At 47.1% G+C, this 144,179-nt stretch overlaps 3 protein-coding genes and 4 pseudogenes across 3 annotated transcripts; 2 read left to right on the top strand and 5 right to left on the bottom strand.

Moving 5' to 3' along the window:
- Positions 1-2,232: 2,232 nt before the first annotated feature.
- LOC127033164 (olfactory receptor 2B6-like) lies at positions 2,233-3,260 on the bottom strand (annotated as a pseudogene).
- Positions 3,261-25,510: 22,250 nt separating this feature from the next.
- On the bottom strand, positions 25,511-29,855 carry LOC127032869 (olfactory receptor 2B2-like). The gene is made up of 2 exons (XM_050920464.1): positions 29,076-29,855; positions 25,511-25,528 (listed from the first exon to the last, which is right to left on the bottom strand). The coding sequence occupies exons 1-2, from the start codon at positions 29,853-29,855 to the stop codon at positions 25,511-25,513; spliced, it is 798 nt and encodes a 265-aa protein (XP_050776421.1).
- Positions 29,856-36,314: 6,459 nt separating this feature from the next.
- Positions 36,315-37,669, bottom strand: LOC127033163 (olfactory receptor 2B2-like; annotated as a pseudogene).
- Positions 37,670-46,890: 9,221 nt separating this feature from the next.
- On the bottom strand, positions 46,891-47,853 carry LOC127033162 (putative olfactory receptor 2B8). Its single transcript, XM_050920966.1, has one exon. It carries the CDS (start codon positions 47,851-47,853, stop codon positions 46,891-46,893), a length of 963 nt encoding a protein of 320 aa, XP_050776923.1.
- Positions 47,854-73,255: 25,402 nt separating this feature from the next.
- LOC127033161 (L-amino-acid oxidase-like) lies at positions 73,256-132,956 on the bottom strand (annotated as a pseudogene).
- LOC127032872 (olfactory receptor 2B2-like) lies at positions 105,290-105,994 on the top strand (annotated as a pseudogene).
- LOC127033160 (olfactory receptor 2G3-like) lies at positions 113,080-114,042 on the top strand. The gene has a single exon (XM_050920965.1). The coding sequence runs from the start codon at positions 113,080-113,082 to the stop codon at positions 114,040-114,042; it is 963 nt and encodes a 320-aa protein (XP_050776922.1).
- Positions 132,957-144,179: the final 11,223 nt, after the last annotated feature.

Here is a 144,179-nt window from a genome sequence, read left to right as displayed (position 1 = left end):
ACAATGATTTTTTGCAGAAGGGCATGGGGTACTGGAATAACTGGACAGTTACCTACTACAGAAGAGTATGTGGCACTCGAATAACTGGACAATGACCTGATGCAGAAGGATATGCAGTATGCAGTCTGGCTGGCCAAGGATCTGGTGCCAAGATATTCAGCCCCTCTCTGTGACAGAGGAAAGTCTGGAACTGGTGCCAACTGTCCCTGGCAGAGTAAGTGCCCTCATTAGGCTTCAGAATGCGATGTGCTGGGCATCGTTAGAGTCTTGGCTCCTGGCTCCAGCTGGGGGATCCAGCAACTGGGACTTATTAAAAACATGCTATTTGTAACATGGCTTCTGATGAGTCCCCTTGTGGGGCCATTAAAAAGTTTTCTGCTTCAGATTGAGTAGGGAATTGAAGTGAATCCAAAGAGAGTCAAACTCGAGCGAGCCCCATGAGCATCAGGAGAACTTTTGTGTTCATTTAAAGTTGAATAAGGGGGCCCAAAGATCACAGGTGTTAGCATGATCCTGTCACTCAAACAACACTAAGCAGTCAAACCTGGTTCAGGGTTTTGAGGACAGAGACCTCCCTCAGCCGGCTCAATCCCATGGGCAAAACACCAGAAAATGTATGCCAAAGTCTGGAAATGTATTGAATGAGATGCACCAGAGGAAAAAGAATTTCAACACAAGACATACAGCAGTTTAAATCTGCCATTGGCTTGTCCTGAGAACCGAACGTAACCCAAACTTTTCAAAAGCCCCTTTCAGACAGGATAGCAATTAGACTCTCTTCTTTTGTCAGACAATTCCTCATAGTGGGAAAGAAAGGCTTTTAGCTTAGTTGATGGCTGTGACTGGTGGTTTCCTGTCTTTAACAAAAGACTGATACAGCAGATAGGATGGCAGTACAGCTTTTCTAGATCTCTGGGTAAGAGGTGGCTGATGTGATGTAGACGCAAAGAGCGGGTGGAGCGCCTCCAGCTGGAAGAACCTGATGAACTTCAGTGCCATGTGGCTGTAGATGAAACAGGACCTCATCACATTCCCAAAGGGGCTGATGCCGCAGCGAGCCTGGCTCTCTGTGGACCTCATGATGTCCCTGCTCTGGAAGGCCTTCTTATCAAAGAATCCAACCACTGCACCAAATCCTCAGTGGAGATCGGAGAAAAGCCCCCACCCCTTTGTGTGAGCCTCAATCTCTTCTTTAAGAAACACTTGTTCTCTCTGCTCTTTCTCCTAACTGACTGGCCTGTACACAAAGACCTCCACAGCCGTCTTGCAAATCTGTACCTGGTGGAAGGGAGGCTGGTGCCTCTAGGCCTGGGAGCAGGCCTGGCACCCTACAGACCTCACAATGTCAATGGCTGGAAGACCTATGACACCCAGTGGGACTGCAGCATGAAGTCCTGTAGCGCGGCTGCCTCCCACCAGAAGAGGGAATGGATACCTCCAAGGCAGGTCCCTGCAGCAACTCCGGGCTTCCTCGGGCAGGCAGTGGCAGATATGCTTGGCCAGATCCATCAGGTGGAAGACGTCGGGATGTTGGCAGAAGAACTGGCTGGAGAAGGTGGAGCACGAGCACCAGCTGGAGAGGAGGAGCACATGGGTCCTGCCAGGAGTGGATGACACGGTGCTGTACCACCAGCGCAGCCAGAAGAGTAGGAGAGTTGATGAGAGCAGGAGCACCTGGTGCAGGATGGTGACTCTGGTTAACATTCTGCCCAGGTGGTGAAGTAGCTGCAGTTTAACATGAGAAGAGAGAAGAAGCCTCCAAAATATCTGTTTCTAAGAATTCAATAGAGAGGAGGCAATGTTGATGGGGCTTTTAGATCAATATTCAATAAGAGAGAATCAGAGGGATTATATACTAGGTGTGTGTCTGGTCTGTGCAGGCTGGAACTGATGACTATCAGTCGCCCACATGGCTCAGTCTTCTCCAAGCAGAGCCAGCTTTGTTCATGGATGGAGCCAAGGAAGGAAACAGTGCAGTGCCCAACACCATCTACTGGACCTTTTCACACTTTTCTGCCTTCTGGAGCTCCTGGTGACTGACCTCTAGTTTCCCAGTCCGAGCACCATGTGGGTACGTGATCAGAGATATTAAAATGCAAATCTCCTAGATGAGAAAGGCTCCATATCCCATTGTCTGGCCCCCTGAGCCTGCCAGTCTCCCTGACCTGAGACTGGATCAGAGCTGCTGCCCCATAGAGAACCAAGCCAGCCAGTACCACTCATTTCGCTGGCTCATGTCCTTTTTCTCCAGAATAGCCTCCCCGGCACCCTCCTTTGGGAACCCTGGACATCCTTGTTCCTCAGCGTGTAGATCGGGGAGTTGAGCATGGGGGCGATGATGCCATAGAAGATGGACACCATCTTGCCCCGGTCCTGCCAGTAGCTGGATGGAGGCTGTGCATAAATGGAAATGGCCACGCCGTAGAAGAGTGACACCAAGGCCAGGTGGGAGACACAGGTGTTGAAGGCCTTGAACTTGCCCTGGGCTGAGTAAATCCTCAGCACTGTGGTGACAATGTAGCTGTAGGAGACCGGGATGAGGCCCAGCGGTACCATCAGGAAGAGACCACTGACAGCAAATGCCTGGGCCTCATTGGCAGAGGTGTTGACACAGTCCAGCTTGAGCAGGGCTAGCACCTCATAGAAGAAGTGGTTGACCCAGTTCAGGCCACACTGGGGCAGCTGCACGGTCAGAATGGTCTGCAGGATGAAGTTGCCAAAGCTGCACAACCATACAGTGGCTGCTATCTGCAGGCAGAGGCAGCCACTCATGATGATTGTGTAGTGCAGCGGCTGGCAGATGGTGACGTAGTGGTCATAGACCATGAGAGCCAGCAGGAGGCACTTGGTGCCAGCCAACGAGAGGAAGATGTAGAGCTGGGATATGCAGCCTGCCCAGGTGATAGACTTATGGATGCTGCGGAAGATCACCAGCATCTGAGGAACAGTGCTGGTGGTGTGGCAAAGGTCCAGGAAAGAGAGGTTGCTGAGGAAGAAATACATAGGGGTGTGGAGACTAGGTTCTAGCCACAAGACAACGATGATGGCCAGGCTGCCCACCAGGTTCAGGATGTACAAAACCAAGAAAACCATAAAAAGCAGCATCTCCAGGCTTGATTGTTCAGAGACTCCAGTAGGATGAACTCCCACTGGGAGCTCCCATTCTCTCTTTCCTCATTCAAAGGAGAAGGGACAAAGATAAGGATGAAAGGAGCCCCAACAGCCATACACAGGAGGGTCACATTCAAGAGCAGTCCCATTCAGGACTCCTTAAGAAATCCACACAGTCTGTCTCATGGCTAACAGCAGCCCTGCCTGGGGCTCATTCAATAACAGAAACAGTTCAAAACAATCCGCCAGGTCCCAAAAGAAAGCCCATCACAGCAACACAAAAGTTTATATTCAGCTTTGGGGTCTTCTACCACTCCCAGGGCTCTTCTTCTGTCCCAGTCACCACTTCATAAAGCCACCACTCCCAGCCCTTCCGAGCTGGAACTCAACTTCGCAGCTTCCACCTCCTGTTCCCTTCCCTGCTGGCTTTTTAGCAGGAACACATGTCCACTGTCAGGCCCTGTCAAGGCTGTAAATGAGCCACAGGTGAGTGGGAGTAGTTCCCTCGTAAAGGACTCAGTCCACCCTGTGACACATCTAGATGACGAGAAACAGAGTTGAGAGACAAGGTAGATGAGATAATATTGTTTATTGGACAGACTTATGTGGCTGGAAGGGACAAACTTTCGAGCTTCACAGAGCTCTGGAGAGGGTAAACAGGGTGTTCAAGTTAAATACAAGATGGGACAGATGGTTAAGCATGTTGCAGGAGCCCATTAAAAAGGAAGTGGGCAATAAACATGAAGTGGGAAATTAACACCTCTGCACTTGTCAGACAACTGAAGGTAAGTAGACAGCAGGGTGTGTTACAAATTGTTGTAATGGGCTTGTAATTGTCCCTCGCTGTTCTGCTCAGAGGGAGGCCACTCAGGCTGGTCCTTCTGGCCAGGACCAGAGTCCGCAGGACAGCCCCGAGCCCACAATAGGGCTCTGTGATCAATAGTTCTAGTCAGGTTTTAGCCTGGTTTTGGGTGGCCCAAGCTGTCAACCCTTGAACAGAGTCTATTAGGGCTGGCTTCAGTCTGGGCTGGGATCAGGCATCCAGAAAACAAACAGTCTATAGGGGAGCTGGTCAGGGAGGCTTCTCTTCAGGGCTAGGGCTTCTCTGAACTGTATAGGGAGTCAGCCACCCTGGAGTGGGGGGGAAAGGGGATGTGAGCCCATCCTACTCCACCATTTCCCAGTGCAGGGCCCTGGCAGGGGCAGGATTGTCTGCTCCTGTGTTGGCAGGGATCCAACCGCATCATGCTGACTCAGCCACCCCTGGTCCTGCAGCCAGCTGCTCCATGGCTTTCCCGGGCTACTTCCTGCTAGCCCAGGGTTTGGAACCTCTAGCCTACAGGCCTCTTCTGGCTCTTCAGGATACACGGCGGCAGGCAGTTCTCATCGGCGTCTGACGATCAGGAACAGTCAAACGTTCCTCTCGCGGATGCGGCCAAATAGGCAGAGCATCCTTCTCCTCCACCGGCTCTCTCCCAACTGTGCTGCAGAGCTGGCCTTTTATACTTCCAACCACGCCCCGATACTTCCGGCAAGGGGGGCAGGGCAATCGAGGATCCACCCTCCAAGGGGAGTGTATTGATGCGTTGCTCTCCCGCTTGGCAGGAGACCACTCGACTTCAGTACAGGCCATAAAACCAAAGTCTCTGTTAAATCCATGCTTTTCAGTGTCCAGAATGTCACAGCCCCAAGGACCCCCTCACTCAGGGGGTCCCACGGGGAGGCAGATCAGCCTTGTATGTTGCTAATGCTGGTGGAGGCATTGCAAAGCATGTCGGGAAGGGTTATAGGTGTGAGTGTGGAGAGAAAGATTCTTTTACAGGTTACGAGAGGCCAAGGAGGGAGGGAGAGAGCAGAGAACGGGTTAACTAAACACTTCATCTACCTCAGTCCGAAGATAAGACGCTGACTCCAGCCCAAGGCCACAGCACACATCTGACTCTCGGATGCTTGCCAAGAAAGATGGGGACCTATTCCACCCTGACCAGCCGTGAGAATGGAGGATTCAGCTGAACAGAACTGCAGGGGCTGCAAAAATGAGCGAGACAGTGAAAGCCAGTGGTGAGGGAGGGGGGACAATCATTTTCGCTTCCCTGAGGCTGGTGTGTTTTGGGAAAGCTGAGAAAGACATGGAAGACCGGTTTGGACTGGTACAAAGAGCACCAGGAACAGAGGTCCCTGAACAAAACGCCCCCAAAAGAACCCAGCACTTAAAAACCCTCCTGAGAGCTGAAGCAAGCTGGAGATCAACAGCGTACCCTGGATGACCCGTACACGGGAGAGCAACTCCTGTCCACCCTTCCCCTTCTTCTTCTTACATTACACCAAGGCTTGGCCAGCCTCGGGTAGCATGGGTGTGAGTATGAAAGCGGGTTAGGGCTGGGGCACTAATGCTTTCTTTCTTCCTCTGAGTGATGTGGGAGCATTCCCAGCTCTCGCTGCTGTTATTTTATTATTTTATCAATAAAGCTTTAAAATGTAGTCACTTGGTGCGCTCCTCCATCTTCTCCCCTAAGATCCTGCGGCCTCAGCCTGATCACGTGACACCCCGGGCAGATTGGTAACATAAATCTGTCACAAGAAGACTTAAGAATTTAAGTTTTCAGGCTCACCTTCTGAAGGTGTTGTGCAGCTTTCTTTTAAAGCCTCCAACATAAGTTGGTCCAATAAAAGACATTACCTCACATACATTGCCTTGCTCATATCCTGGGACCAACCTCACTACAACAATACTTCAAACAAGTTGTCATGGAGAAATGCAGCTGTGGCAGTTGGTAGCAGTTCTACAATATGTATGCCAGGGGACAGGCAATGAGACATAACAGAAATGTCTGCCTCAGTGCAGACAGTTAGAGGCTGACTTGTACCTGAATCATGGGAACATATATTCTGTAAACATTTGAATTCTTGATAATGTATATGATGAAATCATTTCAACATGCAATGCCCTTCTCAGAAACCTGAAAAAAAATGTTTTTAACTCAAATTGTATCCTTAACTCTGACCCTTAAAATAATTTACAAATTAATTTACAAAGTTTTGAATAACTCATGAACTGTCATGCATCTTATTAGTAATTTTTGTAGCAGTCATAGAAACATTGTATGTCAATAAGTTAACTTCTTATTTACCAAGGAGCTCTAGACCAACCTCCGTGAGGAAACGATGTCTAGAATAAATGCCTAATCTTTCCCTGGTAATGACATGGAGAATGAGTAACACAGGTTAATTTTGGGTCATGTTAAAAAGTATTTCCATGTATCTGTGTTAACTTTGTTGCCTTTCAGTTTATTCAAATTATCAATTAATTATCAAACAGTAACAACAAACCATTAATAATTGCTATGATGACACCTAGAGGCATTCATTTAACACTGCATTTCCTGAATTTCAGAGGTTTCATCAGCCATCCCTACCAATCTATAGATCCAGAATCCAAACCCAATAATTTTGTAACCAGTCAGTTTTGCATCTGGTTCTTGGTGTGAGACACTAGATGAGCCCAGGGAAAGTCCACTGGTGTCCATTTCATGTGGTTTCTGCAACTGGTTTGTTCCCCAGCTCTGCTTAGGAAAACATTATAAGCACTAGCAATTCTTAAGTGGTTATTTTTTTTGCAGGAGGATGTATGTTAGGATCCCCATGACCGAACCCCAAATTTGGACTTCGAACTGCACTCTGGCTCTCATGTGGCACGGCAAATTACAGGATAATCTACTTATTTATGTCCATTTTAGAACACTTTGAAAAACTGACTGATAAACAGAAATCTATCAACCTATCTGTCTACAATCTATGGCTGAAAGGAGTTAATTACATGGAAAAATTGAAAGAATTTAATGTGTGTAGGTTGTGTAAATGATCAGCTCAATTATTATTACTATTAATTAATAAATAATATAATATATTATGCATTAAGGAAGATGTGGACAAAGTGGAGAGAGTACAGAGGACAGCAACAAAAACCATCAAAGGTTTAGAAAACATAACCAATGAGGAAAGGTTGAAAGAACTGGTTGCAGTTCAGGGGTGACACAACCTTTCCCTAGTCGGGATTGCACCATGAAATGACATATCATCCTGGGAGTTTTTTAGGAACAGGTTGGACAAATACTGGTCAGGTATGGTCTAGGTAATCTTATTCTTGTCTCGATACGGGCATATGGACCATATCACATCTGGCAATACCCTCTAGTCCTAAATGTCTATGATTCTATGATTCTACTGCCACTGTTAACATGAACCTATTATTTGTATGTACTTCTCTGTGCAACTGACAGATGGAATAAGATAATCCCTATATCACTAATAATAATTTAGATCCTGATCCTGCCAGCAGTTAGAGCTGGGGTTTCCAACGGAGCTTTAAGGAATGATGCACCCAAATTCCACTGATTTTCAGGAGGATTATGAACTCAGATAGGGCTAAATGTGAGATAGGCACCAAGTAGAATTTTCCAAAGGATTTTCTAAATCTCTTTGATTCCAATAGGAGTTAGGACCCTAGCACCCATCTGCATCTGTAGCCACCGAAATCCCTTTATAAATTGGGACTATGCTGCCTACATGCCTTAATTTTCTTTACCCAAACCACATTCAACTGATGTCAGTGCAACTGCCTGCGAGCTTAAGTTAAGCATATGCATAAATCTTTGCAGGCTCAGGGCCTCTCAAGGGATAATAGGTTTACACAGCACTTTACAAACACAGGATCCAGTCCTGCAGATGCATGCCCAAGTGATTAACTACTCCCCTGTAGAAAATCATCCCTGTATATGTTTGTGGGGTAGGGGCCCTGGATAAAACAGATTCCAACCCTAACCAAATCTGCCAATCTATGGTAGTTGTCTGGTCCTCAGCACCACAGTGTCTGAGCATCTAACAATCTCTAATGGGTTTATCCTCACATCACCGCTGGGAGATAGGGAAGTTTTATCATACCTATAAGACAGAGATAACAAAGCTAACCATCCCACTTACTCCCCAGCTCCTGGGACCCTCCCCATTAATAACCCAGACTCATGTCCATTCACCTCAAGACGAGCTCTCCCCAGATCCCTGCTGCTTGACGCTCACATGCTTAGACACCAGGATAGAATCTGGAGTCCCTGCTCCCCTGAGCTGAGCCCCCCAGTGCCTGGGATGAAGCAGTCCCGAGCTGTGAAGCTGAATGTCTAAGAGTCTCCGGGTTCAGGGAGACCAGCTAACGTTGCCCCCTGCTGTGGGGCAGCACCATCTGCATCTGGCTCTAGAAGTCCTGAGGCTGTAGGTGCTGCCCCACACCCTTCTGAGGCCCTGGGGCAGGTCTCAAAAGAAGGGGAATGGAGCATATTGGTTGTTCAGAGCCAGTGTCACATGGTCACAGAATACCCCTCATCCCAGGGACCAAACCTGCTCAGTGTGTGACTGAAGTACCTGAGGGGCAGGTTGCCCCAGGCTGGGAGGGATACCTTGAGCCTCTCTCAACTGGCAGGGTCTCCTAGAAACCCAGAGTTCACAGTGATAGAAAGAAAGAAATCCCAGAGGTGGGGAGGAGAGAGCGAGAGAGATGGATATAGGGAGAGAGATGGAGAGAGAGTGGATGGATGAGAAAGAGTGAGAGGGAGGTAAATTGTTATGACAGAAAGAAAGGCAGAGAGAAGGATGGATTAAAAAGAACAATAAAGAGGGGATATAAGATCAGAGAGATGGACGGATCGCAGGATGGAGGCGGGGAGAGGTAAATGGATGGAAGGATATAGAGGGAGAGACAGAGAGATGGATGAACAGACAGATAGCGAATGGGTGAGAGACGCAGAGAGCTGGATAGAAGAACAGTGGAGGGCTGGAAGAATGGATGGAAGGAGGTAAGATCCCCAGCCTGTGTCCCTGCTCCCCATCCTACCCCAGCCCTGGGGTCTCTGGGCTCCTGAGAATAGTATCACGCTGTACATGGGCTTCCCCAGTTCTGAAGCACAGATGAGAAGGGCCCCGTGTCTCTGTGACTGTAGGAGGCTCCTCCTTGTGCAGATCACGATAGTTGTCCCTGATTGCCATGGGTGGGGGAAGGGAGCAGGCAGTGCCCTTATGCATTTCAGAGCTGGGGGGCAGGTGCCTCCCTGAAGCCTCCCCAAGGAGCTGAAACTCAGCTGGAGAGGTTTGCGGAGCCACAGGGTCCCCCACACGACAAATTGGCCACTGGACTCCTGCACCTACTACAAGACAGGCCCAACAAGGAAAATAACAGATCACCACTGGCCATCCCATACAGCCCCCAGCTCAGACCTCTCCAGTACATCATCTACACCCTACAACCTATACCGGAAAACGATCCCCCACTCTCACAGGCCTCAGGAGACAGGCCAATCCTTGCTTACAGACAGGCTCCCAACCTGAAGCAAATACTCACCAGCAACTACACACCACATCACAGAAACACTGGGACCAATCCCAGTAACAAACCCCATTGCCATCTCCGTCCCTGTATGTACTCTAGCAAAACCGTCATAGGACCCAACCACACCAGCCACAACATCAGGGGCTCATTCACCTGCATATCCACTAATGTGATAGATACCATCGTGTGCCAGCAATGCTTCTCCGCCATGTACATTAGCCAAACTGGACAGTCTCTATGTAAAAGGATAAATGAACACAAATCAGACATAAGGAATAGTAACATACAAAAGCCAGTGGGAGAACACTTCAATCTCCCTGGACATTCAATAGCAGATATAAAAGTAGCCATTCTTCAATTAAAAAAAAACTTCAAAAACAGACTTCAAAGAGAAACTGCAGAGCTGCAATTCATTTGCAAACATAACACCATCAATTTGGGCTTGAACAGGGACTGGGAGTGGCTGACTCACTACAAAAGCAATTTTCCCTTTCTTGGTATTGACACCACCTCATCAATTATTGGGAGTGGACCACATCGACCCTGACTAAATTGGCCTTCAACTTGGTTCTCCATTTGTAACATAACTCCCTTCTCTTCATGTGCCAACATATATTTATGCCTGTATCTGTAATTTTCACTCCATGCATCTGAAGAAGTGGGTTTTTTACCCACAAAAGCTTATGCTGAAATAAATCTTTAGTTTTCAAGGTGCCATTAGACTTTTCATTTTTTTAATCTGATCAGTGACTTGGGCACAGGTAGCATGGGGAACTAGCCACGGATCTGGGGCAGGGGAGTGTGGGTTAGAAGAGTAACTGGACAATGATCTGGAACAGGGTTTCATGGGGTACAGTCAGGAGTAAGTAGCCAGTGATCTGGAGCAGGGTTACATGGGGTACTGGACTAGCCGGCCAGCGATCTGGGGCAGAGGGGAATGGGATTCTGGAGTTACTGGCCAGTGATGTGTCTGGCCCAGGCAGAGGGCAGGACACTTGCCCCAATGGCTCATTTCTGTTATTTCAGTAAGGCATCTCTCCTTCCTGTCCCAACTCTTAGCTGCTGAGCCCTGGACTCTCCACTGTGTCACCTCAATGAGTTCCATGGCAGCTCCGTGCAGACAGACCCAGCCCCTGCCTGCAACAGAGAAAGGTCTGGGAGCTGCCTGGTGCCATGCGCCCCCTGAGGAGTTAGGGCCTGGATGCAGGGTGCTGTTGCCCCAGGTATCTTCATTAGGCATCAGGAAGCAGCACACCAGCGTTGTTAGCACATCAGCTTCCACTCATGTCTGGAAAAATCTGGGTCTTATTCAAGATGTTTGCTATTTGTGAACAATCTTGATGAGCTCACAGCGGGGCCAGACAAGCCATTGACATTTTTTTCTGTGCCAGACTGAGAAGTGAATCAAAGTGTGTCAGAGGAATCCAACCTCAGGGTGCGTTGCACATGCTGGGGAGGAGCACAGCACAAGGACATCTAACAGGAACATACCAGTCCCCAGGCTGCATCCCAACTGGGTGCATCTAGCCCCCATCTCCAACAGTGGCCCAGCATCAAGGAAGAGTCAACACACTCGGAGTGGACAGCTGGGAAATTTCTTACTAACCCCCATCAGCTTGTGATTCATGTACACCTTAGGGAATGACACCTCTACAAAAAACATGTCCATGCTGTTCAGTGCCACTGATCTTTCCCTCTCTCACCTCCAGTGTAAATCAGGGATAAAACCGTCAGTCCTGGGTGCTGAATTTCCTCATGCTCAGACATTTTCAAAGCCATGAGGTCAGCTGTGATCTAGCAATGGGATATGGGGCCTTTTTCCTCTGGGGACTCCGGCTTTAATCCAGACCCAGGTCAAGGGGACTGGCTGAGATATGTCTATATTCTAGCATTCGGTTCCATTTAGGTGTCTGTGCTGGGCAAACACCTGGCTACTTTCCAGACTTAAAAATAAACTAAGTGACTACCTGTCTGTCTAAATCAGTGGTTCCCAAACTTTAACAACGCGCAAACCCCTCTTGCGAAAATATCAAATCTCATGAACCCTTATTATTATTTATCATTACATTATTAAGTTTATTACATTATGAAAACGGCAACACTCTTCCAAGATTTCATTTTTGTAGCTCATATCACTTCAGTTAAGCCTCCTACATATTTCATCAAGGAATACCAGACGTGAAACAGCATGAAAGTATTTAAGAGCCAACTCAAGTAAAGAGTTCCTCCCACAAGCATTTGGGACTTGAGCAGTCCAGGCAAACAAAACACAACCACAACAAAGCTTAAACTTATTCTTCTGTATTTCATTTTCCGATGTGCATAAGAGGAAAATGTTTTCTCGCACAAGTATGTTGTTAAAATGGTGACAAAACAATAGTAGCTTTTTCATCCAGTAGGGGGTACTCGTTTCTTGAACTCAGCCAAAAGTTGATCGATGAGAGACTACTGAAACTCCTTTTCAGTTCTTAATCACAGGAGATCTCAATCAATTTCTCTTTTTCCTCAGTGCTCAATATTTGCATTGAGAAAGTGTTATCATCAAAGGGGTTGTGAATCCAGTCCTTATCATCTGCCATAGCTGGAAAGTATTGCTTGAATGTTTTGCAAAGTCCTTTTGGTATGCAGTTATATTGGTTTTAGTATAGTGATCCAACAGAAGTTTATGTTCTGCCAGGAAGTCATGGTCACGGGGCTCCAGCTGCCGGCCCCTGCTTCCTCTGGATGATGGGATGAATTGCACCCTCAGCAGATGACACTAAGCTGCGGGGAGAGGTAGATACACTGGAGGGTAGGGATAGGGTCCAGAGTGACCTAGACAAATGGGAGGACTGGGCCAAGAGAAATCTGATGTGGGTCAACAAGGACAAGTGCAGACTCCTGCACTTAGGAAGGAAGAATCTCATGAACCGCTACAGGCTGGGGACCAACTGGCTAAGCAGCAGTTCTGCAGAAAAGAAGCTGGGGATTACAGTGGATGAGAAGCTGGATCTGAGTCAGCAGTGTGCCCTTCTTGCCAAGAAGTTCCAATGGCATATCAGGCTGCATTTGTGGGAGCATTGCCAGCAGATCGAGTTATTATTACCCTCTTTTCAGCACTGGTGAGGCCACACCTGGCGTATTGTCTCCAGTTTTGGTCCACCACTACGGAAGGGATCTGGACTGTTGTGGAAAATCAACCACACGTTGAGTTCGGATCAGATCAGTCTGAGGCTCCTTTATTGTTACAAGTGCAGCGAGGTAACTGCTCCCAATAGCTGCCCCCTGTTTCAAGAAACACACAAGTCTTTTAAAGATTAACACCACAGAAAAATTACATATACATTTCGTATTGATTACCTTTTTTGGAATATAACTGCAAAATTTAATAAAGGTCAAAAGCAGAAAGGAATGATCATCTCACTTATTTGGCTTTTCCTGTTATTGTTATTCCCTATCTATCTATCTATCTATCTATCTATGTAGCTCTTCTGTGGTTAGCTCTTCTGTGGTTCCTCCTCTACCTTGGTGGGTCCTGCGCTTATTGGCAGATTTGCTCACCTCAGTGATCTTCCCCACAGTCTGGATCAAGTCCTCCTGTGTCTGATCAGGAGTTGGGAGGTTTAGGGGGAACCCGGACCTGCCCTCTACTCTGCGTTCCAGCCCAGGGCCCTGTGGATTTGCAGCTGTCTATAGTGCCTCTTGTGACAGCTGCATGACAGCTACAACTCTCTGGGCTATTTCCCCATGGCCTCCTCCAAACACCTTCTTTAGCCTCACCACAGGACCTTCCTCCTGGTGTCTGATAATGCTTGTACTCCTTAGTCCTCCAGTAGCACCCACTCTCACTCTCATCTCCTTGTGCCACTGGCTTCTAGCGCCTCACATGCACTTCCTCTCCTCTGGCTCCTCCCCACCAGACTGGAATGAGCTCCTTTTTAAACCCAGGTGCCCTGATTAGCCAGCCTTGATTGGCTGCAGGTGATCTAATCAGTCCGTCTGCCTTAATTGGTTCTAGCAGGTTCCTGATTTCTCTAGTGCAGCCCCTGCTCTGGTCACTCAGGGAACAGAAAACTACTCATTCAGTGACCAGTATATTTGCCCTCTACCAGACTCCTGTACCCCACTGGTCTGGGTCTCTCACATATCCCTCCTCCCCGCTCAACACCAAGGGGTTGGGCAGCTTAGGATGCCACACAGTGCACACGTGACAAGCCATCGGCATTACCATGACGGCTCCCTGCTCTGTGTTGCACATGGAACTGGAAAGGTTGGAGGGATAAGAACTACCTAGTTACCCTTGTGTTCTTCTCCTTGTTCTGCTGCATCCGTTGAAGAGATGCATGGTCGGTCAAGAGGACAAATCTGCTCCCAAGGAAGTAGTAGTGCAATGCTTCCATGGCCCATTTTATGGCGAGGCACTCTCTCTCCACCACTGCATATTTTTGTTCCCTCGGAAGGAGTTTGCTACTGAGGTAGAGAATTGGGTGTTCCTCCTCCCCGACCGTCTGTGATAGAACGGCCCCCAACCCTACTTCCGATGCATCTGTCTGCAGGATAAATTCCTTGGTGAGATCAGGGGCTATCAGTATGGGGTTACTGCAGAGGGTCCATAGGTCTGTGAATGCTTCCTCTGCTGCATCAGACCATCTCACCAGATCAGATCCACGGGCTTTCACTAGGTCTGTCAGGGGGCTTGCTCTTGTGGCAAAGTGGGGGATAAGTCATCGGTAATACCCCACTACACCTAGGAATGACCAGACTTCTTTCTTGCAACGTGGTCGGGGCTAATTTTAGATGGCCTCCAACTTGTTCACTTGAGGTTTTACCAGACCCTTTCCCACAATGCAGCCAAGATATTTGGCCTCTGTAAACCCTACAGAGCACTTGGCAGGGTTTGCTGTAAGGCCAGCTCACCTGAAGGTATCAAGGACTACCTCCACCTTCTCTAGGTGGGTTTCTCAGTCTGGGGTATGAATGACCACATCATCCAAGTAGGCAGCAGCATAACTGTTATGCTGGTGTAATAGCTTGTCCATGATGCGCTGGAAAGTAGCTGGTGCCCCATGTAGTCCAAAAGGGAGGACAGTATATTGAAAAAGACCCTCTGGTGTAGAGAAAGCAGTCTTTTCCTTTGCGCCTTTTGCAACGGGACTCTGCCAGTACCCCTTTGTCAAGTCTAGAGTAGTCAAATACTGGGCATTACTCAGATGGTCCACTAGCTCATCTATGCGAGGTATGGAGTATGTGTCAAACTGGGATACTTTGTTTAGTCTCAGGAAGTCATTGCAAAACCTTGTGGTGCCATCAGGTTTGGGCACCAGCACGATTGGACTGGACCACTGACTGAGGGATTCTTCGATGATCCCCAATGCCAGCATTTTTTTTTACTTCTGCTTTTATTTCCTCCCTTTGGCCGCTGGCACCCAATAGGGTCTCATTGTTATTCTGGTCCCAGGGTTCGTGATGATGAGGTGATATGTCTCGGTTGTTCGACCTGGTTTTGTTGAGAACACAACTTGGTTCCGGAAGATCATCTCAGACACCTCATTTTTCTGGTCTGGTGTTAAATTAGGAGACACTCTCACCTGTTTGGAAGGCTTGTTTTCCTGAGTTAGGTCTTTTTGGACAGTTATGCACGCCTCTTGTGCATGCCAGGGTTTCAGAAGGTTGATGTGATAAATCTGTTCTTGTTTTCAGCGTCCTGGCTGCTGCACCTTGTAGGTTACTTCCCCCACAGGTTCAACCACCTCATAGGGCCCCTGCCATTGGCCCAGAAGCTTGCTTTCTGCTGTGGGTACCAACACCATCACCCGATCCCCTGGTTGGAACTGTCAGACTTTTGCCTGGCGATTGTAATGGGTTCTCTGGGCCTCCTGGGCCTTTTCCAAATGTTCCCGTACAATAGGGATGACCTGGGCTATCCGGTCTCACATCTGTATTACATGTTCTATTATATTTCTCCCCTCATTGGGTTCCTTTTCCCAGATCTCTTTGGCGATATCTAGTATGCCATGGGAGTGACGCTGTCATAGTATAATTCCCAATTCTGAACCTTAGCATCCAAAATATGGGTACTAGCATGAATTCCCCTAAGCTTAATTACCAGCTTAGATCCTGTAGTGCTGCCACCAAACAGGACTTAGAGTAGAGTGCCTGATAAACTCTGGTCTCCCCCAAAACCTTCCCTGGGGACCCCCAAGACCCAAATTCCTTGAGTCTCACAACAAAGGGGAATAAACCATTTTCCTTCCCCTTCCTCCCTTCCTCCCAGCTCCTTTCCGCCCTGGGTACACTAGGAGATCACCGTGATTCAAACTCCTTGAATCACCACACAGAGAGGAATGATACCTTCCCCCCTCCTCCTCTTTTCCCTTCACCCAGAGGCAATACAGATTCAAACTCCGTGAATCTAAAACAAAGAGGAAATTCAGCTTTCCCTTCTCCCCACCAATTCCCTGGTGAGTACAGACTCAGTTCCCTTGAGCCTCAACAAGGGGAAAAAATCAGACAGGTCTTAAAGCAAAACTTTAATAAAAAGAAAGAAAAAAGGTAAAAGTTATCTCTGTAATTTAGATGGTAAAAGTTACAGGGTCTGTCAGCTTATAGAAATTGGAGAAACAGCCTCCACCAGCAGAAATACAATTTAAAATACTTTCAGCCAAATACACATTTGCAAATAAAGAAAAAACAAATAAAAGACTATACCGCCTTTCTACCTTTGTACTTACAAAATTGGAATAGAAGATTAGAGAGCCTGTAGGTATGTATGGTCACTCTCACAACCCAGAGAGAACAAAGCAAAACCCAAAAAACACAAACAAAGGCTTCCCTCCACCGAGATTTGAAAGTATCTTGTCTCCTGATTGGTCCCCTGGTCAGGTGTTTAGTTCCCTGTTTGTTAACCCTTTACAGGTAAAAGAGACATTAACCCTTAACTATCTGTTTATGACAGATGCCTATATAATAACTCGAAGGGGGAAAACTCAGTGGAGGCCTGAGGTACCTCCTGGATAGTGAACATAAGATAGGGTAGTAGGGTGTCCCAATCCTTCCCATCCCAACTTACCACCTTCCATATCATAGCCTTGAGGGTTCAGTTAAAACTTTCTACCAACCCATCAGTCTGCGGATGGTAGACTGAAGTTCTCGGGGTATGTATATGGAGCAGCGTACAGAGGTCCTTCATTAGCTTTGACATAAATTGGGTTCCCTGTCTGTTAATATCTCCTTTGGTACCCCACTCGGGCAAAGTTCCCCACCAGCTATTTGGTTATCGTTTTAGAGGCTGTGTTCTGCAGGGGGACAGCATCTGGGTAGCGAGTAGCATAGTCCAAAACAATAAGTATATATTGGTAGCCCCAAGCCGTCTTCTCCAGGGGTCCCACTAGGTCCATGACTATTAAACTTCTATGATGGGAAGGGGTACTAAAGGTGCCCTCAGGTGGGGATGGAGACTGTGCAGCTGACACTCTGGGCAGGACGCACAGTACCTCCGCACTTCTTCATGTACTCCGGTCCAGAAGAACAGTCTCAGGACTCGTGCCAGGGTCTTCTCTACCCCCCAAATGCCCCCCAAAAAGATGACTATGAGCAAGACTTAATACAGTGTTCTGGTGTTTTTGAGGCACTAGGATCCGCTGCACCTTCTGCCCCTGTACTGGTGCAACCCGGTATAAGAAATTCTTCTTCATTATGAAGTAGGGTCCTAGTCCCTGGGTTTTCCCTTCCACGGGGACCCCATCTATTTCAGTCACCTCCTTCCGAAGGTTGTCGTACCTTGGGTCTTCAGCCTGGTCCCGTCCAAAGTTTCCTCTCCCAGGGCTAATCTGCCCAAGATCTAGGAGCCCAGTCTCTGTTGCCTCCACAGGTTCAGAAACGTTAGGGTGGGGGTCAGACTCAGGTGCTTCTTTCTCCTGGGTTGCCTCCTTTTCAGCTGCTCGTGTCTGCTTACCTATGAGAGCGACCCTCTGGCTTTGAGTCAGTATTTGGGTTCCCAAGGCCTTAGCTGCCCTCCTTTCCCTTTTTGACTTTCTACCCTGTCTGGGAATGGAAAATAAATCTGGGAATATTTCAGAGAAGACTGGGGGTTGACAGTCTCCTGTGGAAGCCTCACTAACTTCAGGGTTCCCCTTTTCCTCCAATCCTCCTACTGGGAGTAAGTTTCCAAACCCTGGGAAGTCCCTCCCTATGAGCACCGGGTATGGGAGTTTTGGGGACTATACCTGCTGCTACCTCAGTAGTGTTCCCCTGAATCTCGAGTTTTACTGGGATGGTGGGGTAATAACCAACTGTCCCATGGACGCATGTTATCCCTGTACGCCTAGCCCGCAGCAGCTGACTACACTTGACGAGCTTCCCCGAGACAAGTGTGATAGCACTTCCTGAATCAACCAGTGCCGTGGTCTCTATTCCGTTTAGTTTCACTGGTCTGGTGTACAAATATGTGGTTAGTGAGACCCCCACAAGGTGGATTAGGGAGCATGGGTCTGCCCAGTTCCCCAGGTTACACTGCACAGGCTCCTCAGCATTGGGATACTGGGCAGCTATATGTCCCCACTTCCCGCAGGCATAACATCTATATGGAGCTCTAGGCATTCCCTGGTCTCTTGGTTTGGGCAATCTAACATCATGATCCTCTTCTCCCTCTGTGCTTCGACTCTTGGTGGCCTCTGGTGGGCCTTCAGCCCCTCTTTTTTTCCACCTGGGCCCTCCTGGTGGCCCAGTCACTCAAGCTCTAGGGCTTCGTGCTGTTAATTTAACCTGGGGTACCTCTTCCTTAACTAGTTGAGTCAGCTCCCTTACCGTCCTTCACCTCTCTACCAGTGCAACAACCTCATCATAGGTGGAGGATTCGTTCTGGCTAATCCAGGCATGAAGGTCTGACGGTAGTCCCCTCATGTATCGGTCGATGACCAGAACCTCTAGTATCTCTTCTGGACTCTGGGATTCTGTTCGCAACCACTTTAATGTGACATGGATGAGGTCATACAATTGGGACTGCGGGGTTTTGTTTTCCTGGTACCTCCACTCGTGATACCGTTGGGCCCGCACTGCGGTCGTTAACCCAGATCTGGCCAGGATCTCTGCTTTCAGCTAGGGGTAGTCTGCTGCAGCCTCTTCAGGCAGATCACAGTAAGGCTTCAGGGCCTCCCCACACAGGAATGGGGCAAGGATGCCAGACCACTGCTCTCGAGGCCAGGCCTCCCATACGGCTGTCCTCTCAAAGACCAAAAGGTATGTCTCTACATCATCCTCCTGCATCATTTTCTGCAGCCAATACACTCACTCACTCACACTCATGCCCATCACCCCAATCAGGGTATGGGCCGCGAACAACAGATCTCCAGAGTCCTCTATCCTGGGCCATTCATTCTAACTGGTTTCAGGTATAGCCCATTTTTTTGCTATCAGCCTGAAGGTCATGTCACCAGGTGTTTCTTGGACGGCCTCTTTTCCGCTTGCCTTGGGGGTTCCACCGCAGTGCCTGTCTGGTGATGTTAGTTGGCTGCTTGCACAGTGTATGTCCTATCCAACCCCACCTTCTTCTTCTGATTTCTTCCTCTGCTGGGAGTTGACAGGTCCTCTCCAAGAGGTGGATGTTACTGATGGTGTCTGGCCAGCGGATCTGAAGAATCCTTCTGAGGCAGCTATTTATGAAGGTCTGGATCTTCCTGATGGTTGTTTTGGTTGTCCTCCAGGTTTCAGCTCCATACAGTAGGAATCTCTAATATCTGTCATTAGTTGGAGCATAGCACTGAACAACATTAATCTTAATCCTCTTCATTTTAGTTCTGAAGGATGCTGTGATGATCCTGGGACCATGTGCCTCCCAACCAATCAGTGCTCTCTGTGCCTGCTTGGACAACATGAAGCCTACTCCCTGTGTGTGGGGTGCGTCGCTCTCTTCATGTCCTGAATACAGCAACAGCTCTCCTGTCAACAGTCGTCTCTGTCCCGCTTGCATCCATCTTGTCTCGCTAATGCCTAATAGGGTCAGGTTGTTGCTCCTCATCTCTGCTGCAACCTGCGTCATCTTTCCTGACTCATACATGGTCCTCACGTTCCATGTGCCTATGGTAATCCTCCTGGTTGCAAGAAGGGTAATCGGCTTAGTGGCTTCCTCACGGCTTATACCACCCAGTGTCATGCATCTTTGAATTGAAGACCCTTCTTTTTCCAGGGTAAAAGTCTCTGTTGTCTCTATTGTTAGAGTTTCTGTAGCAGGTTGGTTTTTACAGGGTGGAGTTGCTAGCCCCACGCCCAACCCTCCTCCTTTATCCTGACTTGGGACAGGCAGATGGCCCCAAAGAACCTCTCTGGTGGAGTTCTGCAGCCAATGGCTGGCCCATATGATCTGCATCCCATCATGGCCGCGGTTCAGCTCTGTAAGGGTCTTTACCTGGTTTACCAGTTCCCGCACCATAGCCCGGTCTTGAGAAGCCTAGTCCATCAGCAGTAAATTAGTCTCCTGCTGTAGCCACACTGCCTCCTGTTGGGCAGCTGCCTGGACACGGGTAGCCTCCTGCTGGGTCACCGTAGCTTGTATCAATGCCCGTACTAAGTCATTCATTGTGGTGAAAAAAAAATAAACCCTCTACCTTTTTTTTTTTAAATCACCCTCCTTCTTCTGCCGCACTGTGCACACCAAGTCCCACCCCTGACACCAGTTGTGACAAAGTTCCTCCTCTACCTTGGTGGGTCCTGCGCTTATTGGCAGATTTGCTCACCTCAGTGATCTTCCCCACAGTCTGGATCAACTCCTCCTGTGTCTGATCAGGAGTTGAGAGGTTTGGAGGGAACCCAGGCCTGCCCTCTACTCCAGGTTCCAGCCCAGGACCCTGTGGATTGCAGCTGTCTATAGTGCCTCCTGTAACAGCTGCATGACAGCTACAACTCCCTGGGCTACTTCCCCATGGCCGCCTCCAAACACCTTCTTTAGCCTCACCACAGGACCTTCCTCCTGGTGTCTGATAATGTTCATACTCCTTAATCCTCCAGCAGCACCCACTCTCACTCTCAGCTCCTTGTGCCACTGGCTCCTAGCGCCTCACATGCACTTCCTCTCCTCTGGCTCCTCCCCACCAGACAGGGGTGAGCTCCTTTTTAAACCCAGGTGCCCTGATTAGCCAGCCTTGATTGGCTGCAGGTGATCTAATCAGCCTGTCTGCCTTTAATTGCTTCTAGCAGGTTCCTGATTACTCTAGTGCAGCCCCTGTTCTGGTCACTCAGAGAACAGAAAATTACTCATCCAGTGACCAGTATATTTGCCCTCTACCAGACTCCTGTACCCCCTGGTCTGGGTCTGTCACATGCTTCCATTGTGATTATAGAAAAACAAGCTTGGCTATGACAAATTGTGTTTGGGGACTTTCCACTTCACCTCCTCGTGCCCCTTGTACACAGAAGGCCATTGTTCTGTTTTGGGCACTTTCCATCCCACTTTGCCTCCTCATGCCCCTTACACACAGAAGCAAGCTCAGCTCATACTTCAGGCCTACTAACTTGATCAAAGCCTAAGGCTCTTTGTAAATTTTCTTCTACAGGACAAATTGGAGAAAGTCCAGTGGAGGGCAACAAAAATGATTAGGGGGCCGGGGCATATGACTTATGAAGAGAGGCTGAGGGAACTGTGGTTATTTAGTCTGTAGAAGAGAAGCCTGAGGGGGGATTTGATAGCAGCCTTCAACTACCTGAAGAGGGGGTTCCAAAGAGGATGGAGCTCGGCTGTTCTCAGTGGTGGCAGATGACAGAACAAGAAGCAATGGATTCAAGTTGCAGTGGGGGAGGTCTAGGTTGGATATTAGGAAACACTATTTCACCAGGAGGAGGATGAAGTACTGGAATGTGTTACCTAGGGAGGTGGTGGAATCTCCGTCCTTAGAAGTTTTTAAAGCCTGGCTTGACAAAGCTCTGTCTGGGATGATTTAGTTGGTGTTGGTCCTGCTTTGAGAAGGAAATTGGAGTAAATGACCTCCTGAGGTCTCTTCCAACACTAATATGCTATGATTTTATGAACCCCCAGATGCTATCTATCTATCTAACTATCTATCTACTAATGGACCAACTGCTTCATGTAGATCAACAGCTTGTGTCTCTCACCAACAGAAGTTGGTCCAATAAAATATATTATCTCACCCATTTCCTCACTCTGACTCCATGGGTGCTTATGATGTATTTTGTGCAGGATAAGGCATGTGAGATATCTTTGGAAAGGTTTTGATTTACTGAATATGATTATACTACTTGTAAGCATATATCATTTTGGTATCTGAAGTCAGGAATATTGTCTATGCATCTATTACAAGTGTGTTTACAGCTGGGGAACGCCCACTAGACAGAAGGCCAAAAGTCTAGATGGCTGCCAGGGGGAAAGGTCATTAGAGAGAACAATAGGTCTCAGAAGATGCTAATCTCCCACTGGGAAGCCTTTCTGGGGATGCTGCAAACAGAATCTGAGTCATCGATGTGGTGGCCCTACAGGGACATGTGACCAAGTAACCTGGCACTGGAGTCCATGATGATGGATTTTTTTTCCCACTGACCGGGTGTGGGAATCAAACTGGGATACAAAGGGTTCTCACCATATATTAAAGCTATTTAAGGCAGGGGAGTGACATCATCATAGTTCATTCTTCACTGACTCCCTGCCCAAGAAAGAAGACTGCTGGAAACACCTGGAGGAACAAAAAGACTGAACTAACAGAGTAAGGCTGAACCCAGGCAGAGGGTTGTCTAGCCTGTGAAAGGAATAAGTGGGGTTTTAAGCTAAAAACAAGTGTAGCTTGCCTTCAAGAATCTCTGCAATCTGCCTAAACAACATTTAGGTGTGAATTTGCTACACATATCCAATTTCTTTAGTATATTAAGCAAACTACAGCTTGTGTGCCACATACGAGCCATGGTACCATCCTGCTCGGCCCCTGAGCTCCCAACTGGGGACCCTAGCCCCTGACACCCCCCATCACGCTGTTCCCCCACCCCTACAGCCACGCCACCCTGTGGGCCACACTCTGGCCCACCTCTCCCCCTGGGTGGCATGGGGAGGTGTTGCGGCTGTGAGCTCATTCTGGTGGTAAGGAGATGGGGAACAGGGAGGTGTCAGGGTCTCTTTCCCACTTTGAACTTTAGCATCCAGAAACTGGGGACCTGCATGTACCCCTCTAAACTTAATTCCTAGCTTAGATCTTATAGCGCTGCCATCAACCAGAGCTTTAGTGTCTGGTGCACTCCTTGTCCCCCCAAAACCTTCCCTGGGGAGACCAAGACCCAAACCACCGGGGTCTTAAAACAAGGGGAAATAAACCATCCCCCTTACCTTTCCCCTCCCAGACTTTCCCTTCCCTGGGTTACCCTGAAAGATACTGTGATTCAAACTCCTTGAATCTTAAAACAGAGAGGAAATTCACCTTCCCCCCTTCTCTCCCCCTCCCAGACTCTCCCTGAGAGAGAGACACTGATCCCAACTCCTTGGATCCTAACACAGAGAGAAATTAACCTTTCCCTCCTCCTTCCTCCTCCCAGACTTTTCCTGAGAAGTACACTGATGCAAACTCCTTGGATCCTAAAACAGAGAGGAATTAAGCTTTTCCTCCCGCTTCTCTCCTTTCCCTCACCAATCCCTGGTGAGTTCAAACCCACTCCCCTTGGGTCTTACATAAGAATAAAAAAATCAATCAGGTTCTTAAAAGAAAAGCATTTAATTACAGAAAGAGAAAGTAAAAATTATCTCTGTAAAATCAAGATGGAAAAATGTTTACAGGGTCTCAGCTTCACCTAGACCAGAGGGACTCCCTCTCCCAGCCTAAGTATAAGTTACAGGAAACAGAGGTGAAATATCCTTCCAGCAAAATACACATTTGCAAATAAAGAACACAAACATAAATCTAATCCGCTTTTTATCTATTACTTACTATCTTGACTCTGAGAGACTGTTTCAGTAAGATTGGAGAAATCAGTAAGATTGGATAAATCTTCTCTTAATCCCAAGAGAGAACAAAGAACAGAACAAAACAGCACAAAACAAAGACTTCCCTCCACCAAGATTTGAAAGTATCTTGTCTCCCAATTGGTCCTTTGGTCAGGTGTCAGCCAGGTTCACTGAGCTTGTTAACCCTTTACAGGTAAAAGAGACATTAACCCTTAACTATCTGTTTATGACAGGAGGGTTGAGAAGAGATGGAGTGAGGGCGGGGCCTTGGGAAAGAGGGCAGAGATAGGGCAGGAAGAGGCAGGAGGAAGGTTGGGCCTTTGGATAGAGCAGGGGTGGAGCTTAGTTTATGAGCCTCTACTGCATGAGCTAACAGTCAAATGGCACTTAGTTAAGACTGTAGAGCAGATTCATTAACTGTCTCTCTCTTTCTCTCATGTCTATGTGCCACTAGATGGGACAGAACATCATACCCAGAAAGTGTGTGGGTTACACATATTTATTAACTGAGACATTCAGCCTTCAAATTTGAGAGGTGTGGTCAGCAGCTCCAGAGCAAAGTCAGTGAAAATGCCAATTGAACCAAGAGACATGAGAGCATAAAGTGAAGATTGAACCAAAAGAGGAACTCCCTTGGAAATCCTTCAGTAACAGATTGTTTTAATTATGAGTTCGGATCACTAGAGAGATGCATGGACCAAGATTTAGAAAAGTGACTCTCAATTTTGGGTACTAGAGTGTTGCCAATGAAAGTCTGGCAGTTCTAGATCTTCTCCTGAAAAATGCAGCTCCTAGAAGAATGTGGTTACAATTAAAACATAATTTTAAAAAGAAACATTTCTAGCCCCCATTGAGATGGAGCAAAACCATGTAATGTGTCCCAAGGGCCATCTAAATATTAGAAATTTGAAGGCATAGAAAAAGAACCCAACAATAATAATTTAATGAAATCTCATGTTTTTAAAGATGATCTCACGATTTTTGGAGCATGACTCATGATTTTTAAATGCTCGCTCTTCAAGAAGCCCTGGGCACTTGCCTTTTGAAAATCTGGTGCCTTTAGGATATCTCATTTTCATCATCCAAAATCATCTGTCACTTTCCCAAACCATAGCCATTGTCTCATGCCCTTTGGGAGCCAATCTGATGGCCCCTGAAATCAACAGGCCTCTTTCCATTAACCTTGGAGAAGTCCCATAGCCAAAGCAGTTCAAAATCAACAATTAGGCTGGTGGGTCCCAGACAAACACATGACATGTGGTCCAGTAAATGGAGTTTCCAACCCTCCAGAGGAGCAGAGACATGAGTGGAGGAAGGGCTATCGTGTCTTCCTCTCTCAGTAGGGAATGTGCAGTCTTGCAAGCCGAGAGCATTCAAAAAGGGTATATCAGGCCCTAAAAATCAAGAGATTGGCTTAAAATCAGAAGGTTTGTTTTAAATAATAAATTTCATTTTTCCCCTTTTCTTTCTGCTTTCTGAGTCTTTATGTCATTCTGGTGTCAACTTTCCAGCTCTACTAACCAACCATATGCGGTGAGAAGGAGACAATTTTTTTTTCAATGAAAGCTGATATCCTGGTTATAATCTCAGAACTCCAAGATATAGTCTACTCTACAGACCTATATTAGTATAAAAATCCAACCCCCTGAGCAAAGTAGTTATATCAGCCTAAACCCCCTGAGTAGACTGCACTATGTCAACATGATAGGTTCTCCTAACAACATAGCTACTGCCTCTCAGGGAGGTAGATTAACTATGCTGATGGGAGACCTCTCTTGCATTAGTGTAGAGTGCTCCTCCCATGAAAGCTCTACAGCAGCGTAGCTGCACCGATGCAGTTTTAGGTATAGACATGCCCCAGTTCTAGGTGTAGACATGGTGGGTTGCAAGGGTTGAAAGAGGTCAGGGGACTTGTATGGCTCGGGGAGGACAGGTTTTTCTTTGAGGAGGGATAGGGCAAGGGCAGTTGTGAGGAGTGGAAACGGGCAGAGGGTAGAAGAGTCCATATGGACAGGGAAGATGCTAGAGAACCCAAAAGAGGCACAGATGTGTCCATGCCCAACTACTGCACCAGCTTGGGCCCCCTGGGTAGTCAGGCTCCTTCCCAGCACTTTCTACAGAGCCCTGTGCACCTCCTTGTTACTCAGCATGTTGATCAGGGGGATGAGTATGGGGGTAACCAGGCTGTCGAAGAGAGAGACCATTTTGCCCTGGTCCTGGGATGAGGGCTGCAGGTACACATAAATGGAAATGAATAGATATATGTTATCACCACATGATGAGGTTATATCGCCTGTTTTTTCCCCAAATACAGAGCAGAAACATTTATTGAACAACTCTGTATTTTCTGCATTATTACTGATAAGCCTACCATTTACATCTAGTAATAAACCAATACCATTCTCAAGATACTTCCTGCCCTCCAACATATTTTAAATACCTTTTTCTTATTGTCTTTAAATCTGCTTGGGTCCCTTTGCTTTCCTCATCAATTTTCTACAATTCCTAACTTCAGATTTATATTCAGCTCCCTCTGTCTTTTATTTCTTATAAAAAATAAAAAAGCCCCATATTCCATTCACACACACAGCCCTATGCCTGCCCAAGGGCATGATTGGAGTCAGCACTCCCAGTGAGGGCAGGTCTCATAACACATTCCCCAGTCCATCTGTGCTGGAACTGGATTAGAGTCAGCACCCCCAGAGAAGGGAAAGAATTCATATTCCATTCTCAAACCTACACCCTAGGCCAGCCAATCCCCCACACTCCCCCCTTAAAATTGTAGTAATAGATTCATAGCCTTTATGGACAGAAAAGACTACAAGGTCCATGCAGCCTGACCTCCTGCATCCAGCCTGATACCTTGTGATTGTCATTTTCTTCTGTGTTTCTACAGTGCCTATCACAAGGGGGTCCGGTCTCCTAAGTATTTCCATGATGCAGAGAACCAGCTGCTGGTGTGTCGAGTCCACTGCTAACCTTGCTGACCAATCCTGTCTCATTGTGACTTTGTGCTCCCGCATCTGTCTGTATCTAGCTGTTGTCTCTTGTCTTATACTTAGATCGTCAGCAACTTGGGGCAGCGACTGTCTCTTTGTTCTGTGTTTGTTCAGCACCTGGCACAGTGGGGACCTGGTCTATGACTGGGCACCTCGGCGCTGTCAGCTTAACACAAATAATAAATACTAATACTGTGTGTGGAGATAATTGATTACACTCGCAGAGCTCTGGGCCCTTTAGTTACCAAGTTGGCTGGTAGATGATGTAGCAAGAGTTTACTAAAGTGAGGGATATTTGGGCAGGAATTCATTATCTGCTCTGCTCACATAACTCACGGACTAATGCCATCTTGAGCAGGGCACACGAATGACGGAGAACAGAGATGGGTAGGAAAGGCTGTTCTCATCTTGTGAAATTGTTTTGAGATTTTAAACCATTTCCCATCTGGAATCAGCATGAAGGGTTGAAATCTTGAAAATTTGCATGAACCAAAAATTAAAAAAATATTTAGTTTGGGTCAATTGAAATATTTTGTTTTGTTTTGAAAATTTCAAAATGCTTTGATTTTTTAAAAATCTCTAGTTAGCTTTAATTTGTGTCAAACCATAAAAATGGAAATTTCCATTTACTAAATGTCCAAATGGGAGGTTTCCACAATTTTGAAAAATTTCTCAAAAAATGTTCGCACCCACCGACACCCCACCCCAAAATGTTCAGGTTGGATGAATCAGCATATTCTGGCAAGAGAATTTTGAGTTAAAGAATTCCCAACCAGCTGTAATGGAGGGTCCACATGGACCATGATCAAAGCCACCTACAACCCTACTGGTAGAGAAGGACTCACTCCATAGACTCTATTTCTGTTTTAAGGCATCCCACCTCTGGGGTTGCCATTTTATCAGCTGCCGTTACATGTACAAACTGTGTATTTGGTGTATGATTGGCTCCTTATCTTCCAAATATTTTTGAAATTGCAGCTCAGTAATAGTGCTGATTTCTGAGCCAGTATCAAACAAACAACTGATCTTCACCTCGGCTATAAGTACTTCAGCAGTTAGTCTCCAAATGCTCGCTCACACAAGTCGATAGATATGCTGGCACTGTCTGAGCTCCTCTCAGCGCTGTATGCAGACTGATTTTCCACCAAAGACAGGCCTAGAAATTCTTCTGACACTGCCTCGCCTTCTGCTGTTGATGGGCCACTCAATCCTGATGCCGCTTTGGTTTTGAGTACCTGAGGCTCTGGACTCTTTCTCAGTGGACATTCTCAGCTAGTACGCCCTGGCCCTTCACAAGTGTAGCAAATGTACCTGCCCTAGATATCCTTCAGTGGGAATCTTTGGGATCCTTTAGCATACTAAGGGAGATTTTAACTTTCATTCCCTCAGTTATTGTTTTCACCATCACCTCCTGTTTGCTGGCCAGTTTCTTTTAAACTTTCCACTGTTAACCGTCTTTGGCGAAAAGTCATTCCTCTGTTAGATGCATTACCTAGGCCTCCACTTTGTGTAGGGGGGTTGGGCTTGGCCATCTCTTCCACGTGAACTTGTTCTAATTCAGACCATGTAATGGCAGCTTGCATGAGTTCATGGAAATTTTTACTGGACTCTTCTTTAGAGCTCTTCTTCATTTCACAATGGAAAGAGTCATCCCAGGGCCCCAGCGCTAACTACTCTTTCAGGACCATATTCATGTCCCAAACTTATTGTGGGTCCCAGCGTTTCACCTGGCTCATTCTCTCCTGGAGCTCATATGAGTAGACCCAAATGCTCCTACCTGGATTCTGTGTCAGCTCATAGAATTCTCTCAGTCTGGTTCCACTTTGTCTGCATACAACTGAAATGTCTTCTCTATGTCTGGCTTGTTCACTGTTGCCATGAACTTCACTGTGGATTTGGCCTGGAATTTGAGATGCTCTTCCACAAAATCCACAAAGTCTTCTTCAGGGACTCTCAAAACCTATAGAGCTGCTTTCACTTACATAATTCAGTCTTCTATCCAGATGTGCGCTAGTTTCATTGAGAAACCACTGAACTCAGATACCTTCTGATCCCATAGAAGATGGCCCTGACCTCAGCTGGAGCAGGGGCTGTCCCTTGATTTCTGTCTGTGCAGTGGCCAGCACAATGGAGCTCTGATCTCAGGTAGAGAAGGTACTGCCTATCGCTGTGTGTCAGTGGAGTGCCCGAAACAATGAGGCCTTGATATCAGCTGGGGAAGGAACTGTAACTTGTTCAGTGTCTGTACTGCGCTTGGCATAGCCCTGATCTCAGTTGCAGCCTCTTTACTACCACAACAGAAAGGAATAAGAAAAATCTCTTTGGGCAGGAGAACAGGGATTGTTTCTGGAGGTCCACCAAAGACAGTCCTTGGTTGAATTGCAAAGCAGAGGGCAGGGGTGTTGTGTGGGTGAGAGATGGTTTGTGTGGAGTGAGAAAGGGAAGGCAGGTTGTGGGACAGATTAGGTCAGGCTTGTTCTGCAGAGAGGGGGAGAGGCCAGAGGGTTTGTGTGGGTGGAGAGGGCCGGGGCTGTGGAGAGAGCAGAAGGCACCACATAGTCACAGAAGAAGTTACAGTAGCCATGAGAGGTAGAGATGGTTTTGTGCCAATTGCTCTCCCAGCTCAGATCCCCTGGGCAGTCACATTTATCCTCAGTGCCCTCTGCAGGGCCCTGTGAACCTCCTTGTTCCTCAGCGTGTAGATGATGGGGTTGAGCATGGGAGTCACCATTGTGTAGAAGAGGGATACTATTTTGCCCCGGTGCTGGGAGTAGCTGGATGGAGGCTGTAGATACATGGACATGGCCGTGCCGTAAAATAGCGACACCACAGCCAGGTGGGAGGCGCAGGTGTTGAAGGCCTTGATCCTGTCTTTCACTGAACGAATCTTCAGCACGGTGGCGCCGATGTAGCCGTAGGACATCAGGATGAAGCCCAGTGGGGCCAGCAAGATAATCACTGAGCTGGCGAGGATCTCGGCCTCATTGGCAGAGGTGTCAACACATGACAGTTTGAGCAGGGCCGGTATCTCGCAGAAGAGGCTATCGATTTGGTTCTGCCCACAGCGCGGCAGCCTCATGGTGCTAATGGTATGCAGCATGGAGTTGCCGAAGCCGCACAACCAGGCGCTGGCTGCCAGCTGCAGGCAGAGGCGGCGGCTCATGATAGCTGTGTAGTGCAGCGGCTGGCAGACAGCGGCATAGCGGTCATAGGCCATGACGGCCAGCAGAAGGCACTCGGTGCAACCCAGAGAAAGGGAGATGTAGAGCTGGGCCACACAGCCGGCCAAGGAAATGGTTTTGCGGCTGCTGCAGAAGTTCACCAGCATCTGGGGGCCAACGCTGGTGGTGTAGCACAGGTCCAGGAAAGAGAGGTTGCTGAGGAAGAAATACATGGGCGTGTGGAGATGGGGGTCTAGCCAGGAGACCACGATTATGGTGGTGTTTCCAAGCAAGGTCATGGTGTAGGAGATTAAGATTAGCACAAAGAGCAGCAGCTCCAACTGTGGCCGGTCAGACACACCTAACAGGATGAATTCCCCCAAGGAGCTTTGGTTTCCATCATCCCGTGACCCTTTGCCATACATCACCTGTAGGTGACAGAAAGAATAAGGGTGAAAAATATTCCACAGCAAGGAGATCTGTGATCATAGGTGCTAATGCTGTGATTGACAGTGGGTATTTTTGAAGTGGTAGCCTTGAGTCCTAGGAGACAGGTAAGTGTTAAGTGAATGGATTAGGAAAAGGCTGGAATCTCTAATAACCTGGAATGACCCACCTGCAGCACTGCATACATTTATGCAGAGGTCAGGGAAATCTTTCATCTGTCTGTCTGCAGTGTTGTTGTAGTCAGGTCAGTCCCAGGATATTGGAGAGATGAAGCGGATGAGGTAATATCTTTTATTGGACTTGTTACCAACGGTTTTCAGAACCCATAGTAGGGGCAACTTAACTGTTTCACTCCAGGTGGTGTCAGGGAACACAGAATTTCTTCCTGATGAAATATTAATACAAGTAAGAGGACACTCTCTAAACCTACAGTTTATTAGATTTAAGCTCACACAGACATAAGCATAGAGCAGCCCAGATATTTACCTAAAAACTAGATCAGTATTGAGTAATTAGCAATGGATTCTCAGTGGACAGTTGCTCACCTACCGGAGAGAAAAGACGTAAAAAAAACCATCTCTCTAAATGGCTCCAGAATCCACTGTATTCATTGATCTTTTATAACTAACTTCTACAAAACACGTAGGTTATAATAACCTTTACAAAATCATCACATTTCCTAACTTTCAATAAACTTCTATCAGAGGTGCCTGGACTCCAGGTCTTCCATACACCAAGGTTTTCAATTTCCCTTGTCGACTTTTCTTTCCCCTCCTCCCATTCTGATTAGCAGAAACTCCCAGCTAGTTTTCACCTTGCCTCTAAAAGCTGTTTTCCAATTAACTTTTAACTATCTGGTGTTCCATTTTATTAATTCACCATGTCTCAATGCACAGAATATGGTTGTAATTACCTTGATTGCATTCTGGGGTACACACATCCATCAAATCTAGGGTAACAGACAAGCTTCCATTGGAGAGAGAGAGAATCTTTTGAGCTCACACAGAGCATTTCTGCAGGTCTGGGAAATATACTCAGAGTGTATAGCTAAATGCAAAGTGAAGCAGATTTTTCAGTACAAGTATTAAAACATATTTCAATGGACCATTCATGGTGAAATGGTCTGTAACATGCTTCCAATCATAGAGGGGAAAGGAGAGGAAGAAATAAGCTGATAGGGGTGGGGTTAGTGGGATATAGATTTTGTCTCTGTTCAGTCCGTGATTTTTAGTGTCCAACAAGATTATGAATTTAAGCTCCCAGGCTGGTCTTTTGAAGGTTTTGTGCAGGTTTTCTTTGAGGATGAGGATTGATAGGTCATAAATACAGCAATCACTTTGTGTCAAGTTTTCACCCACCGTAATAGGGTATTTTTGTCTTCTATCATTTTCCTGTTTGAGTTCATTCAAAAGTATAGTGATTGTCTGGTTTCACCCACATATTTGTTGTTGGAGCACTTAGTGCACTGGAGGAAGTACAGCACATGTTGTGATTGGTGTTTTTTAAAGTAATGAATCTTGAAAACCGTGTTGTGGATCGTGTTGGTCATCATAGAAACGGAAATATGGCTGCAGGTTTTGTGTCTGTTGTTCTGGCAGGGTCTGGTACCACTATGAGTTGGTGTTTCCTGCTCTGTGGGGAGCTTGCTTATAATGCTGAGTATGGTGAGTTTGGGGGGTTGTTTGAACGCCAGAAGAAGGGACTCAATATGTGGACCCCATCAAGTCTGTGTTGTAAACTCATAATCTTGCTAGACACTAAAATCACGAACTGAACAGAGAGGCTGGATATATGGCTTATTATAACAATCTGTGACCCACTGAGCCTCCTCCTCCAGATTCTCCCCCCTTCCCATTCCCCTCTATGACGGGAGACAAGTTCACTGGCAACTTTACCTTGAACAATCCCTTGAAATATGTGTTAACTATTTAGGCTTCTGTTCCTCTTTCTACTTAGCTGTGACACTCGGAGCACCTTTTCCTGCTCTGTGTAAGCTCAAAACCTTGTCTCTCTCATCAACAAAAGTTGCTCACCCACCTTGTCTCTCTGCATTTCTAAGACAGCGGTCAATATGATATTAAACACTGCACATATCTAGCATTCATCACATACTCATTCAATCTCTTCTCCCCCATGTTATACATTTTCAACTTTCCCCTCATCCTCACTTTCATCTTCATTCCTGTTCTCCCACCTCTCTCCTCCCCTCCTCTAACTCTATCAGTGTCACCCAAAATGGCTAAGAATGTTACAAATTGGACTCCCTGACAGGAAGCTGGGCACCTACTGAGGCTTTTATACCTCTGAATAAGTACATCCATGCATGTGAGACTTGGAAGGAAGAAGTGGGGGAGAGAAATCTGAGTGAGAAAGAAGAGAGGGAGGAAGATACAGTTGGTGATGGTTGTCAGAGAGCAACGCTGTTTGGTCATTTTTTCAAAAATGGCTTGTGGCCAGAAAGATGAAGACAAGGAGTGGAGATGAGTCGAAAGGAAACAAATTCCTCAGCAGCAAAGTTGAGAGCCATTAGTTAAACTTGCTGGGTCATTGGCTATTGTTTCCAAGAAGCTGGGATGAGCTGGGAAGCGGCTGTGGGATTGATGGAAAACCAGTATAAAAAAGTGACTCTGGCAATTGCATTCTGCCCAATGTACTGGCAGTCCCACACAGTGTAGTGATGGCCATGGGGTGATGGGAGTACAAATGGAATGATGACATGGGGATTCATCCTGCTTTGAGCAGGGGTTGGACTAGATGACCTTTCGAAGTCCCTTCCAACACTAATCTTCTGTGATTCTATGATTCTATGGGAAGAGTCTAGAAGATATTAAGGTGAGTGAGTGAGAGGGGAGGGGAGGATCTTATTTCAAAGAATGGTCCAGAGGATAAGTCCTGGCTGAGGACCCCGGAGAGCTGGCTTCAGTACCCAGCACTGACAGAGAGTCACAGGGTGATTTTGGGATAGTGACTTCGACTCTCTGAGTCTGGGGTCCCATCTCTAAAGTGAGAACAATAATCTTCCTTTTCTCCCTCCATTTATCTGTCTTGCCTACTTAGATTGGGGCATGGATTGTGTGTCCCTCATTTACTATGAGTCTGTGCAGCACCCAAAAGAACAGGGCCCTGATCTCTAGGGTGACCAGACAGCAAGTGTGAAAAATCGGAACAAGGGGTGGGGAGTAATAGAAGCCTATATAAGAAAAAGACTGAAAAATCGGGACCGTCCCTATAAAATCGGGACATCTGGTCACCCTGCTGATCTCAACTGGGTCAGAGACTGTCTCTCGCTGTGTATCCATGCAGTGCCTGGCACGGTGGGGACCCCACCTCTCTGGGAGCTTCTAGATTCAACTGTAATATAACTTGTTGGTACCCACTGAGGATCTGCTCCAGAGAGAGACTGAGGGAGAAAGAAAACTTTAGTGGGAAAGAAAGGTGGGACAGAGGCTTGGTTAAAAAGAGAACTGCTCCTGATACTCCAGTGAGATCCACCACTGGAGATCCATGCACCCGTTGAACTCCCACCAAGGCTCTGTCCAGCCAGGTCAGATTGGGGCCACAGCGTCTGTGCCATTGATAAGCCTATGCTGGTAAGAACCCTGATTTTGCAGATGCGGCACGAAACATCCATCCATCCTAATCATCATAATCCCCTGGTCAGTCTGTCTGTCTGTCTCCATTCATTGTGCTGTTCCCTTCCCCACTCCCTTGCTCTGACTATTTCAAACCTCCTCTTCCCCGACTCACCTCCATTCACCTCTGGGTCTGCTCTCTTCAAACCGCTCCTGCCTGAACAGCTCTGGGCTCTTCACATGCTCCAATACCAGGCAGAGACTTAGCTGCAATCCATGCTCCCCTTCACTGAAACCGTCTCTGTGCTTGTGGAGCCCGGAGATGAGGCACCCCAGGTGGAGGCGCTGAATGTCTACGGGTTTTGGGAGGAGGCCGGTAAGGAAACCAGCTAACTCTGTCCACCTGCTGTGTGGGCAGCACACCCACCTCTGGCTCAGGAAACCTGAGCCGGGTGAGGATGCCCAAAGCCTATCTCAGTGGGAAGGGGCTCCTGAGAACCCAGCGACTGCAGTGCTGGGAACATTAGAAAAACCAGAGATGAGAGAGAGAGAGTTACTGTGTGTGTGTGGGCTGACGGAGGCTAGGTATGGGCAGATGGAAGTAGAGAGGAGGAGTCAGATGGAGAGAAGGATGGATGTGGAGAAAGAGAGGAAGTCAGAGGTGAATTGGTAGAAGAACAGAGAAAGGCACAGGACAATAAAGAAAGAGAGACATGGACAGAAAAGGAGAGAGCTGGATAGATGCAGAAATGTATGGCGGATGGCTAGAAGGACGGCTGGCTAGCCAGACCCCTTTACTGAAACCGTCAGGAAGGACCAGGAAGGGCCCCGCGTCTCTGAGACTGCAGGTGTCTCCTCTCACACAGCTCAGCTCTGTCCCAGACTTCTAAGGGCTATGTGCGGGGAGGGAGACTAATCTTTATGGTTGTCAGAGCTGGAGAGTATGGGGAGAGTTTCCTCCCTGCATCATCCCCAAGGGGCTGGCACTCAGCTGGTGATGTTTGCGGAACCCCAAGGACCAGGGTTGACAGTTTTGTGGGGAAAGTTAGGTCAGGCCAAGGGCTGGTAAATAACAGCTTAACCCTGATTTATACCCAGAACCTGGAAAAAAGAATTGCATTATGTCCAACAGCATAGAACAAATCTTTTCAACCTTCCGATACCTGCATTTACACCTGATGAATAGGCTTGTTCTACACACTACAGAAACTTGACAATGACCTTTTGCAGAAGGACATGGGGTACTGGAATAACTGGACAGTTACTTGGTACAGAAGGGTATGTGGCACTTGAGTAACTGGACAATGACCTGATGCAGAAGGATATGTGGTATCAGTCTGGCTGGCAAAGGATCTGGTGCCAAAACATTCAGCCCCTCTCTGTGACAGAGGAAAGTCTGGGACTGGTGCCAATTGTCTCTGGCAGAGTAAGTACCCTCATTAGACTCCAGAATATGACATGCCAGACATTGTTAGAGTCTTGGCTCCTGGCTTCAGTTGGGGGATCCAGCAATCAGGACTTATTAAAAATGTGCTGTTTTTTACATGGCCCCTGATGAGTCTCCTTGTGGGGCCATTAAGTTTTCTGCTTCAGATTAAGAACGGAATCTAAGTGAATCCAAAGGGAGTCAAACTCAAGCGAGCCCCATGAGCAGCAGGAGAGTTTTTGTATTCATTTCCAATGGAATAAGGAGGCCCAGAGATCACAGGTGTTAGCATGATCCTGTCACTTATACAACACTAAGCAGTCAAACCTGGTTCAGGGTTTTGAGTTCAGAGACCTGAGCCGGCTCAGTCCTATGGGCAAAACACTAGAAAATTCATGCCACTGTCTGGAAATGTATTGAATGAGATGCACCAGAGGAAAAAGAATTTCGACACAAGACATACATCAGTTTGAATCTGCCATTGGCTTGTTCTGAGACCTGAACATAACCCAAACTTTTCAAAAGCCCCTTTCAGAGAGGATAGCACTTAGACTCTTTTCTTTTGTCAGACAATCCCTCACACTGGGAAAGAAAGGCTTTTAGTTCAATTGATGGCTGTGACTGGTGGTTTCCTGTCTTTAACAAAAGACTGACACAGCAGATAGGATGGCAGTACAGCTTTTCTAGATCTCTGGGTAAGAGGTGGCTGGTCAGTCTTAGCATCCAGGACATGTATGCTGCTCTAAGTCAATAGACCACACTCCCCTCTCATAGCTGGGGAGAGAAACCATGAGTCCTGACTCCCAGTCCTGTCTACTAGTTGTCTCTGCAGGGCGGATAAAGGATCTAGCAGCAGGACAGGTTGCTTGTAGGTGAACTGGTCTTGTGTATTTAGTGCTGTCAGAAAGGGGTTCTATCTCTGGCTCCACAGAAGTGCATGTAGCTGGATCTGCATTTCCTGACTGATCCGCACAGCATCCACTGACAGCATCCACCCCCTGGTTTGTGGGAAAATCACTGGTGGGTTCTCTGCTTGGGGAGGCAGCTCCTCCTTATCCAAGCATCCAACCATTGCTCTGAATCCTCAGAGGAGAGTGGAGAAAAGACCCCACGCCTTTGTCGAGGCCTTGATCTCTTTTCTAAGAAGTGCTAGGTCCCTCTCCTTCTCCTCTGAGCTGACTGGCCTGTACACAAAGACCTTCATGGCCAGCTTACAGATCTCCTGGCTGGAGAAGGTAGGTGGAGCACGAGTGCCAGCTGGAGAGGAGGAGCACATGGGTCCTGCCAGGAGTGGATGGCACGGTGCTGTACCACTAGTGCAGCCGGAAGAGCAGGAGCATTGATGAGAGCAGGAGCACCAGGTGCAGGATGGTGACTCTGGTGAACATCTTGTCCAAGTGGCGAAGTAGCTGCAGTTTAACATGAGAAGAGGGAAGAAGTCGCCAAACTATCCATATCTGAGAATTAAATAGAGAGGTGGCAATGCTGATGGTGATTTTAGATCACTATTCAATAAGAGAGAATCAGAGGGATTATATATTAAGTGTATGTCTGGTCTGTGCTGGCTGCATCTGATGACTCTCAGATGCCACATCGCTCAGTCTTCTCCAAGCAGAGCCAGCTTTGCTCATGGATGGAGCCAAGAAAGGACACAGTGCAGTGCCCAACACGATCTGCCAGGTCTTTTCACACTCTTCTGCCTTCTGAGGCTCCTGGTGACTGACTCTGGTTTCCAAGTCCCAGCACCATGTGGTGCTGATCAGACATGATCAGAGAGATTAAAATGCAAATTTCCTAGATGGGAAAGGCTCCATATCCCATTGTCTGCCCCCCAGAGCCAGCCAGTCTCCCTGACCTGAGACTGGATTGGAGCTGCTGCCCCACAGAGAAAAAAGCCAGCCAGTCCCAACTCATTTCTCTGGCTCATCCTTTTTCTCCAGAATAGCCTCCCCAGCACCTTCCTTAGGGGCTCCTGGACATCCTGGTTCCTCAGCGTGTAGATCGGGGAGTTGAGCATGGGGGTGATGATGCCACAGAAGACGGAGACCATCTTGCCCTGGTCCTGTGAGTAGCTGCATGCAGGCTGTGGATACATGGAAATGGCCACACAATAGAAGAGTGACACCACGGCCAGGTGGGAGATGCAGGTGCTGAAGGCCTTGAGCATACCCTGGGCTGAGCGAATCCTCGGCACTGTGGTGACAATGTAGCTGTAGGAGACCAGGATGAGACCCAGTGGCACCATCAGGAAGAGACCACTGACAGCAAATGCCTAGGCCTCATTGGGAGAGGTGTTGACACAAGCCAGCTTGAGCAGGACTAGCTCCTCATAGAAGAAGTGGTTGACCCAGTTCCGGCCACACTGGGGCAGTGGCACGGTCAGAATGGTCTGCAGGATGGAGTTGCCAAAACTGCACAACCATACGGTGGCTGCCATTTGCAGGGAGAGGCAGCCACTCATGATGATTGTGTAGTGCAGCGGCTGGCAGATGATGACGTAGTGGTTGTAGGCCAAGAGAGCCAGCAGGAGGCACTTGGTGCCAGCCAGCGAGAGGACGATGTAGAGCTGAGATATGCTGCCTGCCCAGGTGATAAACTGATGGGCGCTGCAGAAGTTCACCAGCATCCGAGGAACAGCACTGATGTGTAGCAAAGGCAGAGCCGGCATTAGACCTATTCCACCAACTCCCCCAGACTGGGCCCCACGCCTAAGAGCGCCCTGCACCCAGTGAGAATCCCTTCCCTGGCTAAAGACATCTTTTTAATTTTTTTCTCACCTGGCAGTGCTCTAGGTCTTCGGTGGCACTTTGGTCACAGGTTCTTCGCTCGCTCTGGGTCGTCGGTGGTGGGTCCGTCAGTGCTGCAGAAGACTTGGAGCGAGAGATGGGACAGATGTTTAAACATGTTGCAGAAGCCCATTTAAAGTGAAGTGGGCAGTAAACATGAAGTGGGAAATTAACACCTCTGCAGTTGTCAGACAATGGAAGGTAAGTAGACTGCAAGGTGTGTTACAAATTGTTGTAATGGGCCTGTAGTGGTCCCTCACTCTTCCCCTCAGATAGAGGCCACTCAGGCTGGTCCTTCTTGCCAGGTCCAGAGTCCACACGACAGCCTTAAGCCCACATTAGGGCTCTGCGATCAATAGATCTAGTCAGGTTTTAGACTGGTTTTGAGTGGCCCCAGCTGTCAGCCCTTAAACAGAGTCTATCAGGGCTGGCTTTGACCTGAGTGGGACTCAGGCAGCCAGCAAACAAACAGTGTATGGGGGAGCGGGTCAGAGAGGCTCCTCTTCAGGGCTAGGGCTTCTCTGAACAGTTTAGGGAGCCAGCCATCCTGGGGTGGGGTGGCGGGGGACGTGGGCCCACCTTACTCCACCATGTCCCTGCCCAGGTCCCTGACAGAAACAAGATTGTCTGCTCCTGGGTTGGTGGGGATCCAGCCCCAACATGCCAACTGAGCCACCACTGGCTCTGCAGCGAGCTGCTCCATGGCTGCTCCTGGCAACTTCCTGCCAGCCTGGGGTTTGGTACCTCTAGCATCCAGGCCTCTTCCGGCTCTTCAGGGTATACGGCGGCAGGCATGCCTGGCCAATCCTTGTCAGCGTCTGAGGATCAGGAACAGTCAGGCGAATGTTCCTCTTGCAGATGTGGCCGAATAAGCAGAGCGTCCTTCTCCTCCACCGGCTCTCTCCCAACTGTGCTGCAGAGCTGGCCTTTTATACTTCCGGCCACGCCCCGATACTTCCGGCTAGGGGGGCAGGACAATCTAGGATCCGCCCTCCAAGGGAAGTGTAATGGTGCCTTGCTCTCCCGCTTGGCAGGAGGCCACTCAGCCTCACTACAGGGCCATAAAACCAGAGTCTCAGTTAAGTCCAGGCTTTTCAGTGTTCAGAATGTCACAGCCCCAAGGACTCCCTCAATCAGGGGGTCCCACGAGAAGGCAGATCAGCCTTGTATGTTGCTAATGCTGGTGCAGGCAATGGAAAGTTTCTCAGGGAGGGTCAAAGGTGTGAGTGTGGAGTGAAAGATTCTTTTACAGGTTGCAAGAGACCAAAGAGGGAGAGAGCGAGCAGAGAATCAGTTAACTCAAGACTTCGTCTACTTTAGTCCGAAGATAAGACACTGACTCCAGTCCAAGCCACAGCACACATCTGATTCTCGGTTCCCGGCCAAGAAAGACGGAGACCTATTCCACCCAGACCAGCCGTGAGAAAGGAGGATTCAGCTGAACAGAACTGCAGGGGCTGCAAAAATGAGAGAGACAGTGAAGGCCAGTGGTGGAGGAGGGGGGACAACCGTTTTCACATCCCTGAGGCTGCTGTGTTTTTGGAAAGCTGAGATAACCACGGAAGGCCGGTTTGGACTGGTACAAAGAGAACTAGGAACAGAGATCCCTAAACGAAACTCCTCAAAAAGAACTCAGGACTTAAAAACCCTCCTGGGAGCCGAAGCAAGTTAGAGATCAGCAGCACACCCTGGATGACCTGTGCATGGGAGAAGAATTCCCATCCACCCTTCCCCCTCTTCTTATGTTACAGCCAGGCTTGGCCGGCCTCTGGTAGCGTGAGTGTGAGTATGAAAGTGGATTAGGGCTGGGGCACTAATGCTTTCTTTCTTCCTCTGAGTGACGTGGGAGCATTTCCAGCTTTCGCCCCTGTTATTTTATTATTTTATTAATAAAGCTTTAAAACGTAGTCACTTGGTGTGCTCCTCCATCTCCTCCCCTAAGATCCTGCAGCCTCAGCCTGATCACGTGACACTCCAGGCAGATTGGTAACATAAATCTGTCACAAGAAGACTTATGAATTTAAGTTATCAGGCTCACCTTTTGAAGGTGCTGTTCAGCTTTCTTTTGAAGCCTCCAACATAAGTTGGTCCAATAAAAGACATTACCTCACTTACATTGCCTTGTTCATATCCTGGGACAAACCATCCTACAACAATACATCAAACAAGATGTCATAGAAAAGTGCAGCTGGGGCAGCTGGTGGCAGTTCGACGATATGTTTGCCAAGGGATAGGCAATGAGACAACCTACCTATAACATCTGAAGAAGTGGGTATTCACCCACGAAAGCTCATGCTCCAAAACGTCTGTTAGTCTATAAGGTGCCACAGGATTCTTTGCTGCTTTTACAGATCCAGACTAACACGGCTACCCCTTTGATACCTATAACAGAAATTTCTTCCTCAGTGTAGACAGTTAGAGGCTGACTTGTACCTGAATCATGGGAACATATATTCTTTAAACATTTGAATCCTCGATAGTGTATATGATGAGGTTATTTCAACATGCAATGCCCTTCTCAGAAACTTGAAAGAAAAATGCTTTTAACTCAAATTGTACCCCTAACTCTGACCTTAAAAATAATTTACAAATGAATAAAGAAATTTTTTAATAAGTCTTATGAACTGTCATGCATCTTATTAGTAATGTTTGTAGCAGTCATAGAAATATTGTATGTCATTAAGTTAACTTTTAATTTACCAAGGAGTTCTAGACCAACCTCAGTTAGGAACTGACATCTAGAATAAATGCCTAATCTTTCCCGGGTAATGTCATAGAGTATGAGTAACACAGGTTAATTTTGGGTCATGTTAATAAGTATTTCCATGTATCTGTATTACCTCTGTTGCCTTTCAGTTTATTGGAGTTGTCAATTAATTATCAAACATTAACAACTAACCATTAATAATTGCTATGATGACATCTAGAAGCACTCATTTAGCACTTCATTTCCTGAATTTCAGAGGTTTCATCAGCCATCCCTACCAATCTATAGACCCAGATCCAAACCCAATAACTTTGTAACCACTCCATTTTGCATCTGGTTCTTGATGTGAGACACTAGATGAGCCCAGGGAAAGTCCACTGGTGTCCATTTCATGTGGTTTCTGCAACTGGTTTGTTCCCCAGCTCTGCTCAGGAAAACATTATAAGCACCGGCAATTCTGAAGTGGTAATTTTTTGCAGGAGGATCTATGTCAGGATCCCCATGACAGAACCCCAAATTTGGACTTCTGACTGAACTCTGCCCCTGATGTGGCACTGCAAATTACAAGGTAATATACCTATTTGTGTTCATTTTAGATCACTTTGAAAAACTGGCTGATAAACAGAAATCTATCAATCTATCTGTCTATGATCTATGTCTGAAAGGAGTTAATTACATGGAAAGATTGAAAATATTTAATGTGTGTAAGTTGTCTAAATGATTATCTCAATTATTATTACTATTAATTAATAAATAATATAATATATTGTGTATTAAGAGAGATGTGGACAAACTGAAGAGAGTACAGAGGACAGCAACAAAAATGATCAAGGTTTAGAAAACATGACCTATGAAGAAAGGCTGAAAGAACTTGGCATGTGTAGTCTAGAGGACAAAAGGCTGATCGAGAACCTGGAAACAGTGTTCAAATATATGAAAAGTTGTTATAAAGAGGATGGTGATCAATGGTTCTCTATGTCCATCCAGGGTGGGACAAGAAATAATGACCTTAGCCTGTACTAACAGAGATTCAGGTTAGCTATTAAGAAAATTTTCTAAGGGCAAGTCTACACTTAAAATGCTGCATTGGCTCAGCTGCTCTAAGCCTGTTGGAGAGAGCTTTGAAAAGCAATAACTCACTTGTCAATACTGTCATGACAAAATATGTGTAGCAACATTCTATATAAAGTAATAAACATAAGCTGAAATTAGGTCTGAAATGCATTTACCTGCAGTTTCTTGAACACAAAGGAGTCTAGCCAGGTGTCATCAATGTTGATGGGTAATCACCTATCAAGTGGCCAGTCTTAGGCAAGGAAGAGGGGCAGGAACAACCCAATCTGCACGTAAACAAACAGCAACCTGGCACATCTTTCACCAAGAGACTCTTTGTCTCCATCCTAACAGCAGGAATGTAATTTATCTAGGCATAACTCTCAATAAAATTCATTTCAAAGAGGGACTGGACAATAAAAGTGGGGGTCAGAAACACCCCAAGGTATATCTCCCTATTCATCTCTCTCTCTTTCCCCTAAGATGACAAAGGAACAGTCTTTGGACTTTGGGAGCCGATCCTGGCCTGAGAATTGGCTCAGCAATGTTGCTAGGAGCATGTGGTAAGGGAATTCACCTTGAACCGAGTCTACTTTGTTAAGGTTTATTACTAGGAAGTGATTTATTTTTATTTCTCTTTTAAACTTTTCTGACTTTAATGCCTTACACTTGTACTCACTTAAAATCTCTCTCTTTGTAGTGAAATAAACGTGTTTTTTTCCATAATCCATACTGATTCATTGATGCATTTAAACTGAATTGTATGAGTAACTCCATTTAACATAGCAAACTGTGGGCTATTGCTCCCCTCACAGGGCAACAGACCTAAAATATCTGAACTGCCCAGGAGAGGGCTGGGCAGTACAGAACAAACATCGGGGGGGGGGTAAAGGGGAAATTCTTGACTAGGAATGTGTTGGGGTCACCGTATTAACCAGGAACTCAGGTCTTGCATATGGTTAATTGGATGTACTCCAGATTCCACACCTCAGAGTCCCCACCCAGCAGACTTGTGCCCCCAAAGTTCATCTATCAGTGGAGAGAAAACTAAGGACAGAATTAACTATAAAGCAAACTGGTTTATTAAACAGTGATGCAAACAGGAAACAGTAACTTATGGGACATCCAGCAAAACACTATTGTCATAAACAGATAGCTAAGGGTTAATGTCTCTTTCACCTATGAAAGGGTTAACAAGCAGTGACCTAAAACACTTGACCAGAGGACCAATCAGAAAACAAGATTTTTTCAAAACTGGGTGGAGGGAAGTTTGGGTGTAACTTCTTTGTTCTTTGTCTTGGTTCAGTGACCCTCTCAGCTCTGAGAGTGATCTCTCTATCTCCAGCTTTCTAATCTTCTGTTTCCAAGTTGTAAGTACAAGGCTAGTAAGACAATAGGTTTATATTGTTTTTTTGTATTTACATGTGTGTAGCTGCTGTAAGGTTTAAATTGTATTCTTTTTGGATAAGGCTGTTTATTCATTTTTTTCTTTTAAGCAAATGACCCTGTATTTGTCACCTTGATACAGAGAGACCATTTTATGTCCTTTTCTTTCTTTTTATATAAAGCTTTCTTTTTAAAACCTGTTTGAGTTTTTTCACTGGTTAAGGCTAAGGGACGAAGGGAGAGGGAAATCTCTTTGTTTTAGATTTACTAGCCTGACTTTGCATACCCTCTTGGGAAGGGGTGGGGGAGAGATTAGACCTCTCGGTACTTGTGTTTCCAGGACTGGAAGCAGGGAGTCTCCTAGGGTTGTCCAGGGAGGGGAGCCTGGAAGGAAGGAACAAGGAAACAAGGGGAGGGGGTTATTTCCCTTTGTTGTAAGACTCAAGGCATCTGAGTCTGGGGGTCCCCCAGGAAAGGTTTTGGGGAGACCACAGTGAGCTAGGCACTGTATAAATCCCTGGCTGGTGGCAGCGTTATCAGGTCCAAGCTGGTAACTAAGCTTGGAGGTTTTCATGCTAACACCCATATTTTGGATGCTAAGGTCCAGATCTGGGAAAAAATGTTATGACAACTATACATATTGGGGGAGGGATAGCTCAGTGGTTTGAGTATTAGCCTGCTAAATTCAGGGTTGTGAATTCAATCACTGAGGGGGCCATTTAGGGAACTGAGGTAAAAAATCTGTTTGGGGGTTGGTCCTGCTTTGAGCAGAGGGTTGGACAAGATGACTGTAATATTCCATGATTCAGAGAGGCCATTAACATTTTTTATGCTAAGTTTAGAAGTGAATCAATGTGTGTCAAGAGGGATCCAATCTCAGGGAGCGTTACACGTGCTGGGGAGAAGCGCAGCACAAAGACAACTAATAGGAACATACCAGTCCACAGGCTGGATCCCACCTGGGTCCTTGAAGTCCCCATCTTCAACAGTGGCCAATGCCAGCTTCAGAGAAAGTGTCACCACACGCTTCGTGGACAGCTGGGAAATTTCTTACTAGCCCTTGTAAGTCCGCGATTCACTTAGGGAATGACACCTCTACAAAAACATGCCCACACTGTCCAGTCTAATTGACCTTTCCCTCCCTCACCTCCAGTGTAAACCAGGGATAAAACCATCAGGCAATAATGCTGAATCTCCTCCTGCAAAAGACATTTTCAAAACCATGAGCTCAGCAGTGATCTAGGAATGCAATATGGGGCTTCTTTTTCTCTAGGGGGCTCCGGCTCCGATCCAACCACAGGTTGAGCAGACTGGCTCAGACGTGTCTATATAAGGGGTAGGCAACCTATAGCATGGGTGCCGAAGGCCGCACATGAGCTGATTTTCAGTGGCATTCACACTGCCCGGGTCCTGGCCACCAGTCCAGGGGACTCTGCATTTTAATTTAAATTTAAATGAAGCTTCTTATATATTTAAAAAACCTTATTTACTTTACATACAACAATAGCTTAGTTATATATTACAGAATTATAGAAAGAGACCTTCTAAAAATGTTAAAATGTATTACCGGCACGTGAAATCTTAAATTAGAGTGAATAAATGAAGATTCGGCACACCACTTCTGAAAGGTTACCGACCTCTGGTCTACATTCTAGCATTCTGTTCCATTTAGGTGTCTCTGCTGGGCAAATAACTGGGCACTTTCAGACTTAAAAATAAACTGAATACCTATACCTATCTGTCTAAATCCTGACGCTATCTAGCTATCTATCTACTTCCCTGCCTACCTACCTATTGTTTGCAGTTTTATTGTAGTCATGTTGGTCTCAGGATGTTAGAGAGAGAAGGTGGTGAGGTAATATCTTTTATTGGACAAACTTATCCATGTAGCTCGACAAAAGTTGGTCCAATAAAAGATATTATCTCACTAACCTTGTCTCACTAAAATACATCTACCTATCCAGCCTCCTAGCCTGCTGGGCTAGCTATCTAAAACTTCAGTCAGTACAGAGGGCCCAGAGGATGAAGTGAAGCTGGAGGCATATTTATTAACTCAGGCACTCAGCCGTCAGGTTGCAGAGGTGAGGTCTGCCACTACAGAGCAAAGTCACTGAATGACTATTCTGCCCAGAGGCATCAGAGCATAAAGGGAAGATTGAACCAAGAGAGCAACTTCCTTGGATGTGGTTCAGTAACAGACTGTTGCAGTTAGTGAGGGTCAGGCTACTAGAGAGGGATATGAACCAAGATTTACAAAAGTGACTGGTGATTTTAGGTATCTGATTTGATGCAGTGTTGCCAACGAAAGTCTCACAGTGCTAGATCTTCTCCTGAAAGCTGCAGCACCTGGAAGAATGTGCTTACAATAAAAAATAGTTTTAAAAAGAAACATTTCTAGCCCTCATGGAGATGGAGAAAAAACCTGCAATGTGATACAAGTATGATCTAAATCTCAGAAACTGGAAGGGAAAGAAAAAGAACCAGACAGTTATAATTTAATTAAATCTCACAATTTTAAAGACAATCTCAGGATTTCGGAGCATGATACATTATTTTTAAATGCCTGGTTTTCAGGGAACCTGGACCACTTGCCTTCTGAAAATCAGGTGCCATTAAGGTGGGGATTTTCAGGATCCCACTGCCCTTGGGTATTTTGGTGTACTAGGGGAGATTTTACCTTTCATCACCTCAGTCATCATTTTCAGCACCTCCCCCTGTTATCCGGCCAGTTTCTGAACAGCTTCTTTTAAACTTTCTGGTGTTAACTGTTTTTGGGGAAGAATCGTTTTCCTGGGAGATACATTACCTAGGCCTTCACTTTGTGTACGAGGGTTGGTCTTGGCCATCTCTTCCACAGGAACTTCCTTTAATTCAGACCATGTAATGACAGCTTACACGAGTTCAGGGAAATTCTTACTGGGCTCGTCTTTAAACCTTTTCTTCATTTCACAGTGGAGGGATTCATTCCTGGAGCCTCAGCACTAACTATACTTTCAGGACCATATTCATGTCCCGAACTTCTTGTAGGTCCCAGCATTTCACCTGGCTCATTCTCTCCTAGAGCTCATATGAGTAGGCCTGAATGGTCTCACCTGGATTCTGTGTCAGCTCACAGAATTCTTTGAGTCTGGTTCCAATAGTTACTTTGTCTCATATACTTCTAAGAGAATCTGAAATGTCTTCTCTATGTCTGGCTTATCAGCTGTTGCCATGAATTTCACTGTGGATCTGTCCTGGCCTTTGAAACGCTCTTCCACAAAATCCACATGATCTTCTTCAGGTACTCTCAACACCCATAGACCTGCCTTCACTGATTCAATCCAGTCTTCAATTGTGATGTCCAATAGTTTTGCTCAGAAGGCACTAAACTCATATATCTTCCTGTCTCATGGAACATGGCCTGGGTCTCAGCTAGGGCAGGGACTGATTCTCAATGTGTGTGCAGCACCAGGCACAATGTGTCCCTGATCTCAGCTGGGGCAGGGATTGCCTCTCACTGTGTGTCTGTGCAGCACTTGGTACAACCCTAATATCAGTCAGATCCTCTTTGCTACTGCAATAGAAAGCAATAAGAATAATCTCTTTGGACAGGAGAGCAAAGTTTATTCCTAGAGGTGCAGCCAGGATGGTGCTTGGTTGTATTGCAAAGCAGAGGGCAAGGGGGCCATGTGGGATGACAGAGGAGTTGTGTGGGGTGGGAGAGGCCAGGCAGGTTGAGTGTGGGGGTAGGGCAGGTTGTTCTGTGGGGTGGGAGAAGTGTTGTGTTGGGTAGGAAAAGGAAGGCAGGTTATGGGGTATATTAGGGCAAGTTTGTTCTGTAGAGTGGAAAGGACAGAAGCATTGTGTGTGTGGAGAGGTCTGGAGCTGTAGGGAGAGCATAAGGCTCCACGTGGGCACAGAAGAGATTACAGTAGCCATGAGAGGTACAGACGGTTCTGTGCCAATTGCTCACTCAGCTCAGGTCCCCTGAGTGGTCAGGATCCTCCCCAGCACCCTACACAGGGCCCTATGCACCTCCTTGTTCCTCAGCGTGTAGATGAGGGGGTTGAGCATGGGTGTCACCATGGTGTAGAAGAGGGAGACCATCTTGCCTCTGTCCTGGGAGTAGCTGGATGGAGGCTGTAGATACATGGAAATGGCTGTGCCATAGAAGAGTGACACCACAGCTAGATGAGAGATACAAGTGTTGAAAGTCTTGAGCCTGCCCTTCGCTGAGTGAATCCTCAGCACGGGAGCACCAATGTAGCCGTAGGAGACCAGGATGAATCCTAGTGGCACCAGCAGAAAGTAAAACGCACTGGCAAGGAGCTCAGCCTCATTGGCAGATGTGTCGACACATGCCAGCTTGAGTAGGGCTGGCAGCTCGCAGAGGAAGTGCTTGATTTGGTTCTGTCCACACCGGGGTAGCTGCAGAGTCAGGATGGTCTGCAGCATGGAGTTGCCGAAGCCGCACAACCAGGCGGTGGCTGCCAGCTGCAGGCAGAGGCGGCGGCTCATGATGGCCGTGTAGCGCAGCGGCTGGCAGACAGCGGCATAGCGGTCATAGGCCATGACGGCCAGCAGGAGGCACTCGGTGCAACCCAGAGAGAGGGAGATGTAGAGCTGGGCCACACAGCCGGCCAAGGAAATGGTTTTGCGTCTGCTGCGGAAGTTCACCAGCATCTGGGGGCCAACGCTGGTGGTGTAGCACAGGTCCAGGAAAGAGAGGTTGCTGAGGAAGAAATACATGGGCGTGTGGAGATGGGGGTCTAGCCAGGAGACCACGATGATGGTGGTGTTTCCAAGCAAGGTCATGGTGTAGGAGATTAAGATGAGCACAAAGAGCAGCAGCTCCAACTGTGGCCGGTCAGACACACCTAGCAGGATGAATTCCCCCAAGGAGCTTTGGTTTCCATCTTCCCATGACCCTTTGCCATACATCACCTGTAGGTGACAGAAAGAATAAGGGTGAAAAATATCCCACAGCAAGGAGATCTGTGATCATAGGTGCTAATGCTGTGATTGACAGTGGGTATTTCTGGAGTGGTAGCCTTGAGTCCTAGGAGACAAGTAAGTGTTAAGTGAATGGATAAGGGAAAGGCAGGAATCTCTAATAACCTGGGAATGACCCACCTGCAGCACTGCATACATTTATGCAAAGGTCAGGGAAATCTTTCATTTGTCTGTCTGCAGTGTTGTTGTAGTCAGATCAGTCCCAGGATATTGGAGAGATGAAGCGGATGAGGTAATATCTTTTATTGGACCTGTTACCAATGGTTTTCAGAATCCACAGCATGGGGCAACTTAACTGTTTAACTCCAGGTGGTGTCAGGGATAAATCAATGGGAACACAGCATTTCTGCCTGATGAAATATTAATACAAGTCAGCGGACACTATCTAAACCTGCAGTTTATTAGATTTAAGCACACACAGACATAAGGAATAGATTTAGAGCATCCCAGATATTTACCTAAAATCTGGAACGGTATTGAGTAATTAGCAATGGGTTCTCAGTGGCCAGTTGCTCATCTACCAGGGAGAAAAGATGTCAAGAAAAACATCTCCCAAAATGGCTTCAGAGGACTGCTCCAGAATCCACTGTATTCACTGGTCTTTTATAACTAAATTCTACAAAACAAATAGTCATAATGGCCTCCACAAAAACATCACTTTTCCTAACTTTCAATAAACTTCTAATATCAGAGGTGCCCAGACTCCAGGTCTTCCATCCACCAAGGTTTTGAGTCTCACTTCTTGACTTTTCTTTCACCAACTCTCATTCTGATTAGAAGAAACTACCAGCTAGTTTTGACCTTGTCTCTAAAAGCCTGTTTTCCAATTAACGATGTGGTTTTCTATTTTATTAATTCAGGGTGGCCAAATGCACATAATATGGTTGCAATTAGCTTGATCACATTCTGGGGTGCACACACCCCTCAAATCCAGACAAGTTTCTATTTGTGAGAGAAACAAGCTTTTGAGCTTATACGAGCTCTTCTTCAGGTCTGGGAAGTGTACTCAGAGTGTCACAGCTCAATACAAGGTGGAACAGATTGTTTAGCACAAGAAGTTTAAACAGATTCCAAAGGACCATTAAAGGTGAAGTGCCCTGTAACATGCCTCCAGTCATGAGGGGGAAATAGAGGGGGAAATAAATGAAAAGGGGTGGGGTCAATGGGATATAGGTTTTTTCTCTGTTTAGTCCATGATTTTCAGTGTTCAGTTGAGTTATGAATTTAAGCTTCCAGGCTCATCTTTTGAAGGTGTTGTGCAGGTTTCTGTTGAAGATAAGGACTGAGAGGTCAGATATAGAGTGATCATGTGTTCACCCACCAGTGACAGGGTGTTTTTGTCTTCTCTTGTTTTTCTGTGTGAGTTCATCCGAGAGCGTAGTAATTGTCTGGTTTCGCCCACAAAGCTGTTGTTGGGGCATTTAGTGCACTGAGTGAGGAACAGCACACATTGTGATAGGCATGAATAGGACCCATGGATTTTGAAAGATGTGTTGTGGATGGTGTTGGTCATCACAGCAGTGGAGATGGGGCTGCGGGTTTTGTGTCTGTTGCACTGGCAGGGTCTGGTGCTGCTTTGAGTTGATGGGTCAAGGTCTGTGGGGAGCTTGCTTCTCAAGCTGAGCTTGGTGAGGTTTGTGGGGGGAGAGGTTGAGCGCGAGAAGAAGGGGCTCCGGAAGGATTTCTTTCAGGGTGTGGACCCCATCAAGTATGTGTTGTAAATTCATAACTTTCCTGGAAACTAAAAATTATGGACTGAACAGAGATACTGGATTTGTGGCTTATTACAGCAATCTGTGATCCACTGAGCCCCCTGCTCCAGCTTCTCCCCCTGTCCCTTCCCTTACATGAGGGGACAGGTGTTAATTGGCTACTTTACCTTGAACGGTCCCTTGAAATATATATTAACTATTTAGGCTTCTTTTCCTCTTTGTACTTAGCTGTGACACTTGGAGTATCTTTCCCTGCTCTGTGTAAGATCAAAACCTTGTCTCTCTCACCAACAGAAGTTGCTTCAATAAAAGCTATCAGCTCACCCATCTTGTCGGTCTGCATTTCTAAGACAATGGTCAATATGATACCAAACACTGTACGTAGCTAGCATTCATCACATCCTCATTCAAACTCTTCTCCCCCCACGTTGTACATTTTCAACTTTCTCACCACCCTCACTTTCATCTTCATTCCTGTTCTCCCACCACTCTCCTTCCCTCCTCTAACTCTATCAGTGTCACCCAAAAGGGCTAAGAATGTTACAAATACATTGAACTCCCTGACAGGGGCATGGGCACCTACTGAGGCTTTTATACCTGCAAATAAATAGTTACATGCATACATGTGAGAGTTGGAAGGGAAGAAGGGGAAGAAAAGAAGGAAGAGGGTAGGAGAGATACAATTGGTGATGGTTGTCAGAGAGCAATGCTGTTTGGGTATTCTTTTAAAAAATGGCTTGTGACCAGAAAGATAAAGACAAGGAGCAGAGATAAGTAGAAATGAAATGGACTCCTCAGCAGCACAGTTGAGGGCCATTTATTAAACTCATTAGTTTGTTGGCTATCTAGAACTGGAGAGGGCTTGGGGGAGTGATGGGAAACAATGAACCTGGCAATTGCTCTCTGCCCAATTTACCCTGAGTTCCTCTCAATGTAGTGATGGCCCTGGGGTGACGGGAACACAAGTGGAATAATGACAAGGGAAAAATTTAGAAGAGAGTAAGGAGAGGGAGTGAGAGTGGAGGGGAGATTTAACCCACGAAGATGAGTAGGATGGGGTGGGTGAGTCCTGGGCTGAGGACTCTGGAGAGCTGGCTTCTGTACCCAGCACTGACACCAGAGGTGAAAGTAAGCCAGTATGCCCTGGTACTGCGGCCTGGCAAGAGCCAGTGCGCTGTCCCCAGGCCCTTTAAATTGCCACCAGAGCCCTGCTGCTTGAGCCCTGGGGTAGTGGCAGCAGGGTTCCAGCGGTTATTTAAAGGGCCAGGGCTCCCGCTGCCTTTACTGCCCTGAGCCGTTTAAATAGCTGTCAGAGCCCTGCAACCGCTACCCCAGGGCTCCAGGGGCTATTTAAAGGGCAGGGGTGGTAGAAGCAGGGAAGCCCAGGGCCCTTTAAATAGCTCCCAGAGTCCTGCTGCCGGACCCCTGGGGTAGCGGCAGCAGCTGGGGGCTTTGGCAGCGGTTTAAAGAGCCGGGGGCAGTAGCAACAGTGGAGCTCTGGGCCCTTTAAACTGCTGCCAGAGCCCCCAGCTGCCGCTGCTACCCCAACAGCGGATGGCACTTACTGATACAGGGAGGGCCAGGGCTGGCTCTGAGCCCCCTATCCCCACCCATTCTGCCCGAGGCCCCGCCCCTTCCGGGGGCCAGAGCTGGCCCCAACCCAGGTCCATACTGATAAGTCCCTATTTCTAATTTCATCTCAGACTGACACAGACTGACCAAATTATTTTGAGCTAGTCACTTCATTTCTCTGAGTCTGGGTTCCCATCTGTAAAGTGAGAACAATAATCTTCCTTTTAACCCATCATTTAACTGTCTTGCCTATTTAGACTGGGGCATGGATTGTGTGTCCCTCATTTACTGTGTGTCGGTGCAGCGCCTGGCACAATGGGGCCCTGATCTCATCTGGGGCAGTGACTTTTTCTCACTAGGACTCTGTGCAATGCCTGCAACAACAGAGCTCTGAACTCAGCTGGGGCAGGGACTTTCTCCCCCCGCTGTGTCAGGGCAGTGCCTGGCACTACAGGGCCCCCATATCTGTCATGGCTTCTAGGTTCAACCATAATATAATTTGTTGGCACCGAGGAACTGCCTGAGAAAGAGAGACTGTGAGGGAGAAAGAAAACTTTAGCAGAGAAGTAGACAGAGGCGGCAGAGATAGAAAGAAGAACTGGTCCTGATCCTGCAGTGAAATCCACCACTGGAGTTCCATGAACCCACTGAACTCCCCACAAGGCTCTGTCCAGCCATTGATGCGGGTGAATCCGAGTTCAGATTGTGGCCACAGCATCTGTACTATCGATAAGCCTATGCTGGCAACAACCCAGATTTTGGAGATTTGGAAACATCCATCCATCCTAATCATCATGATTCCCTGGGTCAGTTTGTCTGTCTGTCTCCATTCATTGTGCTTTTCCCTTCCCCACTCCCTCGCTCTGCCTATTTCAACTCCCTTCTCCCCAGACTCACCTCCATTCAGTTCCGGCTCTGCTCCCCCCAGATCGCTCCTGACTGGGCAGCTCCGGGCAGATCAGACCCTCCAATGCCAGGGCAGAGTCTTAAGCTGCGGTCCCCGCGCCTCTGTGCTAAGATCCCCTGTGTGCTCGCAGAGCCTGGGAAGGAGGCAGCCCCAGGCTAAGGGCTGACTGCCTATGGGGTTTGAGCTGTGGGGAGGAGACCAGCTAACACTGTCCCCCTATTCTGGGGCAGCACACCCACCTCGGACTCTGGAAACCGAGAGGACACAGGTATCACGCCACCTGCTGCGGGGTTCCAGGGGTCTTACTGGGAGGAGAATGGGACAAAGGAAGGCATCGGCTGGGCATTCAGAGCCAGTGTAGTACAGTCCTGGGGTCCCCCCATCTAGGCAACCAGACCTGCTCTGTGAGCAAGTAAGAGGTATGAGGATGAGACAGAGCCTCAAACTACATGTGCCCCAGCTGGGTGGGGATGCCAAAGCCTGTCTCAGTGGGAAGGGACTCCTGAAAGCCCAGCAACTGCAGTGCTGGGAACATTAGAAAAGCCAGAGATGAGAGAGAGAGAGTTACTCAGTGTGTGGGGGCCGACGGAGGCTAGGCATGTGTGGATGGAAATAGAGAAGGGATATCAGAGAGAGAGAAGGATGGATGTGGAGAAAGAGAGGAATTCAGAGGTGAATTGGTAGAAGGACAGAGAAAGGCAGAGAGAAAGCTGGACAGTAAAGAAAGAGAGAGATGGACAGAAGAGGAGAGAGCTGGATAGATGTAGAGATGTACGGTGAATGGCTGGAAAGGTGGCTGAATAATCAGACATCTTCTACCGCCACCTGCCCCTACCCCTGCCCACACCCTGGTGGCTCTGGGCTCACGGGGATAGTATCTCTGTATGTCTGGGCCAGCCAAGGTCCAAAGCTCAGCCGTGTCTCTGAGACTGCAGGTGTCTCCTCACCACACAGCTCAGGATCCCCATCCCCAACTCCAAAAGGATTTGTGGGGGGAAGGAAGACAAACCTTTACGTGTGTCAGAGCTGGGAAGCGATGGGACGGCTGTTTCCCTGCATTGTTCCCAAGGGGCTGGCACTCAGCTGGTGAGGTTTGTGGAGCCCCGGGGACCAGGGTTGGTGTTTTCCTGGGAAAAGCTAATTCAGGCAGAGGGCTGGTAAATAAAAGCTTAACCCTGATTTATAACCAGAACCTGGTGGAAAAAAAGAGTAGTATCAGTGTCCAGCAGCACAGAACAGATATGTGGATACCTCCATTCACACCTGAGGAAGAAGCTTGTTCTAGCCTCTACAGTAACTGGAGAATGACCTGGTGCAGAGGGGTATGGGATACTGATGTAACTGGGCAATGACCTGGTGCAGAGGGGTATGGGATACTGATGTAACTGGGCAATGACCTGGTGCAGAGGGGTATGGGATACTGATGTAACTGGGCAATGACCTAGTGCAGAAGGGTTTGAGGCACTATAGTAACTGGACAATGACCTGGTGCTGGGTACTGGTCTGGCTGGCCAAGGATCTGATGCTGAGAGATCCAACCCTTGCTTATTACAGAGGAAAGCCTTGGATTGGCTCGGTGCCAATTGTCCCTTGCAGCGTCAGTGCCTGGAGACATCATATCCCAGGGCTCCTCATTAGGCTTCGGGATGTGACACTCTGGGCATTGTTAGCGTATTGGCTCCTGGTTCCAGCTGGAAGATCCAGCAACTGGGGACTCTGGGTGTTATTAAAAACAAGTGCTATTTGCGACTTGGCATCTGATGAGCCCCCTGGTGGGGCCATTAAAAAGTTTTCTGTTCCAGATTCCAAAGGGAATCTAAGTGAGTCCAAAGGGAGCCGAACTCGAGCAAATCCCACATGCAGCAGGAGAGCTTTTGTGTTAATTTCAGTGGAATAAGGAGACCCATAGGCTCTCAGGTGTTAGCGTGGTCCTGTCATTTGTACAACACTAAACAGTGAAACGTGGTTCAGAGGTTTGAGGGCAGAGACCTTAGCTGGCTCAATCCCATGAGCAAAACACTAGAAATCCATGCCGAGGCTTGGGAATGTATTGAATCAGATGCACCGGAGGAAAAAGAATTTCAGCTCAAGACATACAAGAAATTCAACTCAAGACAAGTTTGAATCTGCCATTGGATGGTTTTGCAAACCAAACGTAACCAAAACTTTTCAAAGGGCCTTTTTCAGAGAGGATAGCAATTAGAATCTCTTATTTTTACAAACAATCCTCCATAGCATGGAGAAAGGGTTTTATTTGAATTGATGGCTGTGAGTGGTGGTTACCTTTCCTGCCTTTAACAAAACAGAAAGACAGAAGAGAAAAAGTGATAGAACAGCACTACAGGAGTAATATGGCTTGTTTTGATCTCGTGATACTAGGTGGCTGGTCAGTCTCAGGTGATCTGACTCCCATGGGAGTTAGGCACTTAAATGTCTTTGAAGACTTTTAGCACTACAGTGGAACAAGAAAAACGGAAGCTCCCTGTGGGGCCCTTTCCCAGGCTGCTGGAAGGGCCCCCTGGAGTGCAGGTCTTGGGGGGGAAATGCAAAGGCTTGTCTCAAAGACCAGTTTTGATGGGATCGCAGCCAGAGAGCTGTTCTGATTGGTCACAAGGCCCTGCTTTCACCCTCTCTATTGAGACTGAAGATGAAGCCAACTTTAGTCCTTTGGCTCCATGGAAGGTTTGTCCACCCTGAGCTGGCCTTAACACACCTGCGTTTGGATTTGGCTTGTGTAGCACCTCACTGACAGTCCCCACCCAAGACTGTCCCTGGAGTGGGTGGCAGGCGTTCCATGCCAGACGGTTGGAGTCAGCCACCAGAGCCTCTCAGAATGGCTTGCCCCCAGCCTCAAGGGGAACTGAAAAAACTAGCAGAGTAGATGACTGAACCCTGCCAGCTTCACTTTGGCTGTATTCTGGCTGAGGAAAGGTTCTAGGTAGTGCACATTCTTGGGTCTTGAGGGCTTTTACCAACGGTGTGTTGGTGGGGTAGTGATTAATGTTGCTGCTTTCCAAGCAATGGGTCTGGTTTCACATGGGACCCCAGACTCAGAGAGACAAAGTGACTAGCCCAAAATTACGCAGGGACTCTGCGCCAGGGCAGGCTATTGAAGCCAGCTCTCCAGAGTCCTCAGCCCAGGTCTTACTCCCTGGGCCATCATTGGTGATGAAATCTCTGCATCCTGACTCATTCTCCATAATCACTTCTAGACTCTTCCTGTGTCATCATTCCACCCATGTGGCCCTCACCTCAGGGCCATCGCTACATTGTTAGAGATTGATGGTAAACTGGGCAGTCATCAATTGCCAGGTTCACTCCCCTACCAGAAGCCATTTTTGAAAGAATGGCCAAACAGAATGGTCTCTGACAAACATCACTGACTGTATCTTCCTTCCTGTCATCTTTCTCACCCAGATTTCTCTGCTGCCCCTTCCCTCCCTTCCAACTCTTACATGTATTGATGTAACTCCTTGTCAGGGAGTCCAATGTATTTGTAAAATTATTAGCCCTTTTAGGTAACATTGATAGAGTTAAAAGAAGGAAGGAAAGAGGTGGCAGAATGGGAGTGAAGATGAAATTGAGGATGGAGGGAAAGTTTAAAATGTAGAACCAGGAGGAAAAGAGACTGAATGAGGATGTGACAAATGCTAGATACGTACAGTACTTGCTATCATATTGATCAGTGTCTTATAAATATAGACAGACAAGGTTGGTGAGGTAACATCTTTTATGGGACCAACTTCTGTTGGTGAGTGAGACAAACTTTGGAGCTATACACAGATCCCTTCTTCAGGTCAGGGAAAGGTACTCCGAGTGTCACAGCTAAATACAAAGTGAAACAGAAGCATAAATAAGAACAGCCATATGGAGTCAGACGAAAGGTCCATCTAGCTCAGTCTTCCTACAGTGGCCAATATGTAACCCAATGGGCCATCTTACCTGTATTATATTCATTGCTTTGTTATCCTGTTTTATTATCTTTAATAGTAATGCAAGAAACATAGAGGCTTTTATCCTGTAAGATGTGGCTTTAGTAGATAGATTGAGGCCTCACCAATGTCGAATAGAGGGGAACGATCACATCCCTCCATCTGCTGGCAATGCTCCTACTTATACAGCCCAAAATGCCGTTAGCCTTCTTGGCAACAAGGGCACACTGTTGGTTCATATCCAGCTTCTCGTCCACTGTAACCCCTAGGTTCTTTTCTGAAGAACTGCTGCCTAGCCACTCAGTCCCTAGTCTGGAGCAGTGCATAGGATTCTTCTGTCCTAAGTGCAGGACTCTGCACTTGTCCTTGTTGAACCTCATCAGATTTCTTTTGGCCCAATCCTCTAATATGCCTAGATCCCTCTGTATCCTATCCCTAACCTCCAGCGTATCTACCACTTCTTCCAGTTTCGTGTCATCTGCAAACTTGCTGAGGGCGCAATCCATGCCATCCTCCAGATCATTTTCAGATGGGTTGACCAGGTCTGCAAGCAATATTCAGGATGTGGGAGGAACATATATTTATATAGAGGCAATATGATATTTTCTCTTATCTATCCCTTTCCTAATGATTTCCAACATTCTGCATGCTTTTTTGACTGCTGCTGCACATTAAGTGGATGTTTTCAGAGAACTATCCACAATGACTCCAAAATCTCTTGAGTGGTAACAGCTCATTTAGAGCCAATTATTTTATATGTATACTTGAGATTATGTTTTCCAATCTGCATTACTTTTCATTATGAACACTGATATCTGCCATTTTATTTCTCAGTCACCAAGTTTTGTGAGATACCTTTGTAACTCTTTGCAGTCTGCTTTGGAGTTAACTATCTTAAGTAGTTTTGCAGCATCTGCAAATTTTGCCACTTCACTGTTTACTCCTTTTTCCAGATCATTTACGAATATATTGAACAGGACTGGTCCCATACAGACCCCTGGTGCACACCACTATTTATCTCTCTCCATTCTCAAAACTGACCTTTTATTCCTATGCTTTGTTTCCCATCTTTTAACCAGTTACTGATCCCTGAGAAGGCCTTCCATCTTATCCTATAACTGCTTACTTAAGAGCCTTTGGTGACAGACCTTGTCAAAGGCTTTCTGAAAATTTAAGTACACTATATCTACTGGAACACCCTGGTCCACATGCTTGTTGATCCCCTCAAAGAATTCTAGTAGATTGGTGAGGCATAATTTCCCTTTACAAAAACCATGTTCACTCTTCCCCCCAAAAATCACGTTTATCAATGTGTCTGTTCTTTACTATAGTTTCAACCAATTTACCTGGGACTGAAGTTAGGCTTAAAGGCCTGTAATTTCCAGGAGCCCTTTTTAAAAATTGGTATTACATTAGCTATTCTCCAGTCATTTGGTACAGAAGCTGATTTAAATTATAGGTTACGTACCACAGTTAGTAGTTGTGCAATTTCACATTTGAGATCCTTCAGAACTCCTGGCGAATATCATCTGTGGGGGTTGGAGTGGAGGAGAGGAGGGACTCAACCAGCCCCTTCCTTGGGGAAGGGGTGGAGCATGTACAGAAGGAGGAGGAGCACAGGCAGGGCTACCACGATCCAGATGTCTGGGTGCGTCTCTGCCAGGGGAAGCTTAGCCTTCCTTGGCCTATTATACCTGTCATGCATAACCATAGGCATAGTTTGACTTCTATATTTGGAGGAGTAGCTCCAGTCAGGCCAACAGGGCCGTACATGGGGTGGGGAGTGAATTCCACGCCTGCCCGAGGCCTGAAGTTTGGTGGGGCAACACTCCCTTATCCCACCAAAATATGACCATGTTTAAAACATAGTGTGTATACATACTTTTGTTGCCGACACAGAAGTGCCAGAGGCAAGCAACAGTGGTTCGTTGCCCAGAGTGCGTAGCACCAATAAACACACCAGGGTGGAGAAGCAAAACACAAGTTTATTTGAGATCTCAAAGCGGTGCTGGGAGGCTGATGCCTCAAATCAAGCACAGGTAAAACAAGCAGTCTGTTCCTTTATTTCCCATGAGAACTTTTCTTGCTGACTAACAATCCCCCGTTTCCCCTCCCTCTTCTGTCCAGCTGCAGCATTCTCTTCTCACACACTTCTTTGTCTTCCTCCCCTCTCTGCCCCTTTCTGCTACAGAGACAAGTATGCTGTATCTAAAAGCAGCCTTGAAACTTGCTTCAATTTAGCTCCAGTGTGTTACAGCAGGGAACTGGCTGTTACAATCAGAAAACTAACTGCTGACAGTACATTTTACAGCCTTAACATATTGGGTTACACTAGGTTACACAAAGTGTTTAACATGGAGGAGCATTGGTTCGTTGAGGCCTACAACAGGAGGGCTTCATTGACACTTGTGGTCTACCACCCTGCCGAGTTACCTAGGGTTATGCCTAGTGACACCAACACTTTTCACAATGATATTAATCACCAGTGTGTTATATGTGTTTATAAAAGACCTTACATGATGCATTAATGTTGTATTTAATCAGTCACTTATTATTTGAGGTTTAGACCCCTCCCCCTGTCTTTAATGGGTCAGATAAAGTTTCTCTTCTCTGCTGGGGTGTAACCACCCTGTCTTCTCTCTCTCTCTCTCCCCCCCCACCGTTAGCTTGATAGCTTTGTTTACCTCGTTTCTAAAAATGGACCTTATTGTCTCTGCCTTATGGCTGAGCTGGTCAGAGAAACACAGACCCATTCCTTTGTTTAAGCAGACCTGTTCAACAACTCCCCCTAGATTCCATTATGCTTAATACACCCTGCATCCATATATTAAGCAAGAATATTCATGATCAGTGAGTTAATAGTTTTCAAGTAATACCTCACAAAGCATGTTTGGTACAAAGATTATTACAATAGTGTGTAGAGTGTGACTACAGGAGTACATAGTGTCACAGCCTCCAATTTCCCTCTTCCTCCCACCCTGTTTATTTCTATTCTGTCTGTGGGATAAGACACTCAGAGTGTCGTGTTAAAAGCTATTGAAAGGATGAAGGAAGATGAGATGAGATATTGTTATCCTGACAAGTGCCCAGGTTGCTGTTAGACAGCTATATGATCTACAGACATTTGCGGAGGTGCATGAAAATCAGGCTGTGCTAAACACAGAGCCTGGGCTGCATCTGTCCCCATTTTCTGCTTCATATTTTTCCAATGTTTCCCACAATCAATAAGTTCTGACTACTGATGCCTACAACATTTTCTGAAATTGATTGGATGTGGGATTACAGACAGAAATGACCTCAAGTTGACTTGAAGGTCTTTGCAGTCTCAGCCAACTGCCTCATAAACTCTCACTCAGCCCCAGAAGCCAGCCCCTCTCACTATGAGGAACCATCATCACAGAGGCTAGGAAGGGAAACCAGGAAAAACACCCTCCTTCCAAGAATCCAGCACACTGGCACAGGGGGTAACCGAGAAGGCACTAACAGTAAGGGGACCCAGCCTTATTTCTCTGGTCTGCCTTTCCTGGCTGGTGGAAGAGAATCAAAAACATCTGAGGCCTCCCACAAACACAGCTGGCCAAGGTGGAATTTGGGAAGATGGAGGTGAAGCACATTTGAAAATTTGGCCACTAGGGACATAGGCAGAATTGAGCCATGAGACGCTTGTCTGAGATAGCAGAGGAGTCAGAGGCCGGAACCTGCCCTGGGAAGGACAAGGGGGCAAACAGTGAGTTTATTCCAGTTGAAAGCCTTGGTTATGGCAAGAACAGTTCTATCATTATGACCCTGAATCTCCCGTCCCAAGGGAGGGTATGCAGAGGACAGTCTCTCTTACACAGTATCTGGGGAATATAGGGGTTGATCCCCCTGAAATCTGATGGTCCAGTGAAGAACCCTGAACAGAATCTGGCCCAGATGGTTCAGAGACCGCCCAGCTTCTAATACCTGAGGGGACAGGAATCCCTTACCCAGTGAGGTCACAGCCTCATAATTCTGCTGTCTGACATCCCTGTAGAGGGCTTCCTGACCCAGGTCCAGCAGAGTCCCCTGCTTCTTGGTGAAATACAGACACCTCCTCAGAGGTCACCAGCTCCCAGGCAGCCATTTCCCTTCTCCTTACCCTGGGAGGCTGGGATGATCTGGAGCGAAGTGTGAATGTTACTCCGCAGCCCATCATGGCAAGAAGGGCAACCAGGGAGGTTTCAGAAGGGGCTTTCGTCCATTTCACACCACAGTTCCTTCCAGGATCTTTCCCGGCAGACAGATTCTAGATGGGGGTAGTCAATAGGCAGACTGTGGGCCAAATCCAGACGGCCAGACACTTTTGAACAGACTGCAAAATCTTTTTATTGACCTATTATTGCCATGATTGTTATAGTTTTTGTATTATTTTCTCTGAAGTTTGGACCTTGTCTATACCTTGACCAAGAAATTTGGAATTTGACAAAAAATAATTGATTATCCCTGTTCTAGATTTTGTGATGCAGGAAAAATGCTTAGTCACTTTACTACAGCACAGACCAGGTTCCTCCCACCAGTATTAAACCACAAAGATATTTTTAAACCCTCTAAACCAAATGCTAGAAAAGTGCAGAGTCAAAGGAGCTGTTCTGGGGGATTCCCCTGACATTGTCCCAGAGGGCAGTAGGTTGACTCAGCAATACAGGGACTTGGCAGAGGCAGAACTGGCTTTTCTTCTCTCTATTCCTCACCTTGTTCCCAGGAAAGTGAATCTGCCTACGAAGATGCACCAATAGAGCTGGGCAGGGCTGGGACCCTGGAACTCCCTCCCCATTTACTGCTCCTTCTGTCCCTTCCAGTCTCTCTCTCCCTCTCCCTGCCTCCCATTCTATTTCCTTCCCCTCTGTCCAGGAGACCTAGTTACTGTACTGGGGTGTTTGCTGTCCCATAGCTGGATCAGCTCCTGCAAGACCTAATGGCAGAGTGAGAGCCCTTGAATGCTAGTGAGGACAGCAGCTCTGGGACTGGCAGACCCCCAGGAGCAGAGATGGGGCAAGGAGGGGCCATTTGTGCAAAGTCACTTTCCTACCCAGCCCCAGCATTTTCCCCCAGGCCTCTTTCATCCCCTGGAGTCTCTGCATATTCGCAATTCAGTTGAGTACCCGTGGAAAAAAAATAGTGGGTGCTCAGCACTCACCAGCCACAGCTGTTCACTGCCCCCATTCATCAGCTGATGGGAGGGTGGCACTGCCACTCCCCAATAGCTGATGGAGGGGGTGCAGCAACCAAATAGCCTTTTGGCAGCTCGGGGAGGGGCCTGGGGGAGAGCTTCAGAGATGGGGCGGAGTGGGGATGGGAAGATGCGGAGAGAAGGCAGGGCCCTGCAGGAGGGGCCTGGGGGGGGCCTCGAAGGATGGCGGTGGAGCAGGGGCAGGAAGAGGCAGAGTGAGGGCAAGGCCTTGGGGGAAGGAGCACAGTGGGGGCAGGGCCTTGGGGTAAAGTACCACAGGGGAAAAGAAAAAGTTGGCGCCTGTGAATCTCTGGCCCACGAGTTGATGTCAGCAGAGCCTAGGCTGCCTCCAAGCCAACAGCAAAAGTTCACACCTTGGCTGGCCATAAAGGGAGCTTTTATGAAGGCCTCTCCCCAGCACAGATCCCACTGGGTGATCATCCTATAACTATGGCCTGCATTCTGTGCCTAATTGTATGAGTTCACATTTGGTCATATTGAAGTGCAAATTGTTCGCTGTGGCCCAATTTAATAAGCCATCCAGATCACTCTATAAGAGTGACCTGTCCTCTTTTATGTTGCCTGACTGCGGCTGCCTCCCCAAATATAGAAGTCAAACTATGCCTATGGCTATGCATGACAGGTATAATATGCCAAGGAAGGCTAAGCCTCTCCCGGCAGAGCGCTGCCAGACACCTGGGCCGTGGTGGCCCCACCTGTGCTCCGCCTCTTTCTGTACATGCTCTGCCCCTTCCCCAAAACCCCCACCACGCATCACTGCCTGGCTGAGTACCTCCTCTCCTCCACGCCAATCCCCTCTCCTGGAAGTCCCCACTGCTCACCACGTTCCTCCTTTCCTCCTTTCCATCTTCCCTGAGATCTGCAGTACCTGCCGCTGCCTGGTGAGTCTCTCCTCTTCTCCACCTCCCTCCCCCACGAGGCTGCCTGCTGCATCCCTTCTCACTCCCCTGTCCCCTGAATCTGGCAGGGGCTCAGCTACTGCTGGTGGCCTGGAGCTTGGATCTCAAGACTGGTTTGTGGCCTGGAGCTCAGGGTGGCCTGAGCCAGGGCAGCTCAGGATGGCTCAGGGCAGCTCGGGGATTGTGGCGGTTCAGCCAAGGCTCCTTCTGTCGCTGTGGGTGGATGAGCCTTGCAGCTCCAGGGGGTGAGGTGGGGTGAAAGAGGAAGGGTAGGGGTGGAGCCTCAGGCAGAAGGGGTGGGGCTGGAGGGCTAACCACCCCGAAGGGGGGTTTCACCCACTTCCCATATCTATTGTTTTTAAGTGTGTGGCTCAGCAAAGAAAGGTACAGTTTCTGCCCAGATGGGGGGGGGGGGAATGAGTGCAGCTATTTACCTGTCTCCTATGTAAATAAAGCACGATGGAACAAAAAACAACCAAAGGTCCATTTGTATAGAAATCACTGAACAAATGCTAGAGGGAAGAGCTCTTACAGGCTGGAAAAGTGGGGTCTTTCAACTAAGATGGGGGCTGAAGTTGCTGGGAATTGAATATGGGTGAGAAACCTGCTTGATCAAAGCATGCATCTTGATAAATTAAGTTTTAGACTTTTAGAAGCATATTTTGCTTGTAACTCTTTCTAGATTTATTCTTTATACTTGTACTAACTTAATCCTATGTCTATTTTGTTAATAAATTAGTTTCATTCTTGCCATAAACAGACTCACTGCTATGTTTAAAGGCAAGGGTGTATTTATGCCCAGTCAAGTTAATAAGCTGTGATGTGCTTTTGTGTCTTTGTAACCCTTCTGCCCCTCTGAGTTGGCAGCAACAAGGGCTGGGTTCAGTATCCAGGGGTTCCGTTTCAATAACACAATGCAAAACTGGCTCGAGCCCCCACCCAGTGACCTCAGGCAATTACATACCACCCCCCCTCACCTCTAGGAGGCAATACTTCCCCACTTGCAAGCACAGAGTCTGACTGTAGCAAAATCCTTTTAATAAAGGAGGGAAACAATGCAGCATCACATTGGAGAAACACCACAAACAGGATTATAACACAAACCATAAGCAAAAACTCACCTCCAAGTATGTTTGGCAATGTCCTTTCCCCCTTAGGGTCTTAATTCCAATCACCCCAAAGTCCAACAACCCGAAAGTCTCTGGTCAGTGCCACCCCAGAGTTCAAAAGCTTATCTGCAGAGTTTTACCCCCCCAGCCTGGGTGGAAATGGGGGGGTGTACACACAGGGTGTTAAGGGGCACCTTAGGTGGGCCAGGGCCAACTGCTCTGCCTCTCTGTGGAGTTCTGTTGCAGCCTTCACCATGACCAGCTCCACTACACCAGCTGTGCCGCTCCTCCAGCCGACCCGTGAGACTCTCCAGCCGTCCCCGCAAACCATTCCACTCCGTTCACTGTTCCATGGGCTGCTCCAACATGCTGCAAACTGCTCCGCTCTGCCAGCTGCTTAGCGATAGATCTTCAGACTCCCCCACTAGTTAACACAGCACTCAGTGATCTCAGCTCAGTAAGCTTAGCTCTTTTAGTGATTTCAGCTAGTAGAAGGGGAGCCCTGGTGCTGGTGCACCATTGGTTCAACGTGAATTCAGCTCAGCAGCCTCTAGATGGACTCCTAATGGAATCAAAATTAGCTCTACTCTTCAACAGTGGAGAGAGGAGGATGTGCAATTGGTGTTCCAGGCCCTCAAAAGGGGACCCATTCCATCAGGTACACACACCAGTCCCCAACCTCTCTCATTTCAATGGGTTTTAGCACCCATGTCCCTTGTCTAGCAAGTGCTACTTAATTGATATTGAGACATCTCTGTCATAAAGCAGTCTCATAGTTCCTCATTCACATAATCAGGGTGACAACACTTTATTCCTCCTGCCCCAATAACAAAGAAATTGGGGATCCTAGAGCTGTCAAAATAACCATCCCAGGCTGCCGTGGGCTATGCTAGGTGAGGTGGGTGTGCCAATGCAAATACCTAAAATTCCTTTCCACACTCCCCATAATTCACCAGCAGATGTCAGGGTAGACCTCATTCTGACTCTGCTTACATCCTCCCCCTAGCCGAGAATTTGTTGTCCCGACAAATCACATTCCCTACTATACCAACTCACTGGTCCCCTCCAAAGGGCCTCAGATAGCCCACTTTAGCTTCCACAAACCTGTGTGCTAAATGTATTGGCTCCTCACGTGTCACCCCAAGTGCATCATAAGTTAACCGTTTCACTGGTCTTATTACCCTGTCTCGCCTATTGAGAATCTCTTTTGCTGTGGTAGGGGAGACATCCTCTTGAGTGATAGATGGGGAGGTTTCCTGTGGTTTCCCCTCGGATACTGGCATAGGCCCCTGCATTTCTAGTTGTAACAGTGGAGGGTCGAAGATGCTCAGGTCATCCTCATCTGTATGTTGCCACTGTCCAATAACCTGTGTATGTCATCACACAGGCGTCCCATCCTCCATCTATATGTTGCCACTGTCCAATAACCTGTGTATGTCATCACACAGGGGTCCCATCAGTGGCTCGGGAGTGTCAGGAATGGGCCTAAATACTTCTGCCATAGGGTTTAGGGGGGAAGAGGAGGTGCTCTCTTTTGATTCAGCTGATCGAGACTGAAATCTTGTCTTCATCCCAGGATACATCATGTTTGTGTCTTCCTCTTCAGACTCACTCTCAGATGTGCTGAGTAGGGGTAGGTTAGCTGCAGGAGGCCGGCTGTCCATGTTGAAAGGCGGTTTTGGTACAGAACCTTCATTCTGCCCAGTTGCCCTGTTGTGGCCCATCTCATAAGGGATGCCCACCAATTCCCCCACAGGGAGCAAAGGGTTTTTATGCACGGTCTTTGTCTGCCCTGGACCCTCTTCAGGTTTGATCTTGTAGACCGGCAGGTCTCCTAGCTTTTCCATCACCAAGTAAGGTATTGTCTTCCATCTGTCAGCTATCTTGTGTTTGTCAGCGATACCCAAATTTTGCAGCAGGACTCTTTCCCCTGGCTGGAGCTCTTGCAGACGTACCCTAGCATCATATCAATGTTTGTTGCAATCTGCGTTCTTCCAAGCTGCAGCTGTAGCTAAGTGATAAGCATCCTGCAGCTTTTCTCATAGTTGGGATACATATTGCTTATGGGTTTCATAGCTATCGCCATCCTCTGATATACCAAAGCACAGGTCTATGGGTAATCTTGGTTCTCGCCCAAACATCAAGAGATATGGAGTGACTCCCGTAGCATCGTTCTTTGTGACGTTGTAGGCATGCACCAGAAACGTGACATGTTGGCTCCAGGTTGCCTTCTGCTCTGGCCGCAAGGTCCCTAACATATCTAATAGTGTTCGGTTGAACCTCTCTGGTTGAGGGTCACCTTGCGGGTGATAAGGCGTTGTCCTCGACTTTTTAATTCCTGCTATCCTCATCACCTCCTTCAGAAGGTGACTCTCAAAGTCTCATCCCTGATCCGAGTGTATCCGGGCTGGGAATCTATAAACTGAGAAATATTTTTCCCACAGTACTCGAGTGACAGTGGTGCTCTCTGATCACATGTGGGATATGCCAGTGCATATCGCATGTAATGGTCGGTCACTACTAGAATGTTCCCAATATTCCTCTTGTCTATTTCTAAAGACAAAAAATCAATGTAAACCAGCTCCAGAGGTTTGTTGCTGTGATGTTCTTCAGATATGCAGCCCTCATGGGTAGAGTTTTCCTTTGAACGCATCGTGTGCAGGTCTCACATTTCCTGCAAACATCTTCAGCCATCCGGGGCCAATAGAACCTACTGCAAATAAGTTCCAGGGTCCTCTTCTTCCCTAAATGTCTAAAGTCATCATGCAGGGCCCTCATGGCCAGGGCTCTGTACTCTTTCAGCAGCACTAGTTGATTCCGTTGCTTTTGTAGAAGGTCTGTGGTCATGCAGTGTAGCACTCCCTGAATCAGTTTTAGTTTGGTCCATTCTCTCAATAGTAATTTGCCCTCTGGGACAAACCGCAGCTGGGCCTCACCCCTCCCTCGTTAGGTGGGACAACCGCAGCTGGGCCTCGCCCCTCCCTTTTGGCAAGTAGTGTATCACAAATATCTATATCTTGCAGCTAGGCTTCCTGCCAGTCAGCCGCATTGAGCATGGGCAAGGGAGATTGGTCCAAAGCAATATAGTTCACTGAAGCAGAAGGCACGCATTCAGGGGGCAGGCCCAAAGCTTCAGCCACATATCCATGAAGGCTCTCATGGGCCTCCGGCTCTCGGAGACTCACACTGCAAATAGGTCTCACTCCATCCGTGGGAATCACAGCCAATCCAGGTGCCTGTGGACACCTGGACAATGCATCTGCATCTACATTGCTTCTCCCTGATCGGTATTGAATGCTGAAGTTATAGTTAGCCAAAGCGGCCACCCATTTTTGCCCTGTAGCATCCAGTTTAGCACTTGTTAACACATAAGTCAGTGGGTTGTTGTCTGTCCACACCTGGAACCGAGCACCGTACAAGTAGTCTCGAAATTTCTCAGTGATAGCCCATTTTAAGGCCAAGAACTCCAGCTTGTGGGTGGGATAGCGGGTTTCACTATCAGACAGTACTCGGCTGGCAAAGGCTACAGGTTTACGCTTGCCTTCTACCTCCTGGTACAGTACTGCTCCCAGACCCTCCAAACTGGCATCAGTATGCAGGATAAATGGCTTGCTTGGGTCAGCAAAGACTAGGACTGGGGCATGAGTTAGGCAAGTAATGATTTCTTGAAAAGCCCTTTCACATCTCTCATCCCACCATGGCCCAAAGGGTTCGAAGGGGCCATTGTGTCTCTGCATGGAAGACCCCTTATTCTTGGTCTTAGATTTGTTCTTGCTGGACTGATATCCCCTGGTAAGATCATTGAGGGGTTTTACAATTGTAGCATAGTTTTTCACAAATCTGCGGTAGTAGCCACTAAACCCAAGGAAGGTCTTGAGTTCTCTGTAGTTGCTTGGACATGGCCATGTAGTGAGTGCTTCTTTTCTATTGGGATCAGTACTCACACCCTCTTGGGACACGATGTGACCCACATACTTCACCGAGGTCCTGCAGAACCGGCATTTGTCAATTGAAAGCTTCAAACCATAATCCTCCAACCTATCAAGCACTTTAAGAAGTCTTTCTTCATGCTCCTCCAAAGTTCTTCCAAACACAGTCAGGTCATCCAAATAAACTAACACTTGCAGTAAATTCATGTCTCCCACAACTTTCTCCATAAGACGTTGAAATGTGGCAGGTGCTCCAGAAATCCCTTGGGGCATGCGTTCGAACTGATAAAACCCTAATGGGCAGATGAAGGCTGTCTTCTCCTTATCTTCTTCACCCAGAGGGATCTGGTAGCATCCACTCCGAAGATCCAACACAGAGAACCACTGGCTTCTCAGCAAACAGTCTAAGGCATCTTAGACTGGAGGCATTGTAAACTGGTCAACCACAGTATGGCAGTTTAGGGTGCAGTAGTCAATACACATCTGGATTTTCCCATTCTTTTTATGGACCACCACAATGAGTGAGGCGTATGAGCTGCGGGACTCTGTAATAATGCCATTTGCAGCCAACTCTTGAAGATGTTGTCGCACATCTTCCATCTCGGAGAGAGCAAGCCTCCTAGATCTCTCTCTGAAAGGTCGAGAGTCATGTAGTCTGATATTGTGCTCTATTCCTTTTGCACATCCCACATCCCACTCATGCAATGAGAACACCTTGGCTCTTTCACAAAATTTCCTCCTCAGGTGATCTTTCCACTCCTCGGACAATGGTGAATCTCCAAAGTCAAACTTTGCTGGGTCTATTGTTGGAACTTGAGTCTCACACTGGGGTTTTACAATTGATTCAGGCTCGAAGAGGTCTGCTATCTTTTGTCCTTGCTTCACAACAACATCTTGACTTGTTTCATTAGCAATCAGTATAGTCACCTTTTCCTGAGCTTCAGCAGGTAGGGTTATGACTCCACTGGGGACCAGCACTCCTTCCGGGAGCTCTCCTTCAACCGGCTGCTCTATCATTGCTAATGCCCCTTTACTGCCTTTCAGCCTGGTACTCATGACAAACACTTCTTGCTCCGTCCTTGCAGGCACTACTAAGGGGGCTGTGCCCATGTACTTCAGTGCCCCAATCAGTAGCTCAGATGTCTCCGTCTTGGCACTCTCAATCTTCCTATAGGCTTCAGCACAAAGTGTATGGATCATCAGGGTACTCAGGTACTGGTCCCCAGCCCGTTGTCTGCAGTAATCCGCGAGCCCCTTGAAGAGACTGGAGTTGGTCCCTATCAGCACAGACACATCAGAGGTCCCTTTAGGGTCAGGGCATATTAAGGTTGCTGTGCCTACCTCTTCCCTTACCCCAGCAACCTCCTCTGGGAATTCCAGGTGTACTATGACATACCCTTGATAGGGGTATTCATCCATGCTGAGGCCACACAGACCAATGCCAGTCAGTGGCTGTGTAGGCAGGTGCCTAATCATCTGTTGGTAGAATGACTGAAATATAATAGTCACTTGATTTCCAGTGTCAAGCACGGCTTTACACTCCATCCCTTCAATCCTGCAGGGATCCCAGCTGGACGGTCTCTTCTGGGAGAATCTTGAAATCCTGTAGGCCTAGGTGGTCTCCGTCTCCAGATCTTCTGGCAGCTACTGGATCTCTCCCAACTGATCCTCAGCTTTTCATACACTAGGGAGGGATTCTCTTCCTTATGGCAGTTAGCAGCACTGTGCCCATCCTGACCACACCGGTAGCAAAAGAATTGTCCTTTCCCCCTTCGCCGGGATGGGACAGTGGCTCTAGATACTGACTTCTCCATCATCACAGTCTGAGGCTCCTTATTCCTGGAAATCTTAGCTTGGTCAATGGTGCTTTGCAGCTCAGCTATCCATTCTGTCAGGACCTATATTTGTTGGGCAAGTTCCTCTGTGGTGCTCACCATCAGTACACTGGCCATTTGCAATGGCATTGTGTTGCCTGGTTCCAATGTTTGGGCTTCCCAACACTCGCTGGCCACCTGCCTTTCTTCCTCTTCCCTGACTTCCTTTATCAGCTGCGAGTAACTTGGGGGATGTTCCTGTCGTTCTCTTAGTCGGAGATGAAGTTGAATTGCGTTCTGATACTGAGTCCCTCTTACAACTTGAGCCAGTCTGGTCTGATCCATCTGCTCAGCAGTCACTGCTCCCCTCATAACAGCTCTCTGAAGCAGTCTCTCCAGCCTCTGTATATAGGCTGAAATTTTCTCACTCCTTTGCTGTCGGGAATTAATGAATTTACAGTAACTGTCTTCAGGCCCTCTACGCTCCCAAAGGTATTATCAAGGGCCTCTAGGCAGTTCTTCACACTGACTCCAGGGTCAATGAGCTTCAGGGTACGAATTACATGTAATGCTGGGTCACTAAGGCTCTCTATTAGACATCTTCGCTTTTTTACATCGGGTACGGCCCACTCCGGCAGCATTTCAGTGGTATGCTCCAACCAGGGTTCAAACTCCTCTTCCCCAGCAAATAACCTTAACTTACGACAAGAGTTTGACGTAGCATAGGCCAACATAATCTTTTCCAATATATGCCCCAGTGCTTTTGCCAATCATTGGCTGTGCCTGCCACCCCTGAGCTAGAGGCTGCAGGACTGGGGCCCAACAAACCCGACATATTAGCCATTATACAAACAGTAATTTCCTCAATATATAAACACAATTGTTTCCCAATACAGTGGAACACTCAATAGGCGCTTACGAGGGGTACTGACCCAGGGATCCCGGACAAGCCCCCAAAAATGTAACCCTTCTGCCCCTCTCAGTTGGCAGCAATAAGGGCCGGGTTCAGTATCCAGGGGTTCCGTTTCAATAACACAATGCAAAACTGGCTCAAGCCCCCACTCAGTGACCTCGGACAATTACATACCACCCCCTGGGCACCTCTAGGAGGCAATACTTTCCCACTCACAAGCACTGAGTCTGAGTGTAGCAAAATCCTTTTAATAAAGGAGGGAAACAATGCAGCATCACATTGGAGAAACACCACAAACAGGATTATAACACAAACCATAAGCAAAAACCCACCTCCAAGTACGTTTGGCAATGTCCTTTCCCCCTTAGGGTCTTAAGTCCCACCACCACAAAGTCCAACAACCCGAAAGTCTCTGGTCAGTGCCACCCCAGAGTTCAAAAGTTTATCTGCAGAGTTTTACCCCCCCAGCCTGCGTTGAATTCGGGGGTGCACACACAGGTGTTAAGGGGCACCAACTGCTCTGCCTCTCCGTGGAGTTCTGCTGCAGCCTTCACCACGACCAGCTCCACTACACCAGCTGTGCCGCTCCTCCAGCCGTCCCTGCAAACCGCTCCCCTTCGCTCACTTTTCCATGAGCTGCTCCAACATGCTGCAAACTGCTCCGCTCTGCCAGCTGCTTAGCGATAGATCTTCAGCTCCCCCACTAGTTAACACAGCACTCAGTCATCTCAGTTCAGTAAGCTTAGCTCTTTTAGTGATTTCAGCTAGTAGAAGGGGAGCCCTGGTGCTGGTGCACCATTGGCTCAAGGTGAATTCAGCTCAGCAGCCTCTAGATGGACTCCTAATGGAATCAAAATTAGCTCTACTCTTCAACAGTGGAGAGAGGAGGATGTGCAATTGGTGTTCCAGGCCCTCAAAAGGGGACCCATTCCATCAGGTACACACACCAGTCCCCAACCTCTCTCATTTCAATGGGTTTTGGCACCCATGTCCCTTGTCTAGCAAGTGCTACTTAATTGATATTGAGACATCTCTGTCATAAAGCAGTCTCATAGTTCCTCATTCACATTATCAGGGTGACAACACTTTATTCCTCCTGCCCCATTAACAAAGAAATTGGGGATCCCAGAGCTATCAAAATAACCATCCCAGGCTGCCATGGGCTATGCTAGGTGGGGTGGATGTGCCAATGCAAATACCTAAAATTCCTTTCCACATTCCCCATAATTCACCACCAGATGTCAGGGCAGAGTTCATCCTGACTCTGCTTACATCTTCAAAGCAACAAACAAACCTGATTATTTCTCTGAACTATCCGGGAGAGGGCTGGACATTACAGGTCATACGGTTTGGGGAAAATTTGGCACTGGGAGTGTGTTGGAGTTGACTTGCTGGTTGTAGCCAAGGCTGGTGGACACCAGAGTGTAACTCATGTGCTGCTAGCAGACGGCTATGGTCAGCGTCTGAGGGACCAGGATGCAGCTATACACAGACACTCGTGGTGTGACCTCATACACACACGCACACACTGTCATATGCTCCTCTCAACACACACATAGACACATGGTCTCTCACATACATACTCTCTCACACACATACTTTCTCACAGACATGCCCCCAACCCACAAGCATTCTCTCACACACTCCTTCAAGCCCCACTCCACACTGTTTCTCACATACACACAATATCTCACACATTTATGCTCTCACACATTTCCCCAACACACTCTTTCACGCATGCACACGCACACACAGTCTATGTCACCCCCCAACAGACACACAGTCACACACTCTCTCATACATATGCACGCTCTCACACACTCCCCCAAACACTCACACACACACTCTCCCCAACACACTGGTACAGTCTCCTTCACACAGTCCTCTCAACACACACACAATCTCCCTCTCACACACTTGTATTATTATTTTTGTTGTTGTGTCTTGGCACTTCGTGTCGCAATGCACAAGGCACATATAGTCTGTAATTTTATTCTTTCAAAGTTTGGTGAGGATCACAGTGCTGTTGTTTTAGTTTTTCGACTGGTCTGTGCATTTCATCATTTTATTTCTCTCTTATGCTTAAATTTAATTCTTTGAGCAGTGAGTTCTAAAATGCCCAGCCTGCCCGGAGTAATTCTCATTAGTACTTGTATTACTATATTGTGCTTTGCCATTCATTATTTGAAATGATACACTCAACTAATAGTATCCTTCTAGAATGTAAATTTAGCTTATACAAACCTTAGCAATGCCAGTTTAAAAACAAATTAGTTAAACACACACTAGGCAGATGAAGGTTACTTATTTTCATATTGTACATTTAGTTATATCTATAAAATAGCTTAAAATTTCTATGAAAATAAATTCAGTTTCAAGTCTGATGATAATAGTAATTATTGAGTTAAATGTTAGTGAGTCACGTACATTACTGTGATCAGTAAACATGAATGCTAAAATAATTAGAAAAATAAATTCTTCCTTCTTAATAAAAGAAGAAAAAAATCTTAATTGTGTATCTTAAGGTTAAGTAAATACGTTTTTAGTGGAGTGAAAAACAATTCACTAGACTAGAGCAGACAATGGCCGTAACCCAGAGTGGGTCAAAGAAAGAAAGGAGGTTTTATTTCTTTCTCCTAAAGATAGTGAACAAAGTATCAAATGTGTGTTTCTAATATCTGTGTTAAAGCTCCAGAACTGATCCCTCAGGGATTGGGAATATCTTGCTGTGTTATCTCCTGATAGTTCTAAATTCTTTAAGAATTTGAGATTTTTTAGAACAATTTTTGAGAAAGCACATTATCAGAAGATCCCATTGTCCAATAAATTTTGTGAAGGCCAAGATTATAACAGGGTTCAAAAAAGAACTAGATAAATAATAGAGGATTGGTTCTGTCAATGACTATTAGTCAGGATGGGCAGAGATGGTGGTAGCCTCTCTTTCCCAGAAGTAACTTAGTTATGATGACCTAATTTTCTAGAGCAGACCAGGACTTAGATATTACGTAAGATAAGGAAGTGTGGTAGTATCAGGCACAGAGTGAAATACTATTCCACGAGAGGATGAATGGCCAAATTAAATGCCCAGTTTCAGGATGAAGCCATTCTCAAAACAAATCCTGCAGTGGCAGAGAAACGGCTTATTTCACACTCATGTACCTCATCAACATTTGAAAATGTTTAATTCACATTTTCTTTAAAAAGAAATCACCCAGAGGGCCCTGTCTACACTAAAATTTGTGTCCTTGTTTGTTCAGTGACACAAACATTGTTTCCCGATCTGGTTCCTGAGCCCTAAATTGAACCATGACCAACATACATCCATCTGGGGAGTATCTATATTTGCATTCAGCATCATGAGAGTTTGCCACACATCTCAATCGACCTAAGTGATGACGTGACCAACAATTCTAGTCTAGTCAGGGCCTAGGATTTAAGGCCATCGGCGCATGCCTGGTTTTGTTTATTTGCACTGTTAGAAACATGTTTCAAAAAGTGCAACTGACTAGAATTGGTTTAAGAATAAGCTGTTCTCTCCGCCTTACCTATTCCACAGCATCACTATTGCAAAATATCATAGTTTACAACTAATGAACAAAATAAAAGCAATATTGGATTATTTCCATCTATTCCTTTATTGATAGGATGCTACAGAACAATATTTTTTCTAATTATAAAGAACAGGTTAGTGCTTTGTATTTGATCATTAATGATTATGATTAATGAAACAAATGAATTCTATGGAGGTTCCTATACTGTAGTAGTTTTAATTAATATTTCAAAGGAGACAGAACAATCTCAGTTTACATCCCCTGGATTTGGGGCCAGATCCTCTACTGGTGTTGAGTGGTTTAGCTCTATTGATTTCAAGGAAATACACCAGTTTACACCAATTGAGGATCTGTCCCCACGAAGGAGATTAGCAGTGCAGTTTCTAATTCCCTCCTCAGTGTCCGGTGCAATTGTGCCTTCCTTAAACACCCATAACACAATTAAAGTTCAACTTTTTGACCCCAGTCAATCCTTTCTTGCTCCTGCTTTTGTTGTTCTTGCTCCTTCAGCAGCTGATGTTTCCCTCATGAAGGATAGCTATCCCCGTGGATGTTCCTTGCTGTTCTCACAGCAGATTTCATAGCGGTGTCGATCCAGCCGTGAGGCTGGGCTGTGTGTTCTCCTGCAAAGCGGACCCTCCCTTCATTCTGAAACAAAGGCCTAGAATAGTCAGCAAACTGGTATGGGGTGAACGAGACAAATGTTCCCATGGAATGTTTGTCCAGATTCCATCTCTGTATCACGTGTTTATCACAGACAGACCGGAGATGGTCCTTAGATATCTTGTGGATTTCTGCCAGGTCCTCCAGCACCACATCAATGCACTTCTCATCACTCAGGGGAATAAAGAATTCAGCGTCATCATTCCACATGTAGATTCAAACTACCACAAGGGGTGTTTCCCATTGGTAAGCTGGAGTGTCTACCTCTTCCCCTATCAACTGCAAGAAGAAGGATGTTATTTATTTATTTATTTACTCACATTGTAATCCCACAAAGGGTACATCTACAATGCCGGTGGCAGCAAGACTCCCAGTTCCGTCAAGAGACTCAGTAGCACTGTAGAAATAGCTGGGTAGACAGTGCTTTCAAGTTATGGCTTGGGCTGGAACTCAGGTTCTCAAGCCCACCGGTCTCCTGAGGCTACAGAGCCCGATCTCCAGCCCAAACTGCAACTTCAGAGCGCTGTCTACACAGCTATTTCTATAGTGCTAATAAAATCCCCACTAGCCTAAGTCTCTCAACCTGGCCTAGGAGTCTCACTGCCATGGGCAGCCCACTGGCAATGTAGACGTACCCCTGGAGGGCAACAATCAAGGGCCTCATTGTCCTAGGTAAGGTACACACATGTAGAATGAAAAGATGTAGTCGTGCCCCAAAGACTTTTCAATTTAAATACATTCTTTTCTCACTCGTCTTCGTGAAAGAAGATATTAAACTCCATGAGCGAGTTAAGAAATGACATGTGAAATCCAGCATCCTCATTCATCAAGTCTCCGACCATCTGTACAGCCCCATGGCTTAAATTCCTTTTTTTAATCAAGAACTCCTAGGAGGGGAGGAAAAGGAGGAAAGTTGTTCTCTCTTTAGCCACAAGAAGTGAATTTATGCTGGAAATAAGAGGGTTGGAGGAAGCATTGGGGAAAGATTTGACTTTCATGAGGAAGGAGAAGATAAAGGGTTATTTTCAAGTTTTATGTTGTCAATTTCTAAGGCCTTGCCTGGTTATTTCTGTTTGAAGGAGAGATTGAGGATGTCAGTCAGGTCTTTCTTTGTGCAATCCTGTCTATTTTAAAAGAATGGATATAAAGTCCTGTTTCCCCGAACAGAAAAAGTCAACAGAAGGCAATGTCCCTGCTCAGCAATCCAAGTCTGCCTTTCCAGAAAATACTGTGATCAAAAGAAGCTCTATCCTTTGTTTTCCTCAAAGGGCCATGTTAACCACTGCTACTCTCTCTTTCTCCTGGCTTTCTCCCCCTCTCACACACAGACACAGCTGCAAACAATCAAGCGCCTATCCTCTGCAATCAATCCTAGGGAAACCCTCAACCCCCACATCTTAGCTTATGATTGGCCTACCCATGCAGCCTGATACTGCCTTGGGCAGTGGCTTCCACTTCTCTAGCTATCTTACTCCAGAAAGGAGCTTAATTGCTTCTTCCATTTAACATGAATGAAAATGTGTTTAGCATCCCCATCGACTTTAACCGTGTCTGTGGCTAACCTACAGACTAAAGATATGTTTGATCACCATCATTAACACCTTCCAGCATAACAATATTGAAATAATAATTGAAGGAAGTATGAAATTTCTGGCACTAAATCCTTTCTTTCCCATAATCTTGGCCACAAACAAAACCCTGCCCACTGAGGCTGCCAAAAGGAGAAGCCAATCCCAATAGACTGTGCAGAGCTTCATAATGTGCTGTTTTCCCTCATTCCTTTATTGATGCTTTGAATAAAGGACAACCTTGACATGAAAACTGACATCATTAGGTTTTATCAGGATAAACAAGTGCATTATACACCTCTCTCAGAACATTTCAGACTTTTGATAATCATTTGGATTTAAAGGTACTCGAAGGCCCATATCCATTACCTTGGTGGAAAAGGAGTCATACTGATCCCACAACGCTCCACAATCCTGAATCCGGAACTGCTCTAAGGCCTGTGTTGGAACCATGCATGGAAACATTCATAGATAGAAAGAGAAATATGTTCACAAAAACATTGGACCAAATTCTGGTCTCCTATCTATCTAGGTAGGTACTTGCATGATATCTGCAGGCTTCATAATCACCGATGGATTTTATTCCCAACATACTCCTTTGGGGTAGGGAAGAATCAGCTCCATTTTATAGAGCACATAGCTATGGCAGTAACTGAACTCACATCTCTTGAGTCCTACTGCAGTGCCCTATCTACTAGACCCTAATTCCTGTGTGTATCCACAAGACCTCACTGAATGGAACTGAGCTGCATGGCATAATCTCCAGCCCTGCTGTAGTTAAACAGCAGGATTTGATCCCAAATTCACTATTTAGGAAACAAAAACAGGTGTTTCTTTTCAGAGGTGCCAAATACCCGCAGGTCCAGGAGGATCAAATGAATAAACGTGAAAGGAAAACCAGGGCCAGATCACATGGTAAATCCCCTACAAGGAGTATTATAGCTCCATGCAGGCAGCAGTCTAAGATTCCCCTGACTCGGGATATATTGTGGATTGGAATGGTATTGAGAAGGGATGTGCTGGGAAAAGAGAGGGGGAGACCAGCACATACTACAGAAGAAGAGTCCTCCTGTGCTGCAGTAGAAGTTAGGGGCATTTTTCAGAATCAGGCCTGGTAATTTACCTTCCTTTATACAATCACCCAATAAACAAACCTTCTGCAGAATTCCTACATAAAGTTCCTTAGCAGATTTACCTTTCTCTGGTGGAGCCACGGTATAATTCAAGATATCAGGGTTCTGTTTGACCTTCCCAGCTGTTGTCCTGACACCATTAACCAAATACCAGGCCTTGTCATCCATCTCAGAGAACTTGTTCAGATAAAGGTTGAATTGCGTAATAAATTCACGAACAATTCTGCAAAAGAAAGAAAGGGGAGAGAAAAGGGGAAAAGAGAGAGTCAAAAATAAGAAAATAAATTATATGCTCTACTGGCTATACAAATAATACAATTGTAAGTATGTTATTTATGTCATTCCCTTATTGAACTTTCCTGATTCCAGCTAATGTTATTAATGCTGTAGGAATATGATAGGTAGATAGATAGATCTTGATCCTGAGCCTGATCCTGATCTTGGTGTAAACTGATGTAGTTCCATTGACTGCAAGGGGGCTACCAGCTATATAGTAGCTGAGGGCTTGACATATTAACTGGTAACCACAGAAGTTGTATATAATAATCTCATCTGATTGCTCCGCTTCTAAATTGTAGTCTCAGTTTATGATAGTTTCCTTTGTAGTTAGGGTATATTTATGATACAGCTTTTTGTGTTTGTTTGTTTGTTTTAATAAGCTTTTGTTCCATATAATTGTCCTGAAAAAGATTCTCTTCTGTGCTATTCTATTCTTATATTTCCTCACAAAACAACTGGGTGCAGTGTTTTATGAAACAACACAACTCATTTCAAACCACTTTGGCTAATGAAGAGCCCATATCTATTGTCTGGCTTTCTTTTGACTCAGGGCCTGATACAACTGCTGTTAATTTAAATTGGAATGTTTCCATTGGTTTCATAGAAGTTCGACCATGTACGATCCTGAAAACACTTATTACTCAATTTATTTTTTACTATTGGCCATAATTCCACACAGGTCATTGAGACTAGTCATGGCCAGAAATATTATATATAGCAGCAAGTTCTTTTAGGATGCTTGATCTCCTCCCTAACCATAGCAGAATTCTGCAAACCTGGGTTGTTCCTTTACCAAACAACTTACATGGCTGAGGAGTAGAAACTGTATTACCTGTGGGTGCTTGGCAAACGCATGGCTCCCAACTCCATGTACCAATCTTGTGTCTCATCTTGATAGGTCCTGATTCGTCCTCCCACATGACCACTGGCTTCCAGAACTGTAACCTAGGAACAAGCATGGAACATCATTTCCACTCACTTATGTGGCACCTGCACAATTTTAGGCACAAAGGACAAAACTTTTCAAACCTTGGCGACTAAAATTAGGCAACTGAATCTACATTCAGGCACCTAAATAAGTGTCCTGATGGCTCTGCGCTCACCAGTTCCTAACATTATGTACATTGTACTTCTGAAAATTGCACTCATTTAAGGTGGGATTTTCAAAAGTGCTCTGTCTTAGTTGAACTGCACCCACTGCAGTCAATGGGGGGAGAGTGATGTCAACTCTGAGTGCATCTGAAAATCTGAGAGGCAAGTCTACACTACCAGGGTTTGTCGGCCTAGCTGTGTTTGTCAGGGGTATGAAAAAACACACACCCCAGGCAATGTAAATATCCTGGCAAAAACCCCAGTGTAAACATTGCTAGGACAACACAAGAGTGCTTCTGTTGACACAACTAACGCCATTTGGGGAGGTGGAGTTACCATACTGACGGAAAAAACTCGGTCTGTCAGCATAAGCTGCATCTAATCTAGGTGGCTATGCTGGAAGAGCTATCCTGGCAAAGAATTTGTAGTGTAGGCAAGGTCTGAGCCTTATATGTCGGCATAAGGATTTTGAGGGAAGATTTTCTCAAGCTGCATTTAACTTTCGTGCTTTTGAAAACCTTCCTGTAGATGCTTAACTTTAAGCACCCAAGTTTGTACATTTTGCCTGTAAGTTTTCCAAATCATCAGGGTCCTCAGAATTCACAAATAATTTAGACTGGGATTTTCAACTCCTTAGGCTTCTATGCACATCCCAGCCTTAAAGATAAATGGATTTATGTGGGAGTTAAATAGTTCATAAGTCTTGCACTGACTCCTCTGTAAACCAGGGCCAGTGCTTCCATTTAGGGGACCTAGGCGGTCACCTAGGGCACTAGGATTTGGGGGGGGGGCATTTTGCCACCCTCGGCGGCAATTCGGCGGTGGGGAGTCCTTCTGCGCTCCGGGTCTTCGGCGGCAATTCTGCGGCCGGTCCTTCACTCGCTCCAGGACCCGCCGCTGAAGTGCCCCGAAGACCGGGAGTGCAGAAGGATCCCCCCGCAGCAGAATTGCCGCCGACCGGGAGCCTGGTAAGGACCCCCGCCTAGGCAGGGCCAGCTCTGACCGGGAGCGCTGGAGGGCGACAGGTGGCTTCGGTGGACCTCCTGCAGGTATGCCTGTGGAGGGTCCGCTGGTCCCGTGGCTCTGGTGGAGCATCCGCAGGCACGCCTGTGGCAGGTCCATCGGAGCCGCGGGTCCAGCGAGCGGCAGAGCCCCCCCTCCCCCCTGCGGCATGCCGCTGTGTGCTTGGGGTGGCAAAATGGCTAGAGCCGAGCCTGCGCCTAGGGTGCCAAAAACCCTGGTGCCACTCCTGCTGTAAACAGGGATGAAAATCATTTAAAGATGTGTCTCCTCCAGGCTGAAATTCACCCTTGTTATTTCTAGCATGAAAAGAACATAAAAAGAAGGCAGACTGAAGGCTACCAATAACATATCAATTTTCACATGCTTAGATTTCTGTGAGAGAATATATGCCCTGTACAGATATTGAAACTTGAAAGTATATTCCTGTGACTTGCCACTTTCTAATGGATGGGGTTATTTTGAAAATGCAGCTTTGGAGTATTTGTCCCCCTTTCTATTTCTTATGATAGTTACTGTAACTCCTCCAGCTTTAAATTCGGGAAAATGTTCCAAGACAGAAATGGGAAGAGGGAGCCTAAATCCTAATGAAATACAATGGGAGTTGAGCAACTAAAGTCCCATTATTGCCTTTGAAAAATCTCTTCCTTTATCAATGAGGCTTTTTTATCTTTCTTTCTTTCTTTCTTTCTTTCTTTCTTTCTTTCTTTCTTTCTTTCTTTCTTTCTTTCTTTCTTTCTTTTGTGTGAATTCCCCTTGTTTCATTTTAACCATTCTTTAGCCTAATAACCTTTATTCTTCAGAAAAGAAATAATAAAAAATACTCAAGGCAGCACCAACTCCCTGCCTTGCTCTGACACCTCTCTGGGCATAGAATTACCATGTGACCGGCATCTCTGAGCAGTTTGGCAGCAGTGAGTCCACTTATGCCTGCCCCTACAATGACCACCTCCACTGGATGAGCTGCCTTTCCAAGCCCGTTTTCTGCAATCTTCACCAGCTCATCGTAGTTGGGATCATCAAGGCAAGGGTCGGGAAATCTAGAGAAACTCTCAGACCATAGTACAGCCACAAGGAGAAACAGCCTGGAAAGCGCTGGGGACATATGGACAAAGAGAAGTGAGGTGTAGTTAATGAATGATACAGTCAGGGAAGCAAATTCATTCTCTGAAACCCAAATGGCAGGTGGCATCCCTGAAATGACACCAATCAACCCACGGCAGAGCTAAAATCCATACAAGGGTGTGCAGCAAACCAGCCTTGAATATTGCCAGATAATACATAAGAGCAAACCAGCCCCTAACATTACCAGTATACAAAGATGATCATTTTAAGGTATGTCTACACTGGAGCAGGATATGTCATTTGCAGCTTGAGTAGATAGACCTGTGCTCCCTCTTATTGAGCTAGCATGCTAAAAATAGAATGGTATCCATAGCAGTGGAAGCTTGGGGCAGGGAGGATTATATTCCTAGGAGCTTGGACAAAATCATGTTGGGGCAGGTACCCCGTCCTGCTGCTTACACCACCATGGTTACCCCCACATTATAAGATCTGTGGGGAATGGGCTGTCATTTAAAACATCTTTGCACAGTGCCTAGCACAATGAAGGTGAGAGGCCTGGGTGAGACCTCTTGGATTCGCCACACAAGGAGCTGTCAACAGCCTAGGTAGAGGAGTTCAAATATATAATTAATCTCTGGAAGAGTGTGTGTCAGTCCCACTCATGATGTGCCATACCCGAGTCCTAGGGACAGTGTAGCAACCTGAGGAGAGGAGCTACAATGTAATGCACATAATGGGCAAGAGTTGCAGAAGTAATGTTGTGTGACCAGCTTGGGACACTTGAAAGAGGGCTGGTTTTCAGATAACAGGAGTCCAGCCTTTTCTGAAAAATGAAGCCTCTTTAAGACACCTCAACTGGGGCACACTGAAATTGCTCTTTACCCTGTAGCTAAACCACAAGACAGGGGCTTGATGCAGGAATTACAAGATGAAATTCTATGTCTTGCACTTGGCAGGAGTCAGACTAGAAGCAGAGTCGGCTCTAGGTTTTTTGCCCCCCAAAGCAAAAAAAATTTTGGCTGCCCCCCACCCCAGCTGTGGGCTCTCACTCCCCCCCCCCACCAGTGCCCTCCCCCTACCACCCCAGCCCTGGGCTCTCTCTTTCCCCCACCCCATCCGCACCCCCTGCCACCCCAGCCCTGGTCTCCCCCTCACCAGTGCTGACTCCGCCCACTCACTCATCACCTCCAGCCAGTCCGGTGCTGGCAGGGTAGGGGTGAGCACCGGGGCTTTTGGGTCACACCTCAGCCCAGGGTCCCTCCAGCCAGGGCTCCTGCCTCCAGGACCAGCTGGGACCTGGGAGGGCAGAGCTGGAGGACCGCCCTGGCAAGGGACTGAGGAGCTGGGGCAGGGTAGCCCCAGAGGGAGTGGAGCCCCAGAGAGCGCGATGCAGGCCCCACCTGGCAGTGCCCTGCCCTCTATGGCCCTGGTGCTGCTTCTGGCCACCCTACCACAGTCCCTGGGCAGCTCGGGCCGCTTCTCCCATCCCCGGCTGCGGTGCTGGGGGGTGGCCGCCCTACAGCACCTGCAGGCGGCTCCATGTACCCCTCAGGGTGGCCTCCAGCCCAAGTATCCCCCACTTAGAGCCTGCCCGGCCCAGCTACAAGGCAGGTGCTGCTCCCCTGCGGCGGAAACCGCAGCAGACCCAGGGTGCCCCCCATGCATGACGCACTGCTGCTGCCAGGGTCGGCTCTAGCCTTTTGCTGCCCAAAGCGCAAAAAAAAAAAAGACGGGGAGAATGCCGCCCCTGAAAATGTGCCGCCCCAAGCACGTGCTTGGTTTGCTGGTGCCTAGAGCCAGCCCTGACTAGAAGATCACAATGGTCCCCTCTGGACTTAGGGTCTGTGAAATAATAAGGCATCCAAAATCACTAGCCATTGTTAAAAATCTTGGCCTAAAAGACACAAAATCTTTGTTAACTTTAAGGTCTTGTCCACACTGCAGATCTTTTCCCAAAAAATTCAAACCAGTTTCAAAATCAGTTGGAGCTACAGAGTCGATAAGTTTGTTATTGGCCATAATCATATTTATAACCAGTTTAAATAATTTGGCTATCAGGAGGCTTAAGTAAACCGGTTATAAGAATGATTCTGGCTGATTGAGCCTTGTCCACATTTGGGTTCTAACTAGTTTCAAACTGATTTTAAAACCAGTTTGAATCTTCTAATACATTTCCCCAATGTGGACAAGATTGTAGTGAATGGTACTACTTAACTTTAAAGTTCAAAAGTATTTATAACAAGGAATATTAAAGACATTTAAATAAAACTTTTAGGCAGACTTGGTGAGATTTTCAAAAGGGCTCAGTGTTGACCTAAATTTTCTCCCACTAAAGTCATTGAATCTCCACGCTGCTATAGTGCTTTTACTCAATTGGCTATTTTGGAAAAAATGGTGATTAGACCCCTCAGCTCCTCAACTAAATTTATTTTTCTAGAAATGCCCTGAGAAACAGCAGGGTAGATCAGAGCCCATTCAGAATTATCCTTTAAACTATAAACAGATTCATCCGCAATGCACAGAAATTCAGTTCTCAGTGAAGAGAAACACAGTTCAGTTTCCAGTTTCAGGTGAAAGCTGTTACTCAAAGAACCACAGAATAAGATTTTTTTTTCTCTTCCCTTCTCAAACAGGTTCTAGTTTCACTCAAGAAACTAAACAGTACCAAAAATTTCCTTTGGACAATGTGACTTACTTTAAACCCTGATCCTACTCTGGCTCACATGAGGAATCTCATTGAATCATTGTTGGCATTGGAAAAGTGTCCCTGATCCACACCTCAGCCTTGAACAGTTGTAAGTGGGACCCCCTAGCATATTATTGGATGGCACTTTCTCAGAGGGTTACATGGTATTAACAGCAACCAATGCATGTAAAGTCCTACAGTCTAATCCTGCTGCCGTTGAAGTTAAAAGCAAAATTGCCATCACTTTCAATCATTCACGATCAAGCCCTTAGTGTGACCAAATTTTCCCATAAAATACCCACAAAGGTGGGTATGCATTCTCTTTTTTAAAAAATCACAATGCCACCAAAAGGGTATGATCCAAGGCTCACAGAAATCAGTGGGAATCAACTTCAAGGGAGCAGAAAAGGACACTGAAAAACAAAACCCAAGATATATTTATCTAAAAAAGAGTGAGAGGTTAAATAAAAGAGGAAGATGCAAAACAAGAAAGCAGCTGAGGACATACTAACATACATCCTTTCCTAGCCCGAAAGCAATTCTCTCAGAGCAGCAGTTTCACTTATAGAGTCTGTCCATGTTTCAACCAGCAACACTAGTCATCTAGTGAGCACTTTCATTTTATAGCCTGAACCAGCTGTCTCAGAAAGAAAAAAAGAGTGGTTCAAAACTTCCTACCAATCAGTATGTTCCAAAAACTGAGAGAGACGTAATTAATAATTCTATGGGAAATGAATTTCCGGTCTGACACATTTCTGCATCTCTTTCTGTCCCACCCTTTGATCAGGTGACACCAAGTGACTGGAACACAAGTTACTTATTTTTTGGTAAGTCCCACACATGTATACATCCAGGTTATACATCTATCTGTCTTTCTCTCAGCAGACATAGTACAATGCCTAATTCTGTAATTTGGCAAAATCTCTATGAATTTTTCTGCCTATTGCCCCCCTAAATCTGAAGAAATCTGTGCAAGGCACAGGGGGAAATGGATGGAATTTCTGTGGATATTTATGCTACACTCCTGCAAGCAGTTAAACATCCCTCACTTTGCATCCCTCCATTGGATCCCCTTGTCTTCCCTGTCAAGGCCAATCCCCACTCCACCTATAATCTCTCATTTGATATCTAAATGTCAGCACCCAGCTCTGATTGGACCATGATACCAGCCTCCTTGCCTACTTGTTTTCAGAGAAGCACCTGTGTTGCTTTCTCCCATTTTGCCACTTGTGTTTGCTGGCAGCTCCTCATAAACATCCACAAAACTAACTCATTATCCTCTTTCAAAACCCTCCTTACGAATTTCCTTTGCTGTAATGCCTTAAAAAAAAGATAACAATGGTTAGACAGCAGCCTGCCATGCTGACCAGTTCAATTATTTTCTTATACTCCCCCGGTTGTCTGCTTGTAACCATCTCTTACCCCTTGTCTTATGCTTAGATTGTAAACTCTTTGTAACAGGGGATGTTATGGACTCGCAGGACTCGTGCTCTCTCTCGGCTCCGTACAGTCCCTGGGAGGAACCCTCTTCAGTGTGACAGCCCTTCTCGGAGATCCACTCTCTCTCGCAGGTTAAACTGTAGGCCCCTCTGCCTCCCAGAACTGCATCTCTCTGAGCCCTCAGCACTCCTGTCTCTTGCCGTGGGCTCCTCAGGGAGTTCACTTGCTCTGAACCCCCAGGGCCTCCATGCTCAGCGTGAATAATGCAACCCCGACCGCTAGACTGGAGTGACTCTCAGCCAGCGTAAAATAGGAGGGTTTACTTCATCTCTGATCACAGCATAGGAAACTCAGGCCTACCATCCCTCAGCACAGTACCTCTGGGTCTCTCCAGCCTCCAGGTGGGCTCTGGCTAGGGTGACCAGGTGTTCAGTTTTTGACTGAAACATCTGGTCAAAAAGGGACCCTAGTGGCTTTGGTCAGCACCGCTGACCGGTCGTTAAAGGTCCAGTTGGCAATGCTGCGGTGCTAAGGCAGGCTAGTCTCTATCTGTCCTGGTGCCACACTGTGCCCCAAAAGCAGCAAGCAGGTCCGGCTTCCAGGCAGGGGGGCCATGGGGCTCTGCGTCCTGCCCCCACCCCAAGCACCAGCTCCACACTTCCACTGGCTGGGAACTGACCAGTAGGAGCTGGGGCTGCAGGGCCTGTGGAAAGAGCAGCACATGGAGCCTTGTGTCCCCCCAACCCTCTGCCTACCAGTGCCGAACCTGCTGGCTGCTTCCAGGGCACATGCAATGTGGTGTCAGGAAAAGCAGGCAGTGTGCCTAAGCCCAGCTGTGCTGCTGACTGGGAGCCGCTCAAGGTAAGTCTGTGCCCCAACCCCGAGCCCCAAACCCCTGCCTTAGCCCTGAGCCTCTCCACCAAACCCAGAGCCCCTCTTACACCCCAAAGCCCTCATCCCCGGCCCCATCCCAAAGCCCACACCCCTAGCCCAGAGACTATACCCTCTCTTGCTCCCCAACCCTCTGCCCCAGCCCTGACCCTCACAAACTGGAGCCCCCTCCTGCACCCCAAGCCCCTCATCCCTGGCCCCACCCCAGACCCCTAGCCCAGAGCCCCTACCTCCTCCAACACTCAAACTTCCTTCCTAAACCTGCAGCACCTCCCACATTCTGAATCCCTCAGCCCCAGCCCCCAGCCTGGAGCCCCCTCTTGCACCTCAAACTCTTCATCCTCAGCCCCACCACAGAGCCTGCACTCCCAGCCAGAGCCCTCACCCCCTCCCTCACCCCAAGCCCCTGCCTCAGCCCAGTGAAAGTGAGTGAGGGTTGGGGAGAACAAGCCACCGAGGGAGGGGGAATGTAATGAGTTGGGGAGCCGGGCCCCAGGGAAGGGGCAGGTGTGACATTCCCCTCTGGTGTTATCTGTACTGGTGATCTGCTAGGTCACTCCAATCCTTGACTCTGGAAGCCAGCCTTACCCAGCTCTGCTGTGGGAACCCCCATTCCTGGGCTGTTCATGCACAGCCTCTGGCATGTAAGCTGCTCCTTGGATTCTGCAACTGAATGACACTAGCCAGTATCTCTGGTCCCAGACACAACCCTAGGAACCTCTGTCTTGCAGTGTCCAGTTATGCCCACTGGATGCTGCAAGTTATATGAGTTCATCAATTTTACAAAGAAATTGATATGTACGAGGCTTGTTATCCCAAGGGGAGCCTCTGATTTCAAACCAAATGCACTGCTTCAAGTAGAATAAACAAACAGATATATTAACTATAAAGATGGATTTTAAGTGATTATAAGTCAAAACCTAGCAAGTCAGATTTGGTCAAATGAAATAAAAGCAAAACGCATATTAAGCTGAGCTTAATACTTTCAGTGCCCTTACAAACTTAGATGCTTCTCACCACAGGCTGGCTGGTTGCTCTTCAGCCAGACTGTCTCCTTTGATCAGTGATTCAGTTGCCTGGTGGTGTCTGTAGGTCTAGATGGAAGAGAGAGGAAGAGCACGGCAAACATTTCTCCTTTTATCATGACCTTTCCTCCTTCTTAGCTTTGCCCCCCTACCCTCTCCCCGCCCTTCAGAGTCAGGTGGGCATTACTGAGCCTGTCCAGGCAAGGTTGAGCAATTCCCCTGGTGTGGCCTCATGCAGGTGAGTCATTGCATTGTAGCTCCCTTGCTGGACAATGGCTGTTGATGGGTTGTTTGACACCCCACCTGGGCGTTGGTTATTTTCCTTGCTGTTTCCTCTGGGGAGCTAATATCTGGTTGATTCCCCCAATTGACAGCATGTTTTAGTGACAACCATACAACACAATTCTCATAACTTCATGCGCATTAATGATACACACACATATGGATAGAGAAATGACTTTCAGCAGAGCATAACCTTTCCCCTGATACCTTACAAGGCATGCTTTATAAGTACGATCATGATTATATGAAAATGAAGAATATGGGGGTTACATTATGTTCCCCTAAGGTATAGAATGTCACAGCAGGGCTAGGGTGTTAGGTTCTGTGCGATTAGAAAGTTGGAACCTTAGCTCTGGCTCCTCGTTGTTTTTGTGGATACAGACTAACATGGCTTCTCCTCTGATACTTAACTCTGGCTGCTCTCTTCTCCCAGCCCAGAAAAACCCCTTCTTCCAGCTGGGCATCTGATATCACCATCTCCGAAGTCCTGCCTCTGTCCTTTGTCTTCTGTCCCATGTAAACAGGCTGCCTGGGCCTCATCTCCTCTGAGCCTCTCCTCTCATCCATCCTTTGTTTCCCCACTGGTTGGAACAGGTCACCAGGACCCTCTCTCCATATCCCATTGTCCTCCCATTGGCCAGAACCAGCTGTGACTCCCAAGCTGGGCCTCCCAGTCATCAGATTCCCACTCATTGGGGTATCCATTCTCCAGGCTGTTCACTGGCCCTCTGTAACAACAAACTCTCTCTCCCACCACCTTGTTAAACCAGTAACACACAGGGAAACTGAGTCCCAAACCGTCTGCATGCAAACCATTGAAAAACAGGACCCTCACCGCACCCCGCTTTGTCACAGTTGTCTTTTTTGTTCTGTGTTTATATAGCACTCTCATAATGGGGTGCTGGTCCTTATGAGAGAAAACTAAGAGAGCTTGGCTTTTTTAGCCTAACCAAGGCTAAAGGGACATAGGATTTCTGTCTATAAATACATCAGAGGGATAAATACAAGGGAGGCAGAGGAGTTATTTAAGTTAAGCCAATGTGGACACAAGAATAAATGGATATAAACTGGCTATCAACAAGTTTAAGCTTGCAGTTAGGTAAAGGTTTCTAACCATTAGAGGAGTGAAGTTCTGGAACAGCCTTCCAAGAGGAGCAGTGGGGGCAAAAAACCTAACTGGCTTCAAGACTGAGCTCATTAAATTTATGGAGGGGATGGTATGATGAGACTGCCCACAATGGCATGTAGCTGATCTGCGACTGCTAGCAGCAAATATCTCCAATGGCTGGTGATGGGACACTAGATGGGAAGGTCTCTGAGTTACTACAGAGAGTTCTTTCCCTGGTGTCTGGCTGTTAGGTCCAACTGACCACCATATATGGGGTTAGGAAGAAATTTTCCTCTGGATCAGATTGGCAGAGACCCTGGGGGCGCGGGTTTCACCCTCCTCTGCAGCATGGGGAACCTCAATCGCAGATTAAAACTAGTGTAAATGGTGAATTCTCTGTAACTTGACATCTTTAAACCATGATTTGAGGACTTGGGTAACTCAGCCAGAGGATCAGGGTTTATTACAGGAGTCGGTGGGCAAGGTTCTGTGGCCTGCAATATGCAGGAGGTCACACTGTCCCTACTGCAGGGCCAGATTTCCAATTAGGCACAGTAGACACGTGCCTAGGGGCACAGGTTTCCTAGGGGCACCTAAAAGTTAAAAGTGGGTTAAAAGTTAAAGTTAATGCACACAGCTCCCCTGCAGATGGGCGGGCTCCTGACATGGGTTGGTGGCCGCTCAGCACGTAGGGCTGGAGCAGGTTGAGAGTCCAGGTCAGCCCAAGTAGGGGGTGCTGTGAGCTACGGCCAGGAGAGGTGGCTGCTGAAGGTGCTGGGAATGTCCCAGTCCCTTCCCAATCTCAGCTGTCCCACTGCTTCCGCCCCATGCCAAGCAGGGAGAGGAAGGGGCATGGATGGCACACATTTACTTGCACAGGCAGAGCAGGAGTGCAGCTGCCATGCCGGGCTATGGGAGGGACGGAAGGCACTCAGGGACTGCTAACTGTGGGGAGAGGTACACTCCTCCCTTGCATCTTGCTTGGGGCAGGTGGGCTGTGCCCCATCTTGGGCTGGGAGCGCCGTGTGTGGTGGACGGTCTCGTGCCTTCTCAGAGAGGCTGTGCTTATATTTCTTTTTGTTTCATTTTTAATGGAAAACATGAAGGTCAGCTGTAGGCAGGGGGGTCGGGGGGTGGGCCTAGGGACGCATAAGATGTAAATCCAGCCCAACAACAATAGTATGTGCATAACTTTATGCATGTGAGTAGTCCCACTAAATTCAAATTAAACATGACTGTAAATGTTGGCAGGATCAAGGTCTTATTTAACTTTTTTAAAATTATTGTTAATATTATTCAATACTTATTACAGGTGGACAAAAACTGGGAGAAGGCAGAGGAGAATTTCATGAAAATTAGGTTGAAATTCAAAAAATACAGGACATTTTTGATTGAAATATTTTCAACCAAGTTTACAGCTGGGAGAATTTTCAGGAAAATTTCGTAAGAACTTTTGCCCTCATCTTTTAATGGACATTCAAAATGTCCATGAAAATGTTTATCATTTAGGAATTAAAAAAATTCAACCAGTATAACATCTTTCATATCTTTCATTCCAAAAGAACTCAGAGCCCTTCACAGACTATAACTAATATCTGCAATCCTTACTCCTATGACTGGTTCCCATCTAGTACTCGTAAAAAAAAAAGAAACTCATCCACACAGCAGCTGGAAGGCATCATTCCCAGTTTGGGTATACATGCATGTTCTATCTCCACACTTGTGTGGCCACAGCAGCATAGGCAGTGGCTTTGACTAGATATGCACATGCATACCCAGGGTGTCTGGAGGGATTGAACTCAGGTGGCCAGCCACTGCTGGGAATTGCACTTTCCAGCTACAGTATACACATACGCATAGAAGCGTTAATCAGGAATTCAGTCATACATAAGAACGGCCATACTGTGTCAGACCAAAGATCCATCCAGACTAGTATCCTGTCTACTGACAGTGGCCAATGCCAGGTGCCCCAGAGGGAGTGAACCTAACAGGTAATGACCAAATGACCTCTCTCCTGCAGTCCATCTCCACCCTTTGACAAACAGAGGCTAGGGACACCATTCCTTACCCATCCTGGCTAATAGCCATTAATGGACTTAACCTCCATGAATTTATCTAGTTCTCTTTTAAACCCTGTTATAGTCCTAGCCTTCGCAACCTCTTCAGGCAAGGATTTCCACAAGTCGACTGTGCGCTGCATAAAGAAGAACTTCCTTTTATTTGTTTTAAACCTGCTGCCCATTAATTTCATTTGGTGGCCCCTAGTTCTTATATTATGGGAACAAGTAAATAACTTTTCCTTATTCACTTTCTTCACACCACTCATGATTTTATATACCTCTATTATATCCCCCCTTAGTCTCCTCTTCTCCAAGCTGAAAAATCCTAGCCTCTTTACTCTCTCCTCATATGGGACCCGTTCCAAGCCCCTACTCATTTTAGTTGCCCTTCTCTGAACCTTTTCTAATACCAGTATATCTTTTTTTGAGATGAGGAGACCAAACCTGTACACAGTATTCAAGATGTGGTCGTACCATGGGTTTATATAAGGGCAATAAGATATTCTCCGTCTTATTCTCTATCTCTTTTTTAATGATTCCTAACATCCTGTTTGCTTTTTTGACTGCTGCTGCACACTGAGGGACGTCTTCAGAGAACTATCCATGATGACTCCAAGATCTCATTCCTGATTAGTTGTAGCTAAATTAGACCCCATCATATTGTATGTATAGTTGAGGTTATTTTTTCCCATGTGCATTACTTTACATTTATCCACATTAAATTTCATTTGCCATTTTGTTGCCCAATCACTTAGTTTTGTGAGATCTTTTTGAAGTTCTTCACAGTCTGCTTTGGTCTTAACTATCTTGAGCAGTTTAGTATCATCTGCAAACTTGCCACCTCACTGTTTACCCCTTTCTCCAGATCATTTATGAATAAGTTGAATAGGATTGGTCCTAGGAGTGACCCTTGGGGAACACTACTGGTTAACCCTCTCCATTCTGAAAATTTACCATTTATTCCTACCCTTTGTTCCCTGTCTTTTAACCAGTTCTCAGTCCATGAAAAGATCTTCTCTCTTATCCCATGACAACTTGATTTACGTAAGAGCCTTTGGTGAGGGACCTTGTCAAAGGCTTTCTGGAAATCTAAGTATACTACCTCCACTGAATCCCCCTTGTCCACATGTTTGTTGACCCCTTCAAAGAACTCTAATAGATTAGTAAAATATGATTTCCCTTTACAGAGATCATGTTGACTTTTGCCCAACAATTTATGTTCTTCTATGTGTCTGACAATTTTACTCTTTACTGTTATTTCAACTAATTTGCCCGGTACTGACGTTAGACTGTAATTGCCGGAATCACCTCTACAGCCCTTTTTAAATATTGGCATTACATTAGCTATCTTCCAGTCATTGGGTACAGAAGCTGATTTAAAGGACAGGTTACAAACCATAGTTAATAGTTCCACAATTTCACATTTGAGTTCTTTCAGAACTCTTGGGTGAATACCATCTGGTCCCAGTGACTTTTTACTTATCAATTAATTCCAAAACCTCCTCTAGTGACACTTCAATTTGTGACAATTCCTCAGATTTGTCACCTACAAAGGATGGCTCAGGATTGGGAAACTCCTTAACTTCCTCAGCCATGAAGACTGAAGCAAAGAATTTATTGAGTTTCTCCACAATGACTGTATCATCTTTAAGTGCTCCTTTTGTATCTCGATCGTCCAGGGCCCCGCGCTCCCCCGGTTGTTTAGCAGGCTTCCTGCTTCTGATGTACTTAAAAAACATTTTGTTATTACTTTTTGAGTTTTTGGCTAACTGTTCTTCAAACTCCTTTTTGGCTTTTCTTATTACATTTTTACATTTAATTTGGCAGTGTTCATGCTCCTTTCTATTTACCTCACCAGGATTTGACTTCCACTTTTTAAAAGATGCCTTTTTATCTCTCACTGCTTCTTTTACATGGTTGTTATGCCACAGTGGCTCTTATTTAGTTCTTTTACTGTGTTTTTTTAATTTGGGGTATACATTTAAATTGAGCCTCTATTATGGTGTCTTTGAAAAGTGTCCACGCAGCTTGCAGGGATTTCACTCTAGTCATTGTACCTTTTAATTTCTGTTTAACTAACCTCTTCATTTTTGCATAGTTCCCCTTTCTGAAATTAAATGCCACAGTGTTGGGCTGTTGAGATGTTCTTCCCACCACAGGAATGTTAAATGTCATTATATTATGGTCACTATTTCCAAGTGGTCCTGTTATAGTTACATGACAGAACAGAGGGGGAAGGGATAGCTCAGTGGTTTGAGCACTGGCCTGCTAAACCCCAGGTTGTGAGCTCACTCCTTGAGGGGGTCACTTAGGGACATGGGGCAAAATCAGTACTTAGCCCTGCTACTGAAGGTAGGGGGCTAGACTCAATGACATTTCAGGGTCCCTTTCAGTTCTATGCAATAGGAATAGCTCCATATGTATTTATTTATAGATCCTGCACTCCACTCAGGACTTAAACAAGAGTTGCCTCTCTCCTTGTGGGTTCCTGTACCAGCTGCCCCAAGAAGCAGTCATTTAAAGTATAAAGAAATTTTGTCCTGAGGTGACGTACCCAGTCAATATGGAAATAATAGAAATCCCCCGTTATTATTGAATTCTTTATTTTGATAGCCTCTCTAACCTCCCTTAGCATTTCATCATCACTATCACTGTGCTGGTCAGGTGGTCGATAACAGATCCCTACTGTTATATTCTTATTAGAGCATGAAATTACTATCCATAGAGATTCTATGGAACATGTGGATTCATTTAAGATTTTTACTTCGAGTCTACATTTTCTTTCACATATAGTGCCACTACCCACCCCGCATGACCTGTTCTGTCCTTCCGATATATTTTGTACCCCAGAATGATTGTGTCCCATTGATTGTCCTCACTCCACCAGGTTTCTGTGATGCATATTATATCAATATCGTCCTTTGAAACAAGGCACTCTAGTTCATCCATCTTATCATTTAGACTTCTAGCATTTGTGTACAAACACTTTAAAAACTTGTCCCTGTTTATTTGTCTGCCCTTTTCTAATGTGTCAGATTCTTTTTTATGTCAATGCTTCTCATCTGATCTGGCCCATACTTTGTCCCCTTCCATCCTCTCCTGATTAAAACCTAAATAAATCTCTATCAATAGACTCTCCTCTAAGAGAAGTCTCTGTCCGATCCACATACTCCTCTACAGCAATCTGCTTTCCCCCATCTCTTAGTTTAAAAACTGCTCTGCAACCTTTTAAATGTTAAGTGCCAGCAGTCTGGATCCACTTTGGTTTAGGTGGAACCCATCCTCCTTGTATAGGCATCTCCTACCCAAAAGTTTCCCCAGTTCCTAATGAATCTGAACCCGTCCTCTCTACACCATTGTCTCATCCACGCATTGAGACTCTGAAGCTCTGCCTGCCTACTTGGCCCTGCATGTGGAACTGAAAGCATTTCTGAGAATGCCACCATAGAGGTCCCAGATTTCAGTCTCTTTCCTAGCAGCCTAAATTTGGCCTCCAGGATGTCTCTCCTACCCTTCCCTATGTCATTGGTACTTATATGTACCACGACCACCGGCTCCTCCTCAGCACTACATGTAAGTCTATGTAGATGCCTCGAGAGATTCTCAACCTTCACCTTCACCTAGGGGTCTGCCACTAGGGTCATGGCTACTGGGGTGGCAATGAGAAGGGACTCCTAGCTCCAAGGCTCAGGGCTTCCTTACAAGGTCCAATAGACCATTCAGGACCTCCCACCTGAGGGTGTGATTCTTGTTTTCTGACTAGACAGGAGGGACTGCACAGCCTGAAAGACTCACGAGCCACCCTCAAGTCTTTGGGCCTGCACACTCCCGTCACACAGTGGAGACACTTCCGCCCACAACCTCTTCCGAGATTCCATCAGCAGAGCCACCAAGACAGTTCTCAGAGGAGGAACTGGAGTGGCAGGAAGAGACAACACCCATCTTCAGGTCACAGTTCTGGCCAACCCAAACCACTTTCTAGCCCTAAACCAACCTTTTGAAGGTGTGGTCGAGGATTTTGCACCAGATCAGAAACTGGATCTACCCCACCTTACCTTTTCTTTCCGACTGTCCCTTTTCTACAGTGCATGGTTCCGTATCACTTCAGACTGCTGGGTCCTCCACATGGTAGAGACAGGATACTCCATCCAATTCTGTGCCCTCCTGCTTTCCACCCTCCTTCCCCATCCCTCTTCAGGGACCCTTCTCACAAGGAGCTCCTTATCCAGGAAGTGTAGTCACTCCTATCACTAGGGGCAGTGGAGGAGGTTCCTCAGGAACACGGGGCGAGGGCTTTTATTCCCGGTATTTCCTAATACCGAAAGCCAAAGGCTGCCTCAGGCCTATCCTGGACCTGCGAGAATTCAACAAGTTTGTGAAGAAACTCAGGTTCCACATGATCTCCTTGGCCTCCATCATCCCAACACTACATCCAGCAGTCTGGTATGCCGCCCTTGACTTGAAGGATGCATATTTTCATATTGCAATCACCAAGCCCCACAAGAAGTACCTCAGGTTTCTGGTCAACAGTACCCACTACCAATTTACTGTCCTTCCATTCAGCCTGTCAGCAGCAACTCGAGTCTTCACCAGTGCATGGCAGTCGTCGCCATGTTCTTGCAAAGGCACCAGGTACAGGTATTTCCATAGCTCAACGATTTGTTGATTAAAGGCTGCTCCAGGACCCAAGTGAAAGCTCAGGTCAGATTCATCAGAGACACCTTCGACAGCCTGGGTCTACTTCTAAATGAAGCAAAATGAACTCTGTCCCCCGTCCAGAGGATAGAGTTCATAGGGGTAGTACTGGACTCGACTCAAGCCAGGGCTTACCTGTCACAGGCAAGGTTTCAGGCCCTCAACGATATCATTCAAGGCCTCAGACAGTTCCCCACCACTACAGCAAGGAACTTCCTGAAACTTCTGAGACACATGGCTGTCTATACCTACGTGGTGCAGCATGCCAGACTCAGGCTTCGACCACTTCTGTCACAGCTCATGTCAGTCTATCACCCAACCTGAGACATCTTGGACAGGATCGTGATCCTGCCTCACCCTGTCCTCAACTCCTTCCGGTGGCGTATCGACACTCAGGAGGTGTGCTCAGGGGTTCCCTTTGCTGCCCCACAGCCGTCCCTGTCACTGGTGGCGGATGCCTCAGACTTGGGCTGGGAAGTTCATCCAGGAGACCGCAGGACTCAAGGCCTCTGGTCTCAAGCAGATCTGGGTCTCCACATCAATGTCAGAAAGATGAAAGCAGTGAGCTTAGCATGTGAGACCTTCCCTCCTTACCTAACCGGACAGTGTATCAGTAATGATGGACAATACAACAGCAATGTTCCATATCAACAAACGGGGGGGCTGCACTCTCCTCTTCCCTGTGCCAGGAAGCCATCATGCTTTGGGACTTCTGTGTAGAACATTCAATACTCCTGCAGGCATTGTACCTCCCCGGGGTACAGAACGAGCTGTCGGACCACCTCAGCAGGTCGTTTCACAGCCACAGGTGGTCCCTTTGCCCGGGCATTGCAATTTCAATCTTCCAGAGGTGGGTTTTTCCCCAGATAGACCTTTTCGACATGCAACATTACAGGAATTACCAGCAATTCTGCTCCTTCCAAAATCACAGCTCTGGCTCCAGCGTGGATGCGTTCCTCCCAGGGCCGGCTCCAGGCCCCAGCGCACCAAGCGTGTGTTTGGAGCGGCATGCCGCGGGGGGCGCTCTGCCGGTTGCTGGGAGGATGGCAGGTGGCTCCGGTGGACCTCCCGCAGGCGTGCCTGCAGAGGGCCGCTGGTCCCGAGGCTCCGGTGGAGCATCCGCAGGCACACCTGCGGGAGGTCCACCAGAGCCGCGGGACCAACGGATCCTCCGCAGGGACGCCTGCAGGAGGTCCACCAGAGCCGCAGGACCAATGGATTCTCCGCAGGGACGCCTGTGGGAGGTCCACCAGAGCCACGGGACCAGTGGACCCTCCGCAGGGGCACCTGTGGGAGGTCCACCAGAGCCATGGGACCAGCGGACCCTCCACAGGGACGCCTGTGGGAGGTCCATCAGAGCTATGGGACCAGTGGACCCTCCGCAGGGACGGCTGTGGGAGGTCCACCGGAGCCGTGGGACCGACGAGTGGCAGAGCGCACCCCACGGCTTGCCGCCGTGCTTGGGGCAGCGAAATGGCTAGAGCCAGCCCTGGTTCCTCCTCCATTAGGGAGGGTCTCTCCTATACGCTTTTCCACACATACAGCTCATTCTCAAATCCACAGAGATTGGGCTTAGGTCATACTGATAGCACCGGCCTGGCCCCATCAGCCCTGGTACACATCTCTCCTAAACATGTCCATGGGAGCCCCGATTACCTTGCTCCTTCCCACACAAGATCACAGGTGTCTCCAACACCTGAAACTCCAGTCGCTTCATCTTATGGCATGGAAACTCCATGATTAAATCTGTTGATGCTTTCCAGTTCAGACCAGGTTAGACAGGTCCTCCTTGGCAGAAGGAAACCTCCTACGAGAGCCACATACCTTGACAAGTGAAGAGATTTTTCAGTCTGATTTTCAATGCTAGCTTCAGTGTTGCTCATTCTGGACTACCTCCTCCATCTGAAGCAGGAGGGACGCTCGATGTCTTCATTAAGGGTGCACTTAGCCGTTATCTCGGTCTTCCACCAGGGCATGCAGGGCCAATCTGTGTTTGCTAACCCCATGGTCAGCTGATTCCTAAGAGGGCTCAATGGGCTATATCCTAATGTCCATCAGCCTGTCCTAGCCTGGGACCTCAACTTGGTCCTTTTTATGCTTATGCTCCCTGCTCTACCTCCCTTACAAGGTCACTTTCCTGGTAGCGATAACCTCAGCCAGGAGGATGTCTGAGCTCAGGGCCCTGACTTCAGAGGCTCCATAAACCATGGTTCAGCTCAGACCTCACCCTCCTTTCCTCCCAAAGGTTGTGTCACAGTTTCACATCAACCAGGACACCTTTCTCCCAGTCTTCTACCCTAAGCCGCGTTCCAGTGGCAGGGAGCAGAGGATCCACTCTTTGGATGTCTGCAGGGTGCTGGCCTTTTACATTGCGAGAATGAAACCGTTCAGAAAATCGGTTATTTGTGGCAGTGACGAACAGGATTAAAGGTCAGTCTGTGTCATCCCAATGCATCTTGTCATGGATAGCGTCCTGTATTCATGAGTGCTACAACCTGGCAAGTGTTCCTGCACCTCCAATCGCTGCACACTCCACCAGGGTGCAGGCTTCATCTACAGCATTCCTACCTCAGGTCTCCACTCAAGAAATCTGCAGGGCAGCGACATGGTCCTCCATACACACTTTCGCCACGCACTATGAGTTTACCCAGCAGGCCAGGGATGATGTGGCCTTCAGACGAGCAGTACTCCAGTCAGTGGAAGACTCCAACCCCGACTCCTGAACTTGGGCTTTTGAGTGACTTGATTGGAATGGACATGAGCAACACATCTCAAAGAACAACAGTTACAGGAAGGTGAATAACCATTTTTTCACGCACCGCCCATGCTACTGAATAAGTAAATTAAGGTTCACTTCATCTGTGAAGTGTAACTTTAAATTGGCACTGCCCAGATTTTTAAATGTTCAAGATTTAGCGATGCTTTTTGGATTTTTTTTTTTTATCCTAAGATTCTTGAAATTTAACATATTCTCAACTTGCTGATCTGTGACCACAGTCAGAACTTAACTTTACTGGAATATTTGTATATGTTGTAATAGCTGAAGTTTCTCCCCTTGTCTGGGCCCCACTTCCTCCTTCACTTTCCTTCTGAATTTATGAGTCTGAGCTCCTCCCAGACCTCTTTGCTTCCTAAACTGCCACAACCTCACAAAGGGGACTTCTAAGCTGGTAGTGACCTGGTTTAAGAGTTTTACAGTAGCTCTACAAGTGAAAGGAGCATGTTTATAGTAATATATGAGATATATCTATCTCATAGCACTGGAAGGGACCCTGAAAAAGTCATTGAGTCCAGCCCCCTGCCTTCACCAGCAAAACCAAGTACTTATTTTGTTGCAGACCTCTAAGTAGCCCCCTCAAGGGTTGAGCTCACAACCCTGGGTTTAGGAGACTATTGTGCAAACCACTGAGCTACCCCTCAAATAATAACAGCAATGTAATGCACAGTGCAGGGCACTATATCTATCTCTTCTGCCAAACGCCTATAAAGGGCATGGGAAACAGAATAAGGCCAGGTCTACACTAGAAACTAATATCGGTATAAGTGCATCTCTCAGGGATGTGAAAAATCCACACCGCGGAGCGAGGTAGTTATACCAACCTAACCCCGGGTGTAGACCATGCTCTGTGGGCAGGAGAGCTTCTCCCACTGACATACCTACCATTTCTCAGGGAGGTGGATTAACTACTGTCATAAACAGATAGTTAAGGGTTAATGTCTCTTTTACCTGTAAAGGGTTAACAAACAGGGAACCAAAAAAACACCTGACCAGAGGACCAATCAGGAAACAAGATACTTTCAAATCTCGGTGAATGGAAGCCTTTGTTTGTAGTTTTGGGTTTTGCTTTGTTCTCTCTAGGCTCTGAGAGTGACCACACATACCTACAGGCTCTCTAATCTTCTGTTCCAATTTTGTAAGTAAAAAAGTAGAAAGACAGTTTAGTCTTTTTAATTGAGAATCAGTCCCTGCCCTAGCTGAGATCCAGGCCATGTTCCATGAGACAGGAAGATATATGAGTTTAGTGCCTTCTGAGCAAAACTATTGGACATCACAACTGAAGACTGGATTGAATCAGTGAAGGCAGGTCTATGGGTGTTGAGAGTACCTGAAGAAGATCATGTGGATTTTGTGGAAGAGCATTTCAAAGGCCAGGACAGATCCACAGTGATGTTCATGGCAACAGCTGATAAGCCAGACGTAGAGAAGACATTTCAGATTCTCTTAGAAGTATATGAGACAAAGTAACTATTAGAACCAGACTCAAAGAATTCTGTGAGCTGACACAGAATCCAGGTGAGACCATTCAGGCCTACTCATATGAGCTCTAGGAGAGAATGAGCCAGGTGAAATGCTGGGACCTACAAGAAGTTCGGGACATGAATATGGTCCTGAAAGTATAGTTAGTGCTGAGGCTCCAGGAATGACTCCCTCCACTGTGAAATGAAGAAGAGGTTTAAAGACGAGCCCAGTAAGAATTTCCCTGAACTCGTGTAAGCTGTCATTACATGGTCTGAATTAAAGGAAGTTCCTGTGGAAGAGATGGCCAAGACCAACCCTCGTACACAAAGTGAAGGCCTAGGTAATGTATCTCCCAGGAAAACGATTCTTCCCCAAAAACAGTTAACACCAGAAAGTTTAAAAGAAGCTGTTCAGAAACTGGCCGGCAAACAGGGGGAGGTGCTGAAAATGATGACTGAGGTGATGAAAGGTAAAATCTCCCCTAGTACACCAAAATACCCAAGGACACTGGGATCCTGCAAATCCCCACCTTAAAGGCACCTGATTTTCAGAAGGCAAGTGGTCCAGGTTCCCTGAAAACCAGGCATTTAAAAATAATGTATCATGCTCTGAAATAGTAAGATTGTCTTTAAAATTGTGAGATTTAATTAAATTATAACTGTCGGGTTCTTTTTCTTTGCCTTCCAGTTTCTGAGATTTAGATCATTCTTGTATCACATTGCAGGTTTTTTCTCCATCTCCATGAGAGCTAGAAATGTTTCTTTTTAAAACTATTTTTTATTGTAAGCACATTCTTCCAGGTGCTGCACAGGAGAAGATCTTTCAGGAGAAGATCTAGCACTGTGAGACTTTCGTTGGCAACACTGCATCAAATCAGATACCTAAAATCACCAGTCACTTTTGTAAATCTTGGTTCATATTCCTCTCTAGTAGCCTGACCCTCACTAACTGCAACAGTCTGATACTGAACCACATCCAAGGAAGTTGCTCTCTTGGTTCAATCTTCCCTTTATGCTCTGATGCCTCTGGGCAGAATAGTCATTCAGTGACTTTGCTCTGTAGTGGCAGACCTCACCTCTGCAACCTGACGGCTGAGTGCCTGAGTTAATAAATATGCCTCCAGCTTCACTTCATTCTCTGGGCCCTCTGTACTGACTGAAGTTTTAGATAGCTAGCCCAGCAGGCTAGGAGGCTGGATAGGTAGATGTATTTTAGTGAGACAAGGTTAGTGAGATAATATCTTTTATTGGACCAACTTCTGTCGAGCTACATGGAGAAGTTTGTCCAATAAAAGATATTACCTCACCACCTTCTCTCTCTAACATCCTGAGACCAACATGGCTACAATAAAACTGCAAACAACAGGTAGGTAGGTAGGGATGTAGATAGATAGCTAGATAGCGTCAGGATTTAGACAGATAGGTATAGGTATTCAGTTTATTTTTAAGTCTGAAAGTGCCCAGTTATTAGCCCAGCACAGACACCTAAATGGAACAGAATGCTATAATATAGACCAGAGGTCGGCAACCTTTCAGAAGTGGTGTGCCGAATCTTCATTTATTCACTCTAATTTAAGGTTTCACGTGCCAGTAATACATTTTAACATTTTTAGAAGGTCTCTTTCTATAAGTCTGTAATATATAACTAAACTATTGTTGTATGTAAAGTAAATAAGGTTTTTTAAATATATAAGAAGCTTCATTTAAATTTAAATTAAAATGCAGAGTCCCCTGGACTGGTGGCCAGGACCCGGGCAGTGTGAATGCCACTGAAAATCAGCTCATGTGCGGCCTTCGGCACCCATGCTATAGGTTGCCTACCCCTTATATAGACACGTCTGAGCCCGTCTGCTCAACCTGTGGTTGGATCGGAGCCGGAGCCCCCTAGAGAAAAAGAAGCCCCATATTGCATTACTAGATCACTGCTGAGCTCATGGTTTTGAAAATGTCTTTTGCAGGAGGAGATTCAGCATTATTGCCTGATGGTTTTATCCCTGGTTTACACTAGAGGTGAGGGAGGGAAAGATCAATTAGACTGGACAGTGTGGGCATGTTTTTGTAGCGGTGTCATTCCCTAAGGTGTAAGTGAATCACAGACTTACAAGGGTTAGCAAGAAATTTCCCAGCTGTCCACAAAGCCTGTGGTGACACTTTCTCTGAAGCTGGCATTGGCCACTGTTGAAGATGGGGACTGGAAGGACCCAGGAGAGATCCAGCCTGTGGACTGGTGTGTTCCTATTAGTTGTCTTTGTGCTGCGCTTCTCCCCAGCACGTGTAACGCTCCCCGAGGTTGAATCCCTCTTGACACACTTTGATTCACTTCTAAACCTAGCATAAAAAAATGTTAATAGCCTCTCTGAATCATGGAATATTACAGTCATCTTGTCCAACCCTCTGCTCAAAGCAGGACCAACCCCCAAACAGATTTTTTACCTCAGTTCCCTAAATGGTCCCCTCAGGGATTCAATTCACAACCCTGAATTTAGCAGGCTAATACCCAAACCACTCAGCTACTCCTCCCCAAATATGTATGCTGTTTTGCTGGATGTCCCATAAGTTACTGTTTCCTGTTTGCATCACTGTTTAATAAACCAGTTTGCTTTATAGTTAATTCTGTCCTTAGTTTTCTCTCCACTGACAGATGAACTTTGGGGGCACAAGTCTGCTGGGTGGGGACTCTGAGGTGTGGAACCTAGAGTACATCCAATTAACCATATGCAAGACCTGAGTTCCTGGTTAATAGGGTGATCCCAACACATTCCTAGTCAAGAATTTCCCCTTTCCCCTCCCAATGTTAGTTCTGTACTGCCCAGCCCTCTCCTGGGCAGTTCAGATATTTTAGGTCTGTTGCCCTGTGAGGGGAGCAATATCCCACAGTTTGCTACGTTAAATGGAGTTACTCATACAATTCAGTTTAAATGCATCAATGAATCAGTATGGATTATGGAAAAAACACGTTTATTTCACTACAAAGAGAGAGATTTTAAGTGAGTACAAGTGTAAGGCATTAAAGTCAGAAAAGGTTAAAAGAGAAATAAAAATAAATCACTTCCTAGCAATAAACCTTAACAAAGTAGACTCAGTTCAAGGTGAAATCCCTTACCACATGCTCCTAGTAACATTGCTGAGCCAATTCTCAGGCCAGGATCGGCTCCCAAAGTCCAAAGACTGTTTCTTTGTCATCTTAGGGGAAAGAGAGAGAGATGAATAGGGAGATATACCTTGGGATGTTTCTGACCCCCACTTTTATTGTCCAGTCCCTCTTTGAAATGAATTTTATTGAGAGTTATGCCTAGATAAATTACATTCCTGCTGTTAGGATGGAGACAAAGAGTCTCTTGGTGAAAGATGTGCCAGGTTGCTGTTTGTTTACATGCAGATCGGATTGTTCCTGCCCCTCTTCCTTGCATAAGACTGGCCACTTGATAGGTGATTACCCATCAATGTTGATGACACCTGGCTAGACTCCTTTGTGTCCAAGAAACTGCAGGTAAATGCATTTCAGACCTAATTTCAGCTTATGTTTATTACTTTATATAGAATGTTGCTACACACATTTTGTCATGACAGTATGACAAGTGAGTTATTGCTTTTCAAAGCTCTCTCCAACAGGCTTAGAGCAGCTGAGCCGATGCAGCGTTTTAAAGTGTAGACTTGCCCTTAGAAAATTTTCTTAATAGCTAACCTGAATCTGTTAGTACAGGCTAAGGTCATTACTTCTTGTCCCACCCTGGATGGACATAGAGAACCATTGATCACCATCCTCTTTATAACAACTTTTCATATATTTGAACACTGTTTCCAGGTTCTCGATCAGCCTTTTGTCCTCTAGACTACACATGCCAAGTTCTTTCAGCCTTTCCTCACAGGTCATGTTTTCTAAACCTTGATCATTTTTGTTGCTGTCCTCTGTATTCTCTTCAGTTTGTCCACATCTTTCTTAATACACAAGATATTATATTATTTATTAATTAATAGTAATAATAATTGAGATAATCATATAGACAACCTACACACATTAAATTTTTTCAATCTTTCCATGTAATTAACTCCTTTCAGACATAGATCGTAGACAGATAGATTGATAAATTTCTGTTTATCAGCCAGTTTTTCAAAGTGATCTAAAATGAACACAAATAGGTATATTACCTTGTAATTTGCAGTGCCACATCAGGGGCAGAGTGCAGTCAGAAGTCCAAATTTGGGGTTCTGTCATGGGGATCCTGACATGGATCCTCCTGCAAAAAATTACCACTTCAGAATTGCCGGTGCTTATAATGTTTTCCTGAGCAGAGCTGGGGAACAAACCAGTTGCAGAAACCACATGAAATGGACACCAGTGGACTTTCCCTGCGCTCATCTAGTGTCTCACACCAAGAACCAGATACAAAACTGAGTGGTTAAAAAGTTATTGGGTTTGGATTCTGGATCTATAGATTGGTAGGAATGGTTGATGAAACCTCTGAAATTCAGGAAATGCAGTGTTAAATGAGTGCATTTAGGTGTCATCATAGCAATTATTAATGGTTAGTTGTTAATGTTTGATAATTAATTGACAACTCCAATAAACTGAAAGGCAACAAAGGTAATGCAGATACATGGAAATACTTTTTAACATGACCTAAAATTAACCTGTGTTACTCATACTCTGTGACATTACCAGGGAAAGATTAGGCATTTATTCTAGATGTCAGTTCCTAACATCTTCTCCCATGCACCGGTCATCCAGGGTGCGCTGCTGATCTCTAACTTGCTTCGGCTCCCAGGAGGGTTTTTAAGTCCCGGGTTCTTTTTGAGGAGTTTTGTTTAGGGACCTCTGTTCCTGGTTCTCTTTGTACCAGTCCAAACCGGCCTTCTGTGGTTTTCTCAGCTTTCCCAAAACACACCAGCCTCAGGGATGCGAAAACGGTTGTCCCCCCTCCCTCACCACTGGTCTTCACTGTCTCGCTCATTTTTGCAGCCCCTGCAGTTCTGTTCAGCTGAATCCTCCTTTCTTATGGCTGTTCGGAGTGGAATAGGTCTCCTTCTTTCTAGGCCGGGAGCCGAGAATCAGATGTGTGCTGTGGCTTGGACTGGAGTCAGTGTCTTATCTTCAGACTAAGCTAGACGAAGTGTTCAGTTAACCCATTCTCTGCTCTCTCTCTCCCTCTTTGGCCTCTTGCAACCTTTGAAAGAATCTTTCATTCCACACTCACACCTTTGACCCTTCCTGACAAACTTTCCATTGCCTGCACCAGCATTAGCAACATACAAGGCTGATCTGCCTCCCCGTGGGACCCCCTGAGTGAGGAGGTCCTTGGGGCTGTGACATTCTGAACACTGAAAAGCCTGGACTTAACTGAGACTCTGGTTTTATGGCCCTGTAGTGAGGCTGAGTGGCCTCCTGCCAAGCGGGAGAGCAAGGCACCATTACACTTCCCTTGGAGAGCAGATCCTAGATTGCCCTGCCCCCCTAGCCGGAAGAATCAGGGCGTGGCCGGAAGTATAAAAGGCCAGCTCTGCAGCACAGTTGAGAGAGAGCTGGTGGAGGAGAAGGACGCTCTGCCTATTCGGCCACATCCGCAAGAGGAACATTCGCCTGACTGTTCCTGATCCTCAGATGCTGACAAGGATTGGCCAGGCATGCCTGCCGCCGTATACCCTGAAGAGCCGGAAGAGGCCTGGATGCTAGAGGTACCAAGCCCCAGGCTGGCAGGAAGTTGCCAGGGGCAGCCATGGAGCAGCTGGCTGCAGAGCCAGTGGTGGCTCAGTTGGCATGTTGGGGCTGGATCCCCACCAACCCAGGAGCAGACAATCTTGCTTCTGTCAGGGCCCTGGGCAGGGACATGGTGGAGTAAGGTGGGCCCATGTCCCCCGCCACCCCACTCGAGGATGGCTGGCTCCCTAAACTGTTCAGAGAAGCACTAGGCCTGAAGAGGAGCCTCTCTGACCCACTCCCCCATACACTGTTTTTTTGCTGGCTGCCTGAGTCCCACTCAGGCCAAAGCCAGCCCTGATAGACTCTGTTTAAGGGCCGACAGCTGGGGCCACCCAAAACCAGTTTAAAACCTGACTAGAACTATTGATCGCAGAGCCCTATTGTGGGCTTGAAGCTGTCCTGCGGACTCTGGACCTGGCAAGAAGGACCAGCCTGAGTGGCCTCTATCTGAGGGGAAGAGTGAGGGACCATTACAGGCCCAGTACAACAATTTGTAACACACCCTGCAGTCTACTTACCTTCCATTGTCTGACAACTGCAGAGGTGTTAATTTCCCACTTCATGTTTATTGCCCACTTCACTTTAAATGGGCTCCTGCAACATGTTTAAACATCTGTCCCATCTCTCGCTCCAAGTCTTCGGCAGCACTGACGGACCCACCACCGAAGACCCAGAGCAAACGAACGACCCACCGCGAAGTGCTACCGAAGACCCAGAGGGAGGGAAGAACCCGCGACCAAAGTGCCACCGAAGACCTAGAGCACTGCCAGGTGAGTAAAAATTAAAAAGGTGTCTTTAGCCAGGGAAGGGATTCTCACTGGGTGCAGGGTGCTCTTAGGCACGGGGCCCAGTTCAGGGGAGTTGGTGGAATAGGTCTAATACCGGCTCTGCCTTTGCTACATCATCAGCGCTGTTCCTCGAATGCTGGTGAACTTCTGCAGCGCCCATCAGTTTATCACCTGGGCAGGCAGCATATCCCAGCTCTACATCTTCCTCTCGCTGGCTGGCACGAAGTGCCTCCTGCTGGCTCTCTTGGCCTACAACCACTACGTCATCATCTGCCAGCCGCTGCACTACACAATCATCATGAGTCACTGCCTCTCCCTGCAGATGGCAGCCACCGTATGGTTGTGCAGTTTTGGCAACTCCATCCTGCAGACCATTCTGACCGTGCCGCTGCTCCAGTGTGGCCAGAACTGAGTCAACCACTTCTTCTATGAGGAGCTAGTCCTGCTCAAGCTGGCTTGTGTCAACACCTCTGCCAATGAGGCCTAGGCATTTGCTGTCAGTGGTCTCTTCCTGATGGTGCCACTGGGTCTCATCCTGGTCTCCCACAGCTACATTGTCACCACAGTGCTGAGGATTCGCTCAGCCCAGGACATGCTCAAGGCCTTCAGCACCTGCGTCTCCCACCTGGCCGTGGTGTCACTCTTCTATGGTATGGCCATTTCCATGTATCCACAGCCTGCATCCAGCTACTCGCAGGACCAGGGCAAGATGATCTTCCTCTTCTGTGGCATCATCGCCTCCATGCTCAACTCCCCGATCTACACGCTGAGGAACCAGGATGTCTAGGAGCCCTAAGGAGGGTGCTGGGGAGGTTATTCTGGAGAAAAAGGATGAGCCAGAGAAATGAGTTGGGACTGGGTGGCTTGGTTCTTTGTGGGGCAGCAGCTCCAATCCAGTCTCAGGTCAGGGAGACTGGCTGGCTCTGGGGGGCAGACAATGGGATATGGAGCCTTTCCCATCTAAGAGGTTTGCATTTTAATCTCTCTGATCATGTCTGATCAGCACCACATGGTGCTGGGACTTGGAAACCAGAGTCAGTCACCAGGAGCCCCAGAAGGCAGAAGAGTGTGAAAAGGCCTGGCAGATCGTGTTGGGCACTGCACTGTGTCCTTCCTTGGCTCCATCCATGAACAAACCTGGCTCTGCTTGGAGAAGACTGAGCGATGTGGCATCTGAGAGTCATCAGCTGCAGCCAGCACAGACCAGACATACACTTAATATATAATCCCTCTGATTCTATCTTATTGAATAGTGATCTAAAATCACCATCAGCATTGCCACCTCTCTATTTAATTCTCAGATATGGATAGTTTGGCGGCATCTTCCCTCTTCTCATGTTAAACTGCACCTACTTCGACACTTGGGCAAGATGTTCACCAGAGTCACCATCCTGCACCAGGTGATCCTGCTCTCATCAGCACTCCTGCTCTTCCGGCTGCACTAGTGGTACAGCACCGTGCCATCCACTCCTGGCAGGACCCATGTGCTCCTCCTCTCCAGCTGGCACTCGTGCTCCACCTACCTTCTCCAGCCAGGAGATCTGTAAGCTGGCCATGAAGGTCTTTGTGTACAGGCCAGTCAGCTCAGAGGAGAAGGAGAGGGACCTAGCACTTCTTAGAAAAGAGATCAAGGCCTCAACAAAGGCGTGGGGTCTTTTCTCCAATCTCCACTGAGGATTCAGAGCAATGGTTGGATGCTTGGATAAGGAGGAGCTGCCTCCCCAAGCAGAGAACCCACCAGGGAATAAGTCACACACTTGTCCAGTGATTTTCCCACAAACCAGGGGGTGGATGCTGTGCGGATCAGTCAGGAAATGCAGATCCAGCTACATGCACTTCTGTGGAGCCAGAGATAGAACCCCTTTCCGACAGCACTAAATACACAAGACCAGTTCACCTACAAGCAACCTGTCCTGCTGCTAGATCCTTTATCCGCCCTGCAGAGACAGCTAGTAGACAGGACTAGAAGTCAGGACTCCTGGTTTCTCTCCCCAGCTGTGAGAGGAGAGTGTGGTCTAATGACTTAGAGCAGCATACTTGTCCTGGATGCTAAGACTGAACAGCCACCTCTTACCTAGAGAGCTAGAAAAGCTGTACTGCCATCCTATCTGCTGTGTCAGTCTTTTGTTCGAGACAGGAAACCACCAGTCACAGCCATCAATTGAACTAAAAGCCTTTCTTTCCCACTGTGAGGGATTGTCTGACAAAAGAAGAGAGTCTAATTGTTATCCTGTCTGAAAGGGGCTTTTGAAAAGTTTGGGTTACGTTCAGGTCTCAGAACAAGCCAATGGCAGATTCAAATTGATGTATGTCTTGTGTTGAAATTCTTTTTCCTCTGGTGCATCTGATTCAATACATTTCCAGACTCTGGCATGAATTTTCTAGTGTTTTGCCCATGGGACTGAGCCGGATGCGGTCTCTGAACTCAGAACCCTGAACCAGGTTTGACTGCTTAGTGTTGTGTAAGTGACAGGATCATGCTAACAGCTGTGATCTCTGGGCCCCCTTATTCCACTGGAAATGAACACAAAAACTCTCCCACTGCTCATGGGGCTCGCTTGAGTTTGACTCCCTTTGGATTCACTTAGATTCCCTTCTTAATCTGAAGCAGAAAACTTTTTAATGGCCCCACAAGGAGACTCATCAGGGGCCATGTAAAAAACAGCACATTTTTAATAAGTCCTGATTGCTGGATCCCCCAGCGGGAGCCAGGAGCCAAGACTCTAACAATGCCCAGCATGTCAAATTCTGGAGTCTAATGAGGGCACTTACTCTGCCAGGGACAATTGGTACCAGTCCCAGACTTTCCTCTGTCACAGAGAGGGGCTGAATGTTTTGGCACCAGATCCTTTGCCAGCCAGACTGATACCACATATCCTTCTGCATCAGGTCATTGTCCAGTTACTCAAGTGCCACATACCCTTCTGTACCAGGTAACTGTCCAGTTATTCCAGTACCCCATGTCCTTTTGCAAAAGGTCATTGTCAAGTTTCTGTAGTGTGTAGAACAAGCCTATTCATCAAGTGTAAATGCAGGTATCGGAAGATTGAAAAGATTTGTTCTATGCTGTTGGACACTGATGCAATTCTTTTTTCCAGGTTCTGGGTATAAATCAGGGTTAAGCTGTTATTTACCAGCCCCTTGGCCTGACCTAACTTTCCCCACAAAACTGTCAACCCTGGTCCTTGGGGTTCCGCAAACATCACCAGCTGAGTGCCAGCCCCTTGGGGACGATGCAGGGAGGAAATTCTCCCCATACTCTCCAGCTCTGACAACATAAAGATTTGTCTCCCTCCCCGCACATGGCCCTTAGAAGTCTGGGACAGAGCTGAGCTGTGTGAGAGGAGACACCTGCAGTCTCAGAGACACGGGGCCCTTCCTGGCTGTGCTTTGGACCTCAGCCCACCCAGACACATAGAGATACCATCCCCGAAAGCTGGCAGACACAAGGACGGCTGTAGAGGGGTCTGGCTAGCCAGCCGTCCTTCTAGCCATCCACCGTACATTTCTGCATCTATCCAGCTCTCTCCTTTTCTGTCCATGTCTCTCTTTCTTTATTGTCCTCTGCCTTTGTCTGTTCTTCTAACAATTCACCTCTGACTTCCTCTCTTTCTCCACATCTATCCTTCTCTCCATCTGACTCCTCCTCTCTACTTCCATCCCCCCATGCCTAGCCTCTGTCAGCCCCCACACACACAGTAACTCTCTCTCTCTCATCTCTGGTTTTTCTAATGTTCCCAGCACTGCAGTTGCTGGGTTCTCAGGAGCCCCTTCCCACTGAGATAGGCTTTGGGCATCCTCACCTGGCTGAGGTTTCCTGAGCCAGAGGTAGGTGTGCTGCCCACACAGCAGGTGGACAGAGTTAGCTGGTTTCCTTACCGGCCTCCTCCCAAAACCTCTAGGCATTCAGCCCCTCGGCCTGGGGTGCCTCATCTCCGGGCTCCGCAAGAACAGAGCGGGTTTCAGTGAAGGGGAGCAGGGACTGCAGCTAAGACTCTGTCTGGTATCGGAGCATGTGAAGAGCCCAGAGCTGTTCAGGCAGGAGCGGTTTGAAGACAGCAGACCAGGAGGTGAATGGAGGTGAGTCGGGGAAGAGGAGGTTTGAAATAGTCAGAGCAAGGGAGTGGGGAAGGGAACAGCACAATGAATGAAGACAGACAGACAGACTGACCAGGGGATTATGATGATTAGGATGGATAGATGTTTCATGCCACATCTCCAAAATCAGGGTTCTTACCAGCATAGGTTTATCAATAGCACAGACACTGTGGCCCCAATCTGAACTGGCTGGACAGAGCCTTGGTGGGAGTCCAGCGGGTGCATGGATCTCCAGTGGTGAATCTCACTGGAGTATCAGGAGCAGTTCTCTTTTTAATCAACCCTCTCTCCTGCCTTACTTTCCTCCTAAAGTTTCTTTCTCCCTCAGTCTCTCTCTGGAGCAGTTCCTCAGTGGGTACCAACAAGTTATATTACAGTTGAACCTAGAAGCTCCCACAGAGGTGAGTTCCCCACCGTGCCAGGCACTGCACAGACACACAGAGAGAGACAGTCCCTTACCCAGCTGAGATCAGCAGGGTGACCAGATGTCCCGATTTTATAGGGACGGTCCCGATTTTTCGGTCTTTTTCTTATTTAGGCTTCTATTGCGCCCCACCCCATGTTCCAATTTTTCACACTTGCTGTCTGGTCACCCTAGAGATCAGGGCCCTGTTCTTTTGGGTGCTGCACAGACTCATAGTAAATGAAGGACACACAATCCATGCCCCAATCTAAGTAGGCAAGACAGATAAATGGAGGGAGAAAAGGAAGATTATTGTTCTCACTTTAGAGATGCGACCTCAGACTCAGAGAGTCGAAGTCACTATCCCAAAATCACCCAGTGACTCTGTGTCAGTGCTGGGTACTGAAGCCAGCTTTCCGGAGTCCTCAGCCAGGACTTATCCTCTGGACCATTCTTTGAGATAAGATCCTCCCTTCCCCTCTCACTCACTCACCTTAATATCTTCTAGACTCTTCCCATAGAATCATAGAATCATAGAAGATTAGTGTTGGAAGGGACCTCGAAAGGTCATCTAGTCCAACCCCTGCTCAAAGCAGGACGAATCCCCATGTCATCATTCCATTTGTACTCCTATTACCCCATGGCCATCACTGCACTGTGTGAGACTGCCAGTACATTGGGCAGAATGCAATTGCCAGAGTCACTTTTTTATACTGGTTTTCCATCAATCCCACAGCACCTCCCCAGCTCATTCCAGCTTTTTGGAAACAATAGCCAATGACCCAGCAAGTTTAACTAATGTCTCTCAACTTTGCTGCTGAGGAGTTTGTTTCCTTTCAACTTATCTCCACGCCTTGTCTTCATCTTTCTGCCCACAAGCCATTTTTGAAAAAATGGCCAAACAGCATTGCTCTCTGACAACCATCACCAACTGTATCTTCCTCCTTGTTTTCTTTAGCACTCAGATTTCTCTCCCCCACTTCTTCCTTCCAAGTCTCACATGCATGGATGTACTTATTCAGAGGTATAAAAGCCTCAGTAGGTGCCCAGGTTCCTGTCAGGGAGTCCAAAGTACTTTTAACATTCCCAGCCCTTTTGGGTGACACTGATAGAGTTAGAGGAGGGGAGGAGAGAAGTGGGAGAACAGGAATGAAGATGAAAGTGAGGATGGGGGGAAAGTTGAAAATGTATAACATGGGGGAGAAGAGATTGAATGAGGATGTGATGAATGCTAGATACGTGCAGTGTTTGATATCATATTGACCGCTATCTTAGAAATGCAGAGAGACAAGGTAGGTGAGCAACTTTTGTTGGTGAGAGAGACAAGGTTTTGAGCTTACACAGAGCAGGAAAAGGTGCTCTGAGTGTCACAGCTAAGTAGAAAGAGGAACAGAAGCCTAAATAGTTAACACATATTTCAAGGGATTGTTCAAGGTAAAGTTGCCAGTGAACTTGTCTCCCGTCATAGAGGGGAATGGGCAAGGGGAAGAACCTGGAGGAGGAGGCTCAGTGGGTCACAGACTGTTATAATAAGCCATATATCCAGCCTCTCTGTTCAATTCTTAATTTAGTGTCTAGCAAGATTATGAATTTACAACACAGACTTGATGAGGTCCACATCCTGAGTCCCTTCTTCTGGCGTTCAAACAAACCCCCAAGCTCACCATACTCAGCATCATAAGAAAGCTCCCCACAGAGCAGGAAACACCAACTCAAAGTGGTACCAGACCCTGCCAGAACAACATACCCAAAACCTGCAGTCATATTTCCATTTCTGTGATGACCAACACCATCCACAACACGGTTTTCAAGATTCAATACTTTACAAAACACCAATCACAACATGTGCTGTATCTCCTCCAGTGCACTAAGTGCTCCAACAACAAATATGTGGGTGAAACCAGACAATCTCTATACTTTTGAATGAACTCAAACAGGAAAATGATAGAAGACAAAAATACCCTATTACGGTGGGTGAAAACTTGACACAAAGTGATTGCTGTATTTATGACCTATCAATCCTCATCCTCAAAGAAAACCTGCACAAAATCTTCAAAAGACCAGCCTGGGAGCTTAAATTCATAACTTTCTTGGACACTAAAAATCACAGACTGAACAGAGACAAAATCTATATCCCACTAACCCCACCCCATCAGCTTATTTCTCCCTCTCCTTTCCCCTCTATGACTGGAAGCATGTTACAGACCATTTCACCATGGATGGTCCATTGAAATATGTTTTAAGTACTTGTACTGAAAAATCTGCTTCACTTTGCATTTAGCTGTGACACTCTGAGTACATTTCCCAGACCTGCAGAAATGCTCTGTGTGAGCTCAAAAGCTTCTCTCTCTCTCTCCAATGGAAGCTTTTCTGTTATGCTAGATTTGATGGATGTGTGTACCCCAGAATGCAATCAAGGTAATTACAACCATATTCTGTGCATTGAGACACGGTGAATTAATAAAATGGAACACCAGATAGTTAAGAGTAAATTGGAAAACAGCTTTTAGAGGTAAGGTGAAAACTAGCTGGGAGTTTCTGCTAATCAGAATGGGAGGAGGGGAAAGAAAAGTCAACAAGGGAAATTGAAAACCTTGGTGTATGGAAGACCTGGAGTCTGGGCACCTCTGATAGAAGTTTATTGAAAGTTAGGAAATGTGATGATTTTGTAAAGGTTATTATGACCTACGTGTTTTGCAGAACTTAGTTATAAAAGATTAATGAATACACTGGATTCTGGAGCAGTCCTCTGAAGCCATTTAGAGAGATTTTTTTTTTACATCTTTTCTCCCCGGTAGGTGAGCAACTGTCCACTGAGAACCCATTCCTAATTACTCAATACCGATCTAGTTTTTAGGTAAATATCTGGGCTGCTCTAAATCTATTGCTTATGTCTGTGTGAGCTTAAATCTAATAAACTGCAGGTTAGAGAGTGTCCTCTTACTTGTATTAATATTTCATGAGGCAGAAATGCTGTGTTCCCTGACACCACCTGGAGTGAAACAGTTAAGTTGCCCCTGCTGTGGGTTCTGAAAACCATTGGTAACAGATCCAATAAAAGATATTACCTCATCCGCTTCATCTCTCCAGTATCCTGGGACTGACCCGACTACAACAACCCTGCAGACAGACAGATGACAGATTTCCCTGACCTTTGCATAAATGTATGCAGTGCTGCAGGTGGGTCATTCCAGGTTATTAGAGATTCCAGCCTTTCCCTAATCCATTCACTTAACATTTACTTGTCTCCTAGGACTCAAGGCTTCCATTCCAAAAATACCCACTGTCAATCCCAGCACTAGCACCTAATATCACAAATCTCCTTGCTGCGGGATATTTTTCACCCTTATTCTTTCTGGCCCCTACAGGTGATGTATGGCAAAGGGTCACGGGAAGATGGAAACCAAAGCTCCTTGGGGGAATTCATCCTGCTAGGTGTGTCTGACCGGCCGCAGTTGGAGCTGCTGCTCTTTGTGCTCATCTTAATCTCCTACACCATAACCTTGCTTGGAAACACCACCATCATCCTGGTCTCATTGCTAGATCCTCATCTCCACACGCCCATGTATTTCTTCCTCAGCAACCTCTCTTTCCTGGACCTGTGTTACACCACCAGTGTTGGCCCCCAGATGCTGCTGAATTTCCGCAGCATGCACAAATCCATCTCTTGGGCTGGCTGCGTGGCCCAGCTCTACATCTCCCTCTCTCTGGGTTTAACTGAGTGCCTCCTGCTGGCCATCATGGCCTATGACCGCTATGCCGCTGTCTGCCAGCCGCTGCGCTACACGGCCATCATGAGCCACCGCTTCTGCCTGCAGCTGGCGGCCACTGCTTGGTTGTGCAGCTTCGGCAACTCCATGCTGCATACAATTCGCACCATGAGGCTGCCCCGGTGTGGGCAGAACCAAATTGATAACCTCTTCTGCGAGATACCAGCCCTGCTCAAACTGGCATGTGTTGACACCTCTGCCAATGAGGCCGAGGTCCTCGCCAGCTCAGTGATTTTCCTGCTGGTCCCACTGGGCTTCATCCTGATGTCCTACGGCTACATCGGTGCCGCTGTGCTGAAGATTCGTTCAGCGAAAGGCAGGATCAAGGCCTTCAACACCTGCACCTCCCACCTGGCCGTGGTGTCGCTATTTTACGGCACAGGCATTTCCATGTATCTACAGCCTCCATCCAGCTACTCCCAGCACCGGGGCAAAATAGTATCCCTCTTCTACACAATGGTGACCCCCATGCTCAACCCCGTCATCTACACGCTGAGGAACAAGGAGGTTCACGGAGCCCTGCAGAGGGCACTGAGGAGAAATGTAACCGCCCAGGGGATCTGAGCTGGGACAGCAATTGGCACAAAACCATCTCTACCTCTCATGGCTACTGTAACCTCTTCTGTGACTATGTGGTGCCTTCTGCTCTCTCCACAGCCCCGGCCCTCTCCACCCACACAAACCCTCTGGCCTCTCCCCCTCTCTGCAGAACAAGCCTGACCTAATCTGTCCCACAACCTGCCTTCCCTTTCTCACTCCACACAAACCATCTCTCACCCACACAACACCCCTGCCCTCTGCTTTGCAATTCAACCAAGGACTGTCTTTCGTGGACCTCCAGAAACAATCCCTGTTCTCCTGCCCAAAGAGATTTTTCTTATTCCTTTCTGTTGTGGTAGTAAAGAGGCTGCAACTGAGATCAGGGTTATACCAAGCACAGTACAGACACTGAACAAGTTACAGTTCCTTCCCCAGCTGATATCAGGGCCCCATTGTTTCGGGCACTCCACTGACACACAGCGATAGGCAGTATCTTCTCTACCTGAGATCAGAGGTCCATTGTGCTGGCCACTGCACAGACACAAATCAAGGGACAGCCCCTGCTCCAGCTGAGGTCAGGGCCATCTTCTATGGGACCAGAAGGTGTCTGAGTTCAGTGGTTTCTCAATGAAACTAGCGGACATCTGGATAGAAGACTGAATTATGTCAGTGAAGGCAGCTTTATAGGTTTTGAGAGTACCTGAAGAAGACATTGTGGATTTTGTGGAAGAGCATCTCAAATTCCAGGCCAAATCCACAGTGAAGTTCATGGCAACAGCTAACAAGCCAGACATAGAGAAGACATTTCAGTTGTATGCAGACAAAGTGGAACCAGACTGAAAGAATTCTATGAGCTGACACAGAATCCAGGTAGGACCATTTGGGTCTACTCATATGAGCTCCAGGAGAGAATGAGCCAGGTGAAACGCTGGGACCCACAACAAGTTTGGGACATGAATATGGTCCTGAAAGAGTAGTTAGCGCTGGGACCCTGGGATGAATCCTTCCATTGTGAAATGAAGAAGAGGTCTAAAGAAGAGTTCAGTAAAAATTTGCATCAACTCATGCAAGCTGCCATTACATGGTCTGAATTAGAACAAGTTTACGTGGAAGAGATGGCCAAGCCCAACCCCCCTACACAAAGTGGAGGCCTAGGTAATGCATCTAACAGAGGAAAGGCTTTTCACCAAAGACGGTAAACAGTGGAAAGTGTAAAAGAAACTGGCCAGCATACAGGAGGTGATGGTGAAAACAATGACTGAGGGAATGAAAGTTAAAATCTCCCTTAGTATGCTAAAGGATCCCAAAGATTCCCACTGAAGGATATCCAGGGCAGGTACATTTGCTACACTTGTGAAGGGCCAGGGCGTACTAGCTGAGAATGTCCACTGAGAAAGAGTCCAGCCTCAGGTACTCAAAACCAAAGCGGCATCAGGATTGAGTGGCCCATCAACAGTAGAAAGCGAGGCAGTGGCAGAAGGATTTCTAGGCCTGTCTTTGGTGGAAAAAAAAAATTCTCTCCTTCTCACCGCATATGGTTGGTTAGTAGAGCTGGAAATTTGACACCAGAATGACATAAAGACTCAGAAAGCAGAAAGAAAAGCGGAAAAATGAAATTTATTATTTAAAACAAACCTTCTGATTTTAAGCCAATCTCTTGATTTTTAGGGCCTGATACACCCTTTTTGAATGCTCTCGGCTTGCAAGACTGCACACTCCCTACTGAGAGAGGAAGACACGATAGCCCTTCCTCCACTCATGTCTCTGCTCCTCTGGAGGGTTGGAAACTCCATTTGCTGGACCACATGTCATCTGTTTGTCTGGGACCCACCAGCCTAATTGTTGATTTTGAACTGCTTTGGCTATGGGACTTCTCCAAGGTTAATGGAAAGAGGCCTGTTGATTTCAGGGGCCATCAGATTGGCTCCCAAAGGGCATGTGACAAAGGCTATGGTTTGGGAAAGTGACAGATGATTTTGGATGACGAAAATGAGATATCCTAAAGGCACCAGATTTTCAAAAGGCAAGTGCCCAAGGCTTCCTGAAGAGCGAGCATTTAAAAATCATGAGTCATGCTCCAAAAATCATGAGATCATCTTTAAAAACATGAGATTTCATTAAATTATTATTGTTGGGTTCTTTTTCTTTGCCTTCAAATTTCTAATATTCAGATGGCCCTTGGGACACATTACATGGTTTTGCTCCATCTCAATGGGGGCTAGAAATGTTTCTTTTTAAAATTATTTTTTAATTGTAACCACATTCTCCTAGGGGCTGCACTTTCAGGAGAAGACCTAGCACTGCCAGACTTTCATTGGCAACACTCTAGTACCCAAAATTGAGAGTCACTTTTGTAAATCTTGGTCCATGCATCTCTCTAGTGATCCGAACCCATAATTAGAACAATCTGTTACTGAAGGACTTCCAAGGGAGTTCCTCTTTTGGTTCAATCTTCACTTTATGCTCTCATGTCTCTTGGTTCAATTGGCATTTTCACTGACTTTGCTCTGCAGCTGCTGACCACACTCTCCAATTTGAAGGCTGAGTGTCTGAGTTAATAAATATGTATAACCCACACACTTTCTGGGTATGATGTTCTGTCCCATCTAGTGGCATCGAGACACGAGAGAAAGAGAGAGACAGTTAATGAATCTGCTCTACAGTCTTAGCTAAGTGCCATTTGACTTTTAGCTCATGCAGTAGAGGCTCATAAACTAAGCTCCACCCCTGCTCTATCCAAAGGCCCAACCTTCCTCCTGCCTCTTCCTGCCCTATCTCTGCCCTCTTCCCCAAGGCCCTGCCCTCACTCCATCTCCTCTCAACCCTCCTGTCATAAACAGATAGTTAAGGGTTAATGTCTCTTTTACCTGTAAAGGGTTAACAAGCTCAGTGAACCTGGCTGACACCTGACCAAAGGACCAATCGAGAGACAAGATACTTTCAAATCTTGGTGGAGGGAAGTCTTTGTTTTGTGCTGTTTTGTTCTGTTCTTTCTTCTCTCTTGGGATTAAGAGAAGCCAGACATGTAACCAGATTTCTCCAATCTTATTGAAACAGTCTCTCAGAGTCCAGATAGTAAGTAATAGATAAAAAGCGGATTAGATTTATGTTTGTGTTCTTTATTTGCAAATGTGTATTTTGCTGGAAGGATATTTCACCTCTGTTTGCTGTAACTTATACTTAGGCTGGGAGGGGGAGTCCCTCTGGTCTAGGTGAAGCTGAGACCCTGTAAACATTTTTCCATCTTGATTTTACAGAGATAATTTTTACTTTCTCTTTCTTTAATTAAAAGCTTTTCTTTTAAGAACCTGATTGATTTTTTTATTCTTGTGTAAGACCCAAGGGGAGTGGGTTTGAACTCACCAGGGATTGGTGAGGGAAAGGAGAGAAGCGGGAGGAAAAGTTTAATTCCTCTCTGTTTTAGGATCCAAGGAGTTTGGATCAGTGTACTTCTCAGGAAAAGTTTGGGAGGAGGAAGGAGGAGGGAAAGGTTAATTTCTCTCTGTGTTAGGATCCAAGGAGTTGGGATCAGTGTCTCTCTCTCAGGGACAGTCTGGGAGGGGGAGAGAAGGGGGGCAGGTGAATTTCCTCTCTGTTTTAAGATTCAAGGAGTTTGAATCACAGTATCTTTCAGGGTAACCCAGGGAGGGGAAAGTCTCAGAGAGGAAAGGTAGGGGGGATGGTTTATTTCCCTTTGTTTTAAGACCCCGGTGGTTTGGGTCTTGGTCTCCCCAGGGAAGGTTTTGGGGGGACAAGGAGTGCACCAGACACTAAAGCTCTGGTTGGTGGCAGCGCTATAAGATCTAAGCTAGGAATTAAGTTTAGAGGGGTACATGCAGGTCCCTAGTTTCTGGATGCTAAAGTTCAAAGTGGTAAAGAGACCCTGACACCTCCCTGTTCCCCATCTCCTTACCACCAGAATGAGCTCACAGCCGCAACACCTCCCCATGCCACCCAGGGGGAGAGGTGGGCCAGAGTGCGGCCCACAGGGTGGCATGGCTGTAGGGGAGGGGGGACAGCGTGGTGGGGGGTGTCAGGGGCTAGGGTCCCCAGTTGGGAGCTCAGGGGCCGAGCAGGATGGTCCCATAGCTCGTATGTGACACACAAGCTGTAGTTTGCTTAATATACTAAAGAAATTGGATATGTGTAGCAAATTCACACTAAATGTTGTTTAGGCAGATTTCAGAGATTCTTGAAGGCAAGCTACACTTGTTTTTAGCTTAAAACCACACTTATTCCTTTCACAGGCTAGACAACCCTCTGCCTGGGTTCAGCCTTACTCCGTTAGTTCAGACTTTTTGTTTCTCCAGGTGTTTCCAGCAGTCTTCTTTCTTGGGCAGGGAGTCAGTGAAGAATGAACTATGATGATGTCACTCCCCTGCCTTAAATAGCTTTAATATATGATGCGAACCCTTTGTATCCCAGTTTGATTCCCACACCCGGTCAGTGGGGAAAAAAATCCATCATCATGGACTCCAGTGCCAGATTACTTGGTCACATGTCCCTGTAGGGCCACCACATCCATGACTCAGAGTCTGTTTGCAGCATCCCCAGAAAGGCTTCCCAGTGGGAGATTAGCATCTTCTGAGACCTATTGTTCTCTCTAATGACCCTTCCCCCAGGCAGCCATCTATACCTTTGGCCTTCTGTCTAGTGGGCATTCCCCAGCTGTAAACACACTTGTAATAGATGCATAGACAATATTCCTGACTTCAGATACCAAAATGATATATGCTTACAAGTAGGATAATCATATTCAGTAAATCAAAACCTTTCCAAAGATATCTCACATGCCTTATCCTGCACAAAATACATCATAAGCACCCATGGAGTCAGAGTGAGGAAATGGGTGAGGTAATATATTTTATTGGACCAACTTCTGTTGGTGAGAGACACAAGCTGTTGATCTACATGAAGCAGTTGGTCCATTAGTAGATAGATAGTTAGATAGGTAGATAGCATCTGGGGGTTCATAGAATCATAGCATATTAGTGTTGGAAGAGACCTCAGGAGGTCATTTACTCCAATTTCCTGCTCAAAGTAGGACCAACATCAACTAAATCATCCCAGACAGAGCTTTGTCAAGCCGGGCCTTAAAAATTTCTAAGGAAGGAGATTCCACCACCTCCCTAGGTAACACATTCCAGTACTTCATCATCCTCCTGGTAAAATAGTGTTTCCTAATATCCAACCTAGACCTCCCCCACTGCAACTTGAATCCATTGCTTCTTGTTCTGTCATCTGCCACCACTGAGAACAGCCGAGCTCCATCCTTTTTGGAACCCCCCTTCAGGTAGTTGAAGGCTGCTATCAAATCCCCCCTCAGGCTTCTCTTCTACAGACTAAATAACCACAGTTCCCTCAGCCTCTCTTCATAAGTCATGTGCCCCGGCCCCCTAATCATTTTTGTTGCCCTCCGCTGGACTCTCTCCAATTTGTCTTGTAGAAGAAAATTTACAAAGAGCCTCAGGCTTTGATCAAGTTAGTAGGCCTGAAGTATGAGCTGAGCTTGCTTCTGTGTGTAAGGGGCATGGTGAGGCAAAGTGGGATGGAAAGTGCCCAAAACAGAACAATGGCCTTCTGTGTACAAGGGGCACGAGGAGGTGAAGTAGAAAGTCCCCAAACACAATTTGTCATAGCCAAGCTTGTTTTTCTATAATCACAATGGAAGCATGTGACAGATCCAGACCAGGGGGTACAGGAGTCTGGTAGAGGGCACATATACTGGTCACTGGATGAGTAATTTTCTGTTCCCTGAGTGACCAGAACAGGGGCTGCACTAGAGTAATCAGGAACCTGCTAGACCCAATTAAGGCAGACAGGCTTTTTAGATCACCTGCAGCCAACCAAGGCAGGCTAATCAGGGCACCTGGGTTTAAAAAGGAGCTCACCCCAGTCTGGTGGGGAGGAGCCAGAGGAGAGGAAGTGCATGTGAGGAGCTGGGAGCAAGAGGCACAAGGAGCTGAGAGTGAGAGTGGGTGCTGCTGGAGGACTAAGGAGTACAAGCATTATCAGACACCAGGAGGAAGGTCCTGTGGTGAGGCTAAAGAAGGTGTTTGGAGTAGGCCATGGGGAAGTAACCCAGAGAGTTGTAGTTGTCATGCAGCTGTTACAAGAGGCACTATAGACAGCTGCAATCCATAGGGCCCTGGGCTGGAACTGGAGTAGAGGGCAGGCCTGGGTTCCCTCCAAACCTCTCAACTCCTGGTCAGACACAGGAGGAGTTGATCCAGACTATGGGGAAGATCACTGAGGTGAGCAAATCTGCCAATAAGTGCAGGACCCACCAAGGTAGAGGAGGAACTTTGTCACAACTGGTGTCAGGGGTGGGACTTGGTGTGCACAGTGCAGCAGAAGAAGGAGGGTGATTTAAAAAAAAAAAGGTAGAGGGTTTATTTTTTTTTCACCACAATGAATGACTTAGTACGGGCATTGATACAAGCTATGGCTACCCGTGTCCAGGCAGCTGCTCAACAGGAGGCAGTGTGGCTGCAGCAGAAGACTAATTTCCTGCTTATGGACCAGGCTTCTCAAGACCGAGCTATGTTGCGGGAGCTGGTAAACCAGGTAAAGACCCTTACAGAGCTGAACCGCGGCCATGATGGGACGCAGATCATATGGGCCAGCCATTGGCTGCAGAACTCCACCAGAGAGGTTCTTTGCGGCCATCTGCCTGTCCCAAGTCAGGATAAAGGAGGAGGGTTGGGCGTGGGGCTAGCAACTCCGCCCCGTAAAAACCAACCTGCTACAGAAACTCTAACAATAGAGACAACAGAGACTTTTACCCTGGAAAAAGAAGGGTCTTCAATTTGAAGATGCATGACGCTGGGTGGTATAAGCCATGACGAAGCCACTAAGACGATTACCCTTCTCGCAACCAGGAGGATTACCATAGGCACATGGAACGTGAGGACCATGTACGAGTCAGGAAAGACGGCGCAGGTTGCAGCAGAGATGAGGAGCAACAACCTGACCCTATTAGGCATTAGCGAGACAAGATGGACGCAAGCGGGACAGAGACGACTGTTGACAGGAGAGCTGTTGCTGTATTCAGGACATGAAGAGAGCGACGCACCCCACACACAGGGAGTAGGCTTCGTGTTGTCCAAGCAGGCACAGAGAGCACTGATTGGTTGGGAGGCACATGGTCCCAGGATCATCACAGCATCCTTCAGAACTAAAATGAAGAGGATTAAGATTAATGTTGTTCAGTGCTATGCTCCAACTAATGACAGATATTAGAGATTCCTACTGTATGGAGCTGAAACCTGGAGGACAACCAAAACAACCATTAGGAAGATCCAGACCTTCATAAATAGCTGCCTCAGAAGGATTCTCCAGATCCGCTGGCCAGACACCATCAGTAACATCCACCTCTTGGAGAGGACCTGTCAACTCCCAGCAGAGGAAGAAATCAGAAGGAGAAGGTGGGGTTGGATAGGACATACACTATGCAAGCAGCCAACTAACATCACCAGACAGGCACTGTGGTGGAACCCCCAAGGCAAGCGGAAAAGAGGCCGTCCAAAAAACACCTGGTGACGTGACCTTCAGGCTGATAGCAAAAAAATGGGCTATACCTGAAACCAGTTAGAATGAATGGCCCAGGACAGAGGACTCTGGAGATCTGTTGTTGGCGGCCCATATCCCAATTGGGGTGACGGGCATGAGTGTGAGTGAGTGAGTGTATTGGCTGCAGAAAATGATGCGGGAGGATGATGTAGAGACAAACCTTTTGGTCTTTGAGAGGACAGCCCTACGAGAGGCCTGGCCTCGAGAGCAGTGGTCTGGCATCCTTGCCCCATTCCTGTGTGGGGAGGCCCTGAAGCCTTACTGTGATCTGCCTGAAGAGGCTGCAGTAGACTCCCCCTAGCTGAAAGCAGAGATCCTGGCCAGATCTGGGTTAACGACCGCAGTGCGGGCCCAACGGTATCACTAGTGGAAGTACCAGGAAAACAAAACCCCGCAGTCCCAATTGTATGACCTCATCCATGTCACATGAAAGTGGTTGCGAACAGAATCCCAGAGTCCAGAAGAGATCCTAGAGGTTCTGGTCATCGACCGATACATGAGGGGACTACTGTCAGACCTTCGTGCCTGGATAAGCCAGAACGAATCCTCCACCTATGATGAGGTTGTTGCACTGGTAGAGAGGTGAAGGACGGTGAGGGAGCTGACTCAACCAGTTAAGGAAGAGGCACCCCAGGTTAAACTAACAGCACGAAGCTCTAGAGCTCGGGTGACTGGGCCACCAGGAGGGCCCAGGTGGAAAAAAAGAGGGGCTGAAGGCCCACCAGAGGCCACCAAGAGTCGGAGCACAGAGGGAGAAGAGGATCATGATGTTAGATTGCCCAAACCAAGAGACCAGGGAATGCCTAGGGCTCCATATAGATGTTATGCCTGCAGGGAGTGGGGACATATAGCTGCCCAGTGTCCCAATGCTGAGGAGCCTGTGCAGTGTAACCTGGGGAACGGGGCAGACCCATGCTCCCTAATCCACCTTGTGGAGGTCTCACTAACCCCATATTTGTACACCAGACCAGTGAAATTAAACAGAATAGAGACCACGGCACTGGTTGATTAGGGAAGTGCTGTCACGCTTGTCTCGGGGAAGCTCGTCAAGTGTAGTCAGCTGCTGCGGGCTAGGCGTACAGGGATAACATGCGTCCATGGGACGGTTGGTTATTACCCCACCATCCCAGTAAAACTCGAGATTCAGGGGAACACTACTGAGGTAGCAGCAGGTGTAGTCCCTAAACTCCCATACCCGGTGCTCACAGGGAGGGACTTCCCAGGGTTTGGAAACTTACTCCCAGTAGGAGGATTGGAGGAAAAGGGGAACCCTGAAGTTAGTGAGGCTTCCACAGGAGACTGTCAACCTCCAGTCTTCTCTGAAATATTCCCAGATTTATTTTCCATTCCCAGACAGGGTAGAAAGTCAAAAAGGGAAAGGAGGGCAGCTAAGGCCTTGGGAACCCAAATACTGACTCAAAGCCAGAGGGTCGCTCTCATAGGTAAGCGGACAGGGGCAGCTGAAAAAGAGGCCACCCAGGAGGGAGAAGCACCTGAGTCTGACCCCCACCCTAACGCTTCTGAACCTGTGGAGGCAACAGAGACTGGGCCCCTAGATCTTGGGCAGATTAGCCCTGGGAGAGGAAATTTTGGACGGGACCAGGCTGAAGACCCAAGGTACGACAACCTTCGGAAGGAGGTGACTGAAATAGATGGGGTCCCGGTGGAAGGGAAAACCCAGGAACCAGGACCCTACTTCATAATGAAGAAGAATCTCTTATACCGGGTTGCACCAGTACAGGGGCAGAAGGTACAGCGGATCCTAGTACCTCAAAAACACCAGAACAATGTATTAAGTCTTGCTCTTAGTCACCTTTTTGGGGGGCATTTGGGGGGCAGAGAAGACCCTGGCACGAGTCCTGAAACGGTTCTTCTGGACTGGAGTACATGAAGAAGTGCGGAGGTACTGTGCGTCCTGCCCAGAGTGTCAGCTGCACAGTCCCCGTCCCCACCTGAGGGCACCTTTAGTACCCCTTCTCATCATAGAAGTCCCCTTTGAGCGAATAGCCATGGACCTAGTGGGACCCCTGGAGAAAACGGCTCGGGGCCACCAATATATACTTGCTGTTTTGGACTATGCTACTCGCTACCCAGAAGCAGTCCCCCTGAAGAACACAGCCTCTAAAACGATAGCCAAAGAGCTGGTGCGGAACTTTGCCCAAGCGGGGTACCAAAGGAGATATTAACAGACAGGGAACCCCATTTATGTCAAAGCTAATGAAGGACCTCTGTACGCTGCTCCATATACATACCCCGAGAACTTCAGTCTCCCATCCGCAGACTGATGGGTTGGTAGAAAGTTTTAACCGAACCCTCAAGGCTATGATATGGAAGGTGGTAAGTCGAGATGGAAAGGATTGGGACACCCTACTACCCTATCTTATGTTCGCTATCCAGGAGGTACCTCAGGCCTCAACTGGGTTTTCCCCCTTCGAGTTATTATATAGGCGTCTGTCATAAACAGATAGTTAAGGGTTAATGTCTCTTTTACCTGTAAAGGGTTAACAAACAAGGAACCAAACACCTGACCAAGGGACCAATCAGGAGACAAGATACTTTCAAATCTCGGTGGAGGGAAGCCTTTGTTTGTGTTTTTTGGGTTTTGCTTTGTTCTCTCTGGGCTGTGAGAGTGACCATACATACCTACAGGCTCTCTAATCTTCTATTCCAATTTTGTAAGTACAAAGGTAGAAAGGTGGTATAGTCTTTTATTTGTTTTTTCTTTATTTGCAACTGTGTATTTGGCTGAAAGTATTTTAAATTGTATTTCTTCTGGAGGAGGCTGTTTCTCCAATTTCTATAAGCTGACAGACCCTGTAACTTTTACCATCTAAATTACAGAGATAACTTTTACCTTTTTTCTTTCTTTTTATTAAAGTTTTGCTTTAAGACCTGTCTGATTTTTTCCCCTTGTTGAGGCTCAAGGGAACTGAGTCTGTACTCACCAGGGAATTGGTGGGGAGAAGGGAGAGGTGAATTTCCTCTTTGTTTTAGATTCATGGAGTTTGAATCTGTATTGCCTCTGGGTGAAGGGAAAAGAGGAGTGGGGGGGAAGGTATCATTCCTCTCTGTGTGGTGATTCAAGGAGTTTGAATCACGGTGATCTCCTAGTGTACCCAGGGCGGAAAGGAGCTGGGAGGAAGGGAGGAGGGGGAAGGAAAATGGTTTATTCCCCTTTGTTGTGAGACTCAAGGAATTTGGGTCTTGGGGGTCCCCAGGGAAGGTTTTGGGGGAGACCAGAGTTTATCAGGCACTCTACTCTAAGTCCTGATTGGTGGCAGCACTACAGGATCTAAGCTGGTAATTAAGCTTAGGGGAATTCATGCTAGTACCCATATTTTGGATGCTAAGGTTCGGAATTGGGAATTATACTATGACATGGTAGGCAGTGGTGGGATAAAGTAGAATCCAAAAGCCAGTAATTATTTTTCTTTTTTCTCTGCTAGCAGAGAGAGGGTTTTTAGAACTGCAGCCAGAATTTTTTTTTCCTTGCTCCTTTCTGGTTGTGCAGAGGCTGCCTCAGGGCAAAGACATTAAGGTTTAACAAGGGTCTTTTGTTAAACAAAACAGGTTTAAGTGAGCAGCAACAGAACATATTTGCAAATGATTGATTTTTTTTTATTCCTTTTTACCTTACCGTGAGTAGCTAGGGGAAAAAGTAGAAAGACTCTGTTGCTAAGCAAAAACCCAAGGAGGCAACAAAGAAGCAGCAGTTCAGGCAGTAAACCAGCAGAGGGCGCCCCAACACAAAAAAGCAGGAAACATGACTTCCAGGGCAAAACTGAATGCAGAGAAGCAAATCAAAGACGCAGACCACAAGCGAGACATGGAAAAAAAACTACAAGAGATGGAGCTGAGAGAAAGAGAAAGAGAGGCCGCCCACAGGAGAGAGCTGGAGATAAAAGAGAAAGAGTTGGAATTCCAGAGGGAGGCCCACTGGCAGGCCCTGGAATTAGCGCCGGCTAGGCAGCATGCTCCAGTCAACCCTAACCACCCTTCTCCAGTTATTGTTCCACATCCCAAGAAATTTCCCACCTACAAGGCAGGTGATGACACTGAGGCCTTCTTAGAAAATTTTGAAAGAGCCTGCCTTGGGTACAACATCTCTGAAGACCAGTACATGATAGAACTGAGGCCACAGCTTAGTGGACCTTTAGCAGAGGTGGCGGCTGAAATGCCTAAGGAGAACATGAATGATTATAAACTTTTTCAAACCAAGGCCAGATACAGAATGGGAATAATACCTGAGCATGCCCGTCGGCGGTTCAGAGCCCTAAAATGGAAACCAGATGTGTCATTCCCCCGACACGCCTACCACATTGCAAAGAATTATGAGGCCTGGATATCAGGAACAAAGGTTAACAATCTGGACAAGCTGCACCTCCTGATACAAATGGAGCAGTTCTTAGATGGTGTTCCTGAGGAAATAGAGAGGTACATCCGAGATGGGAAACCCAAAACGGTAACCGAGGCGGGGGAGATTGGAGCTAAATGGATGGAAGTGGCAGAAAAGAAAAAAGCTACTGTCAAGGGGAGCGAATACCCTAGGGGGCACACCGACAATAAACCCTATAACCGAGGGCAGCCCAAGACCCCACCTACAACCCAAGGGAAGCCACAGACGCCCTATTCTCCCACCTCACCAGTCTCCAGTAACCCACCTCAGCCCAGTGACCAGTCAGCTGAGCGATGCTTTAAATGTAATGAACTGGGGCTTTAAATGTAATGAACTGGGACATATAAAGGCCAACTGCCCAAAGAACCCCAGCCGAGTGCAGTTCATTACACCACCATCACACCAAAGATCCCCAGGCCCAGATGACTCTCAAATACCCTTGGAGCGAAGGGAAATTTTGAGAGTGGGTGGAAAGAAGGTTACCGCGTGGAGAGACACGGGGGCACAAGTGTCAGCTATCCACCAATCCTTCGTCGACCCCAAATTCATCAACCCAGAGGCCCAAGTGACAATTTACCCCTTCATGTCACAAGCTGTAGACTTGCCTACAACTGAACTGCCTGTCCAGTACAAAGGCTGGTCAGGAATGTGGACTTTTGCAGTTTGTGACAATTATTCCATCCCCATGCTGCTGGGGGAAGACTTGGCCAACCAGGTGAAGCGGGCCAAGAGAGTGGGAATGGTTACCCACAGCCAAACCAGGCAAGCTTCCCGACCCATCCCTGTTCCTGAGCCGTCCACAGGGGCCCCGTCTGTGTTACCAGAGACCAGAGAGAGGTAGTGGACCCGGATCCCCTGCCAACGACTAAAATAGCCACAGTGACTCCAGTCCCAGACCCGAAACTGGAAAAGCAACCAGCACCAGCGCCAGCAATTGCAAACCAATCTTCAACCCCAAAGCCAGAGGGCACTAGCGAGCCTAAACTGGCCGAAGCAGCAGACAACCACACCCAAGAAGATCAGCCAGAGCCTGAAATACCACCTGGTGCACCAGCAGAGAGTGATTCACCAGCAACGAAAACAACCCCATCACCTACATCGCTTCCAGAGGGACCAAGCCCAAGTCCACAGTCTAAGGAAGAACTGGTGTATCCAGCTTCAAGGGAACAGCTCCAGACTGAGCAGGAAGCAGATGACAGCCTTCAGAAAGCTTGGGCAGTGGCACGGAGCACCCCACTGCCTCTCAGCTCTTCTAATCGATCCCAGTTTGTTGTAGAACAAGGACTTATATACAAGGAGACTCTTTCTGGTGGACACCAGGAAGACTGGCATCCGCAAAAACAGTCGATGGTTCCAAACTAAGTACTGGGAAAAGCTCTTAAACTTAGCCCATGATCATCCCAGTGCCATGCTGAGGTGAACAGAACCAAAGACCGGTTGGGGAAGTCCTTCCACTGGGAGGGGATGGGCAAGGACATTGCCAAGTATGTCCGGTCTTGTGAGGTATGCCAAAAAGTGGGGAAGCCCCAAGACCAGGTCAAGGCCCCTCTCCAGCCACTCCCCATAACTGAGGTCACATTTCAGCGAGTAGCTGTGGATATTCTGGGTCCTTTCCCAAAAAAGACACCCAGAGGAAAGCAGTACATACTGACTTTCGTGGACATTGCTACCCGATGGCCGGAAGCAGTAGCTCTAGGCAACACCAGGGCTAAAGCTGTGTGCCTGGCCCTAACAGACATTTTTGCCAGGGTAGGTTGGCCCTACGACATCCTTACAGATTCAGGATCTAATTTCCTGGCAGGGACCATAAAAGAACTGTGGGAAACTCATGGGGTGAACCACTTGGTTGCCACCCCGTACCACCATCAAACCAAAGGCCTGGTGGAAAGGTTTAATGGAACTTTGGGGGCCATGATACATAAATTCATCAATGAACACTCCAATGACTGGGACCTAGTGCTGCAACAGTTACTTTTTGCCTACAGGGCTGTACCACATCCCAGTTTAGGGTTTTCACTGTTTGAACTTGTGTATGCCCATGAGGTTAAGGGGCCATTACAGTTGATGAAGCACTAGTGGGAGGGGTTTACGCCTTCTCCAGGGACTAACATTCTGGACTTTGTAAGTAACCTACAAAGCACCCTCCGGCACTCTTTAGCCCTTGCTAAAGAAAACCTAAAGGATGCTCAGGAAGAGCAAAAGGCCTGGTATGACAGACATACCAGAGAACATTACTTCAAGGTAGGAGACCAGGGTATGGTCTTGAAGGCGCAACAGGCCCATAAGATAGAAGCATCATGGGAAGGGCCATTCATGGTCCAAGAGCGCCTGGGAGCTGTTAACTACCTCATAGCATTTCCCAATTCCTCCCTAAAGCCCAGAGTGTACCATGTTAATTCTCTCAAGCCCTTTTATTCCAGAGACTTACAGGTTTGTCAGTTTACAGCCCAGGGAGGAGATGACGCTAAGTGGCCTGAAGGTGTCTACTATGAAGGAAAAAGTGACGGTAGCATGGAAGAGGTGAACCTCTCCACAACCCTGGAACGTCTTCAGTGGCAACAAATCAAGGAGCCGTGCACTAGCTTCGCCCCATTGTTCTCAGCCACCCCAGGACGGACTGAACAGGCGTACCACTCCATTGACACAGGTAATGCTCACCCAATTAGAATCCCACCCTACTGGGTGTCTCCTCATGCCCAAGCTGCTATAGAACGGAAGATCCAAAACATGCTACAGATGGGTATAATCCGCTCACCTACCCGTGCATTGGCATCTCCAGTGGTTCTGGTACCGAAACTAGATGGGGAAATACGCTTTTGTGTGGACTACTGTAAGCTAAATGCGGTAACTCATCCAGACAACTATCCAATGCCACGCACCGATGAGCTATTGGAAAAGTTGGGACGTGCCCAATTCATATCTACAATAGACTTAACCAAGGGGTACCGGCAAGTACCGCTAGATGAACCTGCCAAGGAAAGGTCAGCATTCATCACCCATGCGGGGGTGTATGAATTTAATGTACTTCCTTTCGGGCTGCGAAATGCACCCACCACCTTCCAGAGGCTGGTAGATGGTCTACTAGCGGGACTGGGAGAATATGCAGTTGGCTACCTCGATGATGTGGCCATTTTTTCAGACTCCTGGCCTGAACACCTAGAACACCTGGAAAAAGTCTTTGAGCACATCAGGCAGGCAGGACTAACTGTTAAGGCCAAAAAGTGTCAAATAGGCCAAAACAGAGTGACTTACCTGGGACACCAGATGGGTCGAGGAACCATAAACCCCCTACAGGCTTAGGTGGATGCTATCCAAAAGTGGCCTGTCCCAAAGTCCAAGAAACAGGTCCAATCCTTGTTAGGCTTGGCCGGGTATTACAGGCGATTTGTACCACACTACAGCCAAATCGCTGCCCCACTGACCGACTTGAACAAAAAGACCCAGCCAAATGCAGTTAAGTGGACTAATGAGTGTCAAAAAGCCTTTACCCAGCTTAAGGTGGCACTCATGTCGGACCCTGTGCTAAGTGCCCCGGACTTTGAAAACCATTCTTAGTAACCACAGATGCATCTGAGCGTGGTATAGGAGCAGTTCTCATGCAGGAAGGACCGGATCACAACTTCCTTCCTGTCGTGTTTCTCAGCAAGAAACTGTCTGAGAGGGAAAGTCACTGGTCAGTCAGTGAAAAGGAATGCTAAACCATTGTATACGCCCTGGAAAAGCTACGCCCATACGTTTGGGGACAGCGGTTCCAGCTACAAACTGACCATGCTGCGCTAAAGTGGCTTCATACTGCCAAGGGGAACAACAAAAAACTTCTTCGATGGAGTTTAGCCCTCCAAGATTTTGATTTTGAAATTCAACACATTTCAGGAGCTTCTGACAAAGTAGCTGATGCATCCTCTCGTGTAAGTTTCCCAGAATCCACTGGGTAAAATTTGTCCTTAAAATGTAGAAAGTCTTGTAGTTTACATACTTAGTAGTATATGTAAAGGTGCATGTGTTGTATTAATCTGTTTATTCTAAAGTTCTAGGAAAAAAATCACCGCCAGTGAGGTTCTCCACTGTCTGCGATTTGGGGGGCGTGTCATAAACAGATAGTTAAGGGTTAATGTCTCTTTTACCTGAAAAGGGTTAACAAACAGGGAACCAAAAAAACACCTGACCAGAGAACCAATCAGGAAACAAGATACTTTCAAACCTCAGTGAAGGGAAGCCTTTGTTTGTAGTTTTGGGTTTTGCTTTGTTCTCTCTAGGCTCTGAGAGTGACCACACATACCTACAGGCTCTCTAATCTTCTGTTCCAATTTTGTAAGTACATAAGTAGAAAGACAGTTTAGTCTTTTTAATTGTTTTTCTGTATTTGCAACTGTGTATCTGGCTAGTAGAGTTTTAATGTGTATTTGGGTGAAAGTATTTTAAATTGTATTTCTGCTGGAGAAAGTTTTCTTTCTATTGTCTAATAGCTGACAGACCCTGTAATATTCCATCTTGAATTTACAGTGATTTTCTTTATTCTTTTTTCTTTTATTAAAAGTTTTGCTTTTAAGACCTGTCTGATTTTTTCCCTTCTTGAGGCTCAAGAGAATTGAGTCTGTACTTTACAGGGACGGAGAAGGGAGGGGGAGAGAAAGAGGGGGGAACCCACCTGATTTCTCTGTGTGGTGATTCAAGGAATTTGAATCACGGTGATCTCCTAGTGTACCCAGGGCAGGAAAGATCTGGGAGGAAGAAAGGAGAAGGGGGAATCCCTTTGTTTAGATTCACAGAGCTTGAATCTGTATATTTCTCCAGGAGTCCAGGGAGGGAACACCTGGAGGGGAAGAGGGGGAAGGGAAATGGTTTATTCCCCTTTGTTGTGAGACTCAAGGAATTTGGGTCTTGGGGGTCCCCAGGGAAGGTTTTGGGGGAGACCAGAGTCTATCAGGCGCTCTACCTAAGTCCTGATTGGTGGCAGCATATCAGATCTAAGCTGGTAATTAAGCTTAGGGAAATACATGCTAGTACCCATATTTTGGACGCTAAGGTTCAGATCTGGGAATTATACTATGACAACTACAATAACGGGAGAGCTCTCTCCTGTCAGCATAGAGCGACTTCACTAAAGCACTACAACGGCACAGCTGCGCTGATGAAGCCATTATAAATGTAGACTTGCGCATATCTACCACTTCTCAGAGAGGTGAGTTAACTACTGTGACAGTCTATAAGTTCATCTATGTACAAGGCTATGATAAACTTCGTACAAAGTATGCCTTGTGAGGTAGCATTTGAAAACTCATTATTTGCTGATCAGTATTGTCCTGGTAAAATATGCATAACAACATTGTACGTAAAGTTATAAGATTCTACTGTACGTTGTTACTAAGACATATTCTAAATCTGGGGAGACTTCATCAGACTAGTTCCTCAGAAACAAGAGGCAAATTTATGTCTCAGCTAGGTGTCAACAAGATCAAATAGTCTATCACATGGTCAAGTGGTCATCCTTTGGCTCTGGTGGAGCTGGAAAAGGCAAAGCTATACACTTTGATGCAAACTCCCCTCTCCTTCAAGGGAAAGCCTCCCCTGGAATTGCATAGGGTTCAGGTTGGAACTTTAAGAAAAAAAATATGTTGTCTGCTTCTCTTTAGGATTTTGCAGAAATCAACCATTTGCCTGTAAATAAACAAATAAATAAGGGCTCAGCCCCACAGCGACTTATCCACATAGGGCCAGATTCACATGGGAAGGCTCTGGCATCGGAGAGACCATGGGGAAAGTCTCTGGTAGGGAAGGAGGCAGCAGGACACTACACTGCTAAAAAGAGCAGTGTAGGCGTGGGAGGCACTGCTCAGGCATGTAGAAAGCCGTGTAGGGGTTTCTACTCTACTCTCCTAAAGCAGTGCCTCACTGTCTACACTGCTACTTCTGCCCATTCCAGCTGGACGTGCAGCATAGGCACCAGTGTGCTCCAGGGCTGGAGCACCCATGGAAAAAAAAATAACGGGTGCTTAGCACCCACCAGCAACCAGCTCCACCCCTCCCCCCAGTGACTCCCACCTGCTGCTGCCCCACAGATCAACTCCTTCCCCTTCTTCCCAGCACCTTCCACCCTCTGGAGACCCTGCCAATCAGCTCCTTCTTCTGGGAGGGAGGAGGAGGAGCAGGGAGTGAGAGGAGCAGGGATGGGATGCGCTATGGGGAGTTGGCAGGACTGGGCAGGAAGAAGCAGGGAGTGGAGGTTTGGGGGAAGGAGTGTTGTGGGGGCAGGGCCTGCAGCTGAGCGGGGGATGAGACCCGCAGGGAAAGTTGAAAGCTGGCATCTGTGGCATCACGCTCAGTGTAGACACACCTTAAGGTTCTAAATCCAAGTGACGAAAAGCGCTGGGAATTCTGTGAACTTGCAGGTGTATGTTTTTTCCGGGCTTAGTTTCATGCCCAGGATAGATCAAATTCTGCCTGTCAGTTATAAAGGACTGTATGTTATACCGCTGCTATTACGCTGCAGTTCATGGGGTATCATGAACGGGAGACTAGAATTTGACCTGCTGTCTTTCTCAGCAATTTCCTGTGTATCTTTCTGTAGGTGAATAGCAGGGCTGTCCTTAGGCATAGGCAGAATAGGCAGCCACGTAGGGCCTCACTGCCTGGGGGCACCACTCAGCAGGCAGCCCAGACAGTGTAGAAGCAGGGCTGCTGGGTCCTAGAGAGAGCAGAATGCTGCACAGTCTGAGGGACGGGATTGGCTGCTGGGGTCTCTGGGAAGGGGAGGGGGTAGGGGTTGGGGAGGGAGCTCACCTGTGAGTGTGACTCTTTCCCCCCGGCTGAGGTCAGGTGAGGCAGGCTCTGTGGCTCTGGAACCAGTATCCTTTGTTGTCTCCCATAACATCCATTCTTCTCCCCCCCGCCCCACGGCGCACCCCCTCCTTTCTCCCTCCTCCCCAGGAGCAGCCCTCTCTCTCTCCTCCCTCCCCTCCGTCAGGGCTGGGTTGGGTGAGGTGCTGCGGGGGAGGGCTGGCTGGCTGCCTGCTGAGGAATGAAAGTGAAAGTAACTCACTTCCTGGGCAGCGAGCCAGGATTGGAATGTCACACAGGGCTGGGTTGGGGTTAGGCAGATGTGTGAAAAATCAGGACAAGGGGTTGGGGTAAGGTAAGCAGATATCCCTATTTTATAGGGCCAGTCCTGATATATGGGGTCTTTTTCTTATATAGGCTCCTTTTACCCCCCCCCCCCCCGCCCCCACTGCTTGTCCTGATTTTTCACACTTGCTGTCTGGTCACTCTAGGTGGGGGTAATTGGTGCCTATATAAGACAAAGCCCCAAATATCAGGACTGACCCTATAAAGTCAGGACATCTGGATCTGGCCACCCTAGCTGGGAAGCGCCTCTCCCCGGGCTGGCAGCTGCCAGCGATCCGTCTCATCCGGGGGGAGCTGCACAGGGCAAGATGAGCTGCTGTGGTTCCATGGGTGACCTGTCTGAGATCAGATGCTGTGCTAACTTCACCATGGTTTGTTGGGCTGGTAGCGGTGCCCATTGGCATGTGATTGCACCTGAGGGTTTGCTGCTGCTGTTGCCACTCTGCACCCCAAGAGGTGGATTTTGGGGTCTATTGCAGCTGTTGGACCAGCAGGCTGGGGGGTGAGCCAAGCATGAAAGCAGTACTGTGTTGCCATTTAGATTGTCATTTAACAACTTTGTTTGCCAAAAATTCTTGCTAACAATCCTGAATCCAATTTCAATATTTTTTTTAAAAAAATCAATATCTTAGCCAAAAACAGAAAATTAAGTTGTTGACAATTATTAATGACAGGTTTGGTTTGAGGCAGGGAGTGGGCCAGTTTTCATCAGAGAAACAAAAAATGTTGACTGACTTTCCTATAGCCTGTTACTCCTGATAAGAACCCTCCAACAACTGTAATATGCTCATCTCCTTACTAGTGTATAAAGCAGGGGTCGGCAACCTACGGCACACGTGTCAAAGGTGGCAAGTGAGCTGATTTTTGATGGTATGCAGCAGCAGGCTGAGCGGCTCAGCCCATCACTGCTCTGGGGTTCCGGCTGCTGCCCTACTGCCAGCTGGGATACCAGCCATCGGCCCCACTCAGCACCTGCTGCTGGCCTGGGGACCCCCAAGGAACCCCAGGCTGGCAGTGGGCTGAGCAGGCCAGCTGAACCACTCAACCTGCTGTCAGCCTGGGGTTCCATTCACTCAGCTGGCAGCGGGCTGAGTGGCTGATGGCAGGCTGAGCAGGGCCGGTAGGGGGTTGAGTGGCTCAGTCTGCTGCCAGTCTGGGGTGCCAGCAGCACTCAGCCTACTGCTACTCCGGGGTTCCGGCTGCCGGCCCCTTGCCAGTCAGGAGCTCAGCCACCAGCCCCACTCTGCCTCCTGCCAGCCTGGGTGAGCAGAATCCCAGGCTGGTAGCGGGCTGAGGGGGGGTTGGTGGCCGGGATCCTGGCTGGCAGGAGTTGGTGGTCAGAACCCCAGACCAGCAGTGGGCTGAGCAGGGCCTGGGATCCTTGTCTTGGGTTCCAGCCACCAGCCTGCTGCCGGTTTGGGGTTTCATTTACTCAGCTGGCAGTGGCCTGAGCAGGACTGGTGGCCAAGACCTCATATAATAACAATAGTTTATTTATATAATACATACATAGAGAGAAACCTTCCACAAACATTAAAATGTATTACTGGCACGAGAAACCTTAAATTACAGTGAACTTGGCACACCACTTCTGAAAGGTTGCCGACCCCTGGTATAGAGTGACCATATGTTGTACTAAGATTTTCCTGCTTTTTTTTTTCCCTGTGAGTCAGTATAACTTTTGCCAGCCCAGAAGTTGGGCAGCCAATGTTTTACGTTTTCACAATGTTTTCTCCAACTTTCATAAAGTAAATACATAGTTAATACGAGTTAAAAAGGCCAGGGACACTTCTTGGTGAAGAATCTGTACCGCAGATCATGCCCATAGACGATCCAGAAAAGAAATTTGAGGTTGAATTTTTTAATGTTGTGATGGATAAAGCAGTATCTGCTGTTGATGGAAGGTTTAATACCTTGCAAGTACACCATGAACAGTTTGGATTTTTGTATGACATAACTAAATTCAATGAAATAGGAAAACAAGAGCAACTAATGACAAAGTGCAAGAATCTAGAGAGCCTCCTGAAGCATGGTGATAGTTTTGATTTAAATGGACTTGAACTGTACGAAGAATTGAGTACACTGTCATCAATGTTGCCACATGCAAAATCGGTGATGGACATTGTACAGTTTATTCATACCCGCAAACTTGTAGACATATATCCTAATGTGTACATTGCCACTCGTATTCTACTGACAATTCCTGTAACAGTAGCATCAGGAGAACGGAGTTTCTCAAAACTAAAGCTCATTAAAAACTATCTCTGCTCTACCATGAGTCAGGAACGCTTAACTGGTCTTGCTATTCTTGCAGTCGAACAAGACATGACTTTGTCTTTGTCATACTTTGACATTATTACTGATTTTGCAGCCAAAAAAGCCAGAAAGATTGCTTTTAATTAAAAATAAATCTTTGTTTCAATACCTCTTCATACAAATTTCCAATAAATTTTTGATAAATTAAAAAATATATATTATTTGCATCATTCTGTCATATCAGAATTTTTTCTATAGTGCTGCTTCTTTAGTGCTAGTCCATCAGCATTACAGTGTGCTTAATTAAGTTAAACTGGTTTTAATAACGTGAATGTGGCAAGTTTTCCAATACTGTAAGCTTATGTTTGTGTTTCTAAGAGCAGATCAGGCACAGGGGCACCAGTTTAATAATCTTGCCTAGGGCACCATAAATCTTAAGGCCGGCCCTGGTGAATAGATTCATGATTCCTGCACAGACAGCGAAGACAGTTTTCAACTCTGGCTGCAGATACTTCTGCAATAACTTTGACAGCATTTCCATTGAGATAACAGATACCCCCGCTCCACCCTGAGGCCCTGCCCTTGCTCTGCCTCTTCCCACCCTGCCCCCACTTCACTCCCTCCCCCAAGGTCCCCCCTTCCCCATCCCCTCCCCTTTCCTCTCCCCACTGTCTCCTGCCCCAGCCCTTTCTTTTCCCCCTGCCCCAGCCCTATCCCCTTCCCACTTTTGACAGCTGATCGGCAGCCAGACCTGGGGCCCGGAGAACAACTGATCAGTGGCCAGCCCCGGGGCCCCACTTGAGTCACTGTGGCTGGTGGATGCTGAGCACTCCCTATTTTTTTCCATGTGGGTGCTTGAGCTCCGGAGCACCCATAGAGTCAGCACCTGTGAATGATGCTGCCAACCCTTACTTTCAGGGGTAATTAGGATTTACTTGTTGATGCAGGACAGAGGCAGGAGCTGTCACAGCTAGAAGCCAAAGCATGGCCCAGCCACAATCTGCTGCTCCTGCTGAGCTTAAAAACAAGCCTGTTTGCTCCCCCTGGCCAATCAGGCAGCCTGTCCGGTGACCCTACTGCAACTCAGCTGAGCTCATTAATCTGCCTGGAGGCTGGACTGATGAGTCCTCGGGCTCAGCTGAAGTGCTCCAAACACAGTGGAGTTATTGCAGTGTAGTTGCAGCTGTGTCGGTCCCTAGGATATTGCGGGGACAAGCTGGGTGAGGGAATAGCGTTTACTGGACCAAATTCTCTTGGTGAAAGAGACAAGCTTTCGAACTATACAAAGCTCGTTAGAGTCATGTCAGTGTAAAAGCACTGCGAGCACCATGAAAGTACATTCAGTCTCTATTAGAGATTCACTACTGTTGTGCTGTAGGTCTGTCATAAACAGATAGTTAAGGGTTAATGTCTCTTTAACCTGTAAAGGGTTAACAAGCTTAGTGAACCTGGCTGACGCCTGACCAAAGGACCAATCGGGGGACAAGATACTTTCAAATTTTGGTGGAGGGAAGTCTTTGTTTGTGCTTTTTGGGTTGTTCTTTGTTCTCTCTTGGGATTAAGAGGAGCCAGTCGTGCAACCAGTTTTCTCCAAGCTTTCTGAAACAGTCTCTCAGGTTCAAAATAATAAGTAATAGCTAGAAGGTGGAATAGTCTTTTTGTTTGTTTTCTTTATTTGCAAATGTGTATTTTTGCTGGAAGGATATTTTACCTCTGTTTGCTGTAACATACTTAGGCTAGGGGAGGAGAGAGTCCTCTGGTCTATGTAAAGCTGAGACCCTGTAAACGTTTTCCATCTTGATTTTACAGAGATAATTTTTACTTTTCTTTTAATTAAAAGCTTTTCTTTTTAAGAACCTGATTGATTTTTTTTCTTGTGTAAGACCCAAGGGGATTGGGTCTGAACTCACCAGGGATTGGTGGGGGAAAAGGAATGGCGGGGAAAGGTTAATTCCTCTCTGTTTTAAGATTCAAGGAGTTGAATCACAGTGATCTCTCAGGGTAACCCAGGGAGGGGGAATGATTTATTCCTCTTTGTTTTAAGACCCAAGGGATTTGGGTCTTGGGTTCCCCAAGGAAGGTTTTCGGGGGAAAGAAGTGTACCAAACACTATATTTTGATTGGTGGCAGCGTTATCAGATCTAAGCTAGGAATTAAGTTTAGAGGGGTACATGCAGGTCCCCCCTTTCTGGATGCTAAAGTTCCAAGTGTGAATCAGAGTCAGATTGACCAAGACTTTTTGACAGCTTTGGACCACTTCATGGATGCAAAGCAGCTGTACATGCAGCATAATTAGTCCTCTATATCAGGATTCTGCTGCTAGGTGCTGAGCTCCTATTGATTTGAGTCCAATCTGAGATCAGTGGCAGCTCCAGGAAACTATTAATACCTGGCAGTATCAGGCCTTTTTTACAACACAACAACCTGCATACCTTGCTCCGTGTTGCATAAAATAGATCTTCAGCAGATTTTCCTGTCCTTGAGCCAACCATGGGGTAATTCAAGAGATCAGGACTTCATTTGACATTTCCTGTTCTCTTGCGGACACCAGTAACCAAATATCAGGTGCTGTTACTCTGAGAACTTGTTTAGCAGAAGATTAAATTGTTCTATATATATTTGGACAATTCTAGAGTGAGAGAACAGAGAGGGTAATTTTGTTTAAAAGGAAAAGTCTTATACATGAACCAGAACCAAATTGGAGATCCAGTTCAAACTGGTATTTTTTACTTTACAAACCTGGACCTTGATTTTGGCCTATCTAATGAACCCGAACCAGAATCGAGAGGGGGGAAAAAAAGGTTACCGCCCTGACAAAAGGTGGATGGGCCAGGCTCATTCACTGGGGTAGCGTCCACCCAATCTATGTCCTCAGTCATACTGCTGCAGCAGAGTGGAGTACGGGCACTCTTCCTTGAGGATGAAGAGGGAATCTCAATCCTGGGAGGCAATTGAGGTCCAGGAGTGGTGTAAGGATGAGTGGGTTTTGCTCCCAGTAGAGGGTGAGATGAAGGGGAGATGAATGGAGAGCAGTCATACTTGGGAACTGGAGCTGGATGGTAAACAAACCTTGGTACACCTCTGGACTAAGAACACAGGTGCTAACACTTTTTCCACCTATAGGGGTTTTGTAAGGTGGGAACATCTATTCCACTTGCCCTGGGGAGCTAAGGCTAAGGTGAGAACATGGATCATGAGTAAGGCTACAGTTATGTCACAGAAGTCACAGAAAGTGACTTCCAGAGACCTCTGTGACATTTTCCACTTCACCTGGGGCAACGGGGCTGGAGTTGTCAGCCGGTGGGGGCCCCACAGTTCTCAGCTGCTGCAACTCCCTGCCATAGGGCAGCAGGGTCCCCTGAGCTCCTAGCTGCCACAGGCAGCTGGGAGCTGTGGGTGCTGGATCCACCACCCTCCCCATTTTGCCAGGGACATTTGTTTATTGCCCATGACCTGTCCATGACTTTTACTAAAAATCTTAGCCTTAATGATCAACTTCCCCTTCCCCGCTTTCAACCTCATACTTAAGGCTCGAGGAGTGATAGTTCCCACCTCCTCGACTGGCTCATCTAAGCTCCTCTACTTTTCCCTTGAGGCCTTACCTCTGGCTCCTCCCCAAGCCAAGACTGCTAGTGTCTTAGGCCTGATGTACGCTACAGAGTTAGGTCTACACACGGCCTCTTCCGTCAACCTGACTCTGTAAGCGTCTATACAAAAATGTCACTCCCGCTGATATATCTCGCCCATTATTTTTGACATAACTGCACCTCCGCAAGAAGTGTAGCACTAGCTCCATGCAGTTAGGTCGACACAGTTCTAGTGTAGACACTGCATTGCTTACATCAACTGTTGCTAGCTTTCAGAAGCTTTCGCACAATGCCCCACACTGGCAGTTAAATCAGTGCAAGCGCTCCTGGTGTGGACATGCACCACCAGCACAAGGAGTGTAGCATGGACGTGCAAAAGTGATTTAATTACTGCAGTGACTGTTCAACACCATAACTTAAGTCAACATAATTAGGTAATGTAGACACAACTTTAGAAACAGCAGTGCCACTGAAAGGAGTCAGACTATGTCTACACTAGCACTTTTGTCGGTAAACCTTACATCACTCAGGTCTGTGAAAAAACACCACTGTGACCGACATAAGTTACATCAACACAAGCACTGGTGAGAACAGCACTATGTCAGCGAGAGACGCTCTCCCACCAACACAGCTACCACTGCTCATTGAGGGGGGGAGTTAATTATGCTGATAGAACAGTTCAAAATCACCCCCTCTGACCTGCTAAAACGCACCCACACTAGATCAGATTCTGCAAAGGTGCAACTGGGCTGCACTATTGACACTTGTACAGAGGATTGTTTCAGCTCTAGGTTAAATATCACAGTTAGTAGCCCTGCACTTTCATACTTGCATTCCATCAGAACCCTTGGGTGAAGACCATCTGGTCCTGGTGACATTTTACTGTTTAATTTTTCAGTTTCTTCTAAAATCTCTTCTTCTGACACTTTCCCACAGTGATGTATTTCACATTCATTACCCAAGAAGGATAGCTCTGATGGGGCTATTTCCTCCATGTTCTCTGCAATTAAGACCTATTCAAAAACTTCATTTAGCCCCTCTGCAATGGCTTTGTCTTCCTTTTCACAATGTGTGCATCTAATAGCCTGTTTGCAGGCTTCCTTCTTCCACTGTACTTAAAAATCAACTTACCGTTAGTTTTTGCATTTTTAGCAAGTTGCTTCTCAAACTCTTGCTTGCCATTCCTTATTATACTTTTACACTCAATCTGCCAGAATTTGGGCCACTCCCTATAATTCTCATTAGGATTTGACTGCAGTGTTTTTAAGGATGCCTTTTTGCCTCTAATGGCCAGCATTACAGTACTTTTTCACAATGGTGTACACCCACTACATCACTGATGCTTGCAAGGCCGGTGCAACCATTTAGGCGGACTAGGCGGTTGCCTAGGGCGCCGAGATTTGAGGGCGCCAAAAAGCGCTCTCGATTTCTTTTTAAATGGTTGAGCAGCCGCTGCTGCTGGGACAGAGAGGGAGTCTGAGCTGCCGGTGGCAGCCTGCAGTCCAGGGGTTCCCCTAGGTCAGGGCGCCGCCGCGGCAGCCGGCAGTCCAGGGGGTCGCCTGGGTCAGGGCGCTGCCGCAGCAGCCGGCAGCCCAGGGTGTCCCCTGGGTCAGGGTGCCTCCACAGCAGCCGGCAGCCCAGGGGGTCCCCTGGGTCAGGGCGCCGCCGCGGCAGCCGGCAGACCAGGGTGTCCCCTGGGTCAGGGCACCGCCGCGGCAGCCAGCAGACCAGGGTGTCCCCTGGGTTAGGGCGCCGCCGCGGCAGCCGGCAGCCCAGGATGTCCCCTGGGTCAGGGCGCCTCCGCAGCAGCCGGCAGCCCAGGGGGTCCCCTGGGTCAGGGTGCCGCCGCCGCAGCCCGCAGCCCAGGATGTTCGGAGGGGGCACAGGCAGCTCCCGTGGAGCTGCCGCAGTCATGCCTGGGGACGGTTGGCTGCTCGCACGGTTCCGGTGGACCTCCCACAGACACCACTGCCTACCTGCCCAATCAGGGCATAGAAGGGGGTGAGGGGAGAGTTGATGTATGGCTGATAAGAAACCTTATCACTGTTTGGAATGTTCACTGTCCCCCTTAGAAATGCTTACAAGCTTTTTCAGTAAAGTTTTGATGTACTTGATACATGCTATTAGATCATCAATTAGGCATCGAGATAATTTAAGAGTAAATGTCTTTTTGTTTGAAGTACCACTGAACACTAATCTGTCCATTGCCCTCTCCCTCCTGTGTTACTGCTTGAAGCAGAATCCTGGGTAACAGTAATGGGGATGCTGGTAAAACCTTTTAAAATATTTCCCCTTTATAATGCCACATTTTTAATACAATTTTAAAATTAGATCCCATAATTTCAAGGCATCGATTTCCCCATGTGGACAATTAAATTGCAATTGTTGGCATGAACATCATTTTAAAGCTGGGTTTTGAAAATCTAATTTAACTTCAAAACTTAATGACCAAAAGATGGGCACGTGAAGTAAGGTAAAAGTAATTAACCGAGGGTCTAGCATTCACTCCCAACACCGCAAAAGAGCTGAGGGATTTCCAAAGAACTCCGACACGACTACAGTGTATCATTCAAACGTGAGAACATAGTTACTACAGATAATAAATAATAAGTTACCTGGGTTGGAAATAGATCTTTGTGGAAGGAAAAGCAGGAAACTTGTCTTTTTGATTACAGAATTATTTTGCTTCTGGATCCATTAAAATCATAACCGATTTTTTGGGGGAGGGGATGTGGGGAAGAAACTCTTTTCTCTACTAGGTTTGTTTATAGGCAGCTGAAAAGAAAAGTTAACCGGCTTTGCACAGAACTGAAACCTAAAGGTCTCTCCTCCCTCCTTCTCTACTCCAACTCCTCTGGGCTATTCCAAGTTAATTGTCATCTAATTGTCCAGCAAAGAAAGAGATAGTGGCAGCAATTAGACATAGTCCCCACCAGTTCAGGAGTCATTAACACAGTACAAAGATATGCTGCATGCTTTCCGTGCACCCAGGCCTAATGAGGGACTGGGGGCAAGAGGAGCAGGGCTGAGCCCCTAGGGAGTGAACCGCAGAGAGCCAGTGCCCAGGAGGCTGAGACGGCAAGGGGCTGCAGGGGCGTCCCCACTGCTATTTAAAATGCAGATCCCGCAGTGGTACCTCTCCATGGGACAGAGCCGGTTCCTCACAGAAGCTTCTGTCCAACAGCTCTTCCTTCTGCAGCTGCTCTTTGTGCTCCAGCTCCATCCATGGCAGCTGAACCACCTATCCTGACTGCAGCCAACCCCTCATCCCCTGCCCTGCCTCCAGCCAGCCCTGCTGCACCCCCTGCCCTGCCCACAGCCAGCCTCACACCCCCTGCCCTGTATCCAGCCAGCCCCACACCCCTGTATCCAGCCAGCCCCTCACACCCTCTGCCCTGCCCGCAGCCAGCCCCACACCCTCTGCCCTGCCTGCAGCCAGCCCCACACCTCCTGCCCTGCCCACAGCCAGCCCCACACCTCTTGTCTCCATCCAGCCCCTGCTGCAGCCCTTGCCCTGCCTGCAGCCAGCCCCACACCCCCTGCCCTGCACGCAACCAGTCCCACACCCCCTGTCTCCAGCGAACCCCACACCCCATCTCCAACCAGCTTCGCATCCCCTGCCCTGCCCAGAGCCAGCCAGCCCCACACCCTGTCAGGTTATTCAATTATTTTCATTAAATATGTAGGCTAAATAATGAAATTAATAATTTTTCAAGCCGAATATGTATTAATTCTAATGAACAATGCCACATTATGCAGTATTCATTTTTGAAAGTTTATAATAAGCAGTGATCTGGAGGGAGGGGTGGGGGCAGAGGGCGCAAGGTGGAAGTTTCGCCTAGGGCGCAAAATATCCTTGCACCGGCCCTGGATGCTTGAAACAGAAGGCACCTAACCACAAGATTGTGCATTAAGAATCTCCTCTGTTCTCACGCAATGAAGAGCCGAAGTGTGGATGGTGGTATTGGAACAAACAACCTTTCAAAGTCTGGAAATTAAAACAACTGAACAAGGATAACTTCTGCCTTCTAGAAAGCCAATCCACCCTCTGATCACCAAAGAGCCCTCAAAGATAAGCTATATGTCACAGCTTTCTCTACTTTGAAAGACAGCATTGCTCAAGAAAGAGAAAGTAAAGAGGTGGTTTGGTTTTCACCACGCGATGACTGCTTAGAAAACAGCCATGCTAACATAAGAACAACCACACTGGGTCAAACCAAAGGTCCATCTAGCTCTGTACCCTGTCTTCCAAAAGTGTCAATGCCATGTGCCATAGAGAGAATGAACAGAACAGGTAATCATCAAGTGATCCTTTCCCTGTTGCTCATTCTCAGCTTCTGGCAAACAGAGGCTAGGGACACCATCTCTCCCCATCCTGGCTAATAGCCACTGATGGACCTATCCTCCATGAATTTATCTATTTCTTTTTGGAACCCTGCCATAGTCTTGGCCTTCACAACATCCTCTGGCAAAGAGTTCCACAGGTTGACTGTGGATTGTGTGAAGAAATACTTCCTTGTGTTTGTTTTAAACCTGCTGCCTATTAATTTCATTTGGTGATCCTTAGTTCCTGTGTTAGGAGAAGGAGTAAATAACACTTGCTTATTTACTCTCTCCACACCTGTCATGACTTTATAGTCCTCTATCATATCCCCCATTAGTCATCTCTTTTCCAAGCTGAAAAGTCCCAGTCTTATTAATCTCGCCTCTTACTCCTAAGCCATTTCATACCCCTAATCATTTTTGTAGCCATTTTCTGTACCTTTTCCAATTCCAATATATCTTTTTTTGAGATGGGGCGACCACATCTGCACACGATATTCAAGATATGGGTGTGCCATGGATTTATATAGAGGCAATATGATATTTTCTGTCTTATTATCTATCCCTTTCCAAATGATTCCCAACATTGTGTTCGCTTTTTTGACTGCTGCTGCACATTGAGTGGATGTTTTCAGAGAACTGTCCACAATGTTTCCAAGATCTCTTTCTTGAATGGTGACAGCTAATCTAAACCCCATTGTTTTATATGTATAGTTGGGATTATGTTTTCCAATGTGCATTACTTTGCATTTATCAACATTGAATTTCATCTGCCATTTTGTTGTCAAGTCATCTATTTCTGAGAGATCCTTTTGTAACTCTTTGCCATCTGCCTGAGACTAACTATTTTGAGTAGTTTTATATCATCTGCAAATTTTGCCACCTCACTGTTTACCCCTTTCCCC

Source organism: Gopherus flavomarginatus, chromosome 12, assembly GCF_025201925.1.
Source record: "Gopherus flavomarginatus isolate rGopFla2 chromosome 12, rGopFla2.mat.asm, whole genome shotgun sequence".
Taxonomy (NCBI): Eukaryota; Metazoa; Chordata; order Testudines; family Testudinidae; genus Gopherus; species Gopherus flavomarginatus.
The sequence above is the reverse complement of the archived record's forward strand: the minus strand, read 5'-3'. Positions and strand labels throughout refer to the sequence as shown.

Bases quoted from the DNA above. Each gene is read 5' to 3' on its own strand.
- LOC127033160 (XM_050920965.1), top strand. From the start codon at position 113,080: ATGTATGGCAAAGGGTCACGGGAAGATGGAAACCAAAGCTCCTTGGGG.
- LOC127033162 (XM_050920966.1), bottom strand. From the start codon at position 47,853: ATGTATGGCAAAGGGTCATGGGAAGATGGAAACCAAAGCTCCTTGGGG.
- LOC127032869 (XM_050920464.1), bottom strand. From the start codon at position 29,855: ATGACCTTGCTTGGAAACACCACCATAATCGTGGTCTCCTGGCTAGAC.